Source organism: Macrotis lagotis, chromosome X, assembly GCF_037893015.1.
Source record: "Macrotis lagotis isolate mMagLag1 chromosome X, bilby.v1.9.chrom.fasta, whole genome shotgun sequence".
In the NCBI taxonomy this organism is placed as follows: domain Eukaryota; kingdom Metazoa; phylum Chordata; class Mammalia; order Peramelemorphia; family Peramelidae; genus Macrotis; species Macrotis lagotis.
The window spans coordinates 116,615,229-116,759,407 of NC_133666.1; the positions used below are offsets into that span (position 1 = coordinate 116,615,229).

General features: G+C 34.8%; 1 pseudogene; it reads left to right on the top strand.

The window, feature by feature from the left end:
* Nucleotides 1-14,718: 14,718 nt before the first annotated feature.
* On the top strand, nucleotides 14,719-81,099 carry LOC141498810 (lymphocyte-specific protein 1 pseudogene; annotated as a pseudogene).
* The last annotated feature ends 63,080 nt before the right edge of the window (nucleotides 81,100-144,179 follow it).

Sequence of the window (144,179 nt, forward strand, 5' to 3'; positions counted from 1 at the left end):
ATTCATGCTCTATAAAATAATTTTGGTAGATTGATAGGTATGGGACCGATTAAATAATTTATTTTTGGTACAATTGACTAATTCTACCTAATTGGTTGCAGAATCTAATCATGAGCAATTGACATTTTCCCATTTGTTTAGATCAAACCTTATTTTTATGAAAAGTCTTTTATAATTATGTTCAAATAGTTTCTGGGTTTATCTTTTTATGCATTTTTATTTATTTATATATTTCTTTTTCTTTTTCTACAAATGATGTTTTTTTTAATACATTACTAAAATATTCCTGTTTAAGAGTAAACATAATACACTTTTTGCCAAAAAATATAGACCCAGATGAAAAATAAAGTAAAGGAAAGAGAAAAAAAAATGTGCTTCAGTCTGTGTTCCAGCACCACCAGCTTTTTCTCAGGTGGATCACATATTTTATGATAAGTACATCACATAAGTTACTTCCATATTTTTCTACCGTTGCCATTGCTGATCACAACTCCATCCATTCATACCTCCCCACTACCATATACTAGATTTTCTCTCTCCTTTCACTCTGTCCCTCTTCTAAAATGTGCTGTAGGGTAGCTGAGTGGCTCAGCAGACTGATTACCAGCCCTGGGGCCAAGAGGTCCCAAGCCCACATACCACCCCTAAAACCCAGCAACCACCCGGCCCTGTGGTCCCAGACAGGCCACCCAATCCCTGCCCCTTGCAAGAAGTAAAAAATAAAATGTGTTATATCTGACCACTCTCCCCCACAATCCACTCTCTCCTCCATCACTCACATACCCCCCTTCTCCCTGTCCCCCTTCTCTCTTTTTTATTCTAGATGTCTGTACCCCATTGAATGTATATATGCTGATTCCTCTCTGAGCCACCTCTGATGAGAGTGAAGGTTCCCTCATTCCCCCTCACCTTCCCCCCTTCCATAACATTGCAATAGCTTATTGTGATAAAAAAATCTTGTTATATGAAATATCTTAGCCTATTTCACCTTTCCTTTCTCTTACTCCCATTAAATTTCCCTTTTAGCCATTGACTCCGTTTTTACAATATATTATATGTTTCAATTCAGTTTTCTCCTGTGCTATAAAAGTTCCTTCTAACTGATCTATTTATTAAATGAGAAGTTTTGTATGAATATTATCAGTATAATTTTTCTATGCAGGAATACATGCAGTTCATCATCATTAAACCCCTGATTTTTACCCTTTTCCACTCTATGCTTCACTTGAGTCCTGTATGTAAAGGTCAAACTTTCTGTTCAGTTCTGGTTGTTTCAACAAAACAATTGAAATTCACCTGGTTCATTGAAAGTCCATTTTTTTTCCCTGGAAGAGGATGCTCAGTTTTTCTGAGTAATTGATTTTTGGCTGCATTCTGAGCTCTTTTGCCTTCTGGAATATTATATTCCAAGCCCTGTGAGCCCTTAATGTAGTTGCTTCTAAGTCCTGTGTAATCCTGACTGCAGTTCCACATTATTTGAATTATATCCTTCTGGCTGCTTGTAATATTTTCTCTTTGACTTGGGATTTCTGGAACTTGGCTACAATATTCCTGGGGGGTGTTTTTATTTTGGGGGATCTCTTTCTGGGGGAGATCAGTGGATTCTCTCAATTTCTATTTTATTCTCTCCTTCTAGGATATCTCGGCAATTTTCCTATAGGAATTCTTTGAAAAATGGGGTCAAGGCTCTTTTCCTGATTGTGACTTTCAGGTATCCCAATAATTTTTAAATTATCTTTCCTGAATTTGTTTTTCCAGATCAGTATTTTTTTGCAAATGAGATGTGTCACATTTTCTTCTAATTTTTCATTCTTTTGGTGTTGAAATAATGTTTCTTGATTTCTCCTAAAGTCATCAGCTTCCTTTAGCTCCATTCTACATCTGAAGTATTTGTTTTCCTTAGAGAGCTTTCTTATCTCCTTTTCCATCTGGCCAATTCTACTTTTTAAAGCATTCTTCTCCTCAATAACTTTTTGAACTGTTTTATCCATTTGACCTAAGCTAATTTTTAACATGTTATTTTCTTCAGCACTTTTTTTGGTTCTCCTTGACTAAACTGATGACTTCTTTTTCATGTTTTTCCTGCATCTGTCTCATTTCTTTTCCCAATTTTTCTTCTAGCTCTCTTATTTGACTTTCAAAAATCTTTTTTGTGAGCCCAATTCCTGTTTTTCTTGGAGTCTTTAGATGCAGAAGCTTGTACTTCCTCATCTTCAGATTGAGTATTTTGATCCTTCTTGTGTTCATAGACAATGTATTTCTCAATGGTATTCCTCTTTTTTCACTGCTTACTCATTTCTCCAGCCTGTGCCTGGTTTTGGGGTGTTTCCTGAGCTTTTGGTATTATTGGGACACCCCCTTCCACAAACATCTCAATGTGTGAAGCTCTGATTTCCCTCCTGATCTGTGAATGACCCCAAGCACACCCCTCTGCCATGGGGCTGAGGTGGGGGGATCTGTTCTATGGGGGAGCCTAGACTGTGAACAGGATCTGAATGTGTTCAGAGCCCCAGAGTCCTGTTCCTGGTACAGAGGACAGACCTCTGAAGTTTTGCTCCATTCCCCTACTTTCGGTGAGCTTAGCACTTAAGGCTCAGTGGCTTGGGGGCTCCTGCTTATGTGCTCCATGCCTGCTCCCCTGCTAAGGGGCCACTGCTGCTGATGAACTGACAGGCTGACTGCTTCAACTGCACTGAGGGCCTGGGCTTCAAGTGTTGGCTCTATCAGAGGTCCCCTCCGCTGATCCTCCAATTTGTGCTCAGTGCTCCCCAGGGTGTAAGTTAGGAAACTGCTCCTGCTGCTGTGAGCCACAGCTCCCATTGCCCTGAGGCTGCCTCCAGGAGGCTGAAGTTTCCTCACTCTGGTGAGCACCCCCCCCCCAACTCCATGGAGCAGGGACCCTTTCCACTATTTGCCAGATTCCCTTAGTCTGGAGAATTGCCTCACTGGATCTTTCTGTGGGCTCTCTCTCTCTCTCTCTCTCTCTCTCTCTCTCTCTCTCTCTCTCTCTCTCTCTCTCTCTTTCTCAAAAATTTAGAGTCATAATTTAAAAATTTTTGAAATGTTATGGAGAGAACACCTAGGAGAGGTTCTTCTACTGTTGGTTTATCTTGACTGTTAGGACCAGTATTTTGTGTTGTCTACAGTTACCTTAATGGAATTTCTCTTTCTATCCTTTGTTGCTTGACTTTGTTGATATTATATTTTATGTAAATTTTTAGTTCATTTTCAAAAATCTCTAAGTATACCACCATAGCATCAGCAAATAGTAAGAGCTTTGTTTCCTCATTGTCTATTCTAATTCCTTCTCATTCTTTTTCTTTTCTTATTGCAAAAGCTATCATTCTAGTAAAATATTGAATAATAGTGGTGATAATGGGCATGATTGTTTCCTCCCTTTATCTTATTAGAAAACCTTCTACCTTATCCACATTATATATAATAATTGATGTTTTAAATAGATAACTGCTTATCATTATAAGGAAGACTCCATTTATTCCTATGCTCTCTAGTACTTTTAATAAGAATGTGTGCTGTTTTTTTTTTAAAGAATTTTCCAGCATTTATTGGTAGAATCATATGTTTACTCTGAATTTTGTTATTGATATAGTCAATGTTACTGATTGTTTTCCTAATATTAAACTATGTCTGCTTTCCTGGAACAAATCCCACCTGATCACAGTGTATTATTCTGATAATAAATTGCTATAATTTCTTTGTTAATGTTTTACTTAAAAATTTGGCATCAAACTAGATTACAGAAATTAGCCAATGATTTTCTTTCTTGGTTGTGACTGTTTCTGGTTTAGGTTTCAGCATCATATTAGTATCAAAGGAAAGAATTTGACATAACTCCTTCTTCACCTGTTTTTTCAGACAGTTTATATTGAATTAGAATTAATTGGTCTTTAAATATTTAGTGGAATTCACATTTGGACCTGGTGATTTTTTTAAAGAAATTGATTTTTTTTCTTACTTTATTAATATAAGCTTTTAGAGATATAAAATTTCCTCTAAGAACTAATTTGGCTGCAATCCATAAATTTTGTTATGTTGTTTCTTTTTTGTCTTTATCTTGGAAGAAATTATTGCTTCTATGATTTATTGCTTGACTTACTAATACTTTAAAATTACACTATTTAGTTTCCAATTAATTCTTATTCTAGCTTTCCATGGCCATTCACTACATGTAAATTTTAATACACATTAATCTGAAAAGGATGCATTTATTATTTTTGCCTTTTTACATATGATTGTGAGGATTGTTTGCCCTAATACATGGTTAGTTTTTGTGTAGTTGCAATGTATTAATGAGAAAAAAAATTACATTCCTTTCTATTTCCATTCATTTTCTTCTAGAGGTCTATCATATCTGACTTTTCTAAAATTCTATTCACATCCTTAACTCCTTTCTTGTTTATTTTGTGGCTTGATTTTTCTAACTTTGAGAGAGAATGGTTGAGGTCCCCCCTCCAATATAGTTATGTTATCTATGTTTTTCTATACTTTTCTAAGAATTTAAATGCTATATCACATGGTATATTTATATTCTGTATTGATAATACTCCATTGTCTATGGTCCTTTTAGCAAGATGCATTTTTCTTCCTTATCTCTGTATTTGAGTAGTTTCTTTTTCACTACCTGCAGTATTTTCTCTTTTAACTGATAATTCTGAAATTTGAAATTTACCTGGAATTTTCATTTTTGTTCTCTTTCAGGAGGCAATTCATGAATTCTTTCAATAACTTTTTTCTTTCTAGTTTTAAGTATTAACATCATTTTTTCCATTATAATTTCTTGAAATGCATTGTCCATGTACTTTTTTTTTTTAGTTTTTGTATGGCAATGGGGTTAAGTGGCTTGCCCAAGGCCATACAGCTAGGTAATAATTATGTGTCTGAGGCCTGATTTGAACTCAGGTACTCCTGACTCCTGGGCCAGTGCTCTATCCACTGTGCCACCTAGCTGCCCCCACATTCTTTTTTTTTTCATCATACTTTTCTTTTCAGCCAATAATTCTTAAATTATCTCTTCTGGATCTATTTTCCAGATCAGTTTGTTTTCAAATGAGGTATTTTTCATTTTCTTCTAATTTTTCATGTTTTAAAATTTCGTTTGATGGATTTTTTCAATGTCTGATAGTGTCATTAATTTCCACTTGCCTAATTCTGATATTTAAGGAATTTTTTTTCCTTCGGTTAGCTTTTCTAGCTCCTTTTTAATTTGACCAATTATATTTTTAAAGGAGTTGTTTCTTCAGTAAATTTTTCCAATTTGGCACATTTTCTTTTTTTAAAGAATTGTTTTCTTTCTCCCTTAGGTCAATGCTATTATCTAAGGGATGATTTTGTTCAGTAAATTGTTGTTCTTCATTTTCTAAATTGTTCACTTTTTTCATATCTTTCATTTCTTTCTCCAATTGTTTTTCTACCTCACCAAGTTGATTTTTAAAATCCTTTTTTGAGCTCTTCTAAGAGGACTTTTTGGACTTGAGACCAATTCATATGTCCCTCTAGGACTTTTCCCCATGTCCTTTTATGAACTGATGTTCTGATCTTTCCTTTTATGATCAGGACTTTTTAACTGTTTCTTACTCAATTTTTTAACCTAGTTTGAGGTTTTTAAAGTTGAGTTCTGCTCCTGGGGCAGAGAGTACACTGTCTCAAGCTTCTTGTGCAGGGCCTAAGGCCTGTTTACTTACTTTCTCATTGCTGGGATCTCATTCGCTAGATCTTGACCCTATGCTGAAGTTACACAATCTAGTTGCATTGCCTATGCAAGACTTCCAGGACCTGCAATTTTCCTTCTGTGTTGGGACTGGAGCACTCACAGCTGGCTTTCTGTATAGAAAACACTGACCTGCTGTGCTGGGACCAAGGAACCTTGATCTTTGCTGCTGCCAAGAATTTCCTGGTGGCTTTCAGTGCTGGTTTGTGCTTTTCCTCCACCCAAGTTAGATAAATCTTTCTGATTCCAAGATATCTCAAGATATAAAATTATACCATTCTGTCTCTTTATGGATTCTGTCCCTATAGAACCCATTTAGAGACTTCATTTAATATTGTTTCTGAAGGAAGCTTGGAAAACATAGGGAAGTTCCTGACCTCTCTCTCTCTCTCTCTGCCATCTAGGTATTAAAATACCCATTTGTCTTATATTTCTTCCTAGTCTTCCTACCTTTAGATTCTAATCACAAGATAAATTCCTTTGGAGTAAGGGATAAGAAGTATGGTAGAAACAGGAAGGAATATTCTAGAGCCATCTTGTACAAGCAATAGTACTGTTTGTAAGTTTTTCATTGTGAGCATTTACACCTCAGAAATTGGCTAATGCTACAAATCAGGACTTGATTTATTGTTATTTGTCTAGATTGAAGAAAATGATGGCTAAATATTAATAATATAGATTAAACTTGAAAGTTGTTAAATATGTAACAGTTCAAAACTATCACTGGGACCTGATTGGTCTTCATTGTCATTAAGACAACATTCTGGTCATCTAAGGGCATAAAAAGTTCTGCACAAGTGTATATGGTACCCCTTTGACCTAGTGTATTTCTGTGAGTTTTCAATTCTTCTTGAAATCATGAATGATGTCCTTTCTCCTGAATTTCACTCTTATGGGTAACATAACTTCCTTATGGAGACAGATGGGAAAGGAGGATCCATCTAGAGAAGTTAGTTGACTTTCTTTTGTTAACCGTGCAATGATTTGCAAGTCTCTCATTCCATCCCAACTTTGAACCTGAACTAACAGGCAAATCATTAATTAGGAAGAAATTGCTCAGACACTTCTTCCTTGTCTTTTTATCTTTGGGATTTGAACACTTCTTGTTTACTTACTAAAATGAAATTATTTTACCTTCAATGGTACAACACATTAATCTTTTAATATGCACTAATATATTCATGTATATCCATGATTCATTATCTCAATAAGTCTCTCCAAAGCAGATAATACTTTATCTATGCCAGGTCATTTTTGTATGACTCTTATTAATGATCTCCCAAAAGTTTACCCCAAGTGACCCACTCAACATAACCAAACCCTTTCTTCTTTTCTACTGAAATCCTAATGGTTCATATTAGCTTATTAGAATATTTGCCTCTCACTATGAATATGAAGGTGTGTCCACCTTCTAGAATATGGAAAAATCAACTGTTTTGAGAAGGGGAAAATGGTGAGTATAGTCTGGGTCTTGGACCACAGCTTGTAAAAGGAAAGTTGGTAAGGATGCCTAGTGTGAGGTACCTGAGGAATCAAAAGCTTTCACAAGTGCCCAAAATTCCCTCCAGATATGGTGCAAGGGAAAGGGACCATGAATTACAAAAGATAAACCTATACTTTAACAACTTTACTAAGTTTAAGTTCTCTATATTGTGTGTCTTATATAAAGGAATGCATAAGAAAAAGTCTGACAATTTTTTTTAATATGGAAAATACAATTGTGTAGTTGAGAGTAATCCTTCTTTGATGATGCTTCAATATTGATTTCCAATATCTTCTATTATAAGATTTCCCATAGAATACAATAAGAAAGAATGTAGAAAATAGATATGAGTTGTTGATGTGTTTGTCTAGGAAATACCATTCTATTAAGGAAAAACAGAGCCCTTCCACCTACACATTTCAGCACATATTAATTTTCATTTAAAAATTAATTTTATTGATATAGTTTATATTTACATCATCTATATTTATTTCACTGTATCTTCCTCTCCCTACTCAGAGAATATTTTAAGAGGAAAAAACAGAACAATAAGTTCAGAAAAAGTCTGAAAGTATATATAATGTCCCATACCTGTGAATCTTCTACTTCTTCAAAGGAATAGGTATAAGAATCTAGTCATATCTTTTCTTTGGAGCTATATTTGTTCTTTGCAATGTTTGTAGCAATCACTTTTGATAGTCTGCATATGTTCAAGGAAATATTTTCATGCATTTCTTTATTCTAGTTCTTTGCTATTACAAAAAAAGAATGTTGCTATATTACATTTTGATGTTTATGGAATTTTTCTTAATGCCAATGATTCAGGGGAAAGATAAAGAGAATTGTGAATGTAACAGAAAGAATTTGGGTCGAGATATACATTGACTCTTGAGATGTTAATTAACTTGAAGTAGAGAATTATGATTGTAACTGAAGCAATTGTAATCTTAAAAGCTGCTTGGGGTGGAGACTTCCCCCTATTCTTAATGTATCATTGATTCACTGTTTAATGTAAAATATGTATGCTGATCTCCTTAGGCTTTACCCTCTAATTCCTGGTCTAATAAGAGAAAGGGAGTTCACCTTTTGCCTGCTGGATGAGAGGCAACTCATTAAAAAACTGGGTTGGACAGAAGCTCAAGGCCTGCTCAGTCTTCTCTGACCTTGGCCCAGCCAAGGTTGCTTGACTGTCCTTTTATCTCTCTCTCTCTCTCTCTCTCTCTCTCTCTCTCTCTCTCTCTCTCTCTTTCTCTCTCTCTCTCATCCTTCCTTATGTCTTGTAACCTTTTTAATATTTTTTGGGGTTTTTTTTCACCCATGCTTTCCTGAGTCTGAATAATAATTCCTCATTGGCAGAACTGAACCCAAGTAGCCAGTGACTGCATCAATACTACCTTAGGGAGTAAGTTTAGTATTAAGATTTCTGAGTCCAAACTTCTGGATATTTTAATATTTTTTAATGACTATTTCTTTCCAAAATCTGTACTAGTCCCAAGTACTACTAATAAAGCATTACTACTAATGAGGCATTACTGTATCTATTTTCCACAATTCAATTCTACCAATAGAGAATAGTCTCATATTTTTTCAGCTTTATTAATTTTCTGAGTAAAAAATGATGAGTTTGGCCTTTAAAAATTAAATCAAATGCATGTTAATCTTCAGAGTTTGTCTGATGAAGGGACAAAAGGCACAAATGGACAAAAGTTCTCTAGTTTAAACTTAAGAAATGATGCAGAGAAACATGGGTATAGGGGGTGAGGAGATCAGTTGGAGACAAACTTTCTAAATCTTTTGTTTGCATTGTAAAGGGAATCTTCCTACAGAACCCCACAGAGGACAGTTTCACTGCCCTGCTCCTAACCAAAGGTAATCAACATGGAGACATGACCATCCACAGAAAGGACTGGGAGATGCAGAGGCTTCAACTCAGTGCCCTCTTTGTCCTCCCTCCCTCAGCAAAGATTGACTAGAAGCTAGGTTCATCCTAGATTCCCCCTTTTCTATATCATGGCTGAACCCAGAGTCACGCTAGATGTCACTTCCTTATTGACACTGGGGCTATCAATTTGGTTTTGCTTGATCATTACAGTGAGTGAGCTTCTACCCTCCACATGCAAAGTCATAGGCACTGAAGGGAAACTGAAGAAATGTTCACAGACAAGATCTCTTTATAAATTTGAATATCTATTGTTTGAACACAGTCTCTATCTGATCTAGATTGCCCACACCCCTTAGATGCTACTTCAATCAAGTTTCATCTGCAGAATATTCCCTCTCCAAATGGGCCCCTAATAGGTTATATTAGGTTAGGTTAGGTAGGGAGACTATTCCCCTCCTTGGCTTTGAAGAGTTCCAGAAGACTGACCTTCATCCCAATTCCCCAGAAGACTCTGGGTCCTTAATAATTTGAGGGGGGAATATGATATAGAGAAATGTGGGCATAGGGGGATGATGAAATCATTTGGATACAAACTTTCTAAATCTTTTGTTTTCATTGTAAAGGGAATTTTCCTTCCTTTATCATCACTCCTGAGGGCCTGACTTTCAACTTGGATTGCATTGCTTTTCCAGGGCAGCCAGGAAGCACATGTCCTGGAAGGCCATCCAAAAGAGACCCTTTCCCAAGAGGTAAAATCTCCAGTGAGGGACTTCAGTCATGCCCAGGTCACTACCTCCTCCCATGGACTCTGGGAGAGTAGGGGGTAGGGTGTTCTCTTTGACTTTCCAGTCTCCTGTGGAACACTGGTCAGCTGGTCTGGCCAAAATTTAATCATCAATCCATGTGGTCTTCTCTTAATCTCCTTCTAAGTTTTCTATCCCTTTCTTTTTTTTTTAGGTTTTTTTTTTGTTTGCAAGGCAATGGGGCTAAGTGACTTGCCCAAGGCCACACAACTAGTTAATTATTAAGTGTCTGAGTTTGGATTTGAACTCAGGTAATCCTTATTCCAGGGCTGGTGCTCTATCCACTGCACCACCTAGCTGCCCCCTATCCCTTTCTTAATATGCCATAACTTCCTTTAATAGATCTCTATTTTCTTTCCAAAACCTACATTCCCAAGTCTGAGTCATTATTCCTCACAGGGCAGAACTGAAACCAAGAAACAAATCAGTGGCTACATTAAGAGCAAAATAGAATTAACATACACATTTATTAATATTTTAATAAGCTTGCTGATTATGCAGGTATATGGGGGTCTCAGCTAGAAAACTGGATCCCCAAAATGGAGTCTTGAAAAGGGGTTTTATGCAATTTCACTATCAGAAGTTGGGATCTGAAAAGCTACATCTCCCTTTGAACATCAAGGGAGTGACCCTCAACTTAAAGAGGGCTCCAAGTAGCTAAGTCTAGGAAGACATACCAGGAGGAATGGTTCTTCCAAAACCTAGGATCTTTGTGTTTATCATTTATGCTGTCTTCTACTAAGCAAGGTGAGTTAAGATCTCCACAGAGCAATATGAATTTTCCCCCTCTAGGATTTTGGCAACACCCAGTGACAATTAATGGAGATTAAAGATAATCAGAACTGAAAAGTCAGATTTATTTTGACTTACATTTCTATTATTCATGGTAATGTGGTGCATTCATTCCTATGACCATTAGTTTGCATACACATGTACAGCTATTAGTTGACTTTTTTGTCTTGGATAACTAAACCTTATCTGAGCTATTTGATCACAAAATCCCCTTCCCATATCCTCCCCCTATTTAATTGCTTTCCTTTGTTATTTTATATGCACTATTTTTATTGATGCAAAAGCTTTTCAATTTCATGAAATCAAAATGTTTGTTTTACCTTTTGCAATTGTCTCTATGCTTTCTTTGAAGGAATATACCTTTTCTACTTGTAACTACGGAATTAAATGATTTGTTTTACTTTTAAACTGAGTGCCATGAGATCTTTCTCTCTGTCTCTGTTTGTCTCTGTCTGTCTGTCTGTCTCTCCCTCTCTCTCCCTCTCCTATGTCTCTCTCTCTCTTACTCTGAAGCAAAAATCTTAAATAAAATTTAGCGAAGAGATTACAATAAATTATTAATAGGAAATAGGAAATACACCATAATCAAGTTGGATTTAAACCAAGTATGTAGGGATGTTTCAATATTAGGAAGATAATCAACATAATTGAGCAAATCAGTAACAAAATCAACAGAAATAAAAAGTTTATATCAATGGATGCTAAAATAGCCTTTGACAAAATATAACATCCATTTTTTATCATATAAATATTTTATTTGTTTTCCAAAAACATACAATAGCAGTTTCTACCAATCACTTTTTGGCAGGGTTTTGAGTTTAACAATTTTTCTCCTTCCCTCCCTCCCCCCAGTAGAAGGCAATTTGATATAGATTTTACATTTTCATCTGTGATAAAGGAATTGATTCTTATTAAATTAAATTCTTATTAAAAACTCTAGAAAATGTAAGCAATAAATAGAGCTTTCCTTAAAATAAGTAGTAACTATGTAACTATTGAAAACAAACAACAAACATATATATATATATATATATATATATATATAATATATATTTAATATAGAATTAGAGAAATTAGTATGGCAGAAACTTGGATTAGAACAGTGCCTCACACCCTATACCAAGATAAGATAAAACTGGATACAGGATTTAGACATAAAAAAACAATATTATAAGCAAACTAGGAGATCAAGGAATAGTTTATCTGTCAGATCTATGGAAAGGGAAGGAGTTTATGAACAAGGAAGAGATAGAGAGCATCATTAAAAGCAAGCTAGGCGATTTTTGCTTACATTAAATTAAAAGGCTTTTGCATGGACAACACCACTGTAACCAAGCCCATAAGAATGTAGTAAATTGGGAAACAATTTTTCCAACTATTTTTCTAACAAAGGACTCATCTCTAAAATATACAGAGAACTGAGTCAAAATTTAAAATAAAAGAAGTTATTCCCCAATTTACAAATGGTCAAAGGATATGCAAAGGCAATTTACAGATGAGGAAATCAAAAAGATCCATACTCAGATAAAAATTTATTATAAATAACTACTCATTAGAGGAATGCAAATTAAAGCACCTCTGAGGTACCACCTCACACCTCTCAGAATGGCCAATATGACCACAAAAGTCAATGTTGGAAGAAATCTGGGAAATCTGGGACATTAATACATTGTTGGTGGAGCTGAACTCATCTAAACTTTCTGGAGAGCAATTTGGAACTATTCCCAAAGCACAAAAAAAAGTGCATACTCTGATCCAGCAATACCACTACTGGGTTTATACCCTGAAGAGATCATGAAAACGGGTAAAAACATCACTTGTACAAAAATATTCATAGTGGCCCTATTTCCATTCTTCAACTGGGAAATGACTTAACAAACTATGGTATATACATGTCATGGAGCACTATTGTTCTATTAGACACCAGGAGGGATGGAAATTCAGGGAAGCATGGAGGGATTTGCATGAACTGAGATGAGTGAGATGAGCAAAAACAGAAGAACATTCTACACCCCAACAACATCATGGGGGTGATAATTAACCTTATTGGACGTGCAACAATCAGGCACAATTTTGGCATATCTATGATGGAGAATACTGTTTCTAGAGTAAGAATTATGGAGTTTGAACAAAGACCAAAGACTATTACCTTTATTTTTTTTTAGGTTTTTTTGCAAGGCAAATGGGGTTAAGTGGCTTGCCCAAGGCCACACAGCTAGGTAATTGTTAAGTGTCTGAGAACGGATTTGAACCCAGGTACTCCTGACTCCAAGGCTGGTGCTTTATCTACTACGCCACCTAGCCACCCCCTATTACCTTTAATTTAAAAAAAAAAGTTATCTTATTACATAATTTTGCTTTCTCTTATATTTTATTTTTCTTCCTTAAGGATATGATTTTTCTCTCATCATATTCAGCTTAGATCAATGTATAGCATGGAAGCAATGTAAAGACTAATAGACTGCCTTCTGTGGGGGTGGGGATGGAAGCAAGATTAGGGGAAAATTGTAAAATTCAAAATTAATAAAACCTTTCTAAAATATAGAATTAGAACAGTCATCTTCAGTAATAAGAGAAGAAAAAGAAATTGAAAGGATTAGAATAGACAATAAGGAAGCAAAACTTTCAATCTGCAGATAATGTAATTTTATACCATGAAAAAATTAACTTCAACAAAATAACAGGATATAAAATGAATCCATAGAAATCATCAGCATTTCTTTTGTATCAACAAAAAAAGTACAAAGGCAAGGGATAGAAAGGTAAATTCCACTAAAGTAACTGTAGAGAACATAAAATACTTGGAAATCTACCTTCCAAGACAAACTCAGAAATGTATGAACACAATTACAAAACAATTTTCAGAAAAAATAAAATCAGATCCAAACAATTGAAAAAATGTCCGCTGCTTATAGTTTAGACTAAGCCAATATAATAAAAGCAACAATTCCTCCTAAATTAAATTACCTATTCAGTACCATACCAATCAAACTACTTAAAAACCTATTTTGCAGAGATAGAAAAAAATAATAACAAAATTCACCTGGAGCAACAAAAGATAAAAAATATTAGGGAAATTGATGAAAAAAAATGCTAAGAAAAGTGACCTAACTTTACTGAACATGTAAAAGTTTACTATAATGTGACAGTCATCGAAATTACTTGATACTGGTTAGGAAATAAAGTAATGGACCAGTGGTTTAGAAAAAGTATAAAAAGAGACAAGAGAACTCTATTTTTATATAGAATACAAAGATATTAGCATCTGGGATAAGAAATCACTGACAAAAACTGCTGGGAAAAATGGAAAATAATATGGCAATAACTAGGCATAGCCTCATATCTCACAACTTATTCCAAAATAAAGTCAAAATAGGTACAGGATTTAGAAAAAAAGGCTAGCTCAATTAACAGATAAAGAAATTTTGTCTGCCACATCTATGGATAGGGGAGAAGTTTATGAACAAACAAGAAATAGAATACATTATAAATTGCAAAATAGATGATTTTGACTATATTAATTTAAAAAATATTTTAACACTAATAAAACTAAGGCAGCCAATATTAGAAGGAAAACAGAGAGCTGGAAAACAATTTTAATAGCTACATGCTCTGATAAAGATTTCCTTTTTAGAACATGTAGAGAACTGAATCAAATGTATAAAGTTACAAGTCATTCCTCAATTGAAAAATGGTCAAAGTGGGGCAGAGCCAAAATGACAGTATGAAGGCAGGAATTCCCAGAAGCTCTCCTCCAGAACACTTCAAATGCCTTAAAATTATTACTCTAACCAATTTCTAGAATGGTTGAACCTCCAGAAAGGCCTAGTAAACCAACTTTCTGGTCCAAGACAACTTGCAAGAGCTGGAGGAGGACTGCAGCCAGAGAAAACGTGCCTCAGTTATCCAGGAACATCCCACAGGGTTCCTGGGTCATTGGGGATACCTAGGTTCATGGCATTGGGAGTAGTTCCCAGACTTCTCAACCCAAGGATCATCAAAGTCAACTTGGAAGTTGAGTGAGAAAACCATGCTGCAGCAGAGTGAGTACAAGCTCAGGTCAACCAGTTCACAGGAAACCCAGAACTGGAAGCAGGCATTTGGAGTCACTCAGCAAGGAGCCACTTTGAAACTGCTTCCAGAACCTCAGCCCACAAATGGTAATGGGGTCAGGTGAGACTGTTGAGGTCTTTCCACTATCCCTAAGAGAGAACTCTGTTGCTTTGTGCATATTAAGATCCAGATTACAGTCTGGGGCTCTCTACTGCCATAGCAGAGCAGGGATCCTCTTCACAGCTCCAGAGCAGAGGGAAGTACTTGTGATCATCCACAGACCAGGGCACAGTCCAGGAGAGCACCTAGAGCCTCTTATAAGACATTGAAGGAATTAAGGTCCCTGGGGAGGGGCCCTAAAAGACTCAAAAACTTGGGAAATGATAGACTAGATAAATGAATCTAACCATAGATAATTACTTTGGTCCTAATGTAGGATCATAAATATATTCAAAAGATAACAAAATTAATGTTTCTGTATCCAAAGCCTCCAAAAAAATTAGGATTTGGTCTCAGGTTATGGAATAACTCTAAAAAGATTTTGAAAATTGGGGAAAAGAGAGTATTGTGGGAAAATCATGAAAACCAAGTTAGCAGCTTAGTGAAAGAGATATAAAAAGACTGATGAAAATAACATCTTTAAAACCAGTTTAGGTCAAATGGAAAAAGCAAGGTTAATGAGGAGGAGAAGAATACTTTAAAAAGAAGAATTAATCAAATGGAAAAGGAGATAAGGAAACTCTCTGAAGAAAATAACTCATTCAAATGTAAATGGAACTAAGGGAAGCTGATGACTTTGTGAGAAATCAGGAAACAAAATAATGAAAAATTAAAAGAAAATGTGGAATATTTCATTGGAAAAAGAACTGACCTGGAAAACAGATCCAAGAAAGATAATGACCAGGAAAAGAGCCTAGACTTCATTTTTCAAGAATTTTTTCAGGAAAATTTCCCTAATATCCTAGAAGCAGAGGGTAAAATAGAAATTCAGAAAAATCTACTGATCACCTACTAAAAGAGATCCCTCCAAAAAAAATCTCCCAGTAATAATATAGCCATTTTCCAGAACTCCCAAAAAATCTTGCAAGCAGCCAGAAAGAAATAAGTCAAATATTGTGGAGCCATAGTAAAGATTACATAGTATTTAGTTGTATCTACTTTAAGAGTTTGTGGGGCTTGGAAATATGATATTCTGGAAGGCAAAGGAATTTAGATTGCAACTGAGAATCAAGTACCAGCAAAACTGAACATCCTCTTTCCAGGGAAAACATGGATATTCAATGAAATAGGTGACTTGCAAACATTCCTGTTGAACTGAACAGAGATGATCAGAAAGTTTGATCTCCAAGTACAGGACTCAGGTGAAGCATAGAGAGGGTGCATAGAAAGGGATTTAATGTTGTTGAACTTCTTGTATTCCTGCATGGGATTATGATACTGATAACTCATATGAACCTTCTCACTTATTAGAGCTGTTAGAAGAAGTATATATAGACAAGGCACAGGAGGGAGCTGAATATGAAGGTATAACATATTATAAAGATGTGGTCAATAGGTTAAAAAGAAATGTACTGGAAGAAGGGGAAAAGAGAGGTTGGGATGGGCTAAGTTATTTTACTTAAAAGAGCTAAGAAAAAGCTTTTGCAATGGAGTGGAAGGGGTGAAAGTGAGAAGAAATGAGTGAGCCTTTATTCTCATCAGAAATGACTCCAAGAGGAAGTCATCAATGGGGTAAAGAAATTTGTCTTATCCTAGAGGAAAAAAAGAGAGGAAAGGGATGGGAGAAAGGGGACAGGAGGAGGGGGTGTTGGTGATTGGAGAGAGATCATGGGTAGTCAGATACAACACTTTTTATTTTGTGCAAGTCAATAGGGTTGAGTGACTTGCCCAGGGTCACATGGCTGGGTGATTGTTGGGAGTCTGAGGCCAGATTGGATTCTCCTGTCCTCGTGGCTCCAGGGCTTGTGCTCTGTTCACTGAATCACATATCTGCTCCACAACACACTTTTGAGTAGGGTCAAAGTCAAAGGAGAGAGAGAATAGAATAAATGGAAGTGTAGAGGAATAGAATGGAGGAAAATACAGTTAGGAATAGCAACTATGGGAAGAAAAATGAATCATCTTTTTTGGTGGATTTTTTTGAGACAGAATTTAAGTTATTTTTTTTGAAAGGTTTATTTATTTTGAGTTTTACAATTTTTCTAATTCTTCTGAGAAATCTATAAGGAGACTGAAAGTTCAGCTCTTTTCAGAAGAGAATGCTAATTATTATGGCTGTGAAAAGACTGAAATACAGAAAAAAGGACTAAAATAGCTTGTTTGCTGAGAGACTGAATTTTTACCCTTGTGAATAAATTTTAAAAAGAGTATTCTTATAAGATTTTGGCTGCTAACCTGAGAAAAATGAATGGTAGAGAAGAATCAGCAGCTGTAAAGAGTTGGAATATTTTATCATTTAATATACTATTACTATATTGGATAACTACTATTTTTTAGGTTATTTATTTTTAATTAAATATTTCATTTGCTTTCCAACTATATACAATAGTAGTTTCTACCTAACTTTTTTGCAACATTTTGAATTTTACAATTTTTCCGCTCCTTTCCTTCCCTCCCCCACACCCCCCACAGAAGGCAGTCTGATAATCTTTAGAGTTTCCATTCTATATACTGATCAAACTTGAATGCATTGAGAGAAAAATCATATCATTGAGTAAAAAATAAAATATTAGAGATAGCAAAATTCAGCAGTACATAAGAAAACTTTTCATTTAAAATTAATCTAATAGTCTTTAGTCTTTGTTAAACTCCACAGCTGTTTCTCTGGATGAGATGGCAACCTCCATCAGATACCCTAAAATTGTCATCCCTATGTATTGTCAAGTTGTACAATGTTCTTCTGCTTTTGCTCATGTTGCTCAGCATCAGTTCATGCAAGTCTTTTCAGATTTATTTGAAATCCCATCCCTCCTAGTTTCCAAAAGAACAGTAGAGTTCCATAAAGTACATAAACCACAATTTGTTCAGCCATTCCCCCAACTGATGGACACTCATTCAATTTCCAGTTCTTTGCTACCACAAACAGAACTGCAATGAATATTTTTGTAGAAATAATGTTTTTATACTTTTTCGTGATCTCGTCAGGGTAGAGACCCAGTAGAGGTATTGCAGGAACAAAAGTTATTCACATTTTTATTGTCCTTTGGGCATAATCCCAAATTGCTCTCCAGATAGGTTGGATGAGTTCAAAGCTCCCCCAGAAATGCATTAGTGTCCCACATTTACACCATCCTTTCCAATATTGATCATTGTCCTTTCTGGTCATAATGGCCAGTCTGAGAGGTGTGAGGCGGTAGCTCAGAGATGCTTTAATTTGCATTTATCTAAGTAGTAATGATTAGAGAAAATGTTCATATGTCTATAGATCACTTTGATTTCATCATCTGTAAATTGCATTTGCAAATCCTTTGACCATTTGTCAACTGGGGAATGACTCTTGTTGTTTATGTTTTTTATATAAATTTGACTCAGTTCTCTATATATTTTAGAAATGAGTCCCTTGTCAGAAATACTAGCTGTAAAAATTGTTTCCCAGTTTATTACATTTCTTTTGATCTTGGTGACATGATTTTGTTTGTACAAAATCTTTTTTTTAATTTAATGTAATCAAAATTATCTAGTTTGTTTTTAATGATGTTCTCTACCTCTTCCTTGGTCATAAACTTTTTCCCTTTCCATAGATCTGACAAGTAAACTATTACTTGATCTCCTAATTTGCTTAAAATATTGCCTTTTATGTCTAAATCCTGCACCTAGTTTAATCTTATTTTGGATTAGACCAACATCTCATAACTGTATACCAAGATTCTGCCATACTGATCTCAAATTTTCCCAACAGTTTTTTTTTTTTTTTTTTATCAAAGAGAGACTTCTTATTGCAGAAGCTGGACTCTTTGGGTTTATCAAACAACAGATTACTATAAACATTTCATGGTATCTCTTTTGTACTTAGTCTATTCCACATATCCACCACTTTATTTCTTTTTTTTAATTATAAAGATTTTATTTATTTTGAGTTTTACAATTTCTCCCCCAATCTTATTTCCCTCCCACCCCACAGAAGGCAATTTGCCAGTCTTTACATTGTTTCCATGGGATATATTGACCCAAACTGAATGTGATGAGAAGAGAAATCATATCCTTAAGGAAGAAACATAAAGTAAAAGAGATAGCAAGATCAGACAATAAGATATCAGTTATCTTTTTCTAAATTAAAGGTAATAGTCCTTGGTCCTTGTTCAAACTGCAAAGTTTTTTCTGGATACAGATGATATTTTCCATTGCAGATAGCCCCAAATTATCCCTGATTGTTGCACTGATGGAATGAGCAAGTTCATCAAGGTTGATCATCACCCCCATGTTGCTTTAAGGGCGTACAATGTTTTTATGGATCTGCTCATCTCACTCAGCATCAGTTCATGCAAATCCCTCCAGCCTTCCCTTTATTCCTGTCCCTCCTGGTTTCTAATAGAAAAATAGTATTCCATGAAATACATATAACACAGTTTGCTAAGCCATTCCCCAATTGAAGGACATTTACTTGATTTCCAATTCTTTGCCACCACAAACAGGGCTGCTATGAATAATTTTGTACAAGTGATATTTTTACCCTTTGTTCTAATCTCTTCAGGGTATAGACCCAGTAGTGGTATTGTTAGATCAAAGGGTATGCACATTTTTGTTGCCCTTTGGGCTTAGTTTCAAATTGCTCACCAGAAAAGTTGGATGAGTTCACAGCATCACCAACAATGCATTAGTGTCCCAGATTTCCCACAACTCTTCCAACAATGATCATTATCCTTCCTGGTCATATTGACCAATCTGAGAGGTGTGAGGTGGTACCTCAGAGAAGGCTTAATTTACATTTCTCTAAAAAGTAATGATTTAGAGCAATTCTTCGTATGACTATGGATTGCTTTGATCTCCCTAGCTGTAAATTGCCTTTGCATATCCTTTGACCATTTTTCAATTAAGGAATGGCTTGCTTTTTAAATTGATTCAGTTCTCTGTATATTTTAGAAATGAGTCCTTTTTCAAAAATATTAGTTGCAAAAATTGTTTCCCAATTTACTACATTTCTTTTGATCTTGGTTACAGTGGTTTTGTCTGTGCAAAAGCTTTTTAATTTAATGTAATCAAAATTATCTAGATTGTTTTTGTGATGCTCTCCATCTCTTGCTTAGTCATAAACTATTTCTCTTTCCATAGATCTGACAGGTAAACTAATCCTTGATCTTCTAGTTAGCTTATAATATTGTTTTTTGTGCCTAAATCCTATATCCATTTTGATCTTAACTTGATATAGGGTGTGAGGTGTTGGTCTAATCCAAGTTTCTGCCATACTAACTTCCAATTTTCCCAGTAGGTTTTATTAAAGAAAGAGTTTTTATCCCAATAGCTGGACTCTTTAGGTTTTTCAAACAGCATATTACTATAATTGTTTCCTGTTATTGCACCTAATCTATTCCACTGGTCCATCACTCTGTTTCTTAGCCAATACCAGAGAGTTTTGATGGCTGATGCTTTATTATATAATTTTAGATCAGGTTGGGCTAAGACACCTTCTTTTGCACTTTTTTTCATTGAATCCTTGGAAATTCAACTTTTTATTTTTCCATATAAAATTACTTACAACTTTTTTTAACTCAATAAAGTAATTTTTTTTGGAATTTTTATTGGTGTGGCACTAAGCAGGTATTTTAGTTTTGGTAAAACTGTCATTTTTATTTTATTAGCTCAACCTATCCATGAGCAGTTGATGTTTGCCCAGTTATTTAAATCTGATTTTATTTGTGTGAGAAGTATTTTGTAATTGTTTTTCAAAAAGTTTCTGAGTCTGCCTTGGCTCCCAGGTATTTTATATTGTCTGAGGTTACTTTGAATGGGATTTCTCTTTCTAGCTCTTCCTGCTGTATCTTGCTAGTCATATATAGAGAAGTTCAGGATTTATGAGGGTTTATTTTATATCCTTCAACTTTGCTAAAATTGCTAATTGTTTCCAATAGTTTTTTGGATGATTTCTTGGGATTCTCGCCACCCTATTTCTTAACCAGTTCCAGACAGTTTTGATGACTGATGCTTTATAATATAATTTTATATCTGGTGAGGCTAAGCCACCCTCTTCTACACCTCTTTTCCATTAAATCCCTGGATATTCTTGACTTTTTGTTTCTTTACCTGAATTTAGTTTCAATTTTTTGTAGCTTATTAATGTAATTTTTTGGAAGTTTGATTGCTAAGGCACTAGATACATAGTTTAATGTAGATAGAATTGCCATTTTTATTATATTAGCTCAGTCTATCATGAGCACTTGCTATTTGCCCAGTTATTTAAATCTGATTTAATTCATGTGAAAAGTGTTTTATAGTCATTTTCATAGAGTTTCTGAATCTACTTTGGCAGGTAAACTCCCACGTATTTTATATTGTCTGAAGTTACTTTAAATGGTATTTCCCTTTCTAGCTCTTGCTGCTGTATTTTGTTAGTAATATATAGAAATGCTGAGGACTTATATGATTTTTTTTTATATCCTGCAACTCTACTAAGGTTGATAATTGTTTCAAAAACTTTTTAGATGATTTTTTAGGATTTTCCAGGTATACCATCATGTCATCTGCAAAGTGAATATTGTTTCTTCTTTCCCAATTCTAATTCCTTCAATTTTTTTATTTTCTTATTGGTAAAGCTAACATTTCTAAACAATATTGAATAGTTATAACTAACAATATTAATATTTATTTAAGCCAAAGAAATTGGGAAGAGGGGATACATACATCTTTACATATATATCTCAATATATACACAGAGGGGCAAAACATAAACACACAAAAAGAGTCTTCTTTAGTTTGATAAACAATATGTAATAATCTTTGATGGAAGCTCAGACTTCATGACTTAATGAGCAATTTTAATTGCAATTTTAGTCATTTATGATAATTATTTCTGTATTATCCCTTGTTTCCTTAGAACTTGGGGCAAAACTAATGTAAGGTATAAGTCAATTAGCATATAGTTTAATAAAAATGGGAGAGAATCTGAATGATTTGAGAACAACTCAAAATAATGAGAAAGAGAAGACTCAAAAAAGAAAGGGGAAAAATGTTGTGGTAAAAAAGGAAATATGAGAGGTCATTGCCTTGAAGAAGAAGAGTATGAAGAGATGAGTAAAAGAAAGATGAGAATAGAAAGAGGAATCAAAAGAAGAGCTAGACAAGATAGGAAAAAAAAAGTTGGGTGATCCCAGGAAGAAGAAAGTTGTTAATGAAATGTCAATATTGTAAGAAAGTAGTCAGAAAAGGCAATTAGGTAGCAAAGTGTATGGAATGCTGCACCTGGAGTGAGGAAGAACTGACTTTCAAACTGGCCTTACTAGCTGAGTGACTGGGCAAGTCTTAGTTTTCTCAACTCTAAAATGAAAATAATAACATCACCTACCAATGAAGGGGTTTTTTTTTGCCTGCTACATAGTAAGTGTTTAATATGTTTATTGATTTATTTTTGAAATAACAAAATAGTTCTAAAATAATGTTTCATTCCTGACATAGGGATGAAAACAACTCTTCTCGCTTATCTAAGGAGTTAGAGAACTGTACAATGAATTTGCTGCAACTTGCTTTCTCTACTACAGATGACAAAAGTACAATAATCTCACTTCTAGAATGTATAGAGAGAATATAAATTTGTGGTGATTTGCATGCAGTATGAGATGTTTGTTTTTCTATTGTTAAGGAATTGCTTACTCTGGTTCCTAGAGAATCCAGTAGAAAATCATTTATCAGTAGGTCCACACGAATGGTGATCAAATGAATTGAGCATCCCAATTGAAAGGAAAATAAATTTATTAGGTCATTAAAAGCTGCTTAAGCTTCCTCAGATACAGATTTTGTTTATAGAACTTTTCAAACCTACTTAGAGTATATAATCATTTATCAACAGTCTGCAGTATCATAGGATAATTAAACATATCCTTTCATAAGAATATAGATAGGTAGAAGATGCAGAATCATTCAATCAAGAAAAAGGAATGAAACAGACAATTAAATTTTGGAATAAGAAATCAGGACTTATCAAAGGCAAAACAGAAGAGATGATCAAATGCTTTTATTAGAAAAATATTTTATTTATTATGCTAAATATTACGCAATTATATATTTTTTAAAATTTAGCAAAATTTTTAAAATTGAGTTATAAATTCTCTCCCTCCTTTCACTTTCCATTTATTGAAAAGATAAGTTATATAATATTGATTACACATGTGGAATCATGCAAAACATTTCCATTATTAGTCATGCTGCAAAATAAAAACACACAATATAGCAAGAAATAGAATATAAAAAAGAATGTTTTTATCAGTGCTCTCTCTGGAAGTGGATAGTATTTTTCATCATGATTCTTTTGAATTTGTCTTGGGTCATTGTCTTGATAAAAGTAGCTAAGTATTTCCCAATTTAAACAAATACTTTTATTTATTTTTGGAGCAGAAGCCATTGGAGTTAAGTTACTTGCCCAGGGTCACATATTCTAGTCTGAAATATGATACTGAACTCTGGTTTTCCTGACTCCAGGACAGGTTCTTTATCCACTGTATCACCTAATTACCTCAGACCAAAACCTTTTAGATATAGAATAGAAGTTGAATTTATTTATGCCAAGAAGCTAGAAATAGCTATTATGAGAAAGTTATAGATATTTAAGGATAATCAATATATATTTTTAATTATGACATTCATTTAAAAAAATTTTCAGTTCCAAATTCTCTCCCTTTCTCGTCTCTCCACCTTTAATGGAAAAGACAAAAGTATTACATACTTGAAATAAGAAAATTTATTTCCATATTAGATATGTTTCAAAATAAAAGTGAAAAAAGATGCTTCACTTAGAACTCAAAGTTAATAAGATTTCTCTCTGGAGATGGATGATGCATTTCATCCTGAATCTTTTGGAATTGTTATGAATAATTGTATTGATCAGAGTAGCCATGTCTTTTATAGTTGGTTATTCTTAAAATATTGCTGTTTCTATGTACACTGGTTTCCAGGTTCTGTCCACTTCACTTTACATCAATTCATAAAAATATTCCCATATTTTTAAATCATTCCCTTCATCATTTCTTATAGTACAATTAAACTAATAAATTTTCACTTTCATTAATGATAATTTGATCCTTCTTGAAGCAAAGGAACCAACAAAGGGAAAAATATTATCCCCGACACTGAATATTTTCATTGATTATAATTTGGGTAAGAACTGAAATTTTGATTATCTCTATATATTTAAGTTTAGCTTAATGCTATAAAAATGAAAAAAAATCACAGTATCAAGAGATTACATTATATTTAAGGGCACCATAAGGTATCATAGAATGAAATTAATTTCATATATATGTATATATATGTGTGTGTGTGTGTGTGTGTGTGTGTGTGTGTGTATTCTAAAATGCATGGGATTTATTTCTTTGAGAAAAAATTAACTGGATTTTTAAACAGCATATTTTTGTTGTTATTCACTTATTTTGGTCATATCCAATCCTTTGTGATCCCACTTGAAGTAGAAATGTTGGAGTGATTTACTGTTTCCTTCTTCAGGTCATTTTTTTCAGATGAGAAGCCTGAAACAAACAGGGTTAAGTGACTTGTCCAGAGTTAGAAAGTGTCTGAGACTAGATTTGAACTAAAAAAGTTGAGTCTTCTTTACTTCAAACCTGATACTCTATCCACTGTATTGCCAAAGGAATAACAAACAAATTAACCTCTGCATATCTCCTGTTTGTAAGTCACCTCCACTCCTCTCCTTCATGCTATAATCTTCACACAAATGGTCACAAGTGTATACAAACAGGTCCGTGAGATAAATAAATACTTCTTATTGTTTAAATTTCAAGGCATTACAAAAGGCCAAGGAATGTCAGGATTTCTTTAAGTCAGAAACTTTTCTACATCTTTAATTAAAATGAACTTTTTAACATATAAATTAACACTTTTTAATGTGCTGTTCCTGGTGATTAACTGCCTCATTTCAACAAGAATTCATTGTTAACACTGCAACTATTAATTTTAATGGACACGTTTTTAGGTTTCAGGAGGAAAAGATAAAACCGGTTCAGAAAGATTCCTATGTTCTTGGTAGGTGACTGCCTTGTTCAAAGCAGTTACCTTTAGAAGAGATCTCTCATGCAAAGAAATTTTTTCCTCTTTTATCTAGTACTTAATCCATGTCCTATGAGAATTTCATAGGACATAGATGGAGGAACCTTAAATACCACTTAGTACTTTGTATAGATGATGAGATATGTGCCTTCCTTCTGTTAATTATTTCCTATTTATCCTTTATGTGGTTTGCTTTGCATAAATTTGTTTGTTTTTCTTTACCTCAAAAAGTTGCAGGACAGAGATGATCTTTTGCTTCTTGTATCTCCAGCATTTAGTGAAGTGCCTGACACAACAGTAGTTTCTTATTAAATGTTTATCAATTGATTGAAATATGTTAAGAGAAGTTCAGTGAATTGCCTAAGGTCATTTAAGTGATATCAATTAGAATGAAGTCTAACCCAAATTTATCATTTTGCCTTATTTTACACATAAATTGCTTGTATCTCAATCTAGCCTTTTTAAAAATTCAAATAAAGAGAAGAGTAACTTACAGAATGAAATATGTTTTAGAAAGGACCTGCATATTAGCATGTAAATTCTTTAATGCAGTTAAAATGCCTAAAAAGAAATCAAAATGAAATCATGAGGCAAGCAATATACTTTGGAAGTTATGGTAAAATACCACAAATCCCTTTTCTTTAAAACTCTGTGAACGTGTCCAGAGGGCCAGTGTTAAGAAATCCATAACCTGACTTTCAAAGAGTTTTGCTTAAGCATATATTTATATGCATAGAATTGCTTCAGTTTCTGATTATCCAATTTAATATGAAATACACAGTTAGACCAAGAGAACCCTTTAGCTATTCGTTTTAATGTCTTTTCTTTATAGAATCATTTAGGAGAATGGCTAATAATCAGTTCAATGCACTGATTTGAACTCCATTTCAAGTAATTATGTCTTACATATGTAAGGAAGTTTGTCTTTCACAAACTTAATCAAAAAAAAAAATGGGCCAGTTAACCAGGTGTTAAACTAAGTGTAAAAATTCAGCCATGCAAAATGATCCCTTTGTGTGATATCAATGAGTCTCTTGAATGAATCAGAAAGGAAGAAATTGCCATAGGATGAAAGTAGGTAATACCACAAAGTGAACTTTAAAATTCAATTAAATGAAAGAGAGAATGAATCCAGTTCTTGATTGGATGAGTAGAAGATGCATGGAATCGAATAAAGAAAATGTTTAAGAAGTCATGTGGAGTTTAGAGACCAGCAGTACAGATAGAGGCAAGTACCAGAAAGAAAAGGACTAGGATTCTGGGAGCAAGGCTGCTTGGGTTTTGAGGTGTGTCACGAAGTATGTCAAGACAGAAGCCAAATTGCAGAAAGTTCCCTGAGCTATATCCCCCAATCCAGTTATCTTATATTTTCTTAAGCTTCTTGGAAACCTGAACCGTATCTTTGAGGCACAGAGGGAAGTCCATTGACTTTTGTTTGTTCTAAATGATTTTCTTGTTTTCATAAACAGTGGTAAAATCTAGCAAATTCTAGCATATAGAGTTGGAATGAAGCAGGACAAGGATAGATATTCCTAGAGAAGAAGGGTACATCTAGCTTTGAAATTTTTAATTTGTTTGTTTATTTATGGCTTGGAGCTCAGAGAACAAAAATAATTTGATTTTTGAACTTTCTAAGAAACTTGTCTAGACAAGTAAAAAGTAGGGCAAAGTATGTATATATATAACTATGATCACTGTACCACACTTCAAAAAATGGGATATGGATATATAAGTAAATCCTGCTGCAAGTAGGAGCTCATATGGAGATATGTTTATTCTTTGAAATGCATATTTCTCTACTTTCAGAGTTTGAATATCACTTTAATTCTTCCATCATGTTTCTCTTAAGCAGAATTTTCAATATTACTAAAACATTTTTATTCATTTATTTTTCTATTAACTGATATGCAGTTGCCTCTATTGTCTCCATAATGCTCATTTTACTTCTTTCCTACATTCAATTTATATATAAAAATAATTTAATGAAACTTATTGCAATCCTACCCGTTCATGTGTAACCTGTGTGTAAGTAAAAGGAATGCTTTTGCTATTATTGCTGTTCTTTTGCATATTTTCATTACTATTATTCTCCATTTTTCAATTCCTTATCATCAGGTTCTATTATTGTGGAATAAGCATGTGACTAGTTTATTTAGATACTATGTTCAGTTGAATATTGCCATATTACATTAAATTTTGAAAACATGGGTGTGGCATATGAAGAAGAAAAGGGAAATACATTTATAGGGTCTGGACTATGTTCCAAGGGGTATAGGGTATGTTCAAGGAAGACTATCCCTTGTGTGAGGGCTGCCAAACCCTTTTAGGACTGCTTTCCACTTTTTCTTGGCAAGGCAATGGGGGTTAAGTGGCTTGCCCAAATTCACACAGCTAGGTAATTATTAATTCAAATCTGAACTCAGATCCTCCTGACTCCAGTTCCAGTGCTCTTTACACTGAACCACCTAACTGCCCCCTGCTTTTCACTTTTGATGTCTACCTGAGTCACCTAACTTTCACCTATGACTTGAAGAAACTGTAGCATGTATGATGACCACATCTTGGTAAACTGTTTTGGCAGAGAAGTTCATCAGTGAGTTGGCAGGAGTGTCTCCCCCAAGTATGGAAAATCTTCCAATGGTGGAATGAGCAAATAAGAACACTTTATTCAATGACTATGAAGGCAGCTGAAGCAGGTACTGTGGAATACTTAGAGCTTTGTTATACATCACAGATGCCAAAACTTGACTTTGCCTTGCCACTGAATGATGATGGACCTTGAAAGAGAGAGCAAGGCCAATGATTCCATGCTACTCACCATCAGAGGATAGAATGTGCCCACACTCATAGACAACAGATTATCCAATAGACCTGAAAGATGAACAGCTCTTGTTGCAAGAGAACTCAACTGATCATATCCAGGGTTGCTATTGCAACCGTGAGTGAAACAAGGCTGGTAAATGAAGACCAGATTACTGAAGCTAGAGATGAAAAAACGTTTTTCTGGAGTGGTCACAATGTAGGGGAATGCCACAAAGCTGGTGTAGGTTTTGTAATCAAAACTAACAATCCTAACTGCTTTTGTGATATCCTGAATGTTATTTGAGGCCCAAAGATCTATGGTGTATCTCAACTACTCAGTGTGATGGAGATATGATCCTAGAGAGATAGATTGAAGTTCTAACTGAGGAAGAGGTTTTGAATGTCATTAGACTCCTTTCAAATGGCAAAATTCCTGGTGCTGATTCAATTCCAGCTGAGATCTGTAAGGTGGGCGATTCATTGCTCACCCAAAAGTCAGCTGATATATTTTCCAGATTATATTCCATGAAGAGGTTATCCCTCTAGAATTCAAGAATGCCCCCATCTTCCATCTCTATAAAGGTAAAGGGAATATACTGTTCTGTGACAATCACAGGGGTATATCTCAGTCATTGCTGGTAATATTCTTGCCAGGGTCCTTCTCAATAGGCTGATCCTTTTCCTGGAAGATGGCCACCTCCTTGAGAGAGCCAATACAGCTTCAGAAAGGGTTCAAGAATAGCCAGTATGGTATTTGTTGCTTGACAACTCCAGGAAAATGCCAGGAGCAGAAAAGAGGTATATATATATTTATGTATATATATATATATATATATATATTTATGTATATACATATCCCATTTGCCTTGCAAAAACCTAAAAAAATAATTTGCTTGCTCAAAATTCACCAGTATCGTATATCAATTTCATAATGGCATGGATAATGGATGATGCTCTTGAGATTCTCCAGTCATCAGTGGAGTGAAACAAGGATCTGTCCTTGTTCTCATGCTTTTTAGTATGATATTTTCAGTCATGTTATGAAACGTCTTCCTGGAGGATGAACATGACCTCAAGGTTGGCTACCCCACCGATGGTAATTTCTTCAATTGAATTGGCTACAAGCCAATTGAAAAAAGCCAAGATCAAAGTGGAGGGCTTGTCGGTATATTATTTTCTCTTTGCAGATGATTATGAACTCAACTTAGCCTCTGAAGCTGAGATGCAATAAAAGAGGGCTCAATTCTCTCCTGCCTGTGCTAACTTTGGCTTAATAACACCAAGAAAATACAGGTGCTCTACCAACCAGCACCACACCATTCATATGTGAAACTATTGATTATAGTAAATAGTGTGATCCCCAAATAACCTCTCATACTCTATACCCTTCTTACTACTTATCTCCATAGCTTCTATTTACCACAGGAAAATTTAAATCAACATTTTTTGTTCCTAAAATTTCTTCTGGGTTGGTCTTTTACATAAATTCTTTCATGTTCCACCTGAACCTTTAGCCAGACACATTTTCCCAAAATATCATGGCTTGCAGTGCATTGAATTTAATTGAGGGAGGGCTGTGCAAAGTCACCATCCTTGCTCTTTCTTCCAGAGCCTTCTGGGTCCATTAGCCAAATATGAATCAGCATGATTAGAGATGACCCCAGATATAGTGGGACACCTTGTACTTTTTATGTTAAGTTTTTTCCCAGGTCTCAGATTGACATAATGTCCATTCATTGATTAAGGCTAGGTAAAAAAAATGAAGCAAAGAATGGTTTCTTTTATCTAATTAAAAGTAATCAATTTGGGAGGGGAAGAACCTCAGGGTTTACAGCCAAAACAGAAGCAATTACATATACGTTTACTCTGAGCCTTCATGGCCCAAATAATGACTAAATGAGACTGGGACTGGAACTCATTTTTGGTTAAGTGTTGAAGTGATTTGGATTTAAGGGTTAGTCCCTAAAAAAAAAGAAATCTAGGCCATTAATTGTAAGATATCTTTCGAGGTTTCAGTGATCAAAGTTTGTTTTCCTTTGGGCAATGTACCCACAGATAAGGGTATGATATCGTAGAAGGATGGAGGGAGAGGAGAGAAGAAGAGGAAAAGAGAGATATAAGAAAAGGGAAGGAAGGAAGGAAGAAAGGAATTTCATTGTCAAACTGAAACAGATCAGTTGGGTTTCCAGTAAATAATTGAGTCTTGAGGCCCAAGTTTTCGTTTCTATATTTGTTTTTTTCATGTTATTTTGTTTTTACATAGGGTGAACTTTTTTATTTTATTTTATTTTTTCCCCTGGTTGCATGTAAAACCACATTTTAACATTCATTTTTAATACTTTGAATTCGGAATTCTCTTCCTTCTCTTCTCCCTCCCCTAGTATCCCACTGAGAAAGCAAGTAATTTGATATAGGTTAAAATGTGGAGTCATATAAAACATTTATATGATAGTCATATTATAAAAGAGAACAGTAAATTTACCTGTCTCCCCCCCAAAAAAAAGAAACCTCAAGAAAAATAAATATTAAAAAATATGCTTCAATCTGTATTCAGGAATGATCAGCTTCTCTCTTGGGATAGAAAGCAGATTTTATCCTAAATTATTTAGTGTTGTCTTAAATCACAGCACTACTGAGACAAACTAAGACAGCTGATATTTCTACAATATTGCTGTTACTTTGCATATAATGCATTTCACCTTGCATCTGCTCATGTAAGTCTTTCCATTTCTTATAGCATTCTATCATAATCACATATCATAACCGGTTAGTCATTCCCCAAGTGATGGGCATTTCTCTCAATTTCTAATTTCTTGCCACCTCCTGCTATACCATATATAAATAAATGTATGATATAAACATATATATGTGTGTGTGTATATATATATATATATATATATATATATATATATATGTAAATGTCCTTTTCCTTTCCATTTTTTATCTCTTCTGGAAAAAAATGTAGTAGTAGCATTGTTAGTTGTTGGTTTTCTAACCCTTTGGAAATAGTTCCAAATTGCTCTACAGAATGTTTGAAGTATGACCAGACTGTCAAATGATCTTAAAAAAGAAATTGTAGAAGTTATTAAACCTGTGATAAAAACCTAGGTGTCAACACCAGATATTATCTATATATTTATCTAACGCATATAATTATATTTTATTTATGTACATTAAAAATTTTGTGTTTTTCATACCTTAAATAAAACTGTCTATTAACTAGGTATTATATTGTTCATCTATGTGCATATATGATGTTAATGTGCTTTTGATTATTATACATTCATTCTATTATTGTTTTTCATTGTGTTCCTGCAAATTTACTTGTATGGTGAGTATATATTATTATCATACATGAATATAACACATCCTAATTGTAATTTAGACTAGTAGAATGAAGGAGTAGACAAAAGCAAGACCAAATATAATTCAATGACAAAAATATAAACAACTACATGCAGAACTTCAAAGGAAAATGACAGTTCTTTTCAGACCCACAAAAGAAGTTCTGGAAGAACACAAAAAGAATTATAAAAATCAAAAAAATGAGATAGAAGAAATTTAGGGAAAAGGAGTAAGAAGGATGCAATAAAAACTTGAAAAGTAAACAATAACTTCTTAAAGGAAGCACAGAAACATGGAAGAAAATAATTCTATAAAAACATATTGGGGCGGCTATGTGGCACAGTGGATAAAGCACCAACCCTGGAGTCAGAAGTACCTGGGTTCAAATCCGGTCTCAGACACTTAATAATTACCTAACTGTGTGACCTTGGGCAAGCCACTTAACCCTACTTGCCTTGCAAAAAAAACCATATTGTACTAAAGGGTAAAAGAGGTACAAAAACCCACTGAAAAGAAGAATTCTTTAAAAAAAATGGAATTTGCCAAATGAAAAAAAGATGCAAAAATTTACTCTTTAAGAAGAAAAGAACTTAAAAATAGAATTGCTCAAATGGGGAAAAAGATACCCAAACTAACAGAAAAAATGCCTTAAAAATTAAAACTGAGCAAGTGAAGTTAATGACTCCATTAGACATTAAGAAACAATAAAACAAAACCAAAAGAATGAACATCACAGAAGAAAATGTGAACTATACCATTTGAAAAATAGAGAGGAGATAAATTAAGAAATATTGGATAACCTAAAACCTTCATAAAACAAAAAAAAACCTAGTTATCATCTTTCAAGAAATTATCAAGGAAAACTGTCCCAATATCCTAGAATCAGATTGCAAAATATAAATGGAAAGAATCCACCAATCATCTTTGGAAAGGGATCTCAAAACAAAAAGTCCCAGGAATATTACAGTCAAATTCCAGAATTCTTAGGTAAAAAAAGAAAATATTACAAGAAACCAGAAAGAAATAATTCAAAAATCATGGAATCATGATCAGGATAACACAGATTTACTAGCATCTACATAAAAGAATCAGAGAGCTTAGAATATGATATTCTGGAGCATAAAATAGCTAGAATTAAAATTAAAAAATCACTGACCCAGCAAACCTGTGTATAATCCTTTGGGGGTGAAAATGAAAATTTAATTAAATAAAGAAATTTCAAGAGTACCAGATAAAAAAGCCAAAGGTTATAAAAAAGTCTGACTTTCAAATACAAGACTCAAGGAAATTCATAAAAATTTCAATAAGGTTGAACTGCTTATTCCTACATAGGAAGTTGCTGAATTTAACTCCTAAGACCATTGTCATTATTCACTAGGAGAAAGGGGAAGGGAGAGATTGTTGTTCAGTCATTTCAGTTGTGTCCAAATTTTCTTGATCCCATTTGGGTATTCTTAACAAAGGTACTGAAGAAATTTCCCATTTCCTACTCCATCTCATTTTATAACTAAGGAGACTGAGGCAAAAAGGGTTAAGAAAATTGCTTAGGGTCACACAGCTAGTAATGTCTGAGGCTGGGTTTGAAATAAAGAAGAGAAATCTTTCTGACTACAGGCCCAACATTATGTCCATTGAGTCATTTAGGAACCCCAGGGAAAGATAGGTACATTATCTAACATAAATGAAGTACAAAAGATGATGGAGAGAAGTCAACAATTTCCTTGAATTCTTCCCAGATTTTCTTAGAAATAACATTAAATCAAACCTCTAAATGAAATCTGGAATGATAGAACCCACAAAAAGATAGAGTGAAGCATTTTCAAACTTAAGTTATCTGATGGGATTTCAGTCAAGGTCTGTCTCACTCAGATAGAAAGGAATTGTGGTTCAGCATGGCAGAGGTAGAGAAAGCAGCCAGAGGCTCTCTGCCAAGTAAGCATCAATAAATGAGGCCCATAGAGTTCAGCTCAGCAAACCACTGGCACAGCAGTCCAGCTGTAAGGGCTCCAACCTGGGCAGAGAGAGCAAATTTTGAGTGCCAGAACCATCCCAGCACAAGCAGCCTGGGATAGTGCCCCTGGTAGCTCAGGACCAGAGTTCAATTTAAAACACACACACACACACACACACACACACACACACACACACACACACACTCAGACACACAAACTAGGCTAAAGAATGAGTAAGAAACAGAAAAAAATCCCTTACCATAGAAAGCTACTATGGTGACAAAGGAGATGACAACACCATCTCAGAAGAGGACAGTGGAAAACTGTGAAGCCTCAGGGGGAATAGGAAGTGATCTCAAGCCAAAAAAATCCTCTTGGAAGAACTCAAAAAAAATTTTAAAAAATAAGCATGAAAATTGGGGGGAAAGTGAGAGGTATGTAAAAGAAAGTCAACAGTATGGAAAAGGAAGCACAAATATCGACTGAAGAAAGCAACTCCTATAACAATACAATGGGTACAGTGGAAAAAGAATACAACTCCATCAAAAATGCAATTGGCCAAATTGGAAAAAAATCCACTGAAGAAAACTGGTGAAGAAAATAGAATTGAATAAATACAAAAGAAGAAAAAAGCTAGCTGAATAAAATAGTTTGTAAAAAATGAGAAATGAGAAAAGAGAAGCCAATGACTTTATTAGACATTAATTAAAATGATGAAAAAAAACATATAAAAACCCTCAATTGAATATCAACTTACCTGGGAAATAGATGTAAGAGAAATAATTTAAGAATTATTAGAATGAGACATCCGGCCAAGATGGCAGAGAGAAGACAGGCACAGTTCTGAAGTCTCCTGATCTTTCCCCATCTAGCATATGAAACAAACCTCTTAATGGAAATCCAACCTACAAAACCCAGAAAGAAAAGCCAGGAGAAAGAAATTCTACCTCACGATTTGTCTCCTGCAGCAGCATTGGACAAATTCGGGCGGGTGAGTCTGGGCTCAGAGGGCAGGTCAGCCCCAGATCATCCAGATTGACAGCTGAATTGGAGCCTGGGAGTCTGAGGGCCTGAGAGACAGATCTGCTGGATCAGTGGTGGGGGCTAGTCAGCAGGGGCTTGAGTCAACTAGGGAGCAGAGGCACTGGTGTTGGTGCTGTCACTCTGGAACTTGCCGACAGGGCTGGGTGGAGAGTTCCAGTGCAGGAGAGCTGTGGACACCATCCCTGGGCTCCTAAAGTCTGAGGAACTCTTGAGTCTATGCCTCCATTATGGCTGAGGCCTCTTGCCAGGAAAAACAATTACAGACTACTTCTGCCTCAGGCACAGGTGTGTATGAGCAGAAGAACCAACCCAGCTGACAATAGGGAGAGGAATGACCTCATCCCAGGGTAAAGCTCAATATTGATTGAAGGCAAAAGAATTCAACAGCTTCAACTCCTCCCTTCAAGCAAAGGGAGAAGGCCTCAATCAAGGTCACAGACACTCCAGAAAAAGCAACCAGCACCTCCTCTCCTACTGGGCAGCCAGAGAAATTGCATTCAGTGAGTAAAGCCTCTAGAGATCCCAAGCCCCTGTGAACCAGCCCCGCCCCAATTCAAGGTCTTAGCAAAAATGAAGAAGGGTCAGTGGAAAGGTGGAGCCATAGAAAAATTCTTGGAAGGAAAAAACCCTAACTCAGAGAGACCTAGAAACTCTGAGGAGAATACAATCTGGTCTTCAGCACAGAAAGACTTCCTTGAAGAAATAAGGAAGGAGTTTAAAAATCAACTGGAACATTTGGGAGAGACAGTTAATAACTTCCAACAAGAAAACAAATCCTTAGAAAATACAATTGGACAAATACAAAAGTAAACTAAATCTCTCAGATCCTCAAATGGACAAATACAAAATGAGAATAAATCTCTCAGATCCTCAATTGGGCAAATGCAAAGAGAAAATAATTCTCTCAAAACCTCAATTGGGCAAATGGAAAGCTCTTTCAAAAGTAGAATTACAGAACTATCAGATAAAAGAGAAAATCCTACTAACACCCAGAAAGAAACAATTTAAATATCAAGGAGCCACAGTAAGGATTACACAGGACCTGGTTGCATCAACATTAAGGAATCCAATCGAAGGACCTGAAATGAGATATTTTGAAGAGCAAGGGAGCTTGGAATGCAGCCAAGAATACACTATCCTGCAAAGCTGAGCCTTCTCTTCCAGGGAAAAAAAAAGATAGACATTTAATGAAATGGAAGAATTCCAAAAATTTCTGATGAAAAGACCAGAGCTAAATAGAAAATTTGGACATCAAACAAGAGGTTCAAGAAACACATGAAAATGTTAAAAAAGGGAGGGGTGGTAAAAGAAAAAAAAACTGCTATCCAATAAGTTGAAACTGGCTATACCCCAGCATGGGGAAAACAATTCCAATAAATCTTGAGAATTGTAATTCTAACAGAGAGAATATACCTAGCCAGAAATGATGGACATTCATGATCTATCCATGAGATTGCTATCTACTGGGATGTAAATGGCATTAACTCCACTTGGGAGAAAGACTCTAATAACTCTCAAGAATATTACCTCTATTAGATAGAATGTACTTAGCTAGAAGTGACAAATACTCAGAATTGTATATGACTCAGACAGAATGATCTAAAAACCACTGCCTCCTTAAAAAGGGGGACAGGAAGGAGAGGGGAGGAGGAAGGGGATTGAATAGGGTAAATCCTATTACACTAAGTGATACAAAATACCTAAGGTAATAGACAGGAAGAAGGGAGGAGATGGGAAACACCTGAATCTTCTTCTCCTCAGACTTGGCTTAAGGTCAACCTAAACAGACTTAGTTAACTTATAAAACATCTAACCTTTCAAGTATTAAAAGCAGAGCAGAGATGGAGAAAGGGAGGGGGGAGAAAAAGGGAAACTAACAAAAGAAAGGGAAAGGAAAAGGGAAAAGGGGAAAGGGGAAAGAAAGGGAAGGGGGTGATATAGGAGGGAAAACACACTGAAGGGAGTGGTATTCAGAAACAAAATACTGGGGAATATGGACAAGGGGGGAGGGGGAAAATACAAAGAGAGGGAAGAGAGCATGGAGGGCAATAAAGAATTAGTAATCATAACTTTGAATGTGAGTGGGATGAATTCTCCCTTAAAACGTAAGCCAATAGCAGAATAGATTAAAAACCAGAATCCTACAATATGCTGCTTACAAGAAACTCATTTGAAGCAGAGAGATACATATAGAGTAAAGGTAAAAGGTTGGAGCATAATATATTTTCCTTCAAGTGAAGTAAAAAAAAAGCAGGGGTAGCAATCTTTATCTCAGACAAAGCAACAGCAAAAAATATGGCATTGAAAGAGAAAAGGAAGGAAACTTTATCCTCCTAAGAAGTACCATAGACAATAAACTTCTTTCAGTACTGAATATGTATGCACCCAGTGGGATAGCATTCAAAATCTTAGAGGAGAAGCTGAAAGAACTACAGGAAAACATAGGCAGCAAAACTCTACTAGTGGGAAACCTCAACCTCCCACTCTCAGATCTAGATAAATAGAATCATAAAATAAACAAGAAAGAAATTAAGGAGGTAAATAGATCGTTAGAAAAACTAGATATGTTAGACTTATGGAGCCAATTGAATGGGGATAGAAAGGAATATACCTTTTTCTCTGCAGTGCATGGAACTTATACAAAAATTGACCATGTACTGGGACATAAAAACCTAATGATCAACTGCAGAAAGGCAGAAATAGTCAATACATCTTTCTCAGATCACAATGCAATAAAAGTCATATGCAATATTGGGCCAAGGAAATATAGACCCAGAACTAAATGGAAACTGAATAACCTCATTTTAAAGAATGAGTGGACCAAAAAACAAATTATAGAAAGAATTAACCATTTTATCCTAGATAATGAAAATAATGAAACAACCTATCAAAAGCTATGGGATTCATTCAAAGTGACTCTCAGGGGATATATTATAGCTCTAAATGTTTACATGAATAAATTGGAGAAAGAGGAAATCAATGAAATAAGCATGGAACTAAAAAAATTAGAGAAAGAACAAATTAAAAATCCCCAATTAAATACCAAATTAGAAATTCTAAAAATTAAAGGAGAAATTAATAAAATCAAAAGCAAAAAACTATTGAATTAATAAATAAAACCAAAAGTTGGTATTATGAAAAAACCAATAAAATAGATATACCTCTGCTCAATTTGATTAAGAAAAAGAAGGAAAACCAAATTGCTATTATCATAAATGAAAAAGGTGAACTCACCACCATTGAGGAGGAAAATCATAAAGAATGTGATCCACCCATGACAGAGCTGGGGGTGTTGAAACACAAACTGAAGCACATTTTATTACTATTATTATTATTATTATTATTATTATTTGGGGGGGGTTGCAGGGAAAATGGGGCTGAGTGGCTTGCCTGGGGCTGCACATTTGGGTGATTGCTGGGTGTCTGAGCATGGATTTGGACCTGAGTGCTCCTCACTCCAGGGCCGGTGCTCTGCCCACTGAGCCTCCTGGCTGCATCTATCATTATTTATTATTATTATTATTATTCATTTTAATTTTTTCATCTTTCCTTTACTTTATTGCCCATGTGAGTCTGGACTTTTTGGGGGAGAGGGTTATTATGTTTACTCTTAAACAAGAATATTTTAGTAATGTATAAAAATCATTTATACAAAAATAAGAACAAATAAATCAATAAATAAAAATATTAGCTTTAGCAATAAGAAAAGAAAAAATGAACTAAGTAGAATAGGGACTGAAGAACCAAAAATTTCCCTCTTTGCAGATGATATGATTGTGTACTTAAAGAATTCTAGAAAATTAACCAAAAAATATCTGAAGTAATTATCCATCTTTAGCAAAGTTGCAGGATATAAAATAAAATTACATAAATCATCAGCATTTCTGTACATTATCAACCAAGCCCAGCAACAAGAGCTAGAATGAGAAATTCCATTTAAAGTAGTTGTAGATAGTATAAAATAATTGGGAAATCTACCTTGCAAGACAAACTCAGAAAATTTTTGAACACAATTATAAATCATTTTTGAAAGATAAACTCAGGTCTAAATAACTTGAAAATTACCAATTGTTCATCATTAGGCTGAGTTAATATAGCAAAATGGCAGTTCTATATAAATTCAACTACTTATTTAGTGTCATAACAATAAAAATGTAACATTTATTTTATTTATTATTAATAACAAAACTATTACTATCTTTTTAAAGTGTTTTTTGCAAAGCATTGGGCTTCAGTGACTTGCCCATGCTCACACATCTAGGTAATTATTCAGTGTCTGAAGATGGATTATGAACTTTAATCCTCCTGACTCCAGGTCCAATGCTCTATCCACTGCACTACCTAACTGCCCCACCATGGTTAATTTCAAGATATTTTATTCCTTTTTCAACTACTTTTTTTTATAATAATCTTGCTGGGTAGGTAGTAGAAACATTGTTATCTCTGTTTTATAGAGGGGAAATTCGAGGCAGATATTTACTGGCCTATAGTAATAGTGCTGCTAACCATCAAATCCAAATCTTGAATGTAAGCCTTCTAATTCTATGCCTTACTGCCTTTCCAACTTCAATATATCTTTTGTAATGAAAATTACTAAGTATAGAAATTATTAAATCATTCCCAACATACTACAAAAATGAAATTTTTGCTTGATCTCAGAACTAGTTACAATAAAATGGATGCATAAATTTTGGTTCTGACTTGATGTATGGGAAAACAAAAACAAGACCTTGTATCATGTTAATAGATTCTCTTCCTCTGGGAAGAAGGAGGAGGAGGAGGAGGAGAAGGACAAGGAGAAGCAGAAGAAGGAAGAAGGAGAAGGAGAAGGAGGAGGAGGAGGAGGAGGAGAAAAGGGGAAGGAGGAGGAGGAGGAGGAGGAGGAGGAGGAGGAGAAGGAGGAGAAGGAGAAGGAGAAGGAGAAGGAGAAGGAGAAGGAGAAGGAGAAGGAGAAGGAGAAGGAGGAGGAGGAGGAGGAGGAGGAGGAGGAGGAGGAGGAGGAGGAGGAGGAGGAGGAGGAGGAGGAGGAGAAGGAGAAGGAGAAGGAGAAGGAGAAGGAGAAGGAGAAGGAGAAGGAGAAGGAGAAGGAGAAGGAGAAGGAGAAGGAGAAGGAGGAGAAGGAGGAGGAGAAGGAGAAGGAGAAGGAGAAGGAGAAGGAGAAGGAAGAGAAGAAGGAGATGAAGGAGAAGAAGGAGAAGAAGGAGAAGAAGCTGGAGGAGGAGAAGAAGCAGAAGAAGGAGAAGAAGACGAAGAAGAAGAAGAAGAAGAAGAAGAAGAAGAAGAAGAAGAAGAAGAAGAAGAAGAAGAAGAAGAAGAAGAAGAAGAAGAAGAAGAAGAAGAAGAAGAAAAGTGGAGATTTCTGGGGTGGAGCCAAGATGCTGACCTGAAGCTACCATGATCATGGAGCTTTCCCCTACCCAACATTAAATGAAGTCTCTACACAGACATTGAAACTACAGATCCCACAAAAAAAAGAATAAAACAAGTTCTCAACTCTAGAGTACCTGTCTATTTGCATGGAAAGGGAAAATAGAGGCCAACTAGGTGGGAGAGTGGGAATGTCAACAGGAGGCTTAGAGACACAGAGAAACAAGAGCTAGACAACAGCACAGGATCTGGTGAATTAGAAAACAGCTCAGATCCTAGCTCAGTTAGATAGCTGGCCAACAGGGAGGGTCCCAACCCCATATAAAGACTGAGTTCTGGGAATACTGGGACAATAGAGAATACTGGATAGGGAACAACAATGCATAAGAAGGAAGCAAATTTTTGAATAGGCAATTCCTGGGATGCATAGGCAACTCCTTGGTAAGAAATAAGGCAGGGACTGACAGAGTGCTATCTGTGGGGTGGGGGTGGGGGAGGGAAGCAAGATTGGGGGAAAATTGTAAAACTCAAATAATATCTTTAATAAAAATAAATTAAAAAAAAACAAAGAAATAAGGCAGGGAAACATACCTCAAACCCAGCATAAAAAGATAGGGATTATCAAAATGAGTAAAATAACAAAAAGAGTGCTACTCTTTTTTTTTTACTTGTAAAAATGATTTGCCTCAGCAGTAGTTTGCTCCCTACACAGTTCTCTCTATTACTATTCAGATTTCAAAATAAAAAAAAACAGTAGCAAATTACCTACATGGAAAGTATCAAAGGGGTTTATAAATTGGTCTCACATCCAAAACCTCATAGAAGAGATTTAAAAATATTTTAAAGATCAAAGAAGAGGAAAAGAAGAAAAAGGAAAAAAAAAAGAAATGAGAGTCACACAGGAGAAACATGAAAAATTAAAGAAATCTCCTTTAAAATAAAAATAACTAACTGGAAAAAGAATTTAATTCATTAAAAATTAATAGTTACTAGCTAGAAAAGCAATGCAACTCAACAGAAAGTAAAATTAACCAAGTGGAAAAGAGAAACAAGTAATTTGAAAGTAAAATTTACCAATAGGAAAAGAAAACTTTAAAGTTAATTGAGGAAAATAAAACCATAAAAATTAGAATTGAACAAATGGAAACTAATAACACCAAGATTAAATCAAACAAAATCAAAAGACTGAAAAACTGAAGAAAATATGAAGTTCTTTTTAGGGAAAAAAACCATCTGGATAAAAGATGCAGGAGACATTATTTATGAATTATTGATCTACATGAAGGTCTAGATAAAAAATCCTGAAAAAATATAGGAAATTATCATGGGAAAACTTCCCTAATATACTAGATCAAGAAGACAAAATAGTCTTTGAAAGAATATGTAGAAATACCTACAGAGAGAGACTCCAGAATAAAAACTCAAAGGATTATCATGACCAAATCCCAGAGTTCTCAAATAAAAAAAGAGTGAAGAAGCAGTAAAAAACAAGGAATTTAAATACAAAGGAAGCACAATCAAATTATACAGGACTTTTCAGCAACATTAAAGGATCACAGGGTCTGTAATATGATATTTTAGAGGGCAAAGATACAAATCGTGCTTTTACTTTGTTTTCAATATTTTTCGAAGCATGAGTTGAACTAAGTAGTCATCAAGATCCCTTTCAATTAAAATTCCATCATCTTTGAATATAGGAATGAGTAATAAAGAATTAATAAAGGATGGAGAAAACAGTTTTCCACAAGTGGTATTAATGCTTTGGCATTAGAACTGTAACTCTCTTGTTAGGATCCTCAGATCACTCTTGTCCATATGTTGCCCATCCCACTCCATCTTATATACCAATCATGAATACATTAGATGAAGGATAACTTTTTTTTTTGTTGGACTGAGTTTTGATGCAATGAGCAGTCATTGTATGGGACTTTTCAAAGTATAGGCAGTTTGCTAAAATTATTATTACAAAAGATAAGGAAATTCAGAGATCCAGAATTTTTTTTTGACTTTGTCATTTTTGAGAATATGAATTTGACATTAGTGGATTTCCAGGGCAAAATTAAGATGAAAGCACAAAGCTTATATGCTCCGGCAATTTTCCCTACACAATTTTAAAGGAAGCCTCTCCACAGACCTGAAAGTTACAAAAAAAAAGAACACAGCAAGTTCTCAAGTCAAGATATCATGGAGGATCTTCAGTAAAGTTCTAACTCTTCAGGATTAGAGGGCACGTATAGCCCAGCATAAGTAAGACAGTGGGAAAGCCAGTGGGAGTCCCTTAGCCACAGCATACCTGGCTAATCTAAATAGCATCCCAGTCCTGGTTTGGCTAGATAACAACCCAGATCCTGGCTTAGATAGATAGCAGTTCAGGTCTTTGCTCAACCAGATAGTAGGTCAGCAGGGAGGATCCCAACTCCAGACAAAGGCAGAGCTGGGGTAACAGAGGGAACTGGGTAGGGGATAAAACCACTGCACAGGCAAAGCAACTTTACTAGTGATAAGCCAGGGATCATGTCCCAGCCCAGGCACAAAAAAGCTTGAAACAATACTCCCTGTACCCCAGGAACAGAGTTCAACTACCAAAATGAGCAAAATAGCATAAACAGCACTGACCATAGAAAGCTACCATTCGGATAAGGAAGATAAAAATGATATCTCAGAAGAAGAAAGCAGTGACATATTACCCACATGGGAAGTCTCAAAGGAGTTTATAAATTGGCTTCAAATCTAAAACCTCATAGAAGAACTTAAAAAGAATTAAAAAAAAAACAAAGAATAGAGGAAGAAGAAAAATCCAGAAAAGACATCAAAACCATGCAAGAGAATTATGAAAAATTAAGTAAAAAACACAATCCCTTTAAAAGTAAAACTGATGGGGGCAGCTAGGTGGTGCAGTGCATAAAGCACTGGCCACAGAGTGAGGAAGCCCTGTGTTTAAATCATGTCTTAGACACTTTATACTTTTAGCTGTGTAACCTTGGGACAAGTCACTGAGACCCATTGCTTTGCAATTTTTTTTTAAAATCCCCCTCCACAAAAATAAAAAAAAAAATTGACCAACTGGAAAATGAATAAAACTCATCAAAAATTTACCAACTGATGGATTTACAAGTGAATTCTACAAAACATTTAAAAAACAATTGACTGCTATTTTGCAATAAACTATTTTTAAAAATAAGAAAGAAAGGAGTTCTGCTTTTTATGACACCAACAGGGTGCTGATACCTAAACCAGGAAGAACCAAAATGAAGAAAATTGTAGACCTATCTCCCTGATGAATATTGATGCAAAAATTTTAAATAAAATTTTGGCAATGAGACTGCAGCAAGTTATTACAAGGATAATACACCATGATCAGGTTGGATTTATACCAGGCAGGCAGGGATGGTTCAACATAAGGAAAACACTCAGTGTAATTAAACATATCAATAACAAAACCAACAGAATCATATATTATCTCAATAGATTCTGGAAAAGCCTATGATAAAATACAACATCCATTCCTATTAAAAACACTACAAAGTTTAGGAGTAAATGGAGTTTTCCTTAAAATAATAGTATCTAAAATCATCAACAAATATATGTAATGGGAATAAACTCATAGCACTTATAATAAAATCAGGGGTGAAATAAATATGCCCATTATCACCATTGCAATTCAATATAGTATTAGAAATGCTAGCAGTAGTAATAAGAGAAGAAAAAGAAATTAAAGGAATCTGAAGTGGCAATAAGGAAATAAAATTTTCACTCTTTGCAGATGACATGATGGTATACTTAGAGAACCTGAGAAAATCATCTTTAAAACTCCTTGAAACAACTGCAAAATTCAGCAAAGTAGTAGGATATAAAATAAACTCTCATAAATCATCAGTATTTATAGATACATATATATATACATATATGTATATATATATATATACATATACATATATATGTATATATATATGTAAAACAAAGCCCAAGAGTAAGAGATAGAGAAATCCCATTTAAAATAACTATAGACAACATTAAATACTTGGGAATCTACCTCTCAAGACAAACCTAGAAACTGTTTGAGCACAATTATGAAGCACTCCTCACCCAAATAAAATCAGATAATTGGAAAAAAACAACAAAAGCTCATGGATAGGCCAAGCTAATATAATAAAAATGACAATTCTACCAAAATTAATTTATTTATTCACTGCCATGCCAATCAAACTGCCAAATAACCACTTTCCTGAGCTAGAAGAAAATAGTAACAAAATTCATCTGGAGCAACAACAGGGCAAAAATGGCAAGGGAACTGATGGGGAAAAAATGGAAAGGAAGGTGCCCTAGCTCTACCAGATCTAAAACTATACTATAAGGCAGCAGTCATCAAAACTGTCTGGTACTAGTTAAGAAATAAGAATAATGTTTAAGTGGTTTGGGGTAGGTTCAAAAGAAATTGCAGCAAATAACTACAGCCATCTATTTGACAAACCCAAAGACATCTGTTTCTGGGATAAGAACTATTTATCAAAAATTGTTGGGAAAAACTGGAAAATATTATGGCAAAAACTAGGCAGAGATCCACATTTTACACCCTATACCAAGATAAGGTCAAAATGGGTACAGGATTTAGGCATAAAGAGCGACACCATAGATAAATTAATAGAACAAAAAACAGTTTATCTGATCTATGGAAAAGGGATAAATTTATGACCAAACAAAAATTAGAGCACATTATAAACTATAAGTGAATGACTTTGACTATATTCAATTAAAACAGTTTTGCACTAATGAAATCAATGCTTCCAAAATTAGTAGGAAAGCAGAAAGTTAGAAAACAATCTTCACAACTAGTAGTTCTGATAAAGGTCTTATTTCTAATGTATATATATATATATATATATATATATATATATATATATATATATATATATATTTCTAATATTATATATATATTTATGTACAGAGAGAGAGAGAGAGAGAACTGGATCAAATTTATAAGATCACAAGTCATTCTCCAATTGATCAATGGTCAAAGGATATGAACAGATAGTTTTCAAATGAAGAAATTAAAGCTGTATATAATCATATATAAAATTATATTAATCATATATATGATTATATATAATCATATATAACATTTTCTGAAAGAAAGAGCAACCCTAAACAGAAAATTTTGTCTTCAAATACAAGACTCAGGAGATGCAACAAAAATAAACAGAAAGGGGTAAATGTTAGTCAAGAACATTAAATTGTCTATATACTTACAAGGAAAGAAAACATTGTAAATCTTTAGAATTTTATTTCTTTTAGGAAAATTAAAAGAAACATACTAAGAGAGATCATACAGATATAGGATGACCATGACAGTGTTGAGCTTTTAGCCAATACTTCAGCTAATGAGAGTTGAATATGTTTGAAGGGCATATACTTAGAGAATATGTATATAATTGAAACATGAAATGATGTTGATTACAAACATGGTATTTCCTTTTTTTGTTGTTTTTTGTGAGACAATGGGTTTCAGTGATTTGCCAAAGATCACACAACTAGGTAATTATGAAGTCTCTGAGGCTGATGTGAACTCAGTTCCTACTGAATCCAGGGCTAATGTTCTATCCACTTTACCATCTAGCTGCTGCCCAAGCATGGTATTTCCTATTGGGTCAGAGGGATGGAGAGTACTTAGAGGGTCTGTACATCATTAAATCATGAAGTCATCTTATTTAGTTGAAGAGGGCTGTGGTATGATAGAGACAGAGGATGAGAGTGTACTTAGAAGGTATGAACATAGATCATAAAGTGATCTTGCATTATTCCTTACTTTAGTTAACAAGAGTTTAGTGCTATAGATGGAGTAGTAAAGGGACAGAGGGAATGATACTTTGGTTGGGGAAGGAGGGAGGGAGGGAGAGAGTGTACTTAGATAGTATAAACATGTGAAGATCATGAAGTGATTTTGCATTGTCTGATGCTTTGGCTACAGTTGGAGAAATTATGTTTAGAGGGGTTATAAAGAGTGCATGAAATGATTTGATTTTACATGATGCTTTGGCTCATAATGGCTTTGTGTCCAGGGAAGGTACTTGGAAAGAGGGTGTGGTATAAATTGAATAAAATTTGATGTGATTTATGACTCTATAGAATAGTATTTGCAATGGGACAGAAGAGGGAAGTGTATTTAGGTAGTAATTTTGAGGCAATTTTGCTTATCAATCAATCGATCAATCAATCAATCAACCCTTTGTTAAAGGTATTTCTATTTTTGTTCTTTTTTTTAAAGAAAGCGTTTATATATTTTGAATTTTACAATTTCCTCCCTAATCTTGCTTCCCTCCCCCATCCCCCACAGAAGGCAGTCTCTTAGTCTTTGTATTGTTTCATGGCATACATTGATCTAACTTGAATTTAATGAGAGAGAAATCATATCCTTAAGAAAGAAACAAAAAGTATAAGAGATAGCAAAATTACATAATCAGATAATTTTTTTAAGTTAAAGGTCTTTGTTCAAACTCCACAATTCTTTCTCTGGATACAGATGGTGTTCTCCATTGCTGTTAAAGTTATTTCTATCTATCTATCTATCTATCTATCTATCTATCTATCTAAAAGAATATTTTTTGACAGAGTGGTTGGTACCAGACAAGATTAAAATAATAAAATGGAAACAAGGACTATCACTATATGAGAAGAAGTCTAGGCATTAGAAGATAAGTAAAACCACATAAAGAGATTAAAAGATCTATTATAATAGAGGTAAAGAAGGGAGGGTTTGAATATTAAGTAAATCCTACCCTCAGAAGATTTGGCCCAAAGAAGAAATACTAAAAATTCCTAATTGAATTTAAAAATCTACTCTACAAGGAAAGAAAGGGGAAGAAGGGATTGATAAAAGGGAGGGTGAAAGTAAAAAGTTAAAATTAAAATCAAAAGTTAAAGGGGAAAAGGAGCAAAACATTGATGAGAAAGGATAAGAGGAAAAGAAGGAAAAAATATAAATGGTAAAAGATAGCATGGAGTGGTTACAGAATTAGTGATCTTAACTATAAATCTGAATGTGATGAACTGTTCCATAAAAGGGAAGCAGATAGAAGAATGAATTAAAAACCAGAATCCTATAATACATAGTTTGTTGGAAACACATTTGATACAGAGTGGTACACATAGAATAAAGGCAAAAGGCTAGAGAAAATATATTGTGACTCCGTGGAAGTTAAAAAAAAAACAGTGCTACCAATCTTGATCTCAGACAAAACAAAATTTAAAATAGATCTCATTAAAAGGGATAAGGAGGGGGCAGAACCAAGATGGCTGCATGAAGGCAGCATTTCCCAGAAACTCCTTCCCCCCAAAGCACCAAAAGCCATCAAATTATGACTCCAATGAAAATTTAGAGGGGCAAAACCCACAGAAAGACTGAATGATACATTTTCCCAGTCCAAGATAATTTAGAAGTTCTGCAAAAAATGTGTGTTTCACCAGGATCAGGAGTTGGTCCCAGCCCAGCCCAGCCCAGCCCAGCCCAGCTGAGGGATCACCAGGAACAACTTGAAGGGTTGGTAAGAGAGCTCTGCTATACCAGAATGGGTGTGGAGTGAGCAGCACTGGCAGCAGAACCTGCAGCGAGAATCAGGGGAAACCAGGCTGCACCTCCAGAGCACAGCCCACAGACAGTAAGGTGGTCAGGGGAGACCGAAGAGGTCTCTATGCTCTCCCTGAGGCAGGAATCTGCTGTTTGCCTACACTCAGATACAGGTTGAAGCTTGACCTTCCATATTAAGATAGCAGGGATCCTCCTCACAGCTCTGGGGCAGAGGGGAGCACCTGTGGTCCTATATATGTATGAAAGCACAGGCAAAAGAGCACAAGACCTTAGAGGAATAAAGGTCCCGGGTGGTGGTCCCCCAAAAACATGCAAAGCCTTGGAAATGATGTAAATTAGTCTTGGGCTGAGGAAATGAATTAAACAACAGAAAAAGAAGAATCTGACCATAGAAAATTACTTTGGTCCCATGGAAGATCACAACATATACTCAGATGATAACAAAATCAAAATTTCCACATCCAAAGATTCCAAGAGAAATAGAAAATGGGCTGAGACTATGGGTGAGCTGAAAAAAAGACATTGAAAAGCAATTAAGGGAGGTGGAGGAAAATTTTGGAGGAGAAATGAGAGTAATGCAGAAAAATCATGAAAACCAAATCAGCAGCTTGGTGAAAGAAATACAAAAATAAAATACTGAAGAAAATAATATGTTAAAAACCAGTTTGGGCCAAATGGAAAAAAGTAAAACAAAAGGCAAATTGAGAAGAAGAATGCCTTAAAAAGCAGAATTGACCAGCTGGAAAAGGAGATAAAAAGCTCTCTGAAGAAAATAACTCCTTCAAATGTGGAATGGAACTAAAGGAAGCTGATAACTTTGTGGGAAATCAGGATGAAATAAAATTCTTCCAAAAGAAGACAACTCATTCCAGAGACAGAGACATTGGAATTTGAACATAGACTGAAGTACATTTTTTTTCTCTCTTTCACTATTCTTTAGGTTCCTCATCTTCTTGGGGGGAAGAAGGGTTTATGTTTACTCTTATAACAAAATTATTTTAAAAATATAAAATAAAGAAACCAAAAAAAAAGATTAGGGGAAAAATTGTAAAATTATAAAAAGTGAAATCGTTAAAAAAGGGATAAGGAAGAAAACTACATCTACATAAAAGGGATCATAGGCAATGAAGTTCTATCATGTACATAAGTAACAATTGGTATGGCATCCAAATTCTTAGAGGAGAAGTGGAACAAAAAAACTAGGTGACATAAAGAGCAAAACTATAATAGCAGGAGAATTCAAACTCACTCTCTCAAAATCAGATTAATTTAACCAAAAAATAAACAAGAAGAAAGTTAAGAAGGTGAAAAGAATCTTAAAAAACTTCCCTAAAAATAAAAGACTTCGATATGATGGGCATCTGAAGAAAACTGATTGACGAGAGAAAAGATCCTTACAATTACTTTCAGAAAGGCAGAATTATTAAATGTATGCTTTCCAGATTATGATGTAATAAAAATTAGATTAATAAAGGTCCTTGGAAAAATAAACTAAAAGTTGATTGGAACCAAAATAAAGTAATATTGAAGAATGAGTGGGGTGGCTAGGTGACACAGTGGATAGAGCACCAGCCCTGGAATCTGGGGTACCTGAGTTTAAATCCAGCCTCAGACATTTAATAATTACCCAGCTGTGTGGCCTTTGAAAAGCCACTTAACCACATTTGCCCTGAAAAAAACCTAAAAAAAAAGAATGAGTGGATCAAACAACAAATCATAGAAATAATTAGTCATTTCTTCCAAGACAATGACAACAATGAGACATCATACCAAAACTTATGGGATGCAGCCAAAGTAATTTTCAGGTACAATTTTGTATCCCTAAATGTTTATATGGATAAAACATAGAGAAGAGATCAGTGAATTGGGCATACAAATAAAAACTAGCAAAAGAATAAACTCAAAATCCCTAATTAAATACCAAGTTTTGAGTAGTGTAAATCAAGGGGGGGAATTAATAAAATTGAAAGAAAAACAATTATTGCTCTAACAAATAAAACTGAGTTGGTTTTATGAAAAAAAAACAAAATAAAAAGATAATCCTTTGGATAGTCTGTTTTCAAAGAAAAAAAAGAAGAAAACTATATTACCAGTATCAAAAATGAATAGGTGAAATCTCCTCCAGTGAAGAGGCAATTAAAAAGATGATTCAGAGCTTTTTTTGCCAAATGCATGCCAATAAACTTCACTATTGAAATGAACTGTATGAATATTTACAGAAATCTAAACTACCCAGATTAACAGAAGAGAAAGTAAAATATTTAAGTAACCCCATTTCAGAAAAATACATCATGAATTTTTTAATTAAAGATTTTATTTGAGTTTTACAATTTCCCCCCAATCTTACTTCTCTCCCTCCCCAGAAAGCAATCTGTCAGTCTTTATTTTGTTTCCATGTTGTACATTGATCCAAATTGAGTGTGATGAGAGAGAAATCACATCCTTAAAGAAGAAACAAAAAGTATAAGAGATAACAAGATCAGAGGATAAGATATCTGTTTTTTCCCCTAAATTAAAGTGAATAGTCCTTGAACTTTGTTCAAACTCCATGGCTCATTATCTGGATACAGATGGTATTCTTCATTGCAGACAGCCCAAAATTGTCCCTGGTTGTTGCACTGATGGAATGAGCAAGTCCATCAAGTTTGATCATCACCCCCATGTTGCTGTTGGGGTATACAGTGTTTTTTTGGTTCTGCTCATCTCCCTCAGCATCAGTTCATGAAAATCCCTCCAGGCTTCCCTGAATTCCCATCCCTCCTGGTTTCTAATAGAACAATAGTGTTCCATGACATATATATACCACAGTTTTCTAAGCCATTCCCCAATTGAAGGACATTTACTTGATTTCCAATTCTTAGCCACAACAAACAGGCCTGCTATAATATTTTTGTTCAAGTGATGTTTTTAGTATTTTTAATCATCTCTTCAGGGTATAGACCCAGTAGTGGCATTGATGGGTCAAAGAGTATGCTTTGGGTATAGTTTCAAATTTCTCTCCAGAAAGGTTGGATGAGTTCACAGCACCCCCAGCAGTGTAATAGTGTCCCAGATTTCCCACAACCCTTCCAACAATGATAATTATCCTTTCTGGTCATTTTGGCCAGTCTGAGATGCTTTAATTTGCATTTCTCTAATAATTAATGATTTGGAGCAATTTTTCATATGGTTGTGGATTGCTTTGATCTCCTCATCTTTAAATTGCCTTTGCATTCATGATGCATTTTCAAATGAATTCTACTAAACATTTAAGGAACAATTAATACCAAGTCTACCTAAACTGTTTAAATAAATAGAAAGGAGTTCAAATTCCTTTCATGACATCTATATGGTGCCAATACCTAAAGCAGGAAGAGTTATATCAGACAAAAAAAATTATAGGCTAATCTCCCAAATGAAAATTGTTTTAACAATCTTTTTTTTAGGTTTTTACAAGGCAAATGGGTTTAAGTGGCTTGCCCAAGGCCACACAGATAGGTAATTATTAAGTGTCTGAGACCAAATTTGAACCCAGGTACTCCTGACTCCAGGGCCAGTGCTTTATCCACTGCACCACCTAGCCACCCCTGTTTTTAAAATTTTAAATAAAATATACCATGATCAGGTAGGATTTACAGCAACTAGACATGGATGGTTCAACATTAGAAAAACGCAGCATAATTGAGCAAAACCTATAGAAATTACAAGATAATCTCAATAGATGCTGAAAAAGCCTTTGAAAAAATAGAACCATTCCTCTTACAAGTACCTCACATTATAGGAATAAATGAAAGTTTCCCTTAAATAATGAGCAGAGTTTATCCAAAACATTATATGTCTATCAACAAACATTATATGTATTGTGCATAAACTAAAAGCATTTATTGAAAGATCTGTGGTGAAGTAAGGATGCCTATCATCTCCATTACTCCATAACTATTGGAAATGTTAGCTTTAGCAATAAAAGAAGAAACTGGAGAAATTAGAATTGGCAATGAGAAAGGAAAACTTTCATTCTTTGTTGATGATATGATACACTTTGAGAACTCTAGAAATTCATCTAAAACCCTACTTGAAGCAATTAACAACTCCAGCAAAGTAGCAGGATATAAAATAAACACACATAAGTACGAACAATAAAACCCAAGGGCAACAAATAGAGACAGAAATTCCATTTAAAGTAATAGTAGGCAGCATGAATTACTTGGGAGTGTAGCTTCCAAGGCAAAGTTTATGAAAACAATTACAAAATACTTTTCATACTTTTCGCAAATAAAGTCATGACTAAATATTTCAATAAAAGGCAATTGCTCATCATTAGGCTAAGCTAATATAACAATGACAATTCTATCTAAATTAAATTACTTATTCAGTTCCATACCATTCAAATTATCAGGAAAAACTTTTACAGAGGTAGAAGAAATATAAACAAAATTCATCTGGAGCAACAAAAAATTGAAGTTATCAAGGGAATTAAAAAAAAAATACAAAGGAAGGTATTCCACCTGTACCTGATCTAAATCTATATTATAAAGTGACAGCCATCAAAACGTTCTGGAATGGGTTAAGAAAGAGAATAATAATGGACTAGTGAATTAGAGTAGGAACAAAAGAAACAGAAATACATGATGATAGTAATGTACTATTTGACAGATGAAAAGACATTAGCTTCTGGGGTAAGAACTTCTTATTCCACAAAAACTGCTAGGAAAACTGGAAAATAGTACAGCCCCAAACTAGACATAGATCCCCATCTCACACCCTATATCAAAATAAGATCCAAATGGGTACAGGATTTAGACATAAAGGGTAATACCATAAATCAATAAAGTGATCAAGAAATACCCCCCCCCATTGAATCTGTGGAAAGGAGAGAAATTTGTAACTAAGCAAGAAATAGTGAACATTCAAATTGTCAAATGGATAATTTTGATTATATTTAATTAATAAGTTTTTGCACAAATAAAACCAATGCAGAAAAGATTAGAAGGAAAACAGAAAGCTGGTAAAGAATTTTCCTAACTTGTGTTTCTAACAAAGGTTTAATTTCTAAAATAGCTAGAGAATTTAATCAAAGTGCGAAGATTAGAAGTCATTCCCAATTGATAAATGGTCAAAGGATATGACCATGCAGTTTTCAAAGGAAGAATTTAAAACTTTCTATAGTGATATTAAAAAATGTCCCACAGACTGGCCAATATGACCAGGAAGGACAGTGATTAATGTTGGAAGGGATGTGGGAAATCTGGGACACTAATACATTGTTGGTGGAACTGTGAACTTATCTAACCTTTTTGGAGAACAATTTGGAATTATGTCAAAAGGGCAATAAAATTGTGTATGCCCTTTGTTCTAGCAACACCACTAGTGGGTCTAGATCCTGAAGAGATCCTGAAAAACAGTAAAAACATCATTTGTAGAAAATATTCATAGCAGCTCTTTTTTGTGGTGACAAAGAATTGGAAATTGAGTGAATGACTATCAGTTGAGAAATGGCTGAATAAATTGAGGTATATGTACGTTATGGAACAGTATTGTTCTGTTAGAAATCAAGAGGGATGGGAATTCAGAGAAACCTGGAAGGATTTGCATGAACTGCTGCTGAGAGAGATAAGCAGAACCAATAGATCTTTGTACATCATAAGAGCAACATGGGGTTAATGATCGATCTTAATGAACTTGCTTATTTCATCAGTACAAGAATCAGGAACAATTTCAGAATATCTGCAATGTAGAATACCATCTGTATCCAAAGAAAGAATTATGGAATTTAAACAAAGCTCAAAGACTATTACCTTTAATTTTAAAAAAAGTTTTGCAATTTTGCTCTTTTATTTTATTTTTTCCTTTAGGATATGATTTTTCTCTCAACACATTCAATTTTAATCAATCATGGAAACAATGTAAAAACTATCAAACTGGGGGGTGGGGGGAAACGAGATTAGGGGAAAAATTGTAAAATTGAATAAAAATAAAAATAAGAATAAAAATTCCCCAAATCATTATTGATTAGAGAAACAAAAAATTAAATTAAAGCATCTATTGGGTACCTCCTCAAACCTATCAAATTGACTAATGTGATAAAAATGAAAATGATCAACATTGGAGAGGATCTGGAGATTAATATATTGTTGATGGAGTTGTGAACTGATCCAGTCATTCTGGAAATCATTCTGGAAACATGCCCAAAGAGCAACAAAAAAGATTATGCTATTTGGCCCGACAATAGCATTACTAGGCCTATATACAAAAGAAATTATAAAAATTGTGAAAAGTCCTATGTGTTCAAAAAATATTTATAGCCGTTGTTTTTTTGTATTGGCAAGGAATTGGGAATTGAGTTCATTAATTGAGGAATAGTTGAACAAGTTGTAATATATGAATGTTATGGAATACTATTGTTCTATAAGACTCCATGTAGGGAAGCATGGGAAGAATTACAGGATCCACTGATGAACAAAAGGAGCAGAAGCAAGAGTACACTGTACACATTCAAAACAACATTAATCAAGTATGATGAGACATGTTATGAACAATACCATCAACCAGAGGGAAAAAAAAAACAAACAAAAATCAGGGAATCTAAGTGTATACTTTGTTCACTTTTTAAAACCTTTTTTATGTTTTTCCTTTCTATTTCATGGTTATTTTTTCTTTCCCCTAAGTCTTAATTCCTTTTACATAAAATCACTAAAATATAAATATTTCATACATATATATATATATATATATATATATATATATATATATATATATATATACATATGTACATGAACACTTTATTACCAAACTATTTGCTGCCATGAGGAGGTAGAGAGAGAAGAGAGGGTGGCATAAAAAAGTGTGAACTATAAATTTGTCAATTGGTAAATATTTAAAAACTCCAATAGCATGTAATTGGAAAAATTAAATACAAAAAAAACTAAAAAGAAACAATGCTGGCTATGAATGGAAAGAGTTGATGCCAAGTATGTTGGAGTTTTTGTTTTTGCTATTTGTTCTTCATTCTGGAAAAATTTCAATAATATCACAAAGGTGATATCTTGACTTGTATGTGAACTGGATTTAAGTGAGACAGTCATCAGTCTCATTATCTCCTTCACTGGCATTGAAGTTAGGCAAATCATTAGAAAATCAGTTCCATAGATCCGTAGTAAGTTCATTCATTTGCAAGGGCTTCTTTTATTGGGGCTGAAGTAAAGCCCAAGGTTTCACTAGAGGAAGAGACCAAAGTTATGAAGACCCAAGGAGGTTGGGATTGTTAGTAGATTTGAATTGGAAAGTGGAGAATGTGTCGGTTTCACAGACATTACACTAACAGCAGGAGTCAAGGAGACTGTAGTAACATCTTAGGAGAGATGGGTCTTAACTAGATAGCTATGGATATTAAACTATGCACCACACACAAAAAAGTACCTTCTCGAATCAATACCATCTTGCTAATAGCTGTGTTTATAAAGTTGTTTGGAGTGCTAATGTATAATTATTGTATATTCCACATCTATTTGTATTCACTTTTGTAATTCTGATCTTGTCAAACAAAGTCTAACAGCTTTTGGAATGAGATAGCCTAATTCAACTTTCTTTTAAGAAACCGCTTCTTTATTCCAAATAATTTTTAAAACATTTTCAGCAGCACTTCAGAACTTAATTTTTCTTTTCATCATGAGTCAAGGATTTTTTTGGGAGGGAGGGGCTTTATTTTTTAAATTAAATTTTTTCAATAAAATTTGTGACATTGGGGTCTTTTTTTAAGTTTAATACCTCTGATTTTTTTTTGTAACCTTTCTTTTGGGCATTAAGGAGGAATGAATCTCAACATGGCGACATGAAGGGATCAAGTCTTAGGAGCTCTCTGATAAAACTCATAAACTAAGGACTCTAACTAAACTTTTGAGAGACAGAACCCACAAAGGGACCCAGTGAGGCAGTTCTCCTACTCAAGGTAACCTGGAAAAGAGCAGAAAGGCTCTGCTCCCCGGGGCCAGAGGGGCGGCCTGCTGGAGGAGTGGCCCACCAGAGCCAAGGAACTTCAGCCTCCTGGAGGCAGCCCCAGGGCGCTGGGGGCCTCAGCTCACAGCAGCGGGGGGAGTCTCCTGGGCTGCACCCCGGGGAGCACCTGCACAGAGTGGAGGAGCAACAGGGGACCTCTGCCAGAGTGAGCACGTGGAGCCCAGCCCTCAGGGCACACAGCCAGCAGCCTGGTCTTTCAGGAGCCTAGACCAGGAAACAGAAGTAGGTGGAGCCTGTAGGCAGGAGCCCCCAGGGCATGAGCCCATTTAGCTGAGGGAGGGGAGTAAAGAGAGACTGCCTATCTCTGTCCTCTGCCCCTGGAACTGGACTCTGGGGCTCTGACCACATTCAGATCCTGATCCTAGTCTAGGCCCCCCCATTGAACAGCAGGGCCCCCCACCTCAGCCCCGTGGCAGAGGGGGGCGCTTATGGTCATTCACAGACTAGGAGGGAGGACAGAACCTCACACACTGAGACCCTTGTGGGAGTGTCCCAAAAGCTCAGGAAGCACCCCCCAAAAACAGGCTTAGGCTAGGAAAATGAACAAACAAAGAAACAAGAGGAAGACCATTGAGAAATATTTTGCAAATGAGCCCAAGAAGGATCAAAATACTCAGTCTGAAGAGGAGGAAGCACAAGATCCTGCATCTAAAGACTCCAAGAAAAACAGAAATTGAGCTCAGGCTATGATAGAGCTCAAAAAAGACTTTGAAAATCAAATGAGGGAGTTAGAAGAAAAACTGGGAAAAGAAAGAAGAGAGATGCAGGAAAAACATGAAAATGAAGTCAGCAGGTTAGTCAAGGAAATCCAAAAAAAATGCTGAAGAAAATAGCATGCTAAAAAACAGCTTAGGTCAAATGGATAAAACAGTTCAAAAAGTTATTGGGGAGAAGAATGCTTTAAAAAGCAAAATTGGCCAGATGGAAAAAGAGATAAGAAAACTCTCTGAGGAGAATAAATCCTTCAGACAAAGAATAGAATTCAGGGAGATTGATGAATTTACCAAAAATCAGGAATCAATACTTCAAAACCAAAAAAATGAAAAATTAGGAGAAAATGTGAAATATCTCATTGAAAAAACACCTGATATGGAAAACAGACTCAGGAAAGGTAATTTGAAAATTATTGGAATACCTGAAAGTCATGATCAGGAAAAGAGCCTTGACATCATTTTCAAAGAATTACTACAGGAAAACTGCCCTGATATTCTAGAAGCAGAGGGCAAAATAGACATGGAGAGAATCCACCGATCCCCTCGAGAAAGAGATCCCAAAAAACCAACCCCCAGGAATATTATGGCCAAGTTCAAGAACTCACAAGTCAAAGAGAAAATATAACAAGCAGCCAGAAGGACACAGTTCAAAGATCATGGAGCTGCAGTCAGGATCATACAGGACTTAGCAGCAGCTACACTGGAAGCTCGTAGGGCTTGGAATACAATATACCAGAAGGCAAAAGAGCTTAGAATGCAGCCAAGAATGAACTACCCAGCAAGGCTGAATGTCCTCTTCCAGGGAAAAAGATGGACTTTCAATGAACCAGGGGAATTTCAAAGGTTCCTTTTGGAATGGCCAGAGCTGAACAGAAGGTTTGATCTTCAGATACAAGACTCAGATGAAGCATGGAGATTGGAGGAGAGGGGGGAAATATGAGGGACTTAATGAGGATGAACTGCATGTATAGAAAAATGATACTGATAATATTCATATGAACCATCTCAGTTAATAGAGCAGGTAGAGGGAGCTTTTATAGTTGAATCACAGGAGAAAGCTGAATTCGAAGATAAAATATGGTGTAAAAATGGAGTCAATAAGAAAAAAAAGGGAAATGGAATGGGAGAAAGAAAAAGGAGAGGGGGAATAGTCCAAGCTATTTCACATAATGAGATTTTTTTTTTATTACAATGAGCTATTGCAATGATATGGAAGGGGGGAGGCAAGGGGGAATGAGGGAACCTTTGCTCTCATCAGAGATGGCTAGGAGAGGAAACAGCAAATATACTCAATGGGCTATAGACAACTGGAGTAAGAAGGAGGGGGGAGCAGGGGGAAGGGGTGGGGATGTGAATAAAGGAGGAGAGGATGGAACATGGGGGGACAGTGGTCAGATATAACACATTTTCTTTTTTTACTTCTTGCAAGGGTCTGGGATTGGATGGCCTGCCCAAGACCATAGGGCCAGGTGGATTCTGGGCCTAAGGGGTGGTATGGGGGCTCAGGGCTTCTTGGCCCCAGGACCAGGGATCTCTCTGCTGCACCACTCAGCGACCCTACAGCAGAGTCAGAGTGAAAGGAGAGAGAAAATATAGTACATGGTAGTGGAGAAATAAGAAAGGAGGGAGTTGCGATCAGCAATAGCAATGTTGGAAAAATATGGAAGTAACTTTTGTGATGGACTTATCATAAAGAATGTGATCCACTCACGACAGAGTTGATGGTGTTGGAACAAAGACTGAAACACATTTTTGTTATTATTATTTGGAGGAGGGTGCAGGGCAAGTGGGCCTGGGTGGCCTGCCTGGGGCTACATAGCAGGGTGATCATTGGGTGTCTGGGGCCGGATTCGGACCCAGGTGCTCCTGGCTCAAGGGCCAATGCTCTGTCTGCCACCCAGCCACCCCTACTATTATTACTATTTTATTTTATTTTGGGTCTTTTTTTTTTCTTCTTTTTGGTTTTTGCAGGGCAGTGGGGATCGGGTGGCTTGCATGTCACATGGCTGGGTGATTATTGGGTTTACAAGGCTGGATATGAACTCGGGTGCTAGTGGCTCCAGGGCTGGTGCTTCGTCCATTCCACCACCTTGCCATAGTTACAATTATTACTATTATTGTTTTTAATTTTAATTTTATTTCTCCCCCTTTACTTTTTTTGCCCAAGCAAGTCTATCTATATTCTTGGGGGGAGGGGTATTTTGTTTACTTGTAAACAAGTACATTTTATTAATGTAAAGAAAAACATTTGTACAAAATGAGAATAAAAAAGATTGTTCATCTTAAAAAAAGTAGGAATGAATCTGAGAGGTTTTATTAAGACTAAGATTACCTTGATATAGCATTTTAAAAATTAATTAATTTATTTTCATCCATATGCATATCCATATTTTTAAGTTATAAAATTTCCTTCCACCCTCCCTTTCCACCCCTCTCCCCTCAGCAGCACACAGTTGGGTTACATTGGTATTTTTGATAAACATGTTTACAGATTAGTCATTTTCATTTTGAGGAATTAGGATTAAGGGAGATATATAAGAGATAATTTTTATAAAGTGTTCTGATTCTGAAGGGTTTTTTTTTGTTCAGTTTTGTTTTGTTTTGTTCTTTTTCCTCTGGATGGAGAAAACATATAGTTGTCCTAGCTCTCTGAACTGCTATGAGGAGCTGCTTTCATCAAGATTGCTCATCTCACAGTGCTGTTGTTATTGTGTACATTGTTCTCTTGGTTCTTCTCCCTTCATTCAGCATCAGATCCTGTATGTCACACCATGCTTCTCTAAGAGTCTGGTCATTTATTTCTTATAGAACAATAATATTCATGGTATTAATGTACCATAACTTGTTTAGCCATTCCCTAATTGATGTCATCTCCTCAATTTCTAATTCTTTGCCATGACAAAAAGAGCTGCTATTAATATTTTGGAAACTGGTGAAAAAAAATATAAAGGATAGTGGCTTAGCTCTCTGGTAGAGCTACATCTATACTATAAAGTGGCAGACATCAAAACTGCCTAATACTGTTTAAAGAAATAGAATAATAGATCAGTGGTTTAGGATAGGTTCAAAAGAAACTGCAGTAAATGACTACAGTAATCTTCTATTTGACAAACCCAAAGACATCAGTTTTCTGGTATAAGAACTAACTATTTTTCAAAAATTGTTGGGAAAACTGGAGAATAGTATGGCAAAAACTAGGTAGACATCCACATTTCGTGCCCTGTACCAAAATAAGGTCAAAATGGATTCAGGATTTATTCATAAAGTGCAACACCATAGATAAATTAATAGATCAATAAATTATCTATCAGATCTATGGAAAGGGGAAAATTTATGACCAAACAAGAAATAGAGTACAATATTAAACTGATAATTGAATGATTTTGACTATACTAAATTAAAAATGTTTTGCACTAATAAAATCAAGGCTTCCAAAATTAAAAGGAAAGCAGAAAGCTGGGAAACAATCTTCACAACCAGGAGTTCCGATAATGGTCTCACTTCTAAGATATAAAGAGAATTACATCAAATTTATAATGTTTCAAATCATTCTCCAATTAATAAACAGTTTTTGTTGCTCCAGATGAATTTTGTTACTATTTTTTCTAGCTTGTTAAAGTAGCTATTTGGTCATTTGATTGATATGGCACTGAATAAGTGATTTAATTTGGGTAGAACTGACATTTTCATTATATTAGTTCAACTTTGCAATTGATTTTTCCCCAATCATTTAGATCTGACTGTATTTAGGTGAGAAGTGCTTTATAATTGTGTCCATAGAGTTTCTGTGTTTGTCTTGGGAGGTAGATTCCCAAGTATTTAATGTTGTCTATAGTTACTTCAAGCAGAATTTCTCTTTCTGTCTCTTGCTCTTGGGCTTTGTTCTTCATATATAGAAATTATGTGGATTTATTTTATATCCTAATACTATGTTGAATTTGTTAATTGTCTCAAGGAGTTTTTAGGGTGATTTTCTCAGATTCACTAAGCATACCATCATATCATCTGCAGAGATTAAAAGCTTTGCCTCCTCATTACTTATTCTGATTTCTTCAATTTCTTTTTCTTCTCTAATTGCTACAGCCAGCATTTCTAATACTAGATTGAATAGTAATAGTTATAATGGGCATCCTTGTTTCAGACTTGATTTTATTGGAAATGGTCCATGTTTATGCCCATTACATATAATATTTCTGGATGGTTTTAGATGGATAATATTTATTCTTTTAAGGGATGTTATTCCTGGTGCCTCATGCCTAGGATTGAGGTACCCATACCTTGTAAGGTGGATCTTGCAAGGTTCTTGAATAAAATGTGCAATTTTCTCTCACTCTGGCAGGTTTTTCTTTTCATTCATTTATAACATATAGCTTTAAAACATTTTTTAATTTCAGTAGTTCTGTTCCATTTTCCTTCAGAACTAAATTTTGCATAAAAATCGCACACATATATTTCTGTAGACAGTTCTCAAAAAGAATAAAGACTGTGTTCTGGGATTTTAAGGGCTATGGCCTAGCCCTCCTAGAAATCAAAATAAACCCTATGAACTCTTTTCAAATCTCCAAGCCAGTGGAGACGAGAGAAGAGCTGCTGTGCTTTAAAATGTTATTATTTCTTTTAATCATGCTGGTTAACCAGCCAGAAAATAATTTTAGAGAAATTATAATTTTCTTCAGATACCTCACATGTATATTAAAATTTTAAATAGTCAATCAATAAGTAAAAACTCTGTCAGTCAAACAGACCAGAATAAAAAAATAGGAAGAAAAATAGAACTTTTTTCTTCCCCAAAACCACAATCTTCAGGAAAACCTATCTATGCTGCCAAATTCGAGTTTTTGGAAATGAAAAAGGCCTAATTTTAAAAGGGCGATTTAAGAGAAGAGTTGGCCAATAAGAACATAGAGATAGCAAACCTGACCAGGCAGAAAGCCAAGAGCTTCACTCTATCTGCATACATAGAAGGCCTAAAAGCAAAAAAAAAAAAAAAAAAAAAAAAAAAAAAAAGGAATGTTATTCCTAAACTTTCTAGTGTTTTTATAGTAATGGATGTTGAATTTTATCAAAAGATTTTCAGCATCTATTGAGATAATCATATGATTTCTGTTGGTTTTTCTATTGATATTTTCAATTATGTTGAATATCTTCCTAATATTGAACCATTCCTGCCTATCTGGTATAAATCCTACCTAATCATGAGGTTTTATCCTAGTAATAACTTACTGCAATCTCATTGCTAAAATTTTATTTAAGATTTTTGCATTGATATTCATTAGGGAATTTAGTCTATAATTTTCTTCTTCTGTTTTGGTGCTCCCTGGTTTAGGTATCAGTACCATGATGATTTCATAAAAGGAGTTCAGCAGAATTCCTTTTTCTCCTATTTTTAAAAATAGTTTATGTAGAATAGGAATTAACTAATCCTTAAATGTTTGGTATAATTCACTTGTAATTCCATCTGGCCCTGGAGACTTTTTCTTAGGGAGTTTCTTTTTTCTGAAATGGGGTTATTTAAGTAATTTATTTCTTATTCTGTTAATCTTAGCAATTTGTATTTTTGTAAATATTCATTCATTTCACTAAGGTTATCCAATTTATTGAGAAACAGTTCAGTACAGTAGCTCTGAATTATCTCTTTAATTTCCTCCTTGGAGGATACTTGAAAAGAGGGTAAGGTAAAAAATGATTATAATTATAATTTGCTGTAATTTGATACAATACTGATTATCAAGTAATGAAGAAAACAATCTGTGATGATACCTTAATAAAAATATGAGCTTATAAAGCCATCAAATAATCAAACTGTGATTGATGATGCATGATTAATGTACTAGAGCAATAAATAACACCAGGAGAAGAGGCACAAAGATTTGTAATTTTAGAGGGAAAGAAGGGAGAATGTGAACATTGAGTAAATTCAATTCAATAGAATTAGCCCAGAGAGGGAATATGATACATTTCCACTTGGGTTTAAAAATCTAACTTAATTGACAGGTAATTGGGGTTGGTCTGGGGAAGGGGAAAGATTAGGGAAGAAGAGACTTATAAAAGGGAAGGTGAAGGTATAAGTGAAAATGAACTGAAAGTTAAAGTTTCAAAAGAAAAGTCAAAAGGTAAAGGCAGTAAAATTTTGGTGAGGAAGAATAAGAGTAAAGGAAAGAAAAACATATAAATGGAGAAAGAAACGAGGAGAAAGATAACCCACAAACTTCCCCAAGCACCAAAATATCATCCAAAGCCATATCATTTATTGAACTATTTGTGGCCCTACCCCCAGTCCTATTTTTTCTCCTATTTTACCCCCGCACACTCAGAGTACTTAACCCCTTGTGAAGCATGGATTAATTCAAATCCTGATGTAACAACTACATGAACCTTAAAGATCTCTAAGCACTAGGAGACTCTGGAGATCTCATCTGAGAACTTTACAAATGATTGTAAATTATAGAAGACTGATTCAGGATGGCTCAGTTTATGATGCATAAAGAACTCTGGGGAGGCTCTGAATGTCTCATCTGAGAACTTTTCACATGATTGTAAGTTTACAGAGACACTGATCCAAAACTGTGAAGCCTTTGATGTCCTCATTAGACAAGGTGCTAAGCTTTTGACAGCACAGTAGAATTAAAGTGAATCAAAGGATAATAAGGCACTTATCATTATATTATTTGAGTTTAACAATTTTCCCTCCCCCCACCTCCCCCACAGAAAGCAATCTGTCAGTCTTTAATTTGTTTCCATGATGTACATTGATATAAATTGAGTGTGATGAGAGAGAAATCACATCCTTAAGGAAGAGACAAAAAGTCTAAGAGATAACAAAATCAGATAATAAGCTATCTGATTTTTTCTAAATTAAAGGGAATGGTCTTTGAACTTCCTTCAAAGCCCACAGCTCTTTATCTGGATACAGATGGCACTCTCCTTTTCGAACAGCCCAAAATTGTTCCCGATTGTTGCACTAATGGAATGAGTGAGTCCTTCAAGTTTGAACATCACCCCCATGTTGCTGTTAGGGTATACAGTGTTTTTCTGGTTCTGCTCATCTCACTCAGCATCAGTTAATGAAATCTGTCCAGGCTTCCCTAAATTCCCATCCCTCCTGGTTTCCAATAGAACAATAGTCTTCCATGATATACATATACCACAGTTTGCTAAGCCATTCCCCAATTGAAGGACATTTTCTTGATTTCCAATTCTTTGCAACTACAAACAGGGCTGCTATAAATATTTTTGTACAAGTGATGTTTTTACCCTTTTCATGATCTCTTCAGAGGATAGACCCAGTAGTGGTATTGCTGGGTCAAAGGGTATGCTCATTTTTGTTGCCCTTTGGGTTTAGTTCCAAATTTCTCTCCAGAAAGGTTGGATGAGTTCACAGCTCCACCAACAGTGTAACAGAAGACACTTATCATTAGGGCTTTTTGTCTCAAACATAATGATGTTGTCTTAGATCTCTTCAATGAAGAGACAAGACCCCAACTCTACCGATACCCTTTAAGTCTATTTTCTTCAATTGCATTTGACCATTTAATTTTCTAAGAGAAGTAAAGTTCTGAAGAATTAGAAGAGTTATATATTCCCTTTTAGGATTTTATATAGTTTGATGGTCTTCACCACCATTTTTTTCTTTCACCTTTTCATTTGCCTTTTTATGCAGATCTTGAGTTCTATATTTGGTGATTGAATTCTCTGTTTTGTTCTGGTTAAGTGTCAGGAAAATGTGCAAGTCCTCTATTTCATTGAACATCCATCTTTTTTCCCTAACAGTATAGGATGAATTTTGCAGGGTAGTACATTCTGGGTTGTAATCCCAGGTTCTTGGATCTCTGATAAATGGTATTTCAGGTCTTCTGATCCTTCAGTGTTGAGACTGATAGATGTTGTTTGACTCTGATTGTGTTTCCTTTATATCTGAATTGTTTTCTTTTTGCTGCTTGCAATATTCTCTCCTTTATTTGAGAGTTCTGGAATTTGGCTATAATAGCCCTTGCAATTTTTATCCTGGGGTCTCTTTTTGGAGGAGTTCTATGTATTCTGTCAATGGTTATATTGTTTTCTTGTTCCAGCAGATTTGGACAGTTTTCCCTTATAATTTCCTGCAAGATGTTTTCCAGGTTCTTTTTTTAATTTAGGTTTTCAAGTAGTATGATGATTAATATATTGTCTCTCCTGGTTCTATATTCCAGTTCATTTATTTTCCCTAAAAAATACTTTACATTTTCTTCTGTTTTTTCAGCCTTTTTGTTTTGTTTGTTGGAATCTTGTAGTCATGTAGATTCATTGTTTTCTATTTGTTTAATTCTAGTTTTTAGGGATTTATTTTCTTCAATTAACTTTTGTGTTTCATTTTTAAAGGTGTTGAATTCTCTGTTCAATTTTTCACAATTTTCCTCTGCGACTCTCATTTCTTTTTTCCATTTTTCTTCTTCTCTTTGGTTTTTAAATTCATTTTTGAACTCTTTGATGGGCTTTTGTATTTGAATCCATTTTATAGACTGTTTTGATATCTCCCCTGTGAGTGACTTTTTACTAGTTTCTTCTTCACACATAGCATTATTATCAGCTTTGTCTGCAAAGTAATTTTCTATAGTGAGTTCTCTTTTAGCTTTTTTTGCTCATCTTTGCTGTTTTAGTTCTGCTCCTGAGGTATAGGGAGTATAGATTCAACATTTTTGTTGTTGTTGTTGCTGTTATTTTTTTCACTTGTACTAGGATCTGATTCCTGGCTTGCTGTTGGACAAGCTGTTGCCTATACAGTCCAGGCCTTGACTTTACAGAGGTTTGTTTCCTCCTTTATGTTTAGGTTCTGATTTCACAGTGGTTGTTCTGAACCCAAAGCTGTCTTTTGCCCTGGAATTCCCAGGGTTTAGACTTTGTTAGGGTGTGGTATCCTCCCTTCTGGCTTGCTACCCAGTTTCCAGAACCTAAATTGCTCTATGGCTAAGAGCTTCCTGCTGGCCTCCCTGCTCTCCTGTCTCATGGGCTTTAATTTACCTTTTAAGAAACAGAACTTCACTGAAGATCCTTCATGATGTCTACTGTGGAAAACTTCTTTGAATCTTGTCTTTTTTTCTTTGTGGAGTCTGTAGCTTGAATGTCAGAATAGAGGTTTTTATATATTTGGTAGGGAAAAGCTCCAGGAGCAGTTTAGCTTCACACCACCATATTGACTCCACTCCGAAGTCCCATCTTGATATATCTAAATAGAATCACTTGCATGTTCAGTCTGCACAAAGGTATTTCTACTGTATATGGGAAATTACCCAGAAATTCAATGGCAAACTTTCCACAAAAAGAATTTATTTTGCTTAAATTGGTACTTTAATTTTCCAATACATGTTATAAAAGTTTTTTCAACATTCATACATATATCTATGTATATTTTTAAGTTAGAAAATTTCCTTCCTTAATACCTTCCCATCCCTCTCCCCCCCAGGGACAAATAGGTTAATTTTGTACATACACATTTATACTAAACATGCTTACAGATTAATCATTTTCAGTATGAGGAATTAGTAGTAAGGGAAAAAAAATATGTAAGAGCTTTTCTTTTTAAAACGTGAATGTAGTTCATCCAATTCTGAAGAATTTTTTTGATTTTATTTTGTTTTCTTTTGTTTTTCTTCCTCTGGATGAGGATAGCATTGTCCATAGCCAGTCTAATAGGGTTGTTAGTTCTCTGAACTGGGGAGATCAGCCACATGTGTCAGGGTTGATCATCTCACGAGATTATTGCTAATGTGTACAATATTCTCTTAGTTCTGCTCGCTTCACTCAACACTAGATCCTATAATTCATTTCAAGTTTCTCTAAAGTCTGGTCATTTATGGTTGCTTGTAGAAAAATATTCCAAAATATGCATGTACCCTAACTTGTTTAACCATTCCCCAATCGATGGGCATCCCCTCAATTTCCAATTCTTTGCCATGACACAAAGAATTGCTCTGAATATTTTGGAACAATGGTACTTTCCCCACTTTTTATGACTTCTTCTGGAAATCGGCGTAGAATTGGAATTTTGGGGTCAAAGTGTATGGGCAGTTTTATTGCTCTTTGGGTATAGTTCCATATTGCTCTTCACAGTGCTTGGATCTATTTACAACTCCACTAGCAATGCATTAAAATCCCAGACCTTCCACAACCTCTCCAAAATTGATCATTTTCCCTTTTTGTCATCTTAGCGAATTTGATAGTTGTAAGGTGATAACTCAGAGTTGTTTTAATTTGCATTTTTCTAATCTTTAATGATTTGGAACATTTTTTTCATATTACTATATATAGCTTTAATTTCTTCATTTGAAAAATGTCTATTCATATCCTTTGACCATTTATCAGTTGTGGAAAGATTTTCAATCTTATAAATTTTACAAATGAGACCTATATCAGAACTCCTAGTTGTTAAGATTGTTTCCCAGCTTTCTACTTTCCTTTTAATTTTTGGCAGCATTGATTATATTAGTGCAAAGCCTTTTTAATTTAATTTAGTCAAAATCATTCAATTTACAGTTTATAATGTACTCTATTTCTTTCTTGGCCATAAATTTCTCCCCTTTCCTTAGATCTAATAGATGGACTATTTCTTGTTCTATTAATTTATCTATGGTATCACCCTTTTTGTCTAAATCCTGTAAGATGTGAGATGTAGATCTATGCCTAGTTTGGGTCATACTATTTTCCAGTTTTTCCAACAATTTTGGTCAGATAGTGAGTTCTTATCCCAGAAGCTAATATTTTTGGATTTGTCAATCAATAGATTACTGTAGTCATTTACTACTATTTCTTTTTAACTTATCCTAATCCACTGATCTATTACTCTATTTCTTAACCAATACCAGGTAGTTTTGATACTGTTGCTTTAAAGTATAGTTCTAGATCTGGTAGAACTAGGCCACCTTCCTTTACATTTTTTTCATGAGTTCCCTTGCTATTCTTGACGTTTTGTTTCTTCAGATGAATTTTGCAACTATTTTTTCTAGCTCAGTTAAATAATTATTTGGTAATTTGATTGGTATGGCACTGATTTGGATAGGATTGTCATTTTTATTATATTAGCTCACCCTAATCAGGAGCAATTGACATTTTTCTAAATAATTGTTTAGATCTGACATTATTTGGTTGAGAATGTACTTTATAATTATGTTCATACAGTTTCTGGATTTTTCTTGGAGGGTAGATTCCCAAGTATTTAATGTTGCCTACAGTTACTTTAAATGGAATTATTCTTCTATCACTTGCTCTTGGGCTTTGTTGTTCATATTTAGAAAAGCTGATACTTTATATGTGTTCATTTTATATCCTGCTTTTTTGCTGAATTTATTAATTGCTTCAAGCAGATTTTAAGATGATTTTCTTGGGTTCTCTAAATATGCCATCATATCATTTGCAAAGAGGGAAAACTTTGCTTCTTCAATGCCAATTCTGATTCTTTAATTTCCTTTTCTTCTCTTTATCTAAAGCTCATAAAAAGAATTTCTTGAAAGTAATTATTCATATTGTTATTTTTAACTGGAAAATTTATGTATATCCCATTAATCATATATTTGAATTCATTAAGGAAGTCTTGTATACAATTTTCTTTGGCTTTATGAAGCTTATTGAAAGAACATCTGAAATAAAAAAAGACAGCTACAGAACATTAAACCATAATCTTTTCAAATGAAAAAATATGCATATAATTCTGTGTGTGATTGTCTTTGCTATATTAAATTATTTTTGCTTTTGGTTTTATTGATTTTTAAGGTATTTCATTATCAATCAGATGTAGTTTTGGCATAATGTGGCAATGGTAGAGGGAATGGAATAAAGATGACTCCTCTCTTGTCTCCCACAGCATGAGAGTGAGATGACTGAAAAGTATAAGGATATGTGTCACAAATACATAGAGAACTTATGTTTGGATTCCTTTGAAGTTTCAGATTCTTTCCAGAATCAGATTACCTGAAGAGAGGCTATGTTTGAGATTGTTCTGACCTGCAATTAATAGGGAATATGCCACATTGCATAAGGCTCTCCTCACCAGGCTTATTCTCCATACAACTTTGCAATCTTTCAAGATTTTTCCCATAAAAATATGAAAATTACTTCAACATCAAGATGTTTTGAGGGGCTCAGGTAACTATAAAAATATTTCAATGTGGTAAGTTCTTGAAGCCCTTTTCATATGCACTTAATGGGTCTTATTTTTGCTTCCTGCATATTTGCAGGCACAGAGATAAGTAGTCATGATGGTTCTATTCCTTTTTTAAAATCATCCTAAATAAGTGTGCAATAAAATATTTTTTAACAGGATCTGTGTCTTTTCCCTCCACTCTTTCAGCTCACATATTTTAATTGTAATGTTTCCAATTTATCCAAAATACAAATAGCATATGAAATGTGTCAGTCATCACATTGAATTTTTAAATGTCTGGTCACAGTCAAATAATTTCACACATTGCCCAGAATAAACATCAATTTAAAATGTGAAACTTATAAATAAAATGAAAACTGTTACCCATGGAATCTAAAAACAGTTATTATGTCAAAACTAATCTCTGTGCTTGCTCATGTTCTTCCCAAACACACTCCTTTGTAGGTGTACCCCAAAATGCCAGGGGTTACTTAATAATAAACCTTCTTACTATGCTAACTCATTTGCAAATTTGAATGAGGAAAACACCACCATCTTCTTGAATGGGATTTAATGATGTGGAAAAGCACATAATTGTATATTTTTAGATGTGTCAAAATAATGTGAAAGGATATATTTTCATGTGAAAATAGAAAAGACTGCCCTGCAGTCCTATGCAGTTGTACCTTAAGTCTACATGCAAACAGACCCTAAAGAATTCCCAAAGTTTATGCCGCTATAACTCTATATTCACTATAATCCAATTTCCATGAAGGAACATTGAAAGAAAAAAAAAGAGGAGGAGGAAAGGAGAGGAGAGGAACAAAGAGGAGAGGAGAAGAGATGGTAACAGAGAAATTGGAGGAAGGTCACAGATTTAAAACAAAGTCCAAGACATCTCTATTATTCACCATACCAATATAGAAAGAAAAATACTCCTTATGATTGCATTTATAGATATCAAATGGATCTGGAACACTCCCCTTTTCTAATTTCCCTAATGTACATAATTTCTCCTTCATAGGATCTTCTAGCAATTTTCCTGTCTCTGCTCCTCCCTAACCCTTGATCCATTAAATTTTTATTGATGATCTATTTCTTTTTCTGTATCTTATCTCCCTTATCAGAGTTCATTGATATGAATAAAAGGACTTTGGAGAAGAATTAAATGTACTGATTGATACTGGAAGCAATAAACTTTGAGGGAGGGATGAAACACCTTTATGGAAATAACATTAGGCTGAATGGAATTAAAAAGCAGAGGCAATGAGGGAAGAGAAGTGGGGAAATCTACTGACTCCCTCAAAACGAAACTAGCACTGTTACTTCTAAACAAGTGGGACGTATTTATCCCTTATGTTGAATAAATCCTCCAAAAGAAGACTACGAAGGGCAGGGAAGAGAATAATCAGGTTAAGTCACCAGGGACCTTCCCTCACATTTGATGATCTTTATGCCTTGGTAGAAAGGATTCCTCAATGACCTAGGAAAAGGCTCAGAATTTGACCATAGTTACAGCAACCTTGGTCCATGTTTCTGGACAAAATAAACGATATTCTTCTCAAAGCAATCATGGCAGAGACTGGGATACATAAAAACTGGTGTGTATAGAGAATCGAGTGGGGAAGAGAAGGTGAAAGGCAGGGGAATAGGACTCTAGAGGTATCATGCTTGTTTTGCATGAAGAATGATCCAAGTTCCAGATTTGTGTGAAAAGTGTTTTTTTTTTAATTTTGTATTCGTATTAGTGTTTCAGTTTATCTTGGTAGAGAGCCTTCCAAGTATTTTATATTGTCTATAATTACTTTAAATGGATTAACATTTTATTTCTTGATGCTGGAATTTGTTGGTAATATAAAGAAATGGTGATGACTTATTTGAGTTTATTTTATGGCAAGCAACTTTTTCTGAGGTTTTCAACTATTTCAACTGGCTTTTAGTGGATTTTCCAAGATTCTGTAGGAATACCATCATATATCATCTGCAAAGTGTGAGAGTTTTGTTTCTTCATTATTTATTCTGAGTCTTTTTTGTCTCCTTGCTAAAGCTAACATTTTTGAAACTATATTGAATATTAGTGATGGTGATAGAAGGCATCCTTGTATTGCCCCTAATCTTATTGGGAAGGTTTTTGTCTTATCACCATTACTTAATGATCGCTGTTGGTTTTATCAATTTAAGGAAAATTACATTTATTCATATGCTCTCTAGAATTTTCAGTAGAAATTGGTGCAGTATTTTACCAAAAGATTTTTCAGGATCTATTGAGGTTGATATATGATTCTGTTAGTTTTTTTAATTAATATGGTCGATTATGCTGATTGTTTTTTTCTAATATTGAGCAAGCTTGTGTTCCAGGTATAAATCCTACCTGATCATAGTGTACTATCTTAGTGATAATTTGCTATAATTTCTTTGCTAAGATTTAATTTGAATTTTTGGTATTAATACTTGTTAGGTAATTTTTTAAAATTTTCTTTCTCTATTTTGGCTCTTTCTAGTTTAGGTATCTACAAGATATTTGTGTCATTGATTTTTGTTGCTCCTTTTGATAGATGAGCTGTGCTCCTAGAGCATAGGGGTTATAGATCCAAGATTTTTTATTCTGGGCTCAGGGGTGTCATTTCTGCCTTAGTGCACTGGGGTGCTCATGATTTGTTCCCTACATTAAAGCTGGCCAACCTGTTCCTGTCTGCTGCACTATTGTTCCTGGGTTCCCTGAGCTACATTTGAAACTCTCACCATTGATCTGGGATCTAGTCTAAGAGCCTTCTTCTGTCTTCCTAGACAGATCTCCTACCTATGCTAGGGTTCATTCTCTTTTTCAACGTTTGAGGCAAATATTTTATGAAGCTCCTCCAAGGATTCTTAAATGGAAAAATGTTTCACTCTGTTTTTTTTGTTGAGTTCTATAACTTTAGGGTCTATTTAGAGGCTTAATTTAAAGTTGATTCAGAAAAAGCTCTGGGAGTTTCCTAGCTTAAAATTGTCATCTTGATTACACCAAGGAAATCCACCAGCATATCTCTTTAAAGCAACATGATCCTCATAACAGAAGAACATGATTGGGGAAAAAAAGACACCTCACATTTTCTACTTTGAGTTCTATCAATTTCAGTACATTCCACAAAGACCTTCCTTTTAATTTTTATTTGCTCATGAAAAAGTGGTAAGCAACATAGTCTATTTAGAGATGCTGATCTACCTCCATGACTTGGAGATGGTTGGGGAGTCCCCAGCTGGGAAATTCAATAGACTTTTGGCAGTTATCATGACTCTGTGAAAATAGTTCCCAGGATGGCATTTCCTTATGTTAACAAAGTGTAAAACTAGCACAAATGCAAGGTAGTTAATTACATCATATCTCTCAACTTTTGATTTGGTGGAAAGAGTTTGGGGGAGGGATATATAGCTTCCTTTCCTTGAGAAACAATTTCTGAATCTCTCTTTTACCTTCCTACTTTTGATTACTTCTAATAAGACATGTTTTAAATGAGAAGCTTTACTCCACCAAGCTCATATCCTTAAAATATGAAAGAATTTAGAATATTAAGGGTTACACTGATTTATAGCAATCATTGCTTTTCACACTAAATAGTCATGAACAGAGGGACATTAAAATACATTAAAAATATTGTGACAGAGGACTTCTGGCCAAGATGGTGGACAGAAGACAGGCACAGTTCTAAAGTCTCCTGATCTCTTCCCCATCTATCACATGAAACAAACCTCTTAAAAGAAATATGACCCACAAAACCCAGAAAGAAAAGCCAGGAGAAAGACCATCTACCTTGGGATTTATCTCTGGCAGCAGCTTTGGCCAATATTCGGGCAGGTGAGTCTGGGCTCAGAGGGAGGATCAGCCCAGGATCAACCAGATTAACAGCTGAATTGGAACCAGAAGTCTGAGGGCCTGAGAGCTAGACCTGCTGGATCAGTGGTGGGGCTAGATGGCAGGGGCATGAGTCTGCTGGGGAGAGAAGGGGCTGGTGTTGGTGCTATCCCCCAGGAGATTGCGGATGGGTCTGTGTGGGGAGTGTTCTGGAGCAGGAAGGCTTCTGACACCATCCCTGGGCTCCTCTGGTCTGAGTCCCATTACAACTCAGACTTCTTCCCTAACAAACAAATGCAAAGTACTTCTGCCTCAGGCCCAGGTGTGTGAGCAGAAGAACCAGCCCAGCTGAGGAATGACCTCAGGCCAGGGTAAAGCCCACCATTGATCAAAGGCAAAAGAATTCAAGAGCTCCAACTCCTCCCTTCAAGGAAAGGGAGAAGGCTTCAACCAAGGTCACAGACACCCCAGAGAAAGCAACCAACACCTCCTACTGGCCAGGCACAGGAACTGCACTCAGTTAGTAAAGCCTTTAGGGATCCCAAGACCCTGTGAACCAGCCCCTCCCCAACTCCAGTCTTAGCAAAATGAAGAGGGGTCAGCAGAAAGGTGGATCCATACAAAAAATTCTTGGAAGGGAAAGACCCTAACGCTGTGAGACCTGGAACCTCTGAGGTGAATACAATCTGTTCCTCAGCACAGAAAGACTTCCTTGACAAAATAAGGAAGGAACTTAAAAATTTGGGACAGATGAGTAATACCTTGCAACAAAAAAACAAAACCTTAGAAAGTACAATTGGACAAATACAAAATGAAAATAAATCTCTCAGATCCTCAATTGGACAAATACAAAATGACAATAATTCTCTCAGATCTTCAAATGGGCAAATGCAAAAAGAAATTAATTCTATCAAATCCTCAATTGGTCAAATAGAAAGCTCTTTCAAAAGTAGAATTGACCAATTGGAAAAGGAGTTGCAAAAGGTTAATGAAGAAAACTCCTCCCCCGCAAAAAAGAATGGAGTCTACAGAAAATAATGACACCATGAGAGAGCAAGAGTCAGTTAAACAAAATAAAAAAAATAGATAAAATAGAAGCAAATGTAAAATACCTCATCAACAAAAGCACTGAGCTCGAGAATAGATCAAGGAGGGGCAACCTGAAAATTATAGGACTTGCTGAAAACATTGAAGAGAAAAAAAGCCTGGACTTAATATTACAGGATCTAGTGATGGAAAAGTGCCCTGATATCATGTAATCAGAGGGCAAAGTAGTTATTGAAAGAGTACATCGATCCCCACCAGAAAAAGATCCTAAAATGAAAACACCAAGGAATCTTGTGGCCAAACTCCAGAACTATCAGGTAAAAGAGAAAATCATGCAAGCAGCCAGAAAGAAACAATTTAAATATCAAGGAGCCACAGTAAGGATCACGCAGGACCTGGCTGTATCAACATTAAGGGATAGAAGGGCCTGAAATGAGATATTTTGAAGAGCAAGGGAGCTTGGAATGCAGCTAAGGATCTACTTTCCTGGAAAGCTGAGCCTTCCCTTCCAGGGAAAAAGATGGACATTTAAGGAAATGGAAGAATTCCAAAAATTTATGATGAAAAGACCAGAGCTAAACAGAAAATTTGGACATCAAACAGGAGGTTCAAGAGACAAATGAAAAGGTTAAAAAAGAAGTATGGTGGTAAAAGGAAAAAAATGCAGTCCAATAAGTTGAAACTGGCTATACTCCAGCAAGGGGGGGGAAAAGATTCTGATAAATCTTGAGAATTGTTACTCTAACAGAGAGAATACACCTAGCCAGAAATGATGAACATTCATGACCTATCCATGAGACTGCTATCTAAAGAGTTGTAACTGGCTTTAACCCCACTTGGGAGAAAGACCCTAATAACTCTCAGGAATTTTGACTCTATTCAATAAAATACACTGAACTAGAAGGGACAGACACTCAGAATTTTCTATGACTTAGATAGAATGTTCTAGAAAACACTACCTCCTTAAAAAAAGGGTGACAGGAAAGAGACTGGAGGAGGGAGGGAATTGAATGGAGTAAATCTCATTATACTAAGAGGTACAAAAAAAAACCCTATGGTAATAGAGGGGAAGAAGGGAGCAAATGAGAAACACCTGAATCTTCTTCTCATCAGACTTGGCTTAAAGTCAACCTACACATACTCAGCTTTAACTTATAAACCATGTAACTTTTCAAGTATTCAATGGGGAAAAGAGGAAGGTGGAATAGAGAAAGGGAAGGGGAGTGGGGGGAAAAGGGGGAAATAGGGAAAGGGAAAGAAAGGGGAGGGTGTGATATACGAGGCCAAATACACTGAAGTGGATGGTATTCAGAAACAAAATACTGGGGAATATGCATAAAGGGAGTAGAAAGGGGGAAAAATACAAATGGAGGAACGCTGCATGGTGTGCAATAAAGAAGTAGTAATCATAACCTTGAATGTGAATGGGATGAACTCTCTCTTAATACATAGGCAAATAGCAGAGTGGATTAAAAACAGAATCCTACAACATGCTGCTTACAATAAAATCATTTGAAGCAGAAAAACACATATAGAGTAAATCTAAAAGGTTGGACCAAAATATATTTTGCTTCAGATGAAGTAGAAAAAAGCAGGGGTAGCAATCCTTATCTCAGACAAAGCAGCAGCAAAAATAGATAGCATTAAAAGAGATAAGGAAGGAAACTTTATCCTCCTAAAAGGTACAATAGACAATAAAATCCTTTCAATATTGAATATATATGCACCCAGTGGGACAGCACCCAAATTCTTAGAGGAGAAGCTGAAAGAACTACAAGAAGACATAGACAGCAAAACTCTACTAGTGGGAGAACTCAACCTCCCACTATCAGATCTAGATAAATCAAATCATAAAATAAACAAGAAAGAAGTTAAGGAGGTAAATAGAATATTAGAAAAATTAGATATGGTAGACTTATGGAGGAAACTGAATGGGGATAGAAAGGAATAACCCTTTTTCTCTCTAGTACATGGAACTTATACAAAAATTGATCATGTACTAGGACATAAAAACCTAATGATCAATGGCAGAAATAGTGAATACATCTTTCTCAGATCACAATGCAATAAAAGTCATATGCAATACTGAGCCAAGGAGATATAAACTCAGAACAAATTGGGAACTGAATAACCTCATTTTAAAAAATGAGTGGATAAAAAAACAAATTATAGAAAGAATTAACCATTTTATCCTAGATAATGATAATAATGAAACAACATACCAAAAGCTATGGGATTCATTCAAAGCGACTTTCAGGGACTATATTATAGCTCCAAATGCTTACATGAATAAATTGGGGAAAGAGGAAATCAATGAACTAAACATGCAACTTAAATAAATTAGAGAAAGAACAAATCAAAAATCCCCAATTAAATACTAAATTAGAAATTCTAAAAATTAAAGGAGAGATTAATAAAATTGAAAGCAAAAAATCTATTGAATTAATAAATAAAACCAACAGTTAGTAATATGAAAAAACCAATAAAATTGATAAACCTCTGGTCAATTTGATTTAAAAAAAGAAAGAAGAAAACCAAATTGCTAGTATCAAATGAAAAAGATGAACTCACTACCAATGAGGAGGAAATTAAAGTAATAATTCAAAATTATTTTGCCCAACTCTATGCCAATAAATTGGATAATCTAAGTGAAATGGATGAATATTTACAAAAATTTAAGTTTCCCAGGTTAAATGAATAAGAGATTAAATACATAAACAACCCTACCTCAAGAAAAACAAATTCAAAAAGCCATTATTGAACTCCCTAAAAAACAAATCTCCAGGGCCTGATGGATTCACAAGTGAATTCTACCAAACATTTAAGGAAAAATTGGTTCCAATTCTATATAAACTCTTTGGAAAAACAGAGAAAGATAAAACTCTGCCTAACTCTTTCTATGGAACCAATAGTGTGCTGTTACCTAAACCAGGAATAGTTAAAACAGAGAAAGAAAATTATAGACATATTTCTCTGATGAATATAGATGCAAAAATCCTAAATAAAATCTTAGTAAAACAATAACAGCAAGTTATCACTAGGATCAAGTAGGTTTTATTCCAGGAATGCAGGGTTGGGTCAATATTAGGAAAACTGTTAGTATGCTCAATTCTATTAACAACAAACCTATCAGAAATCATATGATCATATCAATAGATGCTGAAAAAGCTTTTGAAAAAATACAGCATCCATTCCTATTATAAACACTAGAGAGTGTAGGAATAAATGGATTGTTCCTTAAAATAATTAGCAGTATCTATCTGAAACCATCAACAAGCATTATATTCAATGGGGAGAGATGAGAGGCATTCCCAATAAGATCAGGGGTGAAACAAGGGTGCCCATTATCACTGCTACTATGCAATATTGTATTAGAAATGTTAACATCAGCAATTAGAGAAGAAAAAGAAATTGAAGGAATTAGAATTGGGAAGGAAGAAACAAAATTCTCACTCTTTTCAGATGACATGATGGTCTACCTAGAGAATCCCAAGAAATCATCCAAAAAACTACTGGAAACAATTAGCAATTTTAGCAAAGTTGCAGGATATAAAATAGATGCTCATAAATCCTCAACTTTTCTGTATATGTCTAGCAAGATACAGCAGGAAGAGCTAGAAAGAGTAATCCCATTCAAAGTAACCTCAGACAATATAAAGTACTTGGGAGTCTATTTGCCAAGACAAACTCAGAATCTTTTTGAAAACAATTATAAAACACTTCTCACACAAATTAAATCGGATTTAAATAACTGGGCAAATATCAACTGCTCATGGATAGGTAGAGCTAATATAATAAAAATGACAATTCTACCAAAACTAAACTATCTCTTTAGTGCCCTACCAATCAAAATTCCAAAAAATTACTTTAACAAGTTAGAAAAAATTGTAAGTAAATTCATATTGAGAAATAAAAAGTCAAGAATTGCCAGGAGCTTAATGAAAAAAAGTGCAAAAGAAGGTGGCTTAGCCCTACCTGATCTAAAATTATATTATAAAGCATCAGTCATCAAAACTGTTTGGTATTGGCTAATTTGAACCAGTGGAATAGACTAGGTGTAAAAGCAGGAGATGATTATAGTAATCTGCTGTTGGATAAACCCAAAGAGTCCAGCCATTGGGATAAAAACTACCTCTTTGATAAAAACTGCTGGGATAATTGGAAGTTAGTATGGAAGAAACTTACATTAGCCCAACACCTCACACCCTTTAACAAGATGAAATCCAAATTGTTATAGGACTTAGACATAAAAAACAATATTATAAGGAAATTAGAAGATCAAGGACTAGTTTACCTGTCAGATCTATGGAAAGTGGAGCAGTTTAGCACTAAGGATGAGTTGGAGAACATCAATAAAAACCAATTAGATGATTTTAATCACATTAAATTAAAAAGCTTTTGCACAGATAAAACCAATGTAACCAAGATCAAAAGAAATATAGTAAATTGGGAAACAATCTTTACAACTAATGATTCTGACAAAGGACTGATTTCTAAAATATACAGAGAACTGAGTCATATTTTTAAAACAAAAAGCCATTCCCCAATTGAGAAATGGTCAAAGGATATGCAAAGGCAATTTACAGATGAGATCAAAGCAATGTATAGTCATATGAAAAAATGCTCTAAATCATTAATTATTAGAGAAATGCAAATTAAACTTCTCTGAGGTACCACCTCACACCTCTCAGATTGACCAATATGACCAGGAAGGATAATGGTCATTGTTGGAATGGTTGTGGGAAATCTGGGACACTATTACACTGTTGGGGGAGCTGTGAACTCATCCAACCCTTCTGGAGAGCTATTTGGAACTATGCCCAAAGGGCAACAAAAATGTGCATACCCTTTGACCTAGCAATACTACTACTGGGTCTGTTCCCTGAAGTGATCATGAAAAAGGGTAAAAAGATCACTTGTACAAAAATATTTATAGCAGCCCTGTTTGTGTTGGCAAAGAATTGGAAATCAAGTAAATGTCCTTCAATTGGGGAATGGCTTTGCAAACTGTGGCATATGTATGTCATGGAACATTATTGTTCTATTAGAAACCAGGAGGGATGTGATTTCAGGGAAGCCTGGAGAGATTTGCATGAACTGATGCTGAGTGAGATTAGCAGAACCAGAAATACACTGTACACCCTAACAGCAACATGGTAGTGATGTTCAACCTTGAAGGACTCGCTCATTCCATCAGTGCAACAATCAGGAACAATTTTGGTCTTTCTGCAAAGGAGAGTGCCATCTGTATCCAGATAAGGAGCTGTGGAGTTTGAACAAAGGTCTATTCCCTTTAATTTAGAAAAAAACAGATATCTTATTGTCTGATCTTGTTAGCTCTTAAACTTCTCTTCTCTTCTTTAAGGATATGATTTCTCTCTCATCACACCCAATTTGGATCAAGGTACAACATGAATACCTAGAAAAGACTGACAGAGTGCTTTCCATGAGGGGGATGGGGGGAGGGAAGCAAGATTGGGGGGAAAATTGTAAAACTCAAATAATATCTTTAATAAAAATTAATTAAAAACAAATAAAATATTAGAAAGAGAAAAAAATAAATGTATGTTGACTTTACAAAAAATATAAAAAAATAAAATATTGTGACAAAATATATCAGTTTTCAGATCTTACTTAAATATAACTAAAAAGTACTACTTTCAGCCTCTGAAGAAGTCACTTTAGACTCTATTTAGAGGCTTCATTGAAAGTTCTTTCATGAAAAGTTCTACCCAATAATTTCACCAGCATATATCTTTAAAGCTCCCATAGTTGATGACTTGATTGATAAATGTATGTTCTTAACATGTCTTCATGAATCTTTGGCTTTAATTTCTTATGCACTATTTTTTATTCTTTTCTTTCTAGTTTAGAAATTACTCTCTAGAATTGAAAGAGTGAAATGGGTAGCAAAAAAAGGTATTGAACTATTCTCACTCACCTCTTCTTTCCCAGTATTCTTATTCCGGGTTTAATTTCCCTTTATCTCCCAAGAAATGGAACAATTCTTTCTTTTAGTATCTGTCAAGCATTTCAACTCATTTAGGATATGGAAAGGCTAACATTCATTCAAGACATACTATATGGTATGAATTTCTTTGACATTAAAAAACCCTTCATCCACAGTCTGGCTCTAATCTATTTTTCCTAATTTCCGTCACTTTCTTCTTGCCCTCTCCCATTTTTCCTATTTAAACATTCCATTTTCCAAAACTGAATCATTGTGAAAGTGTCTTATGTGTCTCACTCCTAACATATAGGTCTTAGAATATCATTATCTACATAATTCACCTCATATAGCACTTATTACAAGAGGCCCCTCCTAACCATTCTCATCTCATATGTTAGCAACTTCCCTCATCCTTGAGTTACTTTATTTTTACACCCCCCCACACACACACATATGCTTAGTTTATCTGTGTGCATATTCTTTCCCTCTAGTAAAATACAAACCTGTTTGGAATACAATGATCATTTTCTTTTTTCTTTGTATTCTCACAATCTGATGTATTTCCCATTACTTAAAATGAACTGGATAAAAACTAGATGAATTGACTGTTCATCTCTATATTTTAAAAAAATTATCTGTTACCTCTCATTGCAATGAGTACCATGTGAAATACTTTTTCTCTATTTTTAACAGTCCCTTCTTTTTTACTTTAGCAAGAACATTTTTTCTTGTCAGAATTTTACATTTTTGAGTCTCCTTTGTCTCTTGAGACAACTTCCCTTGTCCAGTCTTGACTATTAATTTTTCAGCATTAATTTGTAAATGCAAATCATACTTTCCCTGAATGCTTTAAAATATGAATCCCACAAATTTGAGACTATGCCTAATTTTTCTCCTTCTTATCTAGAGTATGATTTTTCTTGATACATTGTTGGTTTTCCTGTGCCTCACATTGAGAATTACACATAGTTGGGGCAGTTACAAGCTATACAGTCTTTTAATTTGTTGGATCCAAATCTGTCCCACAATGACTCACTCTCTCCCTGAGTCTTTAAATCAGAATTATAACAATTAATATACTTATAACACACTCATATACGTGTGTGTGTGTGTGTGTGTGTGTGTGTGTGTATGTGTGTGTGTGTAAAAGAGCAACATAGATAATGGAGAAAGGAAAGCTAAGAGATAAAAGAATCGTTATCCAACCAAGCAGACTCTGATAAACCTGAAAATCTGTCTGGGGAAGTCCCTTGATATTATGACACAGCCTCCTAGGTCTGGTTTGGGAAATTCTCCTCAACAGAGCATCCTCTCTGAAGGGATGACCTTCCAAAGCCCACTTTCCCAAATAAGGCCTTTAATAGTGCTCACACAAAAGTAGCACAGGTCCAAGAGTCTACAAGAGTGAAATCTGATCAATGGACTCTCCACCAAACTCAATGATCCACAAGTTTCAGCCAAAACACCCTCAGATCTGAACACAATCACTTTCTCCAGGTGTCTTGGTAAATACCCAGGGACCAGTCAGGTCCCAGAAGCTGGAGCAGCAGCAGCAGAAGTGGGGTCCAGATGGGAGCCGGGAGGGTGCAGAGACCCCTCAAGAAAAAAGTCTGGAATATGAAGAACCAACTGAGGGGTCTTCCCATCGCTCCTATGAAGAGGAGGAAGAAGAGGAGGATCCTCACCTGAACCCAAACCAAGCCAGCCTGCACCAGCTCTGTAGGGACCCAATGTCCAGTCCTGAGGATGTGGAGGCCACGAGAGACATCCCCGAAGAAGAAATGGGCCTTCTGCAGGTGCAGGAAGAGACCAAGGACAGGAAGGTATCACTGAGAGCAGCTCACATGGAGGAAATGGAGAGGCAACCCAAGGCCCCCAGTCCCTCCGACTCAGAGGACCCGCCCCCCCCCCCCAGCCCTACCACTAAGCTCATCGACAGGACTGAGTCCCTGAACCATTCCATAAAAAAGAGTAACAGTGTAAAGAAGTCCCAGCCTTCCCTGCCCATGTCCAAGATTGATGCCCGGCTGGAACAGTACACTCAGGCCATTGAGACCTCTGGCAAGACCCCAAAGTTGACCCGACAACCCTCTGTTGAGATGCCCAGCATGACCGTGGCCAACTCCAAAAGCCTATGGGAGACTGGGTAGCTTTTGACTCAGTCCTCAGCCAAGACCCCCCGAGCAAGGATATTGTGGCCGGAGACATGAGCAAGAGGAGCTTCTGGGAGCACAGGGGAGGCAGCAAGTTGTCATCCACGGTCAAGAGCACCCCCTCCGGGAAGCAGTACAAGTTTGTGGCCACCGGGCATGGCAAGTATGAAAAGGTGCTGATAGATGAATCTCCCTAGCCTAGTCAGCTGCCAGCTGTTCCACTGCTGAATCTCAGAGCTCAGATGCCTTCATCCTGAACATTTGCTGTTTCGACTCTGAAGAAGGGGAGACCCCCCAGCTTCCTTGCCTTTGACTCATCTACTACAAAAAGTCCCTTAAATGTCCCTTCTCCAATGATCTCTTCCCAGCAGATTTTTAAAATCCATTTTCAACTTGACTCCGGTGTCTCTCTGCCTTCCTTCCCCCTTCTCTGCTCTCCCCTTCAGCTTCTCTGGGAATTGGGGTGGGTGGCAGAGGGGTGGCTCCAAAGGCTTGGGCTGACCTCTCTGGCCTCCCCAGACAAGGCTCCCATCCCCCTGCCCAAGTGTTCTCTATTTCTTGTTTGCCTCTCTCTATTTTGGATCCTGGATTTCTGGGTCTTTTTTAAATGCTTAATAAAGGACCAGAAGTGGTTCAAAGTGAAAGAAAAAAGAAATATATCTACTGATATTACTGTAAGAAAAGTAGAAAATGAGAAAAGTTAAAAAAAATCATTCAATTCTGCTTCAGCCCAAGTGAATTTCAACGGGTACTATTAACTTTGTCTTGTTTCTCCATGGAGTCAGCATGTCTAGTAATGCTATTTTGTATTTTTCCCATAACTCTCATACCTGATGACTTCACTTCTTTTAACAATCCTTTAGGCTGGAAGCTCATAGTTGCTAAGTATCCTAAGCACTTTTTTTAATCAGTCTCTTGTTCAGGGTGGAATTTTCCAAATGTTTAGGAGAGAAATGCTGGATGAAGGCATGATCAAGACAGCACTATACTTCTACTCCTTTGATTAAATGGAAAAGCTATAATGCAATTATAAGTCTGACTTTTGATAGCTAAGAAGCAAACTCCTTGGCTTACTTTAAAGTAATGGTTTAAAAGTTATAAATTTTGTATTTCCACTTTAAGAATAGAAGCTTTAAATGAAATAACACTTTAAAGAATGACCAAAGTTCTTCTCTTCAGAGTCCAAGGAATTATCTCGACAGAAAATGTTAAAAAGACTAAATTTTGTAGAGAGAAAATGTAGACACTGGATGAAAATGAGGATTTATCGATTATTGTTTATACAGCATTCTACCAATGTATGACATTTATGAAAAGGAGCAGTGTTTGCTACAAATAATAAATAAAGGAATCCTTGCTCCAAATGAATTTCATTCTAAAGATATAAATATGTCCAATAGAGCCAGGAAGTAATATATCAGGATTAATTACTCTGGGAACTGGAAGTAGAAATATATAACTTATTCATGGAAATTATACATCTTAGAGTCACCTACTTTTCTTTGTATTTTTTCTGCTTCTATTTTAAAGCATTATAACAAGAAAATTTCACTGAACAAAATGGAGAAGATGAGGAAGAATCAGAAGTCCCATGATTGAAAGGAGCATTATTGAAGATGCTTTTAATACAGCCAAACTCAGATCAAATCACAGCATCAGAAAGACACTGGTTAATGAAAAATCAAGGTAAAATAGTTCTGGTATTAAGCTTGGATGAAGATGAGAGGTTAATTACCTGTTTTTTCTGGAAACATATTCTTTACTTCACATGGAGGAAATTATTCCCTTCCTGACATGAATGATGTCTTTCAAAGTTTAAGGAAGATTAATTTTTTGATGCAGTATCAGTTTTATGTGAGCACACCTTTTCCTGAAGCTTTTGCTTTTAGATATTCTGATTATCAAAAGTAATTGATTTTGAAATATGAAGAATTTACAGTCAAACTGGTTAGATATATTTTTCCCTCTATCCATTCATTTTATAAATATTTGGTTATGTATACAATATCTCAGTGTGTGGAAATTCATTGTGTAATTCAATGTGAACTGAGACGCTGAAACAGTTTGAATAGATTCATTCATTTCTATAGGAGAAGGCATAATTTTCTGTGAGATGTATAAAGAAATTCTCTTATGTATAAATAGTTTAATTTTATAATAGTTTCTATTACTACAATTGAAAAATCCAATTTATTAGCAATGATGCAATTTTTTTTTTGTTTTTGCACGGCAATGGGGTTAAGTGACTTGCATCTAGGTAATTATTAAGTGTCTGTGGTTCCATTTGAACTCAAGTCCTCCTTACCCTGGGGCCAGTGCTCTATCCACTGCACCACCCAATTGCCCCACTGATACTACTTTAATTTTACATTTTTTTTTAGGATTTTGCAAGACAATGGGGTTAAGTGACTTGCCCAAGGCCACATAGCTAGGTAATTATTAAGTGTCTGTGACCAGATTTGAACCCAGGTACTTCTGACTCCACAGCCAGTGCTTTATGCACTGTGCCACCTAGCTGCCCCTTAATTTTACATTTTCTTACTGAAATTGATACTGTTTCAAAGGTTAAACATTGTAGTTTTTACCTTGATTTAGGTACTTGAAATCATAGACTTAAATAGCTGTTGACTACTTAACAATAGTAAATAAAACTTGAAATTGACCCTATTTAATTAAATATCATTTTAATCAGTATATATTAATGACAAAATGTGCACACACATATAATACATATAATATGTGGTTTTATATAGTGACATATATACATATATATATATATATATATATATATATATATATATATATACATAAATACGTAAATGTTTCTATGCATTCTATGTACTTCTATGGCTATCTAAAACAGCAAATAATGATTAGAGAATTAGTTTTCTTTATAATTTCCCCTTAAATAGTAATCATTTATTTATTTCAACAGAGATCTCCAATTTTCATTTAAACCATTAGTACTTATTTGTCAATTTTACAGTTATCAAACTCAATATGTCCTAAACTGAAATCATTTACCCTTTCTAATTCCTGTCTTCTTTGTTACCAATTTAATGACAACCATTATTTTTCATAGTTTGAACTAAAATATAAGTTTAGGTGAAAGTCAGAAGTGGTAAAGGGAAAAAATTAACTGCTTTAGAGTTAGAACATTGATATTTAAATAGTGTATCTGAATGTTCCTACCTTTATCACCTTAGGAAAGTAACTTACCCTCTCTGAAACTTAATTTTCTTATTTGTAAAATGGGGAAGAAAGACTTGATGACCTCTGAGTTCACTTTCAGCTTTTATCCATGATCTTCCTTCTTCAATGAATGCATACAATCAAACCCAAAATCCTATTAATTGTAGCTCCTAGATATCTGGAATATCTGTTTTCTCCTTTCTATTATGATGCACAATTGAGAGCATACAGAATTTACTATATCTTGTCAATGATGCAGGTAAGAATGATATTCTGCCATAGGGTCATCATTAAAATACTTTCTGACCATCTTCCCCCTCTAATAAGTATAGTAAGATTGATGACATTTTAGAGGAGAGTTTGGAAGATATATAGAAACTATTCCATAGATCAAAGAAGCATAAATCATATATTAACTAACATACATCCTGATGCTATATGGTGAATCAAAGGAAATTCTTTAGGTGTTGCTTTTTAAGACTTCTGCTTTTGATATGTAAATTCTAGACAAAATTCAGACCACATTCTAGACAGGCAGAACATGAGAAAATGTGCTGATAATTTGGGAATGACAACTTTACCATTTTACCAATGATTTGGATAGCTAACCATAAGATGGCACTGACAAAAATTGATATGTTTTGCCCACAAAACACCTAAAAGAATAAGATTTTAATCTACTGCCCTCAACCAACTACTCTTACATTTCCATTCATCCATGTTGCCTAGTGCTTGCAAATATAACCCAAAGCAGTGTGAGTGATATACCTATCCTCTACCCCATCTTGTCTGTCTTCCCTCACCATCACATTCACTTAATTTCCCCACATTTCCATCTGCCTCTCTACCATTTTTGCTGCTTGTCTCCATGCTTTGTTAAAGTGTGATTTCCATCCCAGTTCCCATTGTCAATCATGGTCTTTCCTGATGAATACCTAAAGAATCAGATCTGTCTGATCCCATTTCATAATTTCACCAAGTAACAATTTAAAATATATGTGGCTAGTATTATGTCCTGGTGTTAAGGGAAAAAGACAAAAAATGAAAAACCAACTATGTTTGAAGAAAATTTAATTGTTCTTTCACTCTTAAATTGTTATCCATGAAAATGTGCCAGGAACTGTGTATCCTTTTGAATTTTTTTCTTTTGTATCCCAAGTAAAATACAAGCAAACAAGGGTATTCATAGCTTCAAGAATACAATATTCCAATTGAAGGAAGATAACCCATATAGAGAATTGGTGATCAGGGAGAGTTCATTTTGCACAGGAATGTTAAAGGGAGTGGAAAATAGAATCATAATGCATTCACTTGTTTGTCATTGTTAGAATTTAAAGGGAGATAGCTAAGAAGCATTTGTTCTAGCAAGTTAAATTCTATCATAGATCTGATATTCATGGAATATAAATATATTTAAATATATAAGATTCATTCCTCAATAGATATTATCAAATTATCAAAAGATATGAATATACATTGCTCAACAAAAGAAAAGCAAGTTATCCAGAACTACATTTAAAAGGGCCAATTCTCTAATAATAAGAAAAAATGCAACATAGAGATAACATTGGTGTTGGTGTAGCTTTGAATTGGTTCAATTCAAATGGAAAGTTATTGAGAACTAAATAGTGTATGCACTTGGACTTGATAATATACCTCTGACCATATATCTCTGAAAGAGAGAAAAGAGATAAAGAATATACCCATTTGTTCCAAAACATTTGTAAGAATTCTTTTTGGTGTTGCAGAGAACTAAAAAATAAGGATATATACTCATCCTGATCAAAATTATGATTTAATAACATGATAGAATTATATCATCCTATATGAAGTGAAAAATGAAAAGGCACCAAGAGCTGATCAACAAAGCCTTCATCTAGAATAAACAGCATCTTGAAGGATACAAGAAAAAAGAGGAAGTGAAAGGGAATCACATTCCAGAGGGACAGTCAGTACAAATGTAAAGAGATGGTATATTCTGAATGAAGAAGATAAAGTCCAATTTGTATGTAGCAAAGAGTATATGAAGGGTGAAAATGGATTTGGATTAGGTATTGAAGCCCTTTAAATGCCAAACAGATTTTTATTTTAACCTAGAAATAATAGTCACTAAAAGTTATTAGTTAAAAAAATGACATGGTAGGACTTGTATTTTATCAAAATAAATAGATAATAAATGAAAATTTATCATGAACAAAATAAGTATTGGAGTTACAGGAGATTGTAAAGAGACTTCAGATAGCACCTTGGTAATAAGACTTCCCTGTATGAAGGTCACTTTAATAAAGAAAACATTCTGTCCATGTTATATATGTTTAAGGAGAGAGAGTAGAATATGTTTTTATAAAAATAGGACAGAGAGAATAATAATAATATGACAAGAGATTTGGAAGAGTTAAAATCACTAAAATTCTGAGTGAAGCTTGAGTCAGGGATTGAAGTTTTTAAACTCTGAGAGGCATCTGGGTATCACATTGTACATGATGTTGAATTTATATCCTGGAAGACTTGAGGTCAAATATTGATTTGACTTCTTCCTACCTTTGTAAACTTAGGCAAGTCACTTAATTTCTGAATTTTTTTCATCTGTAAAATGAGACTATCAATAAAATATTCCTCCCCAGGGTTATTGTTATAAGAAAATGAGATATTTGAAAAACACTTTGCACATTTGAATGTACTATATAAATGGTAGTAACTCATCATCATCATCATCATCATCATCACCATCATCATTCTGTTACCTGGCATTAAAATATGTGGGGGGGTGGGCACTACAAAGACAATATTGCATAATAGAAAATCGTTTGAATGCTATACCTGCAATCTTGAAAGCCTGGGTCCAAATTCTGCCTTGATCACTTATTAGTTATCTTTAATTTTCTTCATCTCTGAAAAATGAGATGACTTTATGACCTTTAAAGTCTCTACTTGATGAAAATATAGGATTCTAAGAGACTTTTTTAATAAATATAGTAACAAGTTGAATGATATTACATGTTTTAATTGTCATGCAATAGTATTACTGATGACTGTGGCCTGTTCTGACCTATATGCCTGAGTCTTGGGGCAATTGCAACAACTATAAAATCTCTAAAACCCTTCACCCAGCAAGACAATTTTAAGTCAGTAAGGAGAATGACATAGAGACCATTGACTGAAGAACCCCTGGGTATCAAAAGAGAATCAAACAAAGCAAAATATGGTTTGCATAACACATATCACTAGACTATATTTAAACTTTATTACCTTTTTTTGGGGAAGACATTTTCTGGTCTTTTATTACCCATGTTCAATCCACAGTCCCTTGTGATTAACAAAATTATCTTGAAATTCTAGCATTGTTTGACTGCAGATGAAAAATTAAGTGACATCTTTATATACCTTTCTCTCATCTCATTTAAGATTGGAAATTTGGTTGCATTAATATTTAGTCCATCTAATCAGACAGCACATTTATTGTCATATCCAACACCTGGCCATCTCCTGTGTGTCAATTGAGCACAGTTTGATGATGTATTTGAAAGTAATTATTTCTATTTTTCTGGGGACTTCATTTTTCACTTTAAAGCTTAGATGATATGAAAGAATTAAAGATTCCAAAGCATCATTTTCCAAATATGAAAGACTTTTCTGGTAAATATTAGAATTAAATTAATTAAAGAGAGTAATATCAAGGAGGGCAAAGAAAACAAAAATAAAACCATGAAAATTAACCAGTCAACTAGTTCTGTAAATAGTAGCATATATTTTGATGTTAGAAATTTTTTCCACAAGTGTGGGTATTGGGAAATAGGTGGTAAAATGCTACAATCAGTGAAGTCTTTCTGACATTGTCAATCTTCTTTTCAAATTTTGTTGGAAAGAATTCTTTAAAATCTATTACATAAATACCAATGACATAATTTTAATAGTATTAAAATTATTCCCACTTTATTCTGTGATTAAAAAATTAACTCCTCTAATCACTTTGTGATATTTTCATATGTCTTTCTTTTCCTTAAACCTTAGTGTGTTGTTATTGATTAAATCATCTCCTCTTTCAGGACTTCCAAATATTTAGATTACTAGGTCTCATTGGAGTCTTATTTTGCCAGGCAATCAAAAACTGCAAGAAATATACTTTGTATCATATCTAGCAGACTAAGCTCTCTGAGAAAAGGATTAATGAATAGTTACTGAGTACATTTTAAAAGCAAAATTTTCTCTGAAATATCTAATTCTATTCTGGGAATATATAACCAGATTTAATCAAAACAGTGATTCAGAAAGAAAGAACTAAGATGTCCTAAATGTGGTATAGTCATCAGATCTGCATAATCTAAAAGACTAAATTTTTTTCTGCCTGAACATTTTATTTTGATATTTTTAAATAAAATCTTTTCGTGTTTTTGGAATGCTATGTACAATCAATAAAAAAGATCAATCTCATATTAACTTTATGCTTAAGGTTACTAAAGTTTCCTTAGCATAGTACAGCAAAATAATTTAATTTAGCACTGATCTTTTTTTGAAATTCCAGAAAATATTTTTCAACATCTCCTTTAATTATGTTATTATATATAATAATAAAATTTTGATTTACTAATGATGTTAATTTAAAAAATCTGAGGAGACAAAGACCTAGCCAGGTGCTTGTGTGAAAGGGAAAATGAACATAATTTCATGTGGTATTTATAGATAGAATGCTGCACTTAGAAACAACATTTAGCTTAAATTTTAACTTTCAAACTCACTAACTTTGTAATCATGTAGATCATGAACTCTTAATAGACTCAGTTTCCTCTTGTGAAAAACAGAGAAAATATTACCCGTAATACCTCTTTCTTTGTTTTTTATGTCAAGTGATCTATGTAAACTTTATTGTAAATTATGAACACCAGTATCAGTTGCTATTTTAAACTACATATGCTGCCAAATTCTCCTTATACTACATAGTTTCATCTGTAATGAAACCTGATATGTTTGTTGGGAAATACTTTGTAGACTTCCCTTTGTAGCCTACCATTTGAAATTTTCTCAGAAAGAAAAAAAAAATGAAAGATGTGAATTGATGCTCAGAGGATATATATTGCAATCCAGGTTGTACTACATACTAGCTAAATGGCTCCAGGAAAGTTAATTAACCCTCTAGATCCTTGATTTGCTCATATATAAAAAGAAAGAGTTGAGAAAGGTGAGTTTTGTGTTCCCTTTAGTTATAAATAACCAGATTTTATTTGTTATAGTTGGAATCAGCATAACTTGGACATTTTCAGCATTATCTAGCGGGTTTTTAAGTCTCATATGTTCCTTAGTATATAGGAGATACTAATATTTTCCTGCAAAAATTGAATAGAGTATTCAAAGCAGTGGTATTTCTTTTTAATTTTAAAAAAGTGTCTTTAAAATTCATGGAAAATATGCTTCAAATCGTTGGATTTGTAATTTCACCAACATTTTCAAACATGCAGAATAAAATCATTGATGCTATTTCATCATAAATGACTCATCTATATCTTCCCATAAACAGGAAATTCCCTGTCACAGGATATTGACTGGATCTTCTTCTAAGTCTCTTAAAATTTCCTAGGTGCTAATGGAGAACATAAGTTGCCCATAAATTGTTTTAGCTGTCACTATATGATCAGTCTCCCTTATTTTCTAATATTTTATTTTTCCAACAACAGAATTTATGTCTCTACTCTTATACAATTCTTCAATGGTTGCATTTATCATCATTTTGTGGCCAATATGTGCCACTAAATTTCCCTTTTGTTAATTCTCAACTTTAATTCTTCAAAGAGCATGATACTTCATAAATTTACAGTCATCCAGCATTACTGAAAGATGATTTGAATTAAAATCACAGACTGAGATAAATTTCCTTTCAAGTTCATATAAGGATGAAATTGGAAATATCACAGCAAAAATGTTTAATAGGAAAAATCTGTAAATATCAAAATAACTCTTTCCATCATCAAGAAACTTAGAGCCACTATACATAGAGTCCTTTCTCTACATAATGAGGTTTTCAGGTGCTTCTATATAGATTATCTCCTTTTCTTATTTTTAATATATGATCTATGGGCATAGTTTTTTTCATGTTCTCTTTAGAATACTAGTACCTTGAAGGAAAAGATTTTTTGTCTTCCTTTTTTTGCATACCCAATGCTTAACAGAGAGATTAGCAGATAGTGAATACTTAATTAAAAATTCTTGTTGTTTTTGTTAATGATGATTATGATGATGATTTTTTTTATCGTATGAAGCCTTAGTATAATGGAGAAGTTTCTGTATAAGATCCATTGCCACTCATGGATTTGACATAATCATATATACCATACAAAAGATGTGGGTGAAGAATGTTTTTTGCCTGGAATATAATGTACATTTAAATAAATGATCTATACAGATATTGACTAACTATTGTTAGATAAATGATTTGTTCTGCTTGTTTATCCAACAGTAAATATATCTCTAACACATATAAATGAATAAATTATGCCCAAAACTAAATAAGGGGAGGAAAATTGCCTAGATCACTTCTGGAAATTAACTTTAATACCTACAAAAATCTCTAACAAATACCCATCTTTTACAATTTCTGATAAAACATTTTATTTGATGTAGTTGGCTTTCATGTCACCTACACTTCTTAATATATATCTACTCCTCTACCATATGAAAAGATGAGTTTTATAATAAAAGAAAAAGAAAAAATTCATCAAAACCAATAAACACACCCAGGTTTCTCATAATATGTAACATTCTACTTTCAAAGTTCCCTATGTCAGCAAAGAAAGGAGGGGGATCCATTCTAGTAGTTCTTCTTACAGGTCAAACTCAGTCATTATAATTTTATTAAGTTCAATTTCATCTGATTTGTGGTGACTCTTATTCTTTGCATTTGCATTGTTGATATTTTTGTGGTTCTTTCAGTTTTACTTTTTTATAAGTTCATATAAATATTACTATATTTCTGCTTTTTAAAAAATCATTGCATTTTAGAGCAAAATTGTATTTTGTTATTTCTTCCATAGAAAATCTTTTTTCCTTAATTTACCTCATTTGCCCATTTTGTTTTATTTATTTGCCTACTTTGTTTTCAATATTTTTCTTGAAAAACTTTTATGTTGGCTGCTAGGTGGCCCAGTGGATAGAGCACCAGCCTTGGAGTCAGGAGTACCTGGGTTCAAATCCGACCTCAGACATTTAATAATTACCTACTCATGTGGCCTTGGGCAAGCCACTTAACCCCATTGTATTGCAAAAATCTAAAAAAAAAGCATTTTTATAAATATTCTAGCATATATAGAAGCTTTTCTTTAATCACCGGTCACTTTATAGGTGTATATTTAGCAAGGAAATTTCTAAATGAAAGGGTAAGGGAATTTTTAAATGATTTTTTATCTAGCTCCAAATTGCTTTTCAGAAAGACTGAATCAATTAGTAACCCATCAATAGTGATTCAGCTTGTTGACCTTCCATAATCTCCACTCCAGTTTACTGATCATCACTATCTTTTTGCTATCTATGTCAATGCTAGATGTGAGGAAAATGCTCAGTTGGTTTAATTAAAATTTCTCTTGTAATAATTTGGAGCATTCTTTCATGTAATTGTTAATATTTTATAATTCTTTTGAAAAGTGATTGTTTATTTCTTTTGATTACTCAATAAAGAAAGCAAGTGGATTTTAGAAGAGATTCATTTTAAATACCAATATTCTAACAGAATTACATGTTTGCTATATTAGACTATACAGTGTAGTAAAGAATAACTATGGAGGGGCAGATCATAAATGGTGGAGAGAAGCCAGGAACTTCCCTGAACTCTTCCTATTTCCCACAGGAACAGCCTGAGAAAAGTCTCTAAGGGGATTCTGGAATGACAGAACCCATGAAAAAAAGCAGAGCGGACAAATTTTCTACCTTGATATATCTTGGAAGGATTTCAGAAAAGGTTTGTCTTACTGGCAGGGGAAGGCAGCAGGAGACTCTCCATCACAATGTAGGTAAGTAATTGAGGACCTGGGCTCTGGCTCAGCAGGCCAGTGACACAGCAAGCCAACTCTAAGACCTCTAAGCTCAGTCCAGAAAGCAGATTACAAGTTCCAGAACCCCTGAGCAGCCAGCAAAACAAGTCTAGGCAACCCTAGCAAGTGGGCAATGCCCTAAAAACCAATACCCCAATGAAGAAAGTCAGTGAGCATACCTCCAGGCCCCAGAACAAGAAACTTGAAACAGTACCCCCAGTGACCCAGGAGCAGAGTAAAGCTTTAAAAAAACCATGGCATAGGCAAAAAATGAGACAGAAACAAAAAAAAGTCCTGACTGTGGAAAGCTACTATGGCAACAAAAAACATCACAATACCACCTCAAAAGGACATGGAAGGGGCAGCAGCTAGGTGGCACAGTGGATAGAGCACCAGCCCTGGAGTCAGGAGGACCTGAATTTAAATCCAGCCTCAGACATTTAATAATTACCTAGCTGTGTGACCTTGGGCAAGCCACTTAACCCCACTGCCTTGCTAAAAATTATATATATATACATATATATATATATATATATATATATATATGTATATATATATATATATATTTTAAAAAGGACAGTGAAAAAAGACTTATATTTGAATCCCCAGAAGGGAATGTGACTTGGTCTTAATCCAAAAAAGACCTCTTGGAAGAGCTCAAAATTAGTACTAAAAATCAAGTAGAAAAATTGGGAAAAGAAATGAGAGGTAATTAAGAGAGAGGCAACAACTTGAAAAAGGAATCACAAAGATTGCAGAAGAAAATAACTCCTTTACAAATGTAATTGGCATAATGGGAAAAAGAAAACAACTCCTTTAAAAATAGAGTTAGCCAAATGGGAAAAGGGATGCAAAGATAGCCAAAGGAAATAATTCCTTGAAAACTGGAATTGGGCAAGTGGAAACTAATGACTTCATGACACACCAAGATTTAGTTAAGTAGTAAAAAAAATGTAAGAATATGTAAAATTTCTGGTTCTGCTCATTTCACTTAACATCACTTCAATCAACACCAGCAACAAGAGATAGAAAAAAGAAATTCCATTTAAAGTAGCTAGCCAGACAAGCTCAGGAACTTTATGAACATAATTATAAATCACTTTTCATATAAATGAAGTCAGATCCAAACAACTGGAAAATACCAATTGCTAATGGGTAGGCTGAGCTAATTTATGAAAAAATGAAAAATTTACCTAAATTTATCTACTTATTCTGTGCCATATGACTCAAACTACCAAAAATTATTTTATGAAGCTAAACAAAATAGTAACAAATTTCTTCTGGATGAAACTTCAAGAATATCAAGGAAAACAATGAAAATGTAAGTACAGAAAGGTGGCCTGCACATACCATGTTTGAAACTATATTATAATGTGAAAGTCTTCAAAATTTTCTGATAATGGCTATGAAATAAACTGGTGTACCATTAGAATAGATTAGGTAAAAAAGAAATAACAATAACTCATTATCCTAATTTACTATTTGATAAACCCAAATACTCTAATTTTGGGGATTAGAATTCACTATTTGGTAAGAACTGCTGGGAAAAGTAAACTATCATAGCAGAAACTAAGCTGAGATAAACATCCCACTATCCCATGCTATACCATGATAAGTTCAAAATGGATACATGCATACATACTTAAAGGGTGATAGCATAAACCAGTTAGGAGAACAAGGAATATGCTACCTGTCAATTCTATGGAAAGTGGAAGATGCAACATGGAAAGTTTGATCTCATTAAATTGAAACGGTTTTGCATAAAATAACTCAATGCAACTAAAATTAGAGGAAATCAGGAAGCTAAGAAATAATTTTAACAGCCAGTATTTTGATTAAAGAACTCATTTCTAAAATAAATGAGTCAAGTTTAATTTTCAGAAGAAGAAATTATAACTGTCTGTAGTCATATAAAAATGCTCCAAATTATTTTTAGCTAGAGAAATGCAAATTTAAGCATCTCTGAGATGCTATCTCACCTCTATCAAATTGGCTAATATAACAGAAAAGGAAAATGATCAATGGAGAAGATATGGCAAAAATGGGACACAAATGCATTCTTGTTATTTTATGAACTGATTGAGCCATTCTAGAGATTTAGTTTAGAACTATGCCCAAAGTTTTATAAAAACTGTATATACTCTTTGATCCAGCAATACCACTACTAGATTTGTATCTCCAAATAATCACAAAAAGGAAAAAGTACATGTACAGAAAATATTTAAAGCAGTTCTTTTTATATTAACAAAGAAAAGGAAATTGAGGAGATTCTCATCAATTGGGGAATGACTGATCAAATTGTGATATATGGATGTGATGAATACTATTGATCCGTAAGAAATCATGACAGGCATATTTCAGAAAAACTTGAAAAGATTTACATGAACTGATATTTAAAGGGAAAATATGCATAGTAACAGCTACATTTTGTAATGATCACTTAAAATATACTTAGCTCTTCTCAGCAGTACAATGATCAAAGACAAATCTGAAAGACCTGATGGATAATACTATTCACAACAAGGAAAACTTTGGAGTGTGAATATATACTAAAGAACATTTTCACTTTTTAAAATTTATTTTATTTTTTCCCTCTCACTCATGGCTTTATCCCTTTTGTTATGATTCTTCTTTCACATCACATATAATATGAAAATATATTTAGCATGATTGTGCAGGTATAACCTACATCAAATTAATTGCTGTCTTGGGGGAACAGAAGAGAAGGAAGGCAAAAAATATGAAACTCAAACTCTTACAAAAATCTTATTAAAAACCATCTTTACATGTAATTGGAAAAAACAAATAGAAATTTTTTAAAAGAATAAAAGTAGAGCATAACTCAGATACAATTGAAACAGTATATACTTAATGGCAGCAAACAAGATGTATAATGCATAAATAAACACAAATAAAAGCAGAGTAAAAATTATAATGAAGAGAATTAAAATAAAAATAAAAGTTTTTCAAATGCAAAAAGAAAATATAATTTTTGCAATTTTCTACTATCCATGTTTGGTTATGTTTATGATGAATTCCTAGCAACAGAATTGGAAGGAAGCCATATAGTTATTGTGAGCTCTTCAAGAAAAGGTAATGTCTTTTCCTTTTTCTTGATATCTGGTGCTTAATCCAGCATTTTTTTATTTATTTTGTTAAATATTTTGCAGCTATATTTTAATGTGGTTCATTACCTACATGTGTTGGATAATTACTTCCGTGTTCTAAGACATGACACTCTAAGTCAAAGTAATTGGCTACAAAAAATGGCCAATTGATATTCGAACTTAGAAAGAACACACTGGAAACATAATTTGTTTCTTCCCAGGTTTTCTAGAGGATACTGTAAAGAACAAGGATGATCACTTGCTGAAAGGGTTAATATAACTAAGCTTCCCAAGTGATCTGATAAAGATTATGTATAACCATGCCAACCATATTTGCATATTAGTCATTTTGTGAAAGAAGGATCCGAACCAAAGGGCAAAAATGCAAGGAAAAAAACAAATTGAAAAGAGTGAAAATAGTGTTTGATATCCATTTAAGCTCCATGGTTCTTTTTTTTGTATGTAAATGGCATTTTCTATCACAAATCTTTAGTATTTTCTTGGATTAGCTGTATTGCTGAGAAGAGCTAAGTCTATCATAGATTATCCATTGCATAATGTTGTTGTTACTTTGTGCAAGTTCTGGTTGTGCTCACTTCCCTCAACATCAGTTCATGTAATTCTTCCTAGGTTTTTCTAAGACATTTCCTGCTCATAATTTTTTACAGAACAATAGTATTCCATCACATGCATATATCACAATTTTTTCAAACATTCCCCAATTAGGGGAGATTAATAAGAATTCTTTGCAACTCTAAGGAGCTGCTATAAATATTTTTGTACATGTAGGTGAGTTTTGCTTTTATTTGATCTCTTGGGGATACAAACTTAGTAGTGGTACTGCTGGATTAAAGTGTGTGTATTGCTAGGCCAAAAAGTAGATGTGGTTTGAGCACAGTTCCAGATTGCTCTACAGATTTGTGTAACCATTTCACAACTTCTCCAACAGTGCATCAATGTCTCAATTACCTACATTTCTTGCAACATTTGATATTTTCTCCTTCTGTGCTTTTCGCTAATGCAACAGGTATAAAGTATTCCCTCAGAATTGCTCCAACCTGCATTTCTCCTATAAATAGTGAGTTAGAACATTTTTAAACTATGATTTTCATAGATTGCACTTATATTCTCATCTGAAAATTGTTCATATCTCTTGATCATTTATCAATGGGAGAATTGTTCTTAAGTTTTATAAATAAGGATTCATGGGGTGACTAGGTGGTGCAGTGGATAGAGCACCAGCCCTGAAGTCAGGAGGACCTGAGTTCCAATCCAGTCTCAGACACTTAATAATTACCTAGCTATGTGGCCTTGGGCAAGCCACTGAAGCCCATTGTCTTGCAAAAAAATTGAATAAGAACTCATTAGAGAAACTTGTTTCAATATTTTTCACACATTTTATTACTGCTAGCTATATTCTCCTCTCACTTATTCCTCCACCCCCAATTATTAGATTCTCTCTTTTGTTTCACCCTATACCTCTTCAAAAGTGTGTTGCATCTGACTACCCTCTTCTACTCTTCTATCATCTACACCCCACCACTTTCCTCTGCTTGTCCCCTTTCTCCCACCCCCTTCCTCTCCCACTTTCCTTTAGGGTAAGATAGATTTCTATATCCAATTGAGAGTATATATTATTCCCTTTCTGTGCTGCTCCACTGTAAACATTTTTCTTGCCTCTTTTATTTTCTTCTTGCCTCTCCTTTCCCGTTCTCCCAGTACATTCCTGTCTTAATCATTAACTCCATCTTTTTATGTTGAAGGCATACATACATATATATATATATATATATATATATATATATATATATATATATATGCATATATATATATATATATACCCTCAAATTCAACTATCTTTGCCTTGTCTATATCTCTCCTATCTCTCCTCCTTCTAACTAACTTAATAATTATGAAAATTCATATGAGTTATCAGTGCCATCTTTCCATATAGTAATATAAGCAGTTCAACATTATAAGACCTTTATGATTTGACATGACTGTTTAAATTTTTTTTTATACTTCACTTGAGTATAGTATTTGAAGATCAAAGTTTCTGTTCATCTCTGGTTGATTCAACAGGAAAGTTTGAAAGTCCCCTGAAATAGGGGATATTTGAATATTTGAAAGTATATGGTTAGTTAATTCTTGTCTATAAACCAAGATTTTTTGCCTTCTGGAATATTATATACCAAGCCCCATGATCCTTTAATGTAGAAACCTTTAAATCTTGTGTTATCCCATCTGTGGCTCCATGAAATTTGAATTGTTTCTTTAAGGCTGCTTACAATATTTTCTCTTTGACTTGGGAGTTCTAAAATTTGACTAATATTTCTGGCAGTTTTCATTTTGGGAATCTCATTCAGGAAGTGATGAATTCTTTCGATTTCTACTTTGCCCTCTGCTTCTAGAATATCAGCTTGGTTTTTCCTAATAATTTCTTGAAAATGATCTCTAGGTTTTCATTTTTTTGATTTTGGCTTTCAAATAGTCCAATTAAATTATCTCTCCTTGATCTGTTTTCTAGGTCAATTATTTCTCCAGTGAAATATTTCATATTTTCTAGTTTTTCATCCTCCTTGTTTTATTTTATTGCTGCTTGATTTCTCACAAGTTCATTAGTTTCCCTTTGCTCCATTCTGTAGGGGTTATTTTCTTAAGTGAACTTTTGTATCTCCTTTTCCATTTGACCATTTCTGTTTTTAAGGCTTTCTTCTCCTCAATGACTTTTTGTACCATTTTTGCCATTGGGCCCAGTCTGATTTTTTTTTAGGTTTTTGCAAGGCAATGGGGTTAAATTGGCTTGCCCAAGGCCACACAGCTAGTTAATTATTAAGTGTCTGAGGACAGATTTGAACTCGGGTACTCCTGACTCCAGGGCCGGTGATCTATCCATTGTGCCTCCTAGCCACCCCTCGGTCTGATTTTTCAGATATTATTTATTTATATCAACTTCACCATACTGCTGGCTTGGTTTTAATGACTTTCCTGCATCTCTCTCAATTCTTTTCTCAATTTTTCCTTTATCTCCCTTTCTTGATTATCAAAATCTTTTTTTGAGTTCTTTCATGGCCTGAGATCAATTCGTATTTTTTTCTGGAGATTTTGACTACAGAAATTTTGACTTTGTTATCTTCTTCTGACTGTATATTTTGATCTCTGATAAGACCAAAGTAATTGTCTATGGTTAGATTATTTTTTGATCTGTTATTTTCTCATTTCCACAGCCTATGACTTGATTTCAACTTTTTGTTAAGGTGGACTCTGTCCCAAGCTTTTGAGTGTTTTTGCCATTGTTTTCAGAGATTCTCACAGGGACCTACAGGTTTCAATTCTTTCAGGGTCTTATGAGAAACTATGACTAGTCTCCTAGCCCATGTTCTTGTCTGTGTGATACTATATACATTCCCCTCTGCCCTGAAACTGTGAGGAGGATCCCTGCTCTGCTAAGGCAGTAAACTCTGTTATGCTTCTACTCACTTTCTTCAAATTGAGGTCCCAGACTGCAACCTACATCTAAGCATGGGCAAAGAAACAGTCCTGCCTCATGATAGCACCAAGACCCTCTATTATTTCTCCGTACCTCCTTACTGTTCATAAACTGAGAGTTTGGAAAGCAAGTGCTGCTGTGAATTCAGTAGTTCCCGTTCCTTGTCTCCTGGTGCCTAGTCTGCATTGCTGAAGCCTGCATTGGAGTGTGCTCCAATCTCACCCTGATTTGGCAGTATTTTCCCCAGATGACCTTGGCAATCCCTAGGCTGAGCCTGGAAACTGCCACCCCTACTACTGACCAAGGTTCCCCACAGTCTCTGTTCCTGAATGGCTAGAGCTGGTTCACTCTGGTGCCACCTAGGCTTCACTGCGGGTCCTTTCTAAACCCAGTACAATAGATCCTTCTCATTGCTCTTCCAAAATGGCTTGGATTTAAAATTGTTTTATACAGTCTTTTTGTAGGTTCTGTCAGATTAGAATTAAGGTATTTTAAGCAATTTAGGGGAATGCTTTAGTGAGTTCCTACCTTTATTCTATTTTCATGGATTCCTCTTTTTCAATTTATTTTTCTGAAATGTTTCTCTTTAATTATTTTATTTTCTCTTCTGCTAATCTGGAAAATTCATAATTTTGTACACAATCATTATATCATTTAGATTTTTATGTTTATTAGCATGCAACTAGGCAGAAACTGAATAATTGATTTAATTTCCTCTTTATTGGTGGTGAATTAACCCTTTTCATTTTTGATGCTAGTAATCTGGTGTTATTTTTTAAAATAAAATTTTGTAAATGTTTATCTATTATATTGGGTTTTTATAGAATCAGCTCTTTTATTTGTTAGTCTAAGAGATTCATTAGTTTCAATTTTATTAATCCCTCCTTTGATTTTCAGAATTTCTATATAGCTACTTAGTTGGGGACTTTGAATCTGCTTTTTTTCCCTAGCTTTTCTAGTTGTATGTCCAATTCATTGATCTCCTCTTTCTCTATTTTATTCATGTAAGCATTTAGAGAGATGCAATTTCCCCTAAGAACTGCTTTTTCTGCATTCCATAAGTTTTGTTTTGTTCTGTCACTATTTTTATGCTCTTGGATGAAATTTGATTATTTCTATCATTTTTAGAATTAGGTTATTTAGGTACCAGTTATTTTTTAGTTCATCATTCCAAGGCCCTAATGGAATTTAATTCTAATTGCATGATGATCTGAAAAATATGCTTCCATGAATTTGATAATAATACTTTTAATGCCAACATAATGATGAACTTTTGTGCCATTGTCATGGACCACTAAGAAAAAGATATATTGCTTTCTAACCCTAATCAATTTTCTCCACAGGTTTATCATATCTAACTTTTCTAAAATTCTATTCACCTCTTTAACTTTAATCTTGTTTATTTTGTTGTTAAATTTATATAATTCTGAGGGGCTATATCAAGGACACCTATTAGTTTACTTTTGCTGTCTATTTCTCCCTATAATTCAATTAACTTCTCTAAGAATGTGGATGCTATATGACTTTTTGCATACATGTTTCAACTTTTATATTACTTCATTATCCATGACATAATTTCCTTCTTTGTCTCTTTTAACCAGGTGTATTTTTGCTTTTGTTTTATCTGAAATCAAGATTGCTATCACTGCATGGTTTTTTTAACTTCATCTGAAGGATAGATAGTATATTCTGCTCCTGCCTTTTGACTTTATTCTGTTTGTATTTCTCTGCTTCAAATATTTTTCTTGTAAACATTACTATAGGATTTTTTTCCATTATGTTATCTGTTTCCATTTTATAAGAGAGTCCATCTCATTTACATTCATGGCTATTATTACAATCTCTGCATTTTCATCCATCCTCTTTTTTAATTTTTGAATATAAGCTTATTTATTATTCCAATTACATGCAATTCACCATTTTGTAAGATTTTGAGTTCCACATTTTTCTCCTTCTCTCCTTTGCCCACCCTCCCCTTCCCTGGAGAGTGAGCAATCTAATATAAGTTATACATTCATCACTCTGTTAAAATATTTCCAAATTGGTTAGTTATTGTCCTTATTTATCGAAGAAGACTAAAATGGCATCACTATGTTTGAAAAATATTGCAGTGTGTCTGACTGTGACTGAGCAAACCAATATGAAATCAGTATGCTCTGCCACAAGTTGGACACCAAATAGCCCATGTGAATACTCTAAACTTATGTACGTAAACTTACTCTAAACTTATGTATGCCACATTTCCTTTGAGCTGCTTCAATTCTACCTTTCTCATAAAGCACAGCTTCCTCTTTTATGAGGTCATACCATGCTGGGTGGTCTTGTGCTGGTGTCTTCCAATGTGTGCACTCAATTCTAAAGCTAAGAGAGACCTTCAGAGTGTCCCATATCATTTCTTCTGACCTTCTGGTGAGCACTTGCCCTAAGTGAGTTCTTCATAAAATAGTCTTTTTGGCAGGTGCACTTCTGGCATTCTAACAACAATCCATTGTTGTTACACTCTCTGTATTAATGTTTCAATGCTTAGCACTTTAGCTTAAGAAAGAACCTTAGTGTTCAATATCTTCTGTCAGGTGACCTTCAGAATTTTCCCAAGAAATTTTAAATGGAAGTGATTCAGTTTCCTGACATATTGCTGACAGATTAGTTGTCATGTTGTGTAATATGAATCAAAACAAAAGGGAGTAAAAACATGAGAGGGTGAGATTAAAAGAAAGAACAAACAAAAGATAATGCATAACACTCATTTTTTTTATTTTTTTATATTTATTTATTTTCTAATTTTTTTATTCTCATTTCGTACAAATGTTTTTTTTACATTAATGAAATATACTTGTTTACAAGTAAACAAAATACCCCTCCCCCCATGAATATAGATAGACTTGCTTGGATGAAAAAGTAAAGGGGAGAGAAAAAAAATTAAAATTAAAAAAAATAATAGTAATAATTGTAGGTATGGCCAGGTGGCACAATGGACGAAGCACCAGCCCTGGAGCCATGAACACCCGAGTCCATATCCAGCCTCGTAAAGCCAATAATCACCCAACCATGTGACATGCAAGCCACCTGATCCCCACTGCCCTGCAAAAACCAAAAAGAAGAAAGAAAAAAAAAGACCCAAAATAAAATAAAATAAAATAGTAATAATAGTAGGGGTGGCTGGGTGGCAGACAGAGCATTGGCCCTTGAGCCAGGAGCACCTGGGTCCAAATCCGGCCTCAGACACCCAAAGATCATTCTGCTATGTGGCTCCAGGCAGGCCACCCAGCCCCACTTGCCCTGCACCCTCCCCCAAATAATAAAAACGAAAAATGTGCTTCAGTCTTTGTTCCAACACCATCAACTCTGTCGTGAGTATATCACATTCTTTATGATAAGTCCATCACAAAAGTTACTTCCATATTTTTCCAACATTGCCATTGCTGATCGCGACTCCCTCCTTTCTTATTTCTCCACTACCATGTACTATATTTTCTCTCTGTTCACTCTGACTCTGCTGTAGGGTCGCTGAGTGGCGCAGCAGACAGATCCCTGGTCCTGGGGCCAAGAAGCCCTGAGACCCTATACCACCCGTTAGGCCCAGAATCTACCTGGCCCTATGGTCCTGGGCTGGCCATCCAATCCCAGCCCCTTGCAAGAAGTAAAATAAAGTGTTATATCTGACCACTGTCCCCCCATGGTCCATCCTCTCCTCCTTTATTCACATCCCCACCCCTTCCCCCTGCTCCCCCCTCCTTCTTACTCCAGATGTCTATACCCCATTGAGTATATTTGCTTTTATCCTCTCCTAGCCATCTCTGATGAGAGCAAAGGTTCCCTCATTCCCCTTTGCCTCCCCCCTTCCATATCATTGCAATAGCTCATTGTAATTAAAAAAAAATCTTATGTGAAATATCTTGGACTATTCCCCCTCTCCTTTTTCTTTCTCCCTTTCCATTTCCCTTTTTTTCTACTGACTCCATTTTTACACCATATTTTATCTTCAAATTCAGCTTTCTCCTGTGCTTCAACTATAAAAGCTCCCTATACCTGCTCTATTAACTGAGATGGATCATATGAATATTGTCAGTATCATTTTTCTATACATGCAGTTCATCTTCATTAAGTCACTCATATTTCCCCCCTGTCCTCCAATCTCCATGCTTCACCTGAGTCCTGTATCTGAAGATCAAACCTTCTGTTCAGCTCTGGCCATTCCAAAAGGAACCTTTGAAATTCTCCTGGTTCATTGAAAGTCCATCTTTTTCCCTGGAAGAGGACATTCAGCCTTGCTGGGTAGTTCATTCTTGGCTGCATTCTAAGTTTTTTGCCTTCGAGTTTATTGTATTCCAAGTCCTACGAGCTTCCAATGTAGATGCTGCTAAGTCCTGAGTGATCCTGACTGCAGCTCGACGATATTTGAACTGTGTCCTTCTGGCTGCTTGTAATATTTTTTCTTTGACTTGGGAGTTCTGGAACTTGGCTATAATATCCCTAGGGGTTGGTTTTTTGGGATCTCTTTCTCGGGGGGATTGGTGGATTCTCTCCATTTCTATTTTGTCCTCTGGTTCTAGAATATCAGGGCAATTTTCCTGTAGTAATTCTTTGAAAATGATGTCAAGGCTCTTTTCCTGATCATGCCTTTCAGGTATTCCAATAATTTTCAAATTATCTTTCCTAAGTCTGTTTTCCATATCAGTTGTTTGTTCAATGAGATATTTCACATTTTCTTCTAATTTTTCATTTTTTTGGTTTTGAAGTATTGATTCCTGATTTCTGGTAAATTCATCAATCTCCCTGAATTCTATTCTTTGTCTGAAGGATTTATTCTCCTCAGAAAGTTTTCTTATTTCTTTTTCCATCTGGCTAATTTTGCTTTTTAAAGCATTCTTCTCCCCAATAACTTTTTGAACTGTTTTATCCATTTGACCTAAGCTGTTTTTTAGCATGCTATTTTCTTCAGCATTTTTTTGGATTTCCTTGACTAAGCTGCTGACTTCATTTTCATGTTTTTCCTGCATCTCTCTCCTTTCTTTTCCCAGTTTTTCTTCCAACTCCTTCATTTGATTTTCAAAGTCTTTTTTGAGCTGTATCATAGACTGAGCCCAATTTCTGTTTTTCTTGGAGTCTTTAGATGCAGGATCTTGTGCTTCCTCATCTTCAGACTGAGTATTTTGATACTTCTTGGGCTCATTTGCAAAATATTTCTCAATGGTCTTCCTCTTATTTCTTTGCTTGTTCATTTTCCCAGCCTAAGCCTTTTTTTGGGGGGAGGGGTGCTTCCTGTGCTTTTGGGACACTCCCACAAGGGTCTCAGTGTGTGACTCTTTCTCTTCCCTCCTGGTCTGTGAATGACCATAAGCGCCCCCCTCTGCCACTTGGCCAATTTGGGGGCCCTGTTGTTCTATGGGGGGGTCTAGACTGGGATCAGGATCTGAATGTGTTCAGAGACCCAGAGTCCTGTTCCAGGGACAGAGGACAGAGCTCAGTCTCTTTCTTCACTCCCCTCCCTCAGCTCAATGGGCTCATGCCCTGGGGGCTCCTGCTTACCAGCTCCACCTGCTTCTGTTTCCTGGATTTGGGCTGAAAGACCAAGCTGCTTGCTGTGTGCCCTGAGGGCTGGGCTCCACATGCTCACTCTGGCAGAGGTTCCCCGCTGCTCCCCCACTTTGTGGCCGGTGCTCCCCGGGGTGCAGATCAGGAGACTCCCCCACTGATGTGAGCCACAGCTCCCAGCGCCCTGGGGCTGCCTCCGGGAGGCTGGAGTTCTTTGGCTCTGGTGGGCCACCCCTCTGGCGGGCTGCCCCTCCAACCCCGGGGAGCAGAGCCTTTCTGCTCTTTTCCAGGTTACCTTGAGTAGGAGAACTGCCTCACTGGGTCCCTTTGTGGGTTCTGTCTCTCAAAAGTTTAGTTAGAGTCCTTAGTTTATGAGTTTTTATCAGAGAGCTCCTAAGACTCCATCCCTTCTTGTCGCCATCTTGGCTGCACCCCCATAACACTCATTTTTAAATGGAAAATAGAATGCTTTGGTCTGCATTCACACTCTATAGTTCTTTCTTTGGCCATAGATTGTATTGTCCATCACAAGTTCTTTAGAATTGTTTATGTTTACTGTAATACTGAGGGGAGCTAAATCTATCATATTTGATCACCACACATGGTTGCCATTAATCTGTATATTGTTTTACTGATTCTGCTCACTTTATTCAGCATCAGTTCATGTAGGTCTTTCTAGACTTTTCTTAATTCTATCTTTTCATGATTTCTTACCAAACAATAATACTCCATCACATTTATATACCACAATTTGTTCACCCTTTCCAAAATTTCCAGTTCTTTGCTTCTACAAAAAGAGCTGCTTTAAATATTTTTGTACATGTACATTTTTTGTCTTTTTTATGATGTCTTTGGAATGCAGACCTAGTGAGAAGTATTGCTGGATCAAAGGATGTGCAGTTTTACTGTCCTTTGGGCATAGTTACAAATTGTTCTCCAGAATGGTATTTTTCCCTGTTTAGACTTTTCTCCCTCCTTTTACCCTTACCTTCCCTACCAGTGTTTTCCTTCTGACTACTACCTCCCTAAATCTGCCCTTCAATTCTACCCTTTTACTTTCCCCTTTCTTCTATATCCTGCCCTCCCTTATATCAATCCCTTCATCCCTTTACTGTCCTCTTTCCCCTCCTACTTCCTTGGATAGTAAGTTAAGTTTCTATACTTATCTAAAAATGTTTGTTATTCCTTCTTTGTATCAAATAGAAGGAGAGTAATATTTAAGCAATGCTCACACTCTCCCTTTCATTCCCTCTACTCCAATAGATCCTTTATGTGATATAATTCATTGTTTTCTGCCTCCTCTTTTTCCCTTTTCCCAGTAAAATCATTTTTTTCTTTTTTTAATTTTTTTGTATCATCACATCAAAACCAATTTATACTCATGCCTTCAATCTAAGTATACTCTTTTAAACTGTCCTACAAAAAGTACAGTACTTAAAAGTTACAAGTATCACCTTCCTGTGTAGGGATGTAAATTTTAATCTTAAACAATAATATCTTTTATTCTCTTTCCTGTTTAACCTTTTATGCACCCCCTGCATCTTATATTTGATGACTGAATGTTTTTGTTTACCTCTGCTCTTTTCATCATGATATTTTAAAGCACCACTATTTTTAAATAATCTTTTCCCCTGAAGGATTATGCTCACTATTTCTAGGTAGTTGATTATTGTTTGTATTTCAAACTGTTTTGCTTTCTGAATAATGTTTGACTTCATTTTTTTGATGAACATTTTATTTGTTTTCCAATTATATACAATAGTAGTTTCTACCCATCATTTTCTATAAGGTTTTAATTTTACAATCTTTCCTCCATCCTCCCTTCCCTCCCCCAACCCTCCACAGAAGGCAATCTGGTAATCTTTGCATGTTTTCCAGGGTATACATTGATCAAAATTGAATGTGATTGGGGGGGGGGGGAATCAAATCCTTGAGGAGAAAATAAAATATTAGAGATAGCAAATTTATGTAGTACATAAGACACTTTTTTTAAAATTAAAAAATGGAAGGTAATAGACTTTGGTCTTTGTTTAAACTCCCTAGTTCTTTCTCTTGGTACAAATGATATTCTCTAAAATTATCCCTGATTATTGTATTGATGAAGTGAGCAAGTACAATAAGACTGATCATTATTCTCATGTTGCCATTAAGGTGTATAAAGTTCTTCTGGTTCTCTTCATCTCACTCATCATCATCAGTTCATGCAAGTCTTTCCAGTGTTCTCTGAATTTCCATCCCTCTTGGTTTCTAATAGAACATTAGTGTTCCATAACATAAGTGTACCACAATATGTTCAGCCATTCCACAATTGATTGACATTCACTTCATTTCTGCTTCTTTGCTACCACAAACAGGGCTACTATGAATATTTTTGTACAAGTGATGTTTTTACCATTTTGCATGATCTCTTCAGGGTATAGACCCAGTAGTGGTATTCTTGGATCAAAGGTTATGCTCATTTTTATTGCCTTTTGGCCATAATTCCAGATTGCCCTCCAGAAAGGTTTGATAAGTTAACTGTTCCACCAACAATGTATTAGTATTCCAGATTTCCCACATCCCTTCCATCACTGAAGATTGTCCTTTCTAGTCATATTCGCCAATCTGATAGGTATGAGATAATACCTCAGAGCTGCTTTAATTTGCGCTTCTCTAATCAGTAATGATTTAAAGCAATTTTTCATATGACTATGCAGAGTTTTGATTTCCTCATCTGTAAATTGCCTTTGCATATCCTTTGACTATTTGTCAGTTGAGGAATGGCTAAGTTTTGGTATATTGTCACATTATTATCATTATCAAGAATGAAATCATTAATTCTATAATTTTATTGTTTGATACTCATTCTTTAAAATGAGGTAATTTAGTTTCTAATTAGTTTTAGGTCTGTTTGTCCTTGGCTGTTTATTTAATGCGATTTTACTACATTATGATCAGAGAATAAAATATTCACTATTTCTGCCTTTCTGAATTTGATTATAAGGTTTTTATGCCTAGTACATATACAGTTTTTATATAAGTGCCATGTACTGCAGAATAAAAGTATATTCCTTTCTATCACCATTCAGTTTCCTCCAAACCTCTATCATGTCTAGGTTTTCTAAAATTCTATTTACCTCCTTTACTTCCTTCTTGCTTATTTTATGGTTTGACCTAATTCTGAGAGAAAGGGGTAGAGCCAAGATGATGCCAGGAGAGGAGCCTTTCTTAGCAGCTCTCTATTAAAACTTATAAAATAATGACTCTAACTAAATTTTCAAGAGGGATCCAGTGATCCAATTCTCCAGCTCAAGGTAACCTGGAAAATGGCAGAAAGGCTCCGCTCCATGGGGTTAGAGGGGCGGCCCACCATAGTGAAGGAACTTCAGCCTCCCAGAGGCAGCCCTATGGCACCTGGGAGCCATGACTCACAGCAGAGGAGGCAGTTTTCTGACCTACACCCTGGGGAGCACCAGACAAAACTTGGAAGATCAGTGGCAGGACCTGTGCCAGAGCGGACCCTTGAAGTCATTCCTCAGCGGGGCATGAAGCGAACATCCTGGCCTGCCCATGGCAGCCCAGTTCCAGGAATTGGAAGCAGGGAGAGCCAGTAAGCATATGCCCCCAGGCAACTGAGTCTTGAGAACTCAGCCTAGGTAGGGGAGTGGAGAGAGACTTCGGAGGTCTGTCCTCTGTACCTGGAACAGGACACTGGGGCTCTGACCAGATTCAGATGCTGTTCTCAGTCTAGACCCTGCATAGAACAGCAGTTCCCCCACCGTAGCCCCGTGGCAGAGGGGTGTGCTTCTGGTTACTCACAGACCAGGAGGTAAGACAGAGCTTCACACATTGAGAACCTTGTGGTGGTGGGGGGTGTCCCAATAATACTCAAAAGCTCAGGAAGCATCCCAAGACAGGCACAGGCTGGTAAAATGACTAAATAGAGAAAAAAAGAGGAACACCATTGAGAAATACATTGTCTATGATCCCAAGAAGGGTCAAAATACTCAATCTGAAAATGAGGATGTATAAACTCCTGTATCTAAAGACTCCAAGTAAAACAGAAATTGAGTTCAGGCTATGACAGAACTCAAAAAAGATTTTGAAAATCAAGTGAGGGAGATAGAAGAAAAATTGGGAAAATAAATGAGACAGATGCAGGAAAAACATGAAAAATAAGTCAGCAGCTTAGTCAAGGAGATCAAAGAATGCTGAAGAAAATAGCATGTTAAAAACCAGCATAGGTCAAATGGTTAAAACAGTTAAAAAAGTTATTAAGGAGAAGAATTCTTTAAAAAAGCAGAATTGGACAGATGGAAAAGGAGATAAGAAAGCTCTGTGAGGAAAACAAATCCTTCAGATCTAAAATGGAGTTGAAGTAAGCTGATGACTTTACAAGAAGTCAGGACACAATACTCCAAAACCAAAAGAATGAAAAATTAGAAGAAAACGTGAAACATCTCATTGGGAAAAAAAAAAAAACAACTGATCTGGAAAACAGATTCAGGAAAGATAATTTAAAAATTATTGGAATACCTGAAAGTCATGATCAGGAAAAGAGCCTTGACCTCATTTTTAAAGAATTCCTATAGGAAAATTGCCCAGATATCCTAAAAGCGGAGGGCAAAATAGAAATTGAGAGAATCCACCGATATACCCCAGAAAGAGATCCAAAAAAAACAACCCCCCAGGAATATCATAGCCAAATTCCAGAACTCCCAAGTCAAAGAGAAAATATTACAAGCATCCTGAAGGACACAATTCAAATATCATGGAGCTGCAGTCAGTATCACACAGGACTTTGCAGCAACTACATTAAAGCCTCATAGGGCTTGGAATACAATATTTTAGGAGACAAAAGAGCTTGGAATGAAACCAAGAAGCAACTACCCAGCAAAACTGAATGTCCTCTTCCAGAGAAAAAGATGGACTTTCAGTGAACTAGGGAAATTTCAAATTTTCCTGTTAAAATTACCAGAGCTGAACAGAAAGTTTGATCTTCAAATACAGGACTTAGGTGAAGCATAGAGCATGGAGGAGAAGGGTAAATAAAATATGAGGGACTTAATGATGATGAACTACTTGTATTCCTTCGTAGAAAAATGATATTGATAATACTCATAAGAAACTTCTCATTTAATAGAGCAGGTAGAAGGAGTTTTTATAGATGAAGCACAGGAGAGCTGAATTTAAAGCATAATATATTGTAAAAATGGAGTCAATGGCTAAAGAGAACATGTAATGGGAGTAAGAGAATGGAGAGGTGGAATAGGCTAAAATATTTCATGAAATAAGATTTTTTATTACAATGAGCTATTGCAATGATATGGAAGGATTGGAAGGTGAGGGGGAATGAGGGAAACTTTGCTCTCATTAGAGGTGGCTTGGAGAGAAAACAGCATATATACTTAATGGGGTATAGACATCTAGAGTAAGAAGGAGATAAGGGGGATGGGGGAAGGAAGGGATGTGAGTGATGGAGGAGAGGGTGGACCACGGGGGAGAATGGTCAGATATTACACATTTTCTTTTAATTCTTACAAGGGGCTGGGATTAGATGGCCTGTCCAGGACCACAGGGCTGGGTAGTTACTCGGCCTTAGGGGTGGCATGTGGGCTCGGAGCCTCTTGGACCCAGGGCCAGTGATCTGTCTGCTGCACCACTCAGCTACCCTACAGCACATTTATGAAGAGGAACAGAGTAAAAGGAGAGAGAAGATATAGTGTATGGTAGTGGGGAAGTATAAATGGAGGGAATTGCAATCAGCAATGACAACTGTAGAAAATTAAGGAAGTAGCTTTTGTTATGGACTTATCCTAAAGAATGTGAACCACCTTCAACAGAGCTGGTGGTATTCGAACACAGACTGAAGCACAATTATTATTATTATTATTATTATTATTATTATTATTATTATTATTATTATTATTATTATTATTTGATGGGTGGGTTTGTGGGGTGGATGGGATTGGGTGGTTTGCCCAGGGCCACACATCTGGGTGTTTGTTGGGTGTCTGAGGACAGATTTGGACCCGGGTGCTCCTTATTCTAGGGCCTGTGCTCTGTCCACTGCACCACCTTACTGCCCTTATTATTACTATAATTATAATTATAATTATAATTATTATTATTATTATTATTATTTTCATCATCATCATTTTATTTTATTTTGACTTTTTCAGGGCAGTGGGGTTGGGGTGGCTTGCCCAAGGTCATACAGCTGGGTGATTGTTGGGTGCCTGGGGCCAGATTTGGGCTTGGGTGCTCCTGACTCCAGGGCCGGTGCCCTGTCTATTTTGCTACCTAGCTGTCCCTATTATCATTTTAATCATAATTTTAATTTTTTCTTCTTTATGGTTCATGAGGGTCTATATTTTGGTGGGGAGGGGTGTTATGTTTACTCTTAAGCAAGAATATTTTAGTAATGTGTATAAAAAAAACATTTTTACAAAACATATAATTTAATTCTGAGAGGGAGTTTGAGATTCCCCACCAGTAGAGTCTTCCTGTAGCTCATTCAGGTTCTCCTCTAAGAATGTGGATGCTTTACCACTTGATACATATGTATTTAGTTTTGAAATTGCTTCATTGTCTATGGTGCCTTTTAAGAGGATATAATTTCCTTCCTTATCTATTTTAGCAGCTACTTTATCTTCCCCTGCCTTTTTTCACTTTGGCTGAAGCAAAAAATATTCTGCTCCAAAGTTTTACCTTTACTCTTTATGTCTCTCTGCTTCAGATGAGTTTTTTGATTTTTTTTTGTTTTTTTAGGTTTTTTCAAGGCAATGGGGTTAAGTGGCTTGCCCAAGACCACACAGCTAGGTGTCTGTAGCTGGCTTTAAAATCAGGTACTTCTGACTCCAGGGCTGTTGTTCTATCCACTGAGACACCTAGGTGACACCCAGATGAGTTTCCTGTAAGCAGCATATTGTAGGATTCTGGTTTTGATCCACTCTGCTAGTTCATCCTATTCACATTCAAAGTTATAATTACTAACTCTTTATTACCCTCCATGTTATCTTCCCTCTCTTTTTGTTTTCCCCATTTTTTTACCTTATCCATATTCCCCAGTATTTTACTTCTGAATACCACCTCCTCCAATTTGTTTGCCCCCTTATATCCACCCCTCCCCTATCTTTCCCTGTTTCCCTTTGACCCTTCTTCCTTTCCTTCCTTGTTAATTTCCTTTTTCCTCCCACTCCCCTTTACCCTTTTATTATTTGAAAGATCAATAAGTTTCTTAACTGATTGTATGTATGTATGTATGTATGTATGTATGTTAATCCTTCCTTGAGCCAAATCTGATGAGAGAAAGATTCAGGTGGTTTTCACCTCCTTCCTTCTTCCCCCCCATTGCAACAGGTCCTTTATACCTCTTCATGTAATGTGATTTACCCCATCTAATCTTCTCCATCCTCCCATCTCTTTGCCCCCCCTTTTTGAGGAGATATTATTTTTAAATCTTTCTGAGTTATGGACAAGTCATGAGTGTCTTTTACTTCTGGCTAAGTATATTCTTTCTAATAGAGTTATAATTATAAGAGTTATGAGAAATCTTTCTCCCAGGTAGGGATATTACCAGCTTCATCTTATTGGATAATAATTTTTTATTTTCCATTTTTTCCCTTTTCATTGTTTCTTGACACATGAAATTTTTTATCTTAGCGCTGGTCTTTTCATCAGGAAAAGTTGGAAGTCTCCTATTACATTAAATGTCAACTTTTTCCCCCTGGTAGAGAAAGCTTAGTTTTGCAGGATAGTGAATTCCTAGCTGCATTCCAAACTCCCTTGCTCTTAGCAATAGTGTGATCCAGGGCCTTTCGATCCCTTAATGTTGATGAAACCAGTTCCTGTGTAATCCTGATTGTGGTTCCTTGGTATCTAAATTGTTTCTTTCTGGCTGCTTGCATGATTTTCTCTTTTATCTGATAGCTTGAAAATTTGGCAAAAATATTCCTTGGTATTTTCCTTTTAGGATCCCTTTGGGGGGGCATTCTTTCAATAACTATTTTGCCCTCTGCTTCCATGATACCAGGTCAATTTTCCTTCAAAACATCTTGAAATATTGAGCCCAGACTTTTTTCATCCTCAATGTGTTCAGGAAACCCAATGATACTTAAATTATCTGTCCTGGATCTATTCTCTAGGGCAGTAGTTTTGCCAATGAAGTATTTTATGTTTTCTTCTAATTTTTTGATATTTTGGTTGTAACATATTCTTGTTGTCTCATGAAGTTATTAGTTTCCACAGATTCCATTCTTTTAAGAGAAGAATTCTATTTACCTTTTGTAACTCCTTTTCCATCTGATCAATTCTATTGAAGTAGTTTTCCATTTGCCCAACTATGATTTTGAGAAAATTATTTTCATGCTGTGAGATGTTAATTTTTTCTTGTAAGGTGATAATTTTCTCCTGGATTTCTTTTCCCAATTTTTCCAATTGGTTTTTTAAACTCCTTCCTGATTTCTTATAAGGAATCTTTCTTGACTGGAGACCAATTCATATTCTCCTCAGAAGTTCTAACTCTATCTAAATTAGGGTCTTTGTCATTGAGGTAGTTTTCAATGGATCCCCCTACCCTTACTGCTGGCCTTTCTTCATTTTCCTAGAATGTTGTGTTGGGAGAAGGGCTGGTTCACAGACCTTTGGTATTGAAAACCCTAGAGACTTTTGTGACTTGGTTTAGTAACTCCAAGAGGGCTGGTCATTATGGGGTGCTAAAGCTTTTCTCTGGAGTGTTGGTAACCTTGATTTGTTGCCCACTCCTTAGGTCTGGAAGGAGGCAGGGGGGCAACAGGGTCTGAATTATCCTTGAGAAATGTGGGCTAGGCCCTCAGGCTATGTAATTAATCTTATTAATCACTCAGTACTAAGAGAGATCTGCTGCCCACACCAGAGCCTGGGGGGAGGGGCAGATGTGAGGTGGGGGGACGTAGGAACGTTGTTACTGTGTTTGTTCTGGGAAAAGTCCCTTTCTCTCATAGGGATGTGGGGGGGGGGGAGTGGGCTCAACTGGAAACATGGGAACTCTGCTGAAAATATGCGACTGTGGCCCTGATTTTCCAGGCTGTCAGAGCAGGCTGGATTGATATCTAGCTGCGCTGGAGCTCTCCTGCCTGCTGAGTTGGAACTCTCCTTCCAACCTCACTGGAGTTCTCTGCATGATTACAAAGCCAAAAGTTTCCATGGCTATTCTGAGGTCAGTCTGTATCTCACCCCACTGTGCCTGTGCTGGCCCTCTGCTCTCTGTCCCTGGCTTATCCACATTCTCCTGAGACAGACCTTGTTGGTACATGTTCTTCTGCTTTGCTCTTATCTGGATTTTGTGGATTTGAATTCTGTTAAGAAGCTCATTTCATATTAGTTCTGAGGGGAAAGCCAGAAGACCTAAGCATAATGCTTAAGTTCTCTCTGCAATCTTGGCTGGAACCCTAACCTTCATTTTTTAAGAAAACCCAATCAGGGAGGTGCTGTCATGACAAGCCTGTGAATTGGATTTGAGTGAGAGGAATGCTGTACTAAGTCACCAGCCTCACTTTCTCTTCCAGAGCCATCTGGGTCTAGTGACCAGATGTGGATTAGGAATGTTGGAGATGGCCCCAGAAGCAGGAGAATCAGGGTTAAGTGACTTGCCCAAGGTCATGTAGCTAATAAGTGGCAAGTGTCTGAGAATAGATTCGAACTCCCATCCTCTTGAATACAAGGCTAGTGCTCTATCCATGGCACCACATAGCTGTGTGGCCTTCCTAAATATCATGTTCCAAACCTCCCACCCTTTAATATTGAATATGCTATGTCTGGTATAATTCTGACTATGGTTCATTAGTTTTTGTATTGTTTCTTTCATGGTGCCTATAATATTTTCTCCTTCACCTGGAGTCTGGCTACAATATTCCTTGGAGTTTGTAATATTTGGATCTTTTTCAGTAGAGATGATTGGTGGATTTTTATGACTATTTTACCTCTGGTTCTAGGAAATCAGGGCAGTTTTCCTCCTATTGTCCATTTCCTCCAACAACATGACTTTTTTTTGAACATGGATTTCATGAAGTCCAATGATTCTTAAGTTATCTCTTCTGGATCTATTTTCCAGGTCAGTTTTTTTCCAGTTAAGTACTTTACATTTTCTTCTAATTTTCATTCTTTTGATTTTATTTGACTTACTCTTTATGCTCACAGAATCATTAGCCTTCAGTTGCCTGGGACTAATTTTTATGGAATTATTTTGTTCAGTTAGCTTTTTATCTCTTTTCCATTTGATCACCTCTTCTTTTAAAGGAGTTATTTTCTTCAGTGGATTTTTTTTCCATTTGATTCCATATTTTAAGAAGTTTTTTCAGTCAATTTCCAGTTTTCAGTCATTTCCTTTTCCATTCTGTTGATACTTTTTTCATAATTCTCCTGCATACCTCTGATTTCTATTACTATTTTTTCCTTCTACTTATTCTTGATTTTAAAATTCCTTTTTTAAGTTTTTTTTAAGAGGAAGTTTTGGACCTGATAACAATTCATATTTCTCTTAGAAGTTTAACATGTAATATTTTACTCTTTTCTTCTGCTGAGTTTGTGTTTTGAAACTCCATGGTGGCATAATAGCTTTCAATTTTTAAGGAAATTTGTTTTTGTTTTTGTTTTTATTTGGGGGGGTATTTTTGCTCAATTTTTATTGTTGTGTTCTGCTTCTGGGGCACAGGGAGCAGTGTCTCAAGTTTCTTGTGCTATGTGTCACGGGCCTTGTTTCCAGATCTCTGGGATAAGATGCCAGGGGCTGGCAATTTGTTCAATGTGTTGGAGTAGCATGGTCTAGTCCTGTCTGTTGTTTGGGGAATACAGGATTCCCAGTTTGCCTTATTCAATGGGGCAGGAAGTTTCAGGTTGGCCTACTATGCCAGTAGCCTACTGAACCAGGATGGAGGGACCTTGGTTGCTATGCTGCAGCCAACTGAAAAGGAATTGAAACTCATTTAAAACTCGCATTGCCCAATTGGAAAAAGAATGCAACTTAGCAAAAAAAAAGTAAAATGGACAAACTATGACTCTATGAGACACCAAGATTCCATCAAACAAAGTCAAAAGTTTGAAAAATATTGAATAAAATATAAAGTACTTTTTAGGAAAAATGTACAACTTGCAAAATAGATCCTGAAGAGATAAGTTACAAATTATTTGTCTTCCAGAAAGTCTAGATTTTTAAAAAATTCTGGAAAATATCTTTCAGGAAATTATCGGGGGAAAACCATCCAAATCTGCTAAATCAAGAAGACAAAATAGCTACAGAAAGAATACATATAATTCCTCCAGAAAGAGTTTCCAAGATAAAAAACCCCAAGGACATCATAGTTCAATTACAGAATTCTCAAATAAAGGAGAAAGTACTGCATGCAATCAAAGAAGATATTTCAATAAAAAGGAACCACAATAAGAATTACAGAGGATTTATCAGCTTCAACATTGAAGAATCACTTGGCTTAGAATAAGGTATTTCAGAGGGCAAAGGTCCTTGAATTACATCCAGCAATTTACTACCCTGCAGAATGAGCATATTCTGTCAGGGGAAAAGATGGATGTTCAATGAAACAGTGGACTTCCAAAGTTTCCTGATTAAAAGACCACAACTGAACAGAGAATTCAGTCTGAATATGATGTTCAAGAGATGCATCAAAAGGTAAACAGAAAGGGGCAAAAAACCTCAACAAATGCTGGTCAAAGATGTTAAATTGTATACAACCTTATTCTCAGATAATTAAAAGGTTGAATACAGTTGAAAGGATTGTAGTTAGAGGATACTGGGTATGATTGATTTTTGTTCTCCTATCAAAGAAGACCAAAATGATATCACTATGTTTGAGACAAATTACTGTGTGTCTGACTGTGGCTGATCAAACTAATATAAGCTCAGAATGAATTAATAGTCCAGGTGAAAAATAGGGATGTTTACTCTAAGCTGATGTGTCTCATATTTCCTTTGACCTACTTTCATTCTGTCTTGCTCATAGAGTTTAATACTTTCTCTGATGAGGCCATCTCATGCTAGGCAGTCCTGTGTCAGTGTCTCCCATAAAAAGTTCTTAAGAGATACCTTCAGACTTCCCAAGTACTTAGAGCACTTAGAGGCTGTATACTTAATTAAATCAGAAATTACTTTATCCTACTTAGAGGCAGAGGGTGGTAACATAATTAGAAGAACTGGAAACGAAGAGATTAGGAAGTAACCTTATGAGACACCAAGATTCCATCAAACAAAGTCAAATTGAATAAAACTTAAATTACTTTCTAGGAGTACTATAGAGAGGGAAAGAGAGAGTATAATTAGAGAGACTGGAAATGAAAACATCATGAAAAAATTTTGCTTAACTTGACACTTTTACTACAATTAGAGTGAGTATGCTGAAGAGGGGAGAGAAAACAAATGGTTATTGAAATGATTTGATTTTGCATGATGCTTTGGCTCATGAGGTATAAAGTTATCATAATTTTATATATGAACTCAGGTCCTCCTGACTCCAGGGAAAGTACTCTATCAACTGTGCCACCTAGCCACCCCAAGTGATTATAATTATAAGGTATAAAGTGACTCTTGAGAAGTGTATTTCTAATGAGACAGAAAAGAGAAGAGTACTTAGAGACTGGAGTAATTCTGGTAATTGTAATAAATCTTTGGTTGGCTATACTTTGATTAATAGGACTTTGGTTGATAGTACTCCTAATAGGTCAGAGAAAAGTAGTATTATATGACAAAGGGGATGTAAGTACAAGACAATGTTAAAACAATAAAAATATCCAAAGAAAGAAAAAGCTAGGCATTAATGGATAAATAACACCAGATGAAGAGGCACAAAGACCTATTATAGTAGAGGGAAAGAAGGGAGGCTATGAACACTGAGTAAATCCTAATCAATAGATTTGACCCAGAGAAGGAATAAAATGTATTTCCAATTGGGTTTAAAAATCTATCCTATCCTACAGGAAAGTAGGGAATAGGGAAAGAAAAGGGAAGAAGAAACCAATAAAAGGCAAAGTTATAACTGAAAGTAAACAAAGTTAAAATTTTTTAAAAAGGGATAAAATTTTGATAAAGGGGAAAGTGAATAAAGCATTGTGAAGAAGAATAAGAGAAAAGGAAAGACAAACAAAAATGGGGAAAGATAACATGGAGGGAAATAAAGAATTAGCAAGTCTAACTGTAAATGGAAAACTTTACAATCAAATGCAGAAAGGCAGAAATAATAAGTGCATGCTTGTCAGATCATGATGTGATAAAAAATTACATGTAATAAAGGGCCATGAAAAGATAAAAATTAATTGGAAACTAAATAAATTAACTTTTAAGAATGAGTGAATCAAACAAAATCATAGAAATAATCTTTTATCCAAGAAAATGATAACAATGAGACATTATACCAAAAATTTGGAGGATACAACCAATGCAGTTTTTAGGGGACATTTGATATTTCTACATGCTTCCATGAATAAATTAGAGAAAGAAAAGATCAATGAATTGACTATGCAACTAAAAATTCTAGAAAAATCAAAGATCTCTAATTAAAAGTCAAATTTGAAATTCTGAAAAATCAAAGGAGTGATTAATAAAATTAAAAGCAAGAAAATCATTGATTAAATAAATGCAGCTCCTCTCAAAAGTTCAGAGAGTTAGGACAACCCTGGGAGACCTATTATTAGACAATGCTATCCACATGCAGAGGAAGAAAAACAAAACAAAACAAAACAACAAAACGTCCTACAGAAACTGAATAAACATTATATTCACTTTTTTAAAAATTTCTCTTATGTTTTTCCTTCCTATGTCATTGTTTTCTTTCTTTCCCCTTATTCCTAATTCCACATACAGAAAAAGACTGATTTATAAGCATGTTACATGACATAATGTTTACCAGACTTTTTCCTGCTGAGAGGTGGGGGTGGGAAGGGAATTATGTAACTTATAAATATGCAAATTCATGTGGATGAATGTTTGAAAAACTTTCATAATATGTAATTGGAAAAATAAAATAAAATATCAATTGGGAAAAGTCTAGAACTATTAAAAATGAATAAAATTTTTAAAAATACTGATCTATCTCTTTCTCTCCCATTTAGGACCTAGAGTATTTCAAAAGGGAAATGTCAGAATTTCCTTCTTTTATTCCCTAGTTAATAAAGTCTTTTGTTATCTTGTACCTTTTGCTCTTATAATGTATTATTTCTGTATTTTTCATATATTATATACTCCTGCTGGACTTCGTGTCATTTGAGCAGAGACTCATCAGGGATTGTTCTATGCCATATGTGTATGTGGCCAAGACTTTATTTCATCTAAATATTGTTTCTCTTCCAGAGAGTGCTCAGCATGTAAGAGGTGCTTAATGAGTACTTGCTGAATAGAGTTTAATAAGCAAACAGTATCCAACATTTTATCCATCAGGACAATACAGCTATCCAAGTCCCCATTCATTGCATTTTGGTGAACTGATGAAACCAGTTGAATAAACACAGTTTTGTATTGCTTTCTGTCTGTGATCAATCTGGTTCATTCACAGAAAGTTACTATACTTACCTTCGCATGACCCTTTATGAAATGAAAAAAATTTCATACATTCTCCATTATATTTAATTGGAGTTAAATATGTTTTATGAACATATTATTCTGTCTCCATCATCTCTACCTTTGCCCTTCATGTCTGCTACATATTCCATCCTCATCAGTGCTTCTTGGAATACCCATTTTCCTTCAGAGCCCAACCAAGGTACCACCTACTACATTGATTTTTTTAATTGATTTTCTTATTTCTTAAGCTCGTCAGGTTTTAGTACTCCTCTGTATTGTTTTGTTTATACTTTTATGTACTTCTGTAAATAGTGTAAAACTTCTTGAAGGCGATACTATTATTTTTCTCTTGTCTCCCCCAGCACCGCCTATAATGCATCATACATAGTCAACTGCTCAACAAATATTTGTGAAATTATATTGAATAAAGTATAGCAGCATAATTGTTACTAACCTAGAAACATTTAAGTTTTCCTATTTTTCAAGATACTCCAGAATCACCTTCAGTTCTGTGTGTACTGCATTGCTTCCCAGAAATCTTAGTACAATTGCCAAGCATCCTTGTACTATGTTGTTGACCAATGCTGGCTGATTTCCTTGATTGACATAATGTGATACCATCTCACTCATACTTCTCCTCATTTCTTTATCTCTAGTCCCTATGTCTGCATTTATTGTTTCCCTTGGTGCAAGTGGGACATTCTGATCTCCTTCCTCTCCTTTTTGTTCAGTTATCAGATTTCAAATTTATCTCCTTAGTGCCATATCAAAAATCTTCCAAAAAGAATGGAAATAAGAAAAATGAAATCTAAATAAAAAAGAATTTTTTTATCCAGATTAATTCAATTACAATCAATAAATGTATGGTAAATTTGTAGCATTTGTTATGTGTAAGAAGCTTCAGTAACTCTTAGGGTTATAAAGAAAAAATAAAACAACTGCTTCCCTCAAGGAGCTTTAATTCTATAGTATATAGTTAGGAATATTGATCAGTATCTATCTCAATTGATACTATCCAAAAAGATACTTTGTTCTTCTTAACTTATTCAATACATTTAAAAAGAAAGAAAAAAAAGCAACATCTTCAAATACTTAAACTCTTTTCCCCCCCTCATCTTTTCCAAGAAGTTACTAATACTTCATCTCCATTTTATTGTTTTAAAGATGTCCTTTTGTAAGATTTTTCAGAATAATGACTCTTTCAACCTCAATAAAATTATTGATATACAATAGATATTTTAAAGAATTCTATTGACAGATCAGGGTAATGGAATGAATGACATACTTTATATTACATGATACTTGCTCATTAACTTCAGGAACTATTCAGTGATGCAAGACAAGAGTTCATTATGAGCAAAAGCATAAGCATGTTAATTTTTTGTTATTCATGATAAGTATAAAGTACAGATATGGAGAAGACAAAATAAACAGATATCTCAAATTACTATTAGGTAAATGATTGTTAAAGGTTTGGAAAATTTCTGCCAGTTTATCATTATGTTTCCATTATTCTTGTCAGCCGATAATCAGATAACTGTGCCTCAATTGGAATTTCTGTTTCTTGTCAAAATGTTGAATATTTTTTATTTCACTTCATGATTTTTCTACTTTGGGAGCAATTTTACTGTCATCTCATAAAACCTTGGAAGCATCATGAAGATTCTGAAAATTAAACTCCCAATAATTAAAATGTAATCAGAGATGACAGTGACAATCTCACTGATACATGCCCTCCCAATAATTTCTTTACATGACACATGCAGAGGTAAGGGGGGGGAAGCCTTATAAAATGAAGATCATGTTGACAGCAAATACATATGCTTTGTACCATGTACTCATAGATGAAATGGTTTCAGAGTCTATAATATAGACATGCATGCCAAAATGAAATGCATGGAGACGTGAGACTATTATGTACTGCAAGCTGTCATTTTTCATGTTAACAGTCTGTCAGTGCTATACAGAAGAAACACTGATATATAAAGCAAAAATCCTTAACAGATCAGTCTCCCTCTGTCCTTCCCCCCCTTTAAAAAATTGAACTTTTGTGCACCTATTGAAAGAGCCTGATTTCACCTTTAGCCATTCATGATGTTCCCAAGTTTGATTTTTTTCATCTGGAATTTCCTTGCATCCTTTGTACCTTTCATCTTACTTTTATAGGCAAAGTTTCATAAAATTCAAAGTTAGAAGATTTGAGCAATTGTAAAAAGGAGAATTATGAGAGTGCTAGGATTACCTTTATCCCAAGAGGTGCCACAGAATGAAAATCAATTATATAAAATTTCCAAGTCATGCTCAGTACAGTATGGTAGGCTAACCACAGTCATATCAACTGAAGAACAATCATCCTGCCATCTTTTCTTTGCTTGTGGAATGTCCAGGAAGTTTTAATATCAGTCCAAAGGTTATCTCAGAAACGAATGCACTAGCCAAGACCAAGTGAGAACCTTGCCTCTTCTCTTTTTAATCAGAAAAGAGCAGAGTACAGCAAGTATTTCTTCATACTTACTCTGACTACTGTATTTAATAGTGTTGACATTACATAAATGGATTGAAGTGCAGTTGTAGAACATATACTGGGATGATTCCATAATCCCATTTTAATTAGATGAATGTTGCAAGCATACAAAAATCACAAGCTGCACTCCCTGTGGTGATGCCACACTGGCAAGGAATCAATCACCACAGCTCTGGTTTCCATAGAAACTGATAGCTACTGCACTACCATCTAAGTGGCAAATGATTGGTGGTATACTCATAGCACAGGGAGAGCAATGAGTTTTTCTATCCTGTCCAGCAGCTGTGCCAGAGAGTTAATTAAAAGCAGAGAACATGAAATAAATCTAAATCTGTGAAGAAATGAAATGTACAGTACAAATTGAATTCCCATGTTGGACAGAAATTAATATGCAGCACAAACCACAGAGCTGCCTGAACCAGCAGCAGCTGGAATTCCTGAGAAATGCTGCCTCCAAGGCAGTTAAAGCTGAAAATGTGGAGAGGGCACCTCCTTATCTTATTACCTAAACAAGCACTTTGTTCATCATTTGTGTTGACTGATGCATTCAAATTCCAACCTACCTCATGTGTTAAGTTCCCTTTCCCAAACAGGAATGAAAAAGCTTAACTAAGATTTAATTAACAAACTGTTAGTAATGGCAGTTTATCAGCTGTGAACACAGTGTAAGGAAATGTTTCCACTCTTGAATTAGAATTCATCAGTCAGCCTCTGTGAAAGTCAATGTGTTTCTATTGATAAGCTGTGAATGCTGAATTCATATTTCAACTATCACAAACATAATAACAAGTACCTGAAATTCCTTACCAAGAAATAAAGAGAACTTGACTTTAAAGCAAATACTTTTTCCCATAGCAAGGGCTGCAAATGATCAGGCATGAAATATTTAATTAGAAACAAATTTCCTGTTCACCTCTACTATATTATTTAAATGTTATTTGGGAAATTTAAGCTTCTATCAAAGACCTATAGAATTCTGTTTTTCAGTGAAGAAAGCTATATGGTGTGAGTGTGTATGTATGGCTGTGAAAAATAACATAATTTCCAAGTCTCACCAAAAATCAGATAAATTGTTATCAGATAAACACTCTCTCCTTAGGCATTATATAGTTATAATTGGGGCAGCTAGGTGGTGCAGTGGATAGAGCACTGGCCTTGGGAATTCTAATCCATCCTCAAAAACTTGACACTAACTGGCTGCGTGACCTTGGGCAAGTCACTTAACCTTGATTGCCTCATATCCATGGACACCTCCAATCATCCAGATTCATATCCAGTCCCTGGACCCAAATGGTTCTGGAGGAGAAAGTGAATCTGCTGACCTAGCACAGCACCCCCCTCACTCAAATCCAATTCATGTGCTTTTCATGGCATTACCTCCCTGATATCATGGTCTTTGAGAACAAAGGACAGACATCAGCAGCAGCAGAATAACATTCAGTTAATCACCATATTTACAAAAAAGAAAATGGTCCTGATGGAACTACACTAACATTACATTTTTATTTCACATTTTCTTGAATATACATTCTGCTATAGCAGTAACTATCATCTTCCTCTAATCAACATATATTTGAGCCAAGTCATTAGGTTGAATAATGATTAACAACTCTCTCACTCTCTTGACTCTATCTCTTCATATTTAATATAATGTAATGTATATGAATTTGCATACACCTAGTATTAATATAAGTACTAGACAAAATAAACAGGTATATACAAAAACTACAAAAATATGTATACATATGTGTGTATACATAGCTTTCTCATAGTATAGTCTTTATTTTTATATTTTTATTGTTTTAACTCTGTCTTGTACTTACATTCCCTTTGTTAATACATTTTTATTTTATCTGACTGTTAGAAGAATTATTCTCAAAGTTTAATTGACTGCTTGATTGATTGATAGGCAGCAATGCCTCATAGTCTCCCCTCTTCTTTATCATTAGAAGTATACTTCTCAAGAGTCATGATTCACACTAAATTATATTCACTTTATATTTTGTGTCTTTTTAATGTACCCTTCATGGATAAACAAAGCTCATGAATCAGAGCATCATACAAAGCCAAAACATTGCATGAACAATTTATACTTGACCCAAACATACCCCCCCAATTGTAGCCAAAGTGTCAAGTAAAGCAAAATCTCTTTAAGATATTTTCATGTATAGTCCCTCTGAATATACTGTCTCCCTCTATCTTTATGGTACTCCAACTATAGCCCTAAAGTCATCCCTAAGGAAAATATCACACTCTTTCCCACTCCCCCTTTAACACCCTAATCATGATACTAAAACACTCATTAACTAAAATATGGTTTAAGACAAGATCACTTCTTAAACTCTTTATGTCCAACCTTTCTAAGTACAATCCCTCCCTCTGCTCCTATGGTATTATAAACATCTAGGTATCTATTAAATTATTTAGTATTTAGCAAAGTGATTTAAATATATAGAGAACCTCTAAGTACTCTAAATACTGGCATACCCTTAAAGTCTCTCCTAAGAACTTTAAAATTGATTGTAAGGCATAGGAGATACTGGCACAGGACAATCTAGTATAGAGTGCCCTCATCAGAGAGTTCTGAGCTCTGCATGCAAGGCAGAATTAAAGTAAAAAAAAAAAATGACATGCTTAAGTTAAAGCAAAACCCTGATGTTTACCTGAACTATTTGTGCCTGACCTGTGCTAGAGCATTATGAACTTATATGGTCTTTTTAGTCAAAGTTGGACAACTGTAATGTGTCTCAAATATAGTGATGTCTTTTTGTTCTTCTTTGATAAGAAGGACAAGAGCCAATCATACTTATATCTGCTAAGTACAATCTCTTCAACTCTATTCAACTTTTTAACTATCTAAAGAGAAATACAATTCTTAAGAGTATGATCAGCCCTTGAAGGAAAGATTTAATGATCTTGACTTTGTTTTTCCTCTTTCTGTTTGCCTTTTTAATTGAACTCTTGAGTCTTATATTTCAAGGTGGAAATCTCTGTTTGGTTCTGGTCTTATCAGGAAGTTTTGGAAGTCCTCAATTTTTTTGAACATCCATCTTTTCCCCTGACAGAATATACTGAATTTTTCAGGATAATAAATTGTTGGTTGTAATCTAATCTTCTATCTCTGAAACATCATATTTTAGGTCCTCTGATCCTTTAATGTTGAAGTTGATAAGTCCTGTGTAATTTTGATTGTGCTGCCTTTGAATTTAAATTACTTCCTTTTGACTGTTTGAAGTATTTTCCCCTTCATTTGAGAATTCTGGAATTTGGTTATGATAGTTCTTAGAGATTTTATCCTGGGATCTCTTTCTGGAGTTGTGGTTTCAGTGGTTATTTTGTCTTCCTGACCTAGTATATTTTGACAGTTTTCTCTGATAATTCCCAGAAAGATATTTTCCAGCTTCTTTTTTTCAATCTAGTCTTTCTGGTACAACAATAACTCATAAATAGTCTTGTCTGGATCTATTTTCCAGGTTATTTGTTTTTTTGTAAAAGGTACTTTAAGTTTTCTTCAGTTTTTTCAACCTTTTGATTTTGTTTGATGGAAACTTGGTGTCTTATATATTATTAGTTTCTACTTGTCCAATTCAAATTTTTAGGAATTTATTTTCTTCAGTTAGCATTTAGGGTTCCTTTTCCAGTTGATTAATTTTACTTTTTACTGGATTGCATTCCCTTTTCAGTTGGTTGATTTTATTTTTGAAGAATTACTTTCTTGTTTCCATTTTATTATTTTTTACTTCTAAAGGAAATGATTTCTTTTTTTAATTTTTCATAATGTTCCTGCATGACTCTCATTTCTTTTTTTTCCATTTTTATTCTTCCTCTCCTCTGTGGTTCTTAAATTCATTTTTTACATTCTTTTGTGTTTTTGTTTTGAATCCAATTCATAGACTCCTTTGATACTTTCCATTTAGGTAATTGGTCAGTACTTTCTTCTTCTGAGATGGCATTTTGATCATCTCTTATCTGCAGAGTAGATTTCTATGGTTATAGTTCTTTTCGTTTTTTGTTCATTTTGATTGTTGAACTCTGCTCCTGGGATTTAGGAAGTACAATTCCAAATTTTTTGTGCTATGGCTGGGGTCTGATCCCTGAATTATCTCTGGCTGATATGTTTCTGATGCAGTCCAGGGATTGCTTGTGCAAAGATTTATTTCCTCCTTTCTGTCCAGGCTCTGCCTATGCAGTGCTTCATCCCCAGCCCAGTCCTGTCCTTTATTCCAGAGTTCTAAGGATTCAGAATTTGGCTGGGTTTGAGACCCTCCCTGCTTGCTAGCTATCTAGCTGCTTGAACCTGTGATGCTTTCTAACTGCTGGGACCTAGGCTACACTGCATCTAGAAGCCTTCTGTTCTTCCCCCAACTGGGCTTTACTTTGTATTTTTTCTCCAAAGAGACAAATCATCACTGAAAATCCTTCGTGCTCTCTCTGGTTGAAAATTTATTTTGATCTTTTTTCTTTTTGGTGAAATCTGTAGCTTTAATGACTGTGTAGTGGCTTCCTTTAGCACTATGGAGAGAAAAGCTCTGGGAACATGCTAGTGCCACCTTGTCCCCACCCCCACCCCCGAAGTGTTCCTTGATATTCTTGACCTTTTGTTGTTTCAAATGAATTTTGATACTGTTTTTCCAGTCTTGTAAAATAATTTTGGTCAGTTTTATTGATATGTCACTGAATATGTAATTTTATTTAAGCAGAATTGTCAATTTCTTCATGTTAACTGCCTAATTATGAGCAATTAATGTTTTTCTAATTGTTTTGATCTGACTTTATTTGTGTGAAAAATATTTTATAATTGTGTTTATACAGTTTCTGTGTTTGTCTGGGGAGGTAGATTGCCTACATATTTTATATTGACTATCATCAATTTAAGTGAAATTTCTCTTCCTATCTCTTGACCTTGGTCTTTATTGTTCATATATATGAATGCTGGTGATTTACATGGAGTTATTTTATATCCTGCTGCTTTGCTGAAATTATTTGTTTCAAGTAGTTTTTAAGTTCATTTTCTAGAATTCTCTAAGTACACCATCATATCATTTGCAAAGAGTGGAAGTTTTGTTTCTTTACTGCCAATTCTAATTCACTCAATTTCTTTTTCTTCTCATTGCTAAAATAACATGCTGATAATATATTGAATAGTACTGATGATAATAGGCATCCTTGTTTCACTGCTGGAAATGGTCCTAGTTGGTACTCATTACATATAATGTTTGTTGGTGGTTTTAGATAGATATTGCTAATCATTATAAGTAAAACTCTGTTTATTCCTATACTCTCTAGTGTTTTAATAGGAATGGATGTTGTATTTTGTCAGAGGCCTTTTCAGCATCTATTGAGACAATCACATGATTTCTGTTGTTTTTGTTACTGATATGCTCAATTATGGTGAGTGTTTCCTAATATTAAACCATTCTGCCTACTTGGTATAAATCTTACCTGATCATGGTCTATAATCCCTTTGCTAAAATTTTCTTAAAGATTTTTGTATTAATATTCCTTAGAGAGATTGTTTTATAATTTTGTTTTTGTCTCTTCATTGTTGAGGTATCAGTATCATATTGATATCATAAAAGGAATTTGACAGAACACCTCCTATTTTTAAATATAGCTTATATGGAATTGGGATTAATTGTTCTTTGAATGTTTGGTAGAATTCACTTCTAAATCTATCTGGGTCTGAAGATTATTTCTTAGGGAACTTATTGATGATTTCTTCAATTCCTTTTTTTGAAATGGAGTTAAGTATTTCATTTCCTCTTCTGTTAATCTAAATAGTTTATATTTTTGAAAATTTATCCATTTCATCCAGCTTGTCAAATTTATTGCTATATGATTGGGAAAATAGCTCTAAATTATCATTTTAATTTCTTCTTCATTGGCCCTGAGTTTATTATTACATTTTTGATACTGGCAATTTGGTTTTTTAAAACTTTATTGTAAAATCAGATTAACTAAATTTCATGTATTTTATCTTTTTCATAAAATCAATTGTTAGTCTTATATATTAGTTCAATGGTTTTCTTCCTTTCAGTTTTACTATTACCTTTAATTTTCAGAATTCCTTATTGTATTTAATTTTATGCTTGAAAGTTGTTATTTTTCTGTCATTTTTCAGTTGCATGCCCAACAAGCACTCAGAGATAGAAAATTTCCTCTTAAAACTGTTTTTGGTTGTATACCACATATTTTGTTATGATATTTTATTGCTGTCATTATCTTGAATGAAATTGTTGATAATTTTTATGATTTGATGTTTCACCCACTCATATTTAAAAATTGTTATATTGTTTCTAATTAATCTTTGGTTTATTTTTCCTTGACCTCTTATTGCATGTAATTTTTATTGCATAATCATTTGAAAATGATACATTTAATATTTCTGACTTTCTGTCCCAGTACATGATCAGTTTTGGTATAGGTGCCATGTACTGTAGAAAAAAAGGTACATTCTTTTCTATCTCCATTCAATTTTCTCCATAAGTTATCATTTCTAAGTTTTCTAAGATTCTATTCATTTTCTTAACTTCCTTATTATTTATTTTGTGGTTAGATGTATCTATTTCTGAGAGAGGAATGCTGAGGTTTCCCCCATTATAATTTTACAATCTATGTCTCCATATATTTTGTTTAGCTTCTCCTCCAGGAATCAGGATTTCTACCTCTGATTTTTTTTTTACTTCTCCTAAAGCATAATATATTTTGTTCACACCTTTTACCATTAATCTGTTTGTAACTGTCCTTCAAATGTATTTCTTTTACACAATTGTAGGATTCTATTGTTTTAATCCTTTCTGCTATCTGCTTTTGTTTCATGGTAGATTCCTTCCTGCTCACATTCTCAGTTAAGATTACTAACTCTATGATTCCCTCCATGCTGTGTTTCCCTATGTACACTTTTTTCTTTCCTTATCCCTTATTCCTCCTCATCAATATGGTGTCCTTTAACTTTTCTTTTTATTATTTAAGTTATTGATAAACTAATTTCTCAATAAACTATAAAATTAAATAATTGACTTTAAAAATTATGGTTAGTAAACGATACAGCCAGCACTCACATCTTCTAACTCCAACACAACATTGTTTTTCTTTCACATTAAAAGGGATGTATATTATTTGGTATATTTGATATATATTTGGAGGGGAATAGGTTAATATTGAATAATGACTGAAAGGATCCAAAGTATTAAATTCTTAAAACTCATTACATTTCCATGCTAAAGAAAATAATCTTCAGATTAAGGAATTTAAAATAAAAAATTTAATGAAAGATGGATATTGGGAAGTAGTAAGGATACATCTTTTTGGATTAAATGAATTCAAACAATTTAACATGATCAAATATATTCAGGGTACTTTGAGTACTTTTGGATGTAGTTTTTGAAAATTAGTGTTAGTGATATATGAGAAAAATGTAGAAGACAAAGACATCAGAATATTTAAAATGAACAGACTTTGACCTGATTTCCAAAACCAGATTAACTGAATAGTATATGCTAATTTATCTGATAAATCAACATATTAGTGAAATTCTATAACAAACTGTTAAAGAGATAAGGTTGTGAATATTTAGAACTGATGTCACATAAAGTTCAACTTGGGTTCATAATAAACAATTCATGACACTATGAACTTATTTCCTTCTTTGACATGATCACTGGAATGGTAGATCAGGGACACAAGGCATTTGAGAAAATTTTTTATGCAGTCCTTTTGGACAAGATAGAAAAATGTGTACTGGAAAATAGAATTGATTTTGTTACCTAATCCAAAGAAAGCCAATGACAAATCAATTTCTATCTGAAGAATTTTTCCTCTCATGAAGTGTGTGAATAACTTTGATTAAAGCATAGATGATATGCTAATCAGACTAAGAGCTAATGTGTAGCTGGGAGAAATAACAAATCTATTGAATCACAGAACTGAAATCTTTAAATATTTTAACACATAAGAATGCTTGAATGGATTCAATAAAGCAAATCTATTAGTGATCAATATAAATTTCTAAACCTGCATATAAAAATCTACCAAACAAGTGCAGAATGGGTGAGACAGGGATAAGCAGCAATTCATGTGACAAACACATGGAGTGCTTAGTGGACTTTATATCCATAATGATTCCATCAGAATTATGTTAAAAGAAATCATATGAAAAACTTGATAGTAAAATAGAAGTACAAAATTCACATTATCAAGGCACATCAGCCATATTTTGTCTATTTTGGAGTACTACCTTAAAGGGAGTTCTTGTGACACATTGAAGCACATTCGTAATAGAGAGACCAGGGTAGTTAGTTGTTGCAACATTATTATATTTGAGTTTAAGTAGATAAACTTTTAAGTCTAGAGAAGACTTAGGAATAAGTTATCTTTATCTTCAACTATTTGAAGGTTCTCAATTTATAAGAGATATTGCATTTATTGCATTTATCCCCAGAGGGTTGAATGGAAATTACCAAGAAGATTTCAGTAAAATATATAAAAGTTCTTGTTAATAATGCAGGCTATTTAAAAAATGGGGAGAGGAATCTGCCTTGGGAAATACTAAAATCTCTGAAATTGAAAGCCTGTAAGTAGAGACTGAATGATAACTAGCCAGTGTATCTGAAGAAATGATTACTGCTTCATGTAGGGCAGGGTCCTGCCAAGGGTCATTTTTTTATAACATTATTGGACTATACAAAATTATCAACTTAAAAATTTGCCTGCTATATTTGGCCAAGTATTTAATTAATTCACCCCTAAACAGCTGTTAAATTTATTGTCTTTCAAGTCCTAAGACCATAGAATTTCATAGGCCTTATGCCACCCCTGATGAAGGGATTGAATTAATATTTAGATAATGTGTAGAGTCCCTTCCAGACAAGATAAAGTTTGTTGTATTATGAAAAGATCTTAAAATGCAGACAAATAAGAAATTTTTTTGTATTTACATATTTTCTAGAAATGCCTATGCTACTTAGAATTTCTATTAACTATTCTAGATATCTTATAAAAAATAATCCTATATGCTGATAATAGTTTACTTTTAATTGGGTAATTCAAATAATACTTCAGGCATCTGTCATTAGATACACAGACTTCAATTATGCTATAAATTTTGAAGAATACTGGTTAACAGTTCAGGATAATAGAGTTTACTATATTATAAAAATAGATGCCTATCTTCTCTGAACAATAAAAAATAAGCAAGATTACTTTATATTCTTACAAGTGCTTTTTATCCAGGAAGATAATTATAGATGTGACTGATGATGGGTGTTTTTCATATTTAAAATTAGTATGCAAGTTATAACACTGAACTCATCATCTTTCCTGCAACACCTGCTTCTCTTCTAAACTTCTGTATTTCTGTCAGTGGCACAACTATTTTTCTACCCTCTCAAGCACAAAATCCTAGAATTCTTTTAAAATTTTCCCCTTTCTTATTCCTATTCGTTTAACTAGTCCTTTGCACGGTGTCTGCCACACAATAAATATTTAAAATATGTATTGGATAACTCCAATCCTGTTCGTCTACTCTAAATTTCTTACAAATTCCTTTTTTCCATTTAGTTCATTTCTACTATACTGTTCTAGCCTATTTTCTGTTTCCTCCTTTTCCCCCACTTTCATTAATCTTATATATTTTGCTAACAGAATAGTTTTCCTAATGTACGTATGATCATAACTTTTCATTGTTCAAAATATATAGTGTCACTGCAAATTCTAACTAGCCTCATTTTTAAGGGATTCTGGCTCCAACATGCATTTGAAGCTTGATTTCATATTGTGTTCTTTCATGTAGCCTTTGTTCAGCCAAACTGAAGTACTCATTCTCCTAGAGCATTCTATATTTTCTTAGTATCTTTGTTTAAGGCAGATAGCTGGTATGGTGCACAGAGCACTGGGCTTAGAATCAGAAGGACACATCTTCATGAGTTCAAATCAGCCTCAGAAATTTGTCCTGTTTGTCCCAATTCTTCATCTGTAAACTGAGAGAGAAGAAATTGGTAAAATAATCTCGAGTCTTTGCCAGGAAATACCTCTCAAACTGAGACCACAAAGGGTCAGACACAACTGAAACAGTTCAACAACAAAATCTTTGTTTTAAACCATTTCTTCCCTTGAAATTCTAGAAGACTGAATTCTTCTCACATTATCTTCTTTTAGTTTGTGCTATATTTCACTATTTTTGGCCCCACCTACCTCATACGTACATGAATTTTCTGTCTTTGTCTTTTTGTCACTTTTCCTCATAGGTCTTTTTCCCATAATGGTAATGGCTAGTGTAAACATTTTTTTTTTTTTGGAGAAAATGAGAATATTGTTTTAAAAATTAAATTGAACAGCTTCCATTTTTCTTAAAACTAGGAAATTGACTGTTGTTAAAAAATCAATCCTTAAAATTTTGAAGATTTAAAAAATAAGTAGAGATCCTAATGAAGAAAATATTCTCATCCCTTTCAAGACTGCCATGGAAAAATCTTTATGTAATTCTCAAATATCATTTGGTTTAAAATAATGCATTTTCTCAACTTTTATGTGAATTTTGTTTTGGAGGAACCATGAAGATCTCTTCCTTAGTTTCTAATTTTTTTTAACTTAAATCCTTTCCTGTGTCTGTATAATTCAAAAGAAGTTTATTTAAATATTTAATATCTATTGTGCTTGTGTTTCCACAGGAAAGCACTCTTGAAAAAATATTCTGCAGAACAGAAGTTATTTTGATGTCTGTTTTTAGAAATGTGCTACACACATGCTACATTACCATTTTTTTATTATCTATTTATGTTGTCACTGGATACTGCTCTGTAGTTATGTACTAGTCTAAATTTGCATCAGAGCAATATGGGATCCTGGACAGCATGAAATACTTTTCTGCACTACTAAATACTTGCTAGGTCTTAGGGGTATAGACTGATACTACTGTCTCTTTCTCCCTGAATAAACTCTTATCAGATTTAACAAGGTATGATGAATAACCACAATGCTGATCTGACTTTTCACCAAGGGCACTACTAGTCAATGAGTCTTTCTCTTCTTTCACACTTATTTGCTGACAAGTCATGTATATTTTATCATTATAATAGCTGACATATATACCCATTTCTTTTCCCTCATACTTCAAGCTCCCTGCTGCAGACCTCATAACCTTGCACCTAGATTATTGCACTAACCTTTGGGAGATATGTCTTGTCTCATGTTTCTCTTTGCTCTAGATTATCTTCCACTCAGTTATCAGTGATCTTCCCAAAGATCAGTTCTGGAAATGTCACTCCCGTATTCACTACAGTAGTAGTTCCCTACTACTTCCAGAATAAATTAAAAATATTCTGCTTGGGGGGGGGGGGGCAGAGCCAAGATGGCAATAGGAAAAGATCCTCTCTTAGGTGCTCTCTCTTTCTAATATTTCACAACTTATAAAATAAGGACTCTACCTAAATTTTTGACAGAACCCACAATTCTCCAGCCCAAGGTAACCTGGAAAATAGCAGAAAGGCTTGGCTCCACAAGGTTAGAGGGGTGGCCCAACAGAGTGAAGGAGCTTCAGGCCCCTGGAAGCAGCCCCAGAGCACCTGGGACCCGGGCAGATTCCTGACCTACACAGCAGGGAGCACTAGGCACTACTTGGAAGATCAGTGGCAGGACCTCTGCCAGAGCAAACCCATGAAGTCATTCTTCAGGAAACTCAGCAAGCCATGTGGCCTCAGGAGCCCAGATCCAGGAACTGGAAGCAGGCAGAGCCACTAAGCAGGAGCCCCTAGGCAAAGTAACCTTGGGTACTCAGCTAGGTATAGGAGTGGAGCAAGACTTCCAAGGTCTGTCATCTGTACCTGGAACAGAACTCTGGGGCACTGACCACACTCAGATCCTGAATCGCAGTCAAGGCCCCCAAAGAACAGCAGCCCCCCCACCTCAGCCCCATGACAGAGGAGTGTGCTTGTGTCCATTCACAAACCAGAAGAGAAGACAGAGCTTCACACACGGAGATCCTTGTGTGTGTGTGGGGGGGGGGGGGGGTGCCAATAATACTCAAAAGCTCAGGAAGCATCCCAAAACCAGGCACAGGCTGGAGAAAATGAGTAAACAGAGTAAAAAGAGGAACACCATTGAGAAATACTTTGTCTATGATCCCAAGAAGGATCAAAATACTCAATCTGAAGATGAAGAAATACAAGCTCCTGCATCTAAAAACTCCAATAAAAAATGGAAGTTGGGCTCAGAATATGACAGAGTTTAAAAAAGATTTTGAAAATCAAGTGAGGGAGATAGAAGAAAAATTGGGAAAAGAAATGAGAGAGATGCAGTAAAAATATGAAAAAGAAGTTAGCAGCTTAGTCAAAGAGAACAAAAGAAATGCTTGAAGAAAATAACATGTTAAAAACCAGCTTAGGTCAAATGGATAAAACAGTTCAAAAAGTTATTGAGAAGAAGAATGCTTTAAACAGCAGAGTGGGTCAGATGGAAAAAGAAATAACAAAGCTCTCTGAGGAAAACAAATCCTTCATATGTAGAATGTAACTGTGGGAAGCTGCTGACTTTAGAAGAAATCAAAACACAATACTTCAAAATGAAAAGAATGAAAAATTAGAAAAAAATGTGAAATATCTCATCAAAAAAACAAGTGATCTGGAAAACAGATCCAGAAAAATAATTTTAAAATTATTGAGATAAATGAAAGTTATGATCAGGAAAAAAGGCTTGACATCATTTTTAAAGAATTCCTACTGGAAAATTGCCCAGATATCCTAGAAGCAGAGGGCAAAATAGAAATTGAAAGTATCCATCTATATCCTCTGGAAAGAGATCCAAAAAAAACCAAGCCCCAGGAATATTATAGCCAAGTTCCAGAACTCCCAAGTCAAAGAGAAAATATTACAAGTACCTAGAATAACACAATTCAAATATCGTTGACCTGCAGTCAGGATCACACAGCACTTAGCAGCAACTACATTAAAGGCTCATAGGACTAGGAATATAATATTCCGGAAGACAAAAAAGTTCAGAATGCAACCGACAAGCAACTACCCAGCAAAACTGAATGTCCTCTTCCAGGGAAAAGATGGACTTTCAAGGATCCAGGGGAATTTCAGTTGTTCCTGTTAAAATGGCCAGAACTGAACAGAAAGTTTGATCTTCAAATACAGGACTCAGGTGAAGCACAGAGAATAGAGGAGAAGGGTAAAATATGAGGGACTTAATGATGATGAACTGCATGTATTCCTGCATAGAAAAATGGTACTGATAATACTCATATGAAGATTCTCACTTAATAGAACAAGTAGAAGGAGCTTTTATAGATGAAACACAGGAGAAAGCTGAATTTGAAGATATAATATATTGTGAAAATGGAGTCAATGGCTCAAAGGGAAATGTAATGTGAGTAAGAGAAAGGAGAGGTGGAATAGGCTCAAATATTTCATATAATAAGATTTTTTTATTACAATGAGCTATTGCAGTGATGTGGAAGGGGGGAAGGCAAGGGGGAATGAGGGAACCTTCACTCTCATCAGAGAGGATGAGGAGAGGTAACAGCATATATATACTCAATGGGGCATAGACATCTAGAGTAAGAAGGAGAGGGGGGGGACAGGAGGAAAGGGGAGTTTGTGAGTGATGAAGGAGAGGGTAGATCATGGGGGGAGAGTGGTCTGATATAACACATTTTCTTTTTTACTTCTTACAAGTGGCTGGGATTGGATTGGCTATCTGGGACCACAGGGACGGGTGGATGCTGGGTCTAAGGGGTGGTATGTGAACTCGGGGCCCCTTGGCCCCAGGGCTGGGGATCTGTCTGCTGCACCACTCAGCTACCCTACAGCACATTTAAGAAGAGGGATAGAGTGAAAGGAGCAAGAAAATATAGTATATGGTAGTGGTAAAGTATGAATGGAGGGAATTGTGATCAGCAATGCCATCAGTGGAAAAATATGGGAGTAGATTTTGAGATGAACTTATCATAAAGGATATGATCCACCTGCAACAGAGCTAGAGGTGTTGGAACACAGACTGAAGCACATTTATTATTATTATTATTATTATTTCATTTGGGGGGGTGGGTTCTGCAGGGCAATGGGGTTGGGGTAGCTTGCCCAGGGTCACAGAGCTGGGTAATTGTTGGGTGTCTGGGGCCAGATTTGGGCTTGTGTGCTCCTGACTCCAGGGCTGGTGCTCCATCCACTGTACCACCTGACTGACCCAATTAGTATTTTTATTTTTATTATTATTGTTATTATTACTATTACTAATTATTATTTTTGTTAATTTTAATTTTTTTCTCTTTCCTTTATTGCTTATACAGGTCTTTATTTTGTGGGGGGAGGGGTATTATGTTTATTCTTAAACAAGAATATTTTAGTAATATATCAAAAACATCCTTTGTGCAAAAATAAGAATAAATAAAAAATTAAAAGTAAAAAACAAAAAAACAAAAAATAGATTTTCAGAATCAGAGTTCCTTTCTCATTTGGTACTATGAAAAAAGAATCACATTGGAAATTTTGCATTGAAGAAGGATGCATGAGAAATGAATTTGGTACTGTATTATCATGCTATACATATATATATATATATATAAATTATAACTTATTATGGTAAAATTGATAGGAAATTGTTAGATCAAAAAATATTCTGCCTGGCTTTAATACTTATACATATTCTGTCCCTTTTCTACCTTTCCTTTCTACTTACATCTTACATCATCCTTCCATGTGATGTAATGATTCATCCAACCCTGGTCTCCTTTATTTTCATTCATAGGATTCACCTTCTTATGATGATATGTTTTATTAACTCTTCTCTATACTAAGAAGTCCCTTCTTCCTTTTCCTCCATTTCCTAGTTTCCTTCAAGTCTTATCAAAACTACCTCCACCTGAATTATTTTCCAATTAACCACAATTTTAGTGCATTCCATCTGAAATTACTTCAAATTTGTCTTGTATATAATTTAAATATACATAGTTCACATCCTGTGTTTCTATTTCCCTCCCTTTCCAGATTTGGATTGCAAGCAAGTTTACTTACTATTTCTTTTTTTTGTTTGTTTGTTTGCTTGTTTGTTTTATTTTGTCTTGTGCTTATTTTTTGCAAGTCAATGAAGTTAAGTGACTTGCCCAAGGCCATGCAACTAGATAATTATGAAGTGTCTGAGGCAGGATTTGAACTCAGGTCTGAATGACCCAGGTCCAATGCTTTATCCACTGCACCACCTAGCTGCCCTTCACAAATAAGTTCTTAATAAGTATTTATTGACTTTGCTGTCTTAGAACTAGAAAAGAATTTGGAGACCATTTAATTTAAATTTCAAGAGCTTTTTCTTTTTAAAAAAAGTTTTTTGTAACTGTATTTCAACATAATTGATTTCCTTTTTTAGGCTAAAAATTTTATTTTATGCATTTGAAACATTATGTTTAGAAGAAGTGGATTAGGTTTCATCAGACTGCCAAAGGGATAACAAAAATGTTAGGGACCTAATCAAGGGATGTCCATCAATGGGGAATGGCTAAATAAGTTATGGTATATAAATATTATGGAATATTATTGTTCATGAGAAACCATAAAGGGTTGGACTCTAGAGAAGCATGGAATGATTTATTAGATCTGATGTTAAGAGGAAGGAATAGAACCAAGAAAACAATTTGCACATCAACCACAATACTATGAGATGAACAAACTTGATAGAAGCAGCTCCTCTTGGCAGTCCAGAGAGCTAGGACAACTGTACTTGACTGGCTATGGACTATATTATCCCCAACCAGAGTAAGAAAAACAAAATAAAACAAAACACATTAAAAAAAAATCCTTCCCAAATCTGATGAACACATTTTAAAAATTATCTCTTATATTTCTCTTTCCCTTAATCCTAATTCCTCATGCCAAATATTTTTAATTTCTAAACATGCTTAACAAAATATGTATGTAAAATGCTAACCTTGACTGTTCCCTGCTGAGCGAAAGGGGTGGTGGTGGGAAGGGAGCGTGGAGGTAATTTTTCTAACTTGGAACTGTGCATGTACACATGGATTGAAAATAAATAAATTTTAAAAAGAACCTAATTCAGTTTACCTTCTTAACTTTATAAAGGATATATCTGAGAAGGGAGCAAATTACCTAAGATATTAAATAATAATTAGTAGTATTTTGAAGTGAAATCCTTTATCTTCATAATGTACTCTTTCAAACTACTTTACTCATGGTTTTCTGTCATGGAAACAACATTTGGTAAGACTCCTTTATATTAAACTCTGTTGAGAATTGGGCAACTGCATTTTTTAGAACAAATGAGGGAATATAAAGAAGATAACCAATACACAGGCATTCTTTGCAGATATTATGGGGTAATATTTTTGACACTGAAAGGAAGTGAATATTGTAATGAAATGAGATATTAAATTTTGCCTATAAATGTTATGTTTACTCTAAACTGTATACCATTAAATACAGGTATTATGTTAAAAAATCCATATATATATATATATATATATATATATAATATACCTTAATCAAGGATATTTTATAAGGTGCAGCTAGGTGGCATAGTAGATAGAGCACTGGCCCTGGAGACAGGAGGACTTGAGTTCAATTTCGGCTTCAAGCACTTAAAAACCTGTGTGACCTTGGGCAAGTCACTTAATCCCATTCCCTTGCAAACCCCCCCAAAATATTTTATGACCCCAAAATACTAATCATCATCTGAACCTTCAGTAAATTATGATCTTTTTTTGCCAGTGGAGGGACTTGCCTCAATGTTCATTGTTGCTTGATTGATTAAGGTGATGGTTGCTAAAAGCTGGAGTGGCTCTGACAATTGAAAAAAAGACAACAATGAATTTTATTGGTCCAATTGTTTTGACAGATATGAGAGATGGGTTATGGAGCAATTAGAATTCATACAACATTTATGGCCCCAAAATAATTATAATAATTAAAACAGTATCATGTCACTCATCATAGATTGCCATAACAAATAAATTATGAATGAAATATTCATAATATACATGTCATGAGTTGTTGGAAAAATGGCACTGATAGACTTGCTTGGTGCAAGGTAACCACAAACCTTCAGTTTGTAAAAACAGCAGCAGCAACAACAACAAAAATACAAAAAACCCAACATATATATACACACACACACATATATATACATATATATGTACATATATATGTATGTATATGTATATAATATATTCAGGTTTCTTATACATATATTTTTATATATATATATATATACATATAATCCTTAATTCACAAAGTTATTGGAAGAAGTAGGAAGTACTTTATCTTTTTTTTTCTTAGTTTTTGCAAGGCAGTGGGGGTTAAGTGGCATGCCCAAGGCCACACAGCTAGGTAATTATTATATGTCTGAGGCCGGATTTGAACTCAGGTACTCCTGACTCCAGCAGCCCCTGTACTTTATCTTTCTAAGAAAATGAAAAATGGTTCAAGACTATCAAGGGAATTGTCAAGATGTTTTTCTACTGATTTGTATAAGAACACTGACTTGTATGAGAACAAGCCATCTGTCAAACACTAGATGAGTGGGGCAGTTAGTTGGTGCAGTGGATAGTGCACCAACCCTGGAGTCAGAAGATCCTGACATCAAATCTGGTCTCAGGCATGTGATACTTACTAAATGTGTGAACTTGGACAAATCATTTAACCCTGAATGCCTTGAATGCAAGGTTATCTCCAGTCATCCTGATTCATATCTGGCCAAATGTCTCTAGAGGAGAGAGTTGGACAAGTGAGTTAGCACAGCAACACCTCACTCAAATCAAATTCATTTGTTTGTCATGGCATCATCTCCCTGATATCATGATCTTCTTCAAGAATTAAGGACAAACACCATCAAAAATCATCATCACTACAAGGGTGTTGCATTGTAGAGATTTGGAATGACTCACTGATCTCTACCAGTTGTGATTTTGTGAATGCAAAAGGATTGTCTTAATTATTATTTGTTTTTTTTTCTAAGAAGTGCCTCACTTTTTAGTCTCCTTCCCCTGACTAGGCCATACCTTCCTAAGAGCCATTCCAACTCAGATAAAATTATGAATTCTTATAACCAGGATGAATTCTGTTAGGGAAGCATAGTACAGAAACATGTATTTGATTTAGTAACTTCAAATGAGGACCCTCTCATATTCCAGAAAGACTATCATTTGTCCAAGATCATCCTCAAATTCCAATGTGTAGTGGAATAGTGCAATAGCAAAGGACAGAGACTGAAAGCCCTCATTGGAACTATGTACAGTAGCTGTTGCCTTCAATTTTTCCACAGCTCAATTTTCCTCACTCTTAGTTTGTGGCAGAACTGTTAAAATAACTGCTTCCTGTGATGTTGTTTCCTCTACTATGTTTGCTTGTGGGTATTCATGGGTATGTGTGTGTATGTGTGTATGCAAGTATATGTATGCTTATGTTTGTATACATAATCAATAAAGTCTTTTACATGAAGTTTTTAGTATTTTCTAGAAGTGCTATTCATTCTAATAGTCCAGATATAAGTATTTTATAACTGAGAAAACAAGCCTATGAAGAGTATGTGCCTATTTTATTGAAGTATGAACTCAAGGAAAATATAGTTCTGACCTTTAGGCCTATCCAGCAATCAATATTTGATGAAATGAATGGAGAATTGAAATTTCTCTATGATATTTTGGCTTTCTATCTATTAAGGATCTCTCCTCTGTCCCCACTATACACACAAAACCACATTCACCCACACCTACACCCAGAGATTAGTATGCTAGTGTTAACTTCTTGACTGTCCCAATTCAATTCCCCACTCAGTCATTCTTTCCCTCACAATTATTTATTTAGTTTTCCAATAACAAGTTAAAATCGTTTTCAACATTCAATATTTTCACAAGATTTTTGAGTTCTTCATTTTTCTTCCTTACTTCCCTCTCTCTCCTTGCCCTTGATAGCTAATAATCTGATATAAATTACATATTTATAATCATGTTAAATATATTTGCATATTAGTCATGCCATGAAAGAAGAATCAGAACAATGTGGAGGGAAACTATGAAAAAGGAAAAAACATAATGCGTAAAACAAATTTTTTAAATGGAAATTAACATGTTTTGGTCTGCAGTCAGATTCCATAGTTCTTTCTCTGCAAATGGATAGTATTCTTCATTATGCATCCTTTAGAATTATCTCTGATCACTGAACTGCAGAGGAGAGCTAAGTCTATCAACTGATCATCACATAATTTTGCTCTTAATTTGTACATTGGTCTCCTGGTTCTGCTCACCTCACTTAACATCAGTTTATCTAAGTCTTTCAAAGCTTTTCTGAAGGCTGCCTTTTCATGGTTTCTTACAGAACAATATGCTCCACATTCATATATAAGACGAATTATTCATACATTCCTCAATTGATGGACATCCCCTCAATTTCTAATTCTTTGCCAGTCAAAAAAGCTGCCTTAAATATTTTTGTGCATATGTGTCTATTCCCTTTTTTATGATATTTTTGGGATACAGACCTAGTAGTGATATTGCTGGCTCAGAGGATATACACAGTTGTACTACCCTTTGGGCATAGTTCCAAATTGCTCTCCAGACTAGTTGGATCAATTTGCAACATCATTAGCAATGCATTAGAGTCCCAGCCTTCCCACACCCCCCTCCAATACTGGTCATTTTCCTTTTTTGTTATTTTGGACAATCACATAAGTGTGAGGTGGTACTTCAGAGTTGTTTTGAATAGTATTTTACTAATCAACAATGATTTAGAGCATTTTTTCATATGGATATAGACTATGACTACAGACATATGACTATATGACTCTTCCCTAGTGAGACATAACTTTTCTGAAGTCTTTCCCAGATTTCTTAAGTTGTAAAAATGTTCAATTCTGTTGTTTTGTGGGTTCTGAAACTGTGGAATCTGTCTAAAGACTTGATTAATGCTATTTCTGGGGGTAGCCAGGAGAGCTTAGGGGAGTTCCTGGCTTCTTTCCACCATCTTAGCTCCATTTTACCCTCCCTATACATGATTTCTTATAGAACAACAATATTCTGTTTCATTCATATTACACAATTTGTTCAGTCAAGCATATAGTCTTATGTACAAATTTATTAATGAAATAAGATTTATCTCCTTTCTCACTCCATCCAAAATTCCCCATCATGTGTTTTATTCATAGAATCACTGGTTTTGAGGGTTCATAGAATATAAATTGAGAGCAGATTGAAACCTTAGATGTTATCTTGGTTCTGTCCTTTCCCTTCATTATACATTTTTTTTAAATGACTGTATTTTATTGTGTCAACTGAGTGCAGGAACTGTGCCTCCTCTATGCTTTTTTGTATCTCCAAGGCTTATCATAGTGTCTGGAAGATATTAGATGCTTAATAAAGAAATATCTGTTGATTACTCAATATCATACAAATGGTAAAATAGAGATAGGATTTGAACCCAGGTCATTTGACTCCTAAAATAACCCTCTATCCCATCATATTATTTCCATCAAATATATTTCAAAATAATTGTTTTGCTCATGACAAAAACTCTGATTATTGGGTAAAGAGTCAGAAGTGAAGACCCTTGCCAGAATTTTATATTTTCCTATTAGAGTCAAAACTGAATTCAAGGAGCTTCAAAATGTCAGTGCACTGAATACTCACATATCTTTGTTTCAACTGTGTATGTTGGTGTTCTATTACTTTTATGTTTTTTTCCTTTACCAAGTAATTTAGAGGTTTAAAAAATTTAGCCCAAATCTTACAGGTTTTTTTAAAAAACTCTGCTAGGTTCCCACTTTCATTCCTTCCCACCCCCACCCCCACTCAGTTATCATGTTCAACAACACTTCAGAGGTGTGGCTGGAATCATTTTTGGTTTCAGTGCTTAAAGAAAAAGCTAAATCAGAAGCAGTTTAACACCCTTGGTTAGAATTTTTAACAGAATTTAAATCTGAGAGGAAGTCCAACCATCTCTAAAATGCTATTGAATGTATCAACTGGGTGCTTGAGGTTCAAAGGCAGCAACAGTTCTGAAAGCATCCTCCTGCTGCATTTGTCATTGCATCTTGGACATTCAAACCCCGGTATTTCATAGGAACCCAAAGTACTTGCAGCATTCTATCATTTTCTTTGAAAAAAGTATTCTTGAGGATTGTGTGTATGTAATTTCTCATATTCAATGACAAATATTTTAATTAAAATGAAAGTAAAAAAAGCGATAGGTTACAATATAGCAAAGGAAAAACATCAATGACATGAAAGATTGATGACAGAATGCACCTCTAATCTCTAAACTAAGCAGTTATTAGACTAATGGGGGATGAGATTTTTTTTTCAGAACTGACCAATATGTTGATTTGTTTTGGTAAATTAACCTTGTATTTTTTCAAAGAGTTTCTACTTGTACTATTTACATTCTTTTTCTTGCTTTATATAAAAGCTCAACTAAAAAGTAGCAAATATCTGACAAACTAGAGCTGAAAGATCATAGAGAAATCAAGTTTTGTTTTGCTTAACTACTTGTTTAAGTTTTTCTTCCTTGTTCTTATTCTTTTGGTGGCAAATAAGTATTGTAGAGAAAAAATGTAGGAGTTTGCAGATTTTGAGGTGATAATTTAGGGAGTTATTATATTTAAACATGTGTATATCTACATGCATGTCTATATGTGTGTATCTGTGTCTTCATGTATATATGCATACACATCTGCACATACATAGAATTACTGGTTTTGACGGTTCATAGAATATAAATTGAGAACAGATTGAAACCATAGATGTTATCTTGGTTCTGTTCTATCCCTTCATTATTATACATGTGTGTATATGTGTGTATGTGTGTATATGTGTGCATGTATGTGCGCATATATATGCATATATGTATATATTTATATGGGTTTGGTTTTCAAGGAGTTGAACATCACATATAATATCATGCTGTTCATCACATATAATACGATGATGATAGAAAAATTTGATGCAAGATATTTTTCCCACATTGCCACTTCTTTTTAAATCATAGATGCATAACTGATATTCTTCAAGAAGCTTTAACATTTCAAGTTTTCTCTTACTCTATAAATACATTATTTTGTTCCTTCACTGCTTTAATCATTTTTAAAATAAGATGACCCTTTTCCCACTGACTCTTTCCCCCTCATCCATCATACCCTCTTCTCATTATTCCCATTTGATTTTATTTCTTTTCCTTTCCTCAACTTCAGTTAATTCTGCTCCTTAGTTTGCAAATTTCATTTGTTGCCTCTCTCCTTCTATAAAATATTTTTCTTACTCTATTCATTATGTATTTTCTTTTTCTGTTTACTCTAGTTTCCCATTCTCTAAGTTATGATCTAAATAATTATATGGACCCTCTCTATCCTTTGCATTCTTCATGCAATCAGTACTTCCATGGTAGTTATTTTAGTATCTGTCCTCTACATGCTTTCTGGAACTGTCTTCTAGGACTTGTCTCCTGGTTTCTGCTTTTCCAATTTGCCTCACTTTCAGAACAATGACGATAATGGCAAGTATAAAGGAGAACATTGCTCCAAAGTAGATCTTGACTTCTATAAAGGAAAACTTTGAGAATTATTTATTAGTTCCCCAGTCCTTCAAGTTAAGAGGGAAGAGGAAGCTTGAAGGAATCGGAAAGACATTGAGCATCTAAGTCTGAGTTAAATAGAATGATAAGGAGATTTCAGGTGATCATGCTATCCTGAGAGGGGTTATCTTGTTCTCTACATTTCTTTATTTAGTTTAAACCAAAAAAGAAGGCAATATTTTTTTACATTACCATTTGTTGTATCTATTACATTTTACAGAATGCAAGGTCCATGAAGATAGGAAGTCGTTTTGACTTGATATTTTATCCCTAGAAGCTAGCAAAGTGGTTTGAACCCAGGAAATAAATGCTTGTTGAAGTGAACCAAATTTCCCTTTAGCCAATATGGTGATAAAATTCTTTGAACAAAGTCAATCTCCTTCTCAGGC